The 144,179-nt window shown below is 38.0% G+C and overlaps 1 protein-coding gene across 1 annotated transcript in view; it reads left to right on the forward strand.

Annotated features, from left to right (window-relative positions):
• The first annotated feature begins 143,830 nt into the window (after nucleotides 1-143,830).
• Nucleotides 143,831-144,179, forward strand: part of AGR3 (anterior gradient 3, protein disulphide isomerase family member) — a 6,562-nt gene continuing 6,213 nt past the window's right edge. The window contains exon 1 of the mRNA XM_039711827.1: nucleotides 143,831-143,936. Coding sequence (XP_039567761.1) covers nucleotides 143,831-143,936 — 106 coding nt within the window. The remainder of the gene's footprint in view (nucleotides 143,937-144,179) is intronic.

Consider the following 144,179-nt stretch of genomic DNA (forward strand, 5'->3'; position numbering starts at 1 on the left):
AAAGCATAGAAATCAGTGCTTTGTCTGACAGTATTTTGCAATCCTTTCAATCTATTTAGCTTAACAGATGTACGGACGCACACAGATGGAAACAAGTCAATCTTTTTCAAGCTTGATGCTCAAGAAAATAATCAGGACAGTGAGCTGGTGATGCTATGCCTTGTGTTTTTTGTAACTGAAACTATTGCAGTGGTGATATTAGACGAAAAGAGTATATTTTTTTTTCAGAAAACTATGAATTTCATGTTGGTTATCTAATGTCCAACCTAGGTCATTCCCAGAAATCACTCCAGTTCAAAATAAGTGGCTGTCCTACTCAACTCTGAGTTTCATGCTGCTTCTGTTGGAATTAGTGGTTCATCCAAACTGCAGGTGCTGTTAGACCCTGAGCCTGGGTGCAGGCAGTGGCTGCATTCTGTGGTGGAATGAGGTGAGCTGCAATTCAACATCATTTTCTCTCTTCCTCTGTCTTTATTTCCTGTACTCCAGTTTAGACTGGAAGACAAAACATCCATAGGGATGAAAGTCAGTGTGTGCTGTGCATCAGGGTAGCTGACCTGCAGGATCAGTTACAAACTGCTCAAGACTGTTAGTCTAAATGCAGTTTAGGAAGAGATATTAATGAATATAAATTCAACAGAAGATAATCAGTGAAGACTACTTTTGCAATTTCATCATACATTTGTAAGGAGTGATAGGTTTCAAAATAAATCTCCAGTGGTGCTCCTTGGTTTAATGAGCAGCCACCTGTACTGCCAGATGTACAGATCCTCAGGCTTTTCTACCTTTCAAGTCAGTATTCTGCAATCTAGTCACTCCAACCAGCAGTCAGGTAGCAAACATTCAGCATGGCTCACTCAGGAATTTCAGCTGGGATTTGGACCCTACAGGACTTTCCTTGGGGGAACTTGTCACAGCGTGTTTGTGCTGACACAGGGTTTTAGAAACAAAGTAATTTATATTACTTTTTGCAAGGTAAAAAGCCTTTGGGAAAAGTAATAAATAAATAAATCCTCTTTGTGAGCAAATCCCTCTACTGAAAAGAAAACAAACAAAAAATCATCGTCTTGTTTTGAACCGATAGCCATGGCACATTTTGGATGGTTTCTTCTTTTTTTTCAACCTTCCAGATATTTGCAGGATTTTTGATATTTGTGGTTTCCCCTGATCAGGGATTACTGACTTATCTGTGTTTTATTCCTGCCAAGCACCCTTATCCCAATCTACCCAATATTCAAACACTTTTATCTATAGCTCTGAAGGGGCAGGGGGAATTTGTACCAGTATCATTATTGTACCTTTCTATCTCACTTTTTAAAGTCTTCCTTTATTGCTCTCTTATCTAATGCCTTGCTGTTGAGCAGACAGGCAACAATACAAAGCCAAACAGATTAGTCATTGCAAGTACCTCCCTCACCCTTCATCAGAATCCATTTTGTTTCTTCTGCAGCTGTATCTCACACAAAGACACATTCATGAAATCACACACAACTTTGATTATTTTGAAGACATGGAGAAAACAAGGAACAGGAGAAAAACAAGCAAAAAATCCAGAAGTAGAAATATCTTCTTTAATTGCTTTCATACTGAAATTAAATTATATTCTTCAAGAACACACTCACAATGTCTAAGCCAAATACTTGGAAACTGATATGAAATGTAATGAAAACAATAGTTCTTCTGAAAATACTTACATGCAGTTTTACCTACAGTCACACTTACTGTGTTAGTAGACAAACAGAAGTGGAAATTAGTAGATATAAATCATTCTGACTTGTAAACACAATGGAAAATTGCAGGTTTAGTGTGTAAGTTGAGACCTGTTCTTAAATACAGACTCTTTTATTTTTCAATAGATCAAAAAGAAAGGTGGGAGAGAATAAGAGAAATTATTTATTTGGGTTGAACAGAAACAGCAATAATTCAGACTTGCTAGAAAAAAATAACATTTCCACATCTCCAAGTTTTTGCTACGAAAGAAAATTCCTTCATTTGAGCATGGGTTAAGGTTCCCAGCCTTTGGAGTAAACATTTTAGAAAGCACTGCAATCTTTTTTCTTTTTTCAATGTCAACTGGAACAAAGTCACGATTAGTACTCAGTGAATTTTCTGAAATAAGTGAGTCTCATACATAAATAAACTCCTTGGATCCAGCTCTACTCAAAATGGTTATAAATTTGCTTCATGCACAATGACTACAATACAATTAAGGCTCAGATTTTAAATGGAATCTTGGGCACATTTACCATGTGTTATATATGCTACTTGAAGCTATCCAGATTGAATAAATAGACATCAGTTTATTCTGCATAGTAATTCATACAAAGATTTTGAATTATCCTAAGAACCTGGGCCTTGAAAAGTCAGAATTAAATTGAACATCCTGCCTGAAATCCAACAGTTATGGAATGCCGTACATTCCTTAATATACCATATTACAAATACAAACACAATTAACAACAATACAGGTAATAACAATATCAAAACCCAGTAGCAATATATTGATAGCCAGTTGCCAAATTTCTTCTGAATAACTGTTGTTACTGTCTGGAAAACAGAACAATTATAAATTTGCTTCATGAACAATGACTACAACACAATTCAGGCTCAGATTTTAAATGGAATCTCAGGCACATTTGCCATGTGTTATATATTCTACTTGAAGCTATCCAGATTGAATAAATAGACATCAGTTTATTCTGCATAGTAATTAATACAAAGATTTTGAATTATCCTAAGGACCTCAGCCTTGAAAAAGTCAGAATTAAATTGAACATCCTGCCTGAAATCTAACAGTTGTGGAATGCCATACATTCCTTAATATACCATATTACAAATACAAACACAATTAATAACAATACAGGTAATAACAATACCAAAACCCAGTAGCAATATATTGATACCCAGTTGCCAAATTTCTTCTGAATAACTGTTCTTACTGTCTGTAAGTAACAGAAGAGTTCCCAGGGAAGTGCTGTTAAGGAATCATTGCATGGTTATGTCTCAAGCAAGCATATGGATAAAAACAGCACCAATTGTGCTGTTAAGGAATCATTGCATGGTTATGTCTCAAGCAAGCATATGATGGATAACAGCAGCACTAATTAAAAAAAACTATTGAGCAGGTCCTGAAGCATAAGCATGCTGCATAAACCCTGGTTAGGCAAAACCCTAAGTCACCCCTGTTTTCTTTCATTCCATATTTGTATCCTGGATGGAAATAAAGTCAACATTCTCCCTCAGTTCTCCAAATAAAACCTCCAGGAATCAGGTGTTTCAAGCTCAACAGAGGCAACAAGAAAGAATGAGGGTGTGGGGTTGTTGTAAGCAAACACAGTAGGAAATTCACATCTATCATTTCAAGCACTGTAGCAAGTATTTAAAAACTTCCATAATAGTTAGCTAAGATTCACAAATCCATATCACTTTAGTCTTAAGGGAAGTTCCAATGGCTCCGTTTCAGCACTTTTATTAACAGCTCTTTGTTCACCTCTTCCTCTTTGTGAGGAAGAAAATAGATCATTATTAATGCCAATGTGAATTCTTTTCATGTATGATACGACCAACTAGTTACAAAATAAAAAGTTACCAAAAAAAGAGAGAGAAAATTCCTAAAATGTAGTGTCTAGATAATGTTATTCTCATGGAATCAGGCTATATGGCAGGAATGGGCCTATAAATATTAATAGAGATAACTAAAACAATATATAGTATTAAATAAAGTACAGTGTTTATAAATTGGAAAGAGTAGCCTGGAAATATCACACAAACTGTTTCCAAAATCAAGGAGAACTGATCTAAAGCTTGAAGGCAATGAAGCCGAAGAGAGGTTAATCTGATCATGCAGCAATCCTTATGACCTCTTTATGTTGATAGGATCATTCCTCTTAAGCGGAATTAAAACTTATGGAGGAATAAATATGCTAAACTGTGCTGAGATGAAAATGATTATCAAATTATATACTGCTGAAAATAGCTGTGATGTGAAGGCTGCCCACGAGACAGCACTTGCCATCTCTGCATCACTACGAAGGCAAGGTGCTGATTTTGAATAACCTGCTTCTGCAGGAATCTGTTGATGTGCCCAGTGTTGCTTCATTCCTTCAGCAGTCTTCTCTCCTCTCCAGCAGTTAGCAGGCCACCATGAGGCACTTATGTTTTACATTTGTTTTAACTGAAAATAATGCTAATGAAATATCAACCAGCTTCCATTCATGGCAGGTCTAATTCAAGCAGACTGAAATTAGTAAGTGCTATTATATTTTTTGTATCAAAATTAATACACAGACCTGGATGTTTCAAGAAAAAATGAAACTAAGATGCCTATCATTTAACATTTTGAAAGAAATCCAACAAATCCAGAATTTCTGATACAGATTGTGAACACAATATTTTGTGTAGTGTGTATAAACACTGAAATAAGATTTAAAAGCTCAGTTTCCATACTTTGAAACATTTGGAAGTCAAAAGACATTTTTACAGGGACACCAAATGAACTGAATAAAAGGGAAAACAGGTTCATGAAAATTCATGAAAATGCTTGAGAAAACACTTTTCTTTAATTGCAAAGCATTACTGTTAACAACATTCACTTAAAGCTTCTACCTCATTGCAATTGTGTCTTCCTTTGGACACGAGTAATCAAATTGTCTCAGTATAATTTAATTCTTTTGGGCGTAATAAGCTTAATGCTTTATATAGCAGTGCTAAACCTAACAACTGCACAGAGACCTGTAAATGCAAAGGGCAACTTGTCACTGTATAAACCATCATGCACAATCACCCCAGTGCAGACAAAGCCACAAACACCTGCAAGAATGATTTCAGAGGGGTCAGCACCTGGCACAACACAAAACTATTTGTGCAAGAGAATTTTCCAGCCACTAAAAATGTACTTACAAAGCGTGGATGGTCTCTTTTTTTCATTTTGCAAGAGTCCACGTTATAGCAGAATATGCACTGCATTCTACACACACTAAATGCTCAGATACAATCTCAGAAATATTTTCATTAAAAGGAGTTATCAATTTCTTGAAAATAATTGCCCTCAAATATTTCCTTACTCTCTTTCCGGTTATGAAAATTTCTGAGTAACAATGCTTTCTGGGAGCAAGATGGTGGAAGGAAGACACCTGATATCATCTATTCTTTTTATCATGATACTGAAGGCTATGTCTGTAGTTGATATGTGGCATATAAAAAGACAAAGTATCAGTAGGTCTGATTATCTTTTTTTTTTAAACCTGATGTGACTTCTGAATATAGAAAAATATATGGGAAAGCAGCCAATCTTCTATTTAAAATACAGAAAAATATTTTATATAAAATACAGTTTTAAAATTGTGTTTAACTGTAAGGATCAATATTTGAATTGATATCATATGATTAAATTAGGTATTCCTTTTGGAGTATAGCTACTGTTATTAAGATACATATACAATATCTTTTACATCCAAATTACTTTTCCTAAAATGTTTTCCTAAATTTCCTTAAACTGGGAGTCCCCTCTCCTTGACTACTATAAAACATAATTTCTGGCAGAACTATATAAAGCATTAATTTAAAAAAACTTGCTTCTTATGCTAAGTGTAGACATAGTATGTGAATTATTAGAAACAAAAGTACAGTTCACCCTCTGCGGCATTTGCTGTTGGCTTTATTTTAATTAAAAAGTGTCTTCAAAACCAAACCAAAATAAACATTAAAAAGCTTGCTTTCTTTGTCCTGTATAGGAGAAAATACCAGAGTTCTGAACAAACCTCTGCATTTCAGGACTTGGTGCCATGATGTATTCATTTAATTTTGTGTGTCTATGAATTATTTTGCAGAGATGTGAAACTCATGTTTCTCTTGGTTATGCAACTTACTGAACTGACATTTGAAAAATACATTTGGCTCATACTGTCTCCAGTTCTGGGGAAAACTTCTTGATTCCCACAACTCCCAAAAAAACAACCTATGGAAACCTTTTGATTTGCCTAAGTGGTACGATCAACTTCCACCACTTCTCATCTCCAAGCAAGACACCAGTTGACTCCCCTTTGTTGCTTTTCCAGAAATTGGACACTGAATTTAATACACAGGGGAAATTTAATACACAGGGAAAATATTGGTCTTCAAGGTGCTTCCAGGGAGAGAAGCAGAGAACTGGATCCCTCTTTGCATTACACACTTGAGGAGGTACTGAATGAAGGCATGAACCAAAATGTAGTCCTAAGACCACTGTGAGGGTGCAAGGATAATGCCATGCATTGGGGTGTCAGGTCTCTTGAGGATTAAGGTAAAAGAAACAAAGCCTTGCACCATAATGAAAAATTGCCTCTTCTTCAAAGAGACACTGTCCCACTTTAGTAACCATGATAGTACCTCTGTATTTCATGTACGTAGATTTTCATGTCAAACAAATGCTTCTGATTATTCTAAGACTTCAGTTTTCTTAACTATTTTACTCAGCAAAGAGTGGATTTTTTTTTTTAATGGGACTATAAATAGTCATTCCTCTATTCAACTTGACACATATATTCATTCTATCATTTTTGCCAAAACAAGGGAAACCAAACTAAGATTTGGGGGGAAAAAAATGAAAAGAGGAAGAATAGTGTCCTACACTTTGTCAGACTTCTTTATTCTCAGAATAGTTCTGTGTATATTCTGTGTGAAAAAGATTCTCAGAATCACACAGAAACACACTTACAGTGCTGACAAGTCCACTCAGTTCATGTTGACTTCTCTTTTCTCTTTAAGATAATAAAAATGGTAACAAGAATAACAAAGATGTTACAGTCTCTACTAGCTTCACAAGAAATTGAAGCAATATTTAGAGTGTAAAGAATAAAAATTTTACTGTGCAATTTTAAATTATAGCTGTAGGTTTTTTTCTTAACTTTGAAAATATCTGTATGATTGCTTCACAATTGGTTCATGAAGGCCTTTTTTTTTTCTTTTTTGGAGCAGCAAGATAAAAAATCTATTTAGAAAGATGGGTAAAAATGAGACCTGAGATTCAAACACTCTCAGGATTTGCACACATTCAAATCCAGACAGGAAAGCATCTGTATGTCTACTGGCTCTGACCTAAAAACTCACAGCAAAAAACCTGGTAGGCCTTTTGGCGAAGGCCTGCCTGTACTTAATAATCTGTATTATACATTTAAGAATCTAAATAATTAACCTTTTTCCTTTGCAGGAGAGCTTTCTAAAGTTGTGAATGAAAACAGTACCTCCATTCAGGAATAGTGATCATATATGCACTGACCTCTGAGAAACAAGAAGAAACATTGTAAAAAAAAAAACAAAAAACATCTACACGTGGACTTACACTCCTAGGTGGGGATAGATTTCAAAATATTTTCAGGAGTTTCTCCAGCAGATGAAATGTCTCAATGAGCATGTCATTTATCTTATCTGTCATGCCTGGTAACATGTAAGAAAGAAAACATTATTTCTTTTCCCACCACCCAGGAACATTTTTGTATTTTCAAACAATACAAATAGCAGGTAAATTCACTTCTTCTCATCTGTGTCTAAAACAGTTGGATATAGTTGACCTGCAGGGCTGGCATGAAGACTGAGCACCTGTAACCATCCTGTTAGCACTGAGGAAGCTGAACCATAAAGCAGAAGAAATTAAAACTAGTTTATATAAACTAAAGAAACTTTATTTCATAATTTTATTTAGAAACAGAAAAGGCAATAGATTAGATTATCCAACTTTATTTTAATGCATTGCATCAGATGAAAAATAAGATATCTATGTTAACTCTAAATAAATTCACACCAGGAAGAGTCTCCTGTAAAATGAATTGAAATGCAGACAGGAAAATGAACAATATTAGTTCTGGCAAGCTCTACCTTGATCCTTATTTTAGGGATTATTCAATGATTTACCCAAAACAGGTGTACATGTGCATCACCTATGGGATTCTTCTATGAACTTTTCACTAAATGAATACTGTCAAATATTATATTCTGGCCTTTATTCAATCCTTCTCTGTAGTTCCTGTGACTGGAGCAACGGGAGGGAGGCCAGCTCCCCAGCACCTTGCTCTAATCATCACTTCTCAAGAGAAAGCAGCTCCCTGCAAATCAGAAGTATTCACTCCTCAGGTGCTTTCCCACAAAATCCTTCAGACGGGAGGCTTAAAATAAGCCCTTAAAGGGATCAGATTGTGCTCCTGGGGAGTAGTTGTTTTTGTGTTCTCTGCTTTTTCTGAGAAAAGGATCAGCAAAACATCTGCTGTAGGATATGAAGTAGCTGGAAAAAAGAGGCTTTTAAAGGCCTAAATTAGAATAAGGGAGATGAATCTGAGAAAACTGATAAGCAGTATTAATAATTTGTAAACTCACAAAGATACTTCAGTCATATCTACCACTATTACATACAAAAAAGATAATAAAATGTAGCTTACGGCAAAGAAGAAAGTAAAAATTTTAGCATTTACAGTTATTTGAGAAACCTTAAATATTCCTCTGTGTGTAATTCTTGAGAGATCAGAATAAACACAGAGACCATGCCACGATCATAATCATGTAATTTAAGGCAGGTGGTAATAGATATATACAAATGCAGCAGCACATTACTGGTATCTTTTCCTGCACTGTGGAGTTTTTCTTCTAGACTCAGTAATGTGTAGCATTTTACACTAAGCAGTTCTATCTTCATATTTTTCAGTACTATGACTTATAAGGTGTAGGAGAGCCCTCAAGATGTCACCTCTAAGACACCTTGGCTATGGAGAAAATTTGAAACTGTTTTACACAGTTTTCATCCTCTGAGATAAAATGTTAAAGGGCCTGATAGGGTAGCCAATAAAGTAATTTCCATTAACTATACCTACAGTCTCACATAGGTTTAAATAATTTCTGAGAAAAATGTAATAAAAGAACATTACTTAGGACGTAAAAGAAGCAGTTGAAATGTAGGTCTCAAAGGTTATAAAAGCCACACACTAGCTCTGCAGCAAGTTCTGGCTTCCACAATTACCTACTGCTACTAAGATTTCATTTGCTCATCCTTAGAAATTCTAGGAAAAATACATGAGAAAGGTATTGAGAAAGGGATTGAGAATTTTGGGGAATTTTGTGACAGTAGTCACTGATGGATGAACTGTTTCCAGTAACAACTGCCTTGAGGTAACAGCACAATCAACAGCTATGAAGTCCAAAAATTAGAAATTTGTTTGGCATAGAAATCAGTAATTTTGAGGAAAGGAGCCAACTGAAGAGTATTTAATGCATCTGGCATCTGGTGAGTAGCTGCTCTGTACAGTGTGGAAGGGTATTGTAGGAAAAGATTTGAAACAAACCGGAAACAAGTAGCTTAAAACAAGCCTTCTGGGGACTGAGAAAGATTCTGTGTTGATAACAATATGGAAAAGATAAAATATGAGGCTTCTGGGAGAAGGGTGAACCACAAAATAGGCATGACTTTTAATATGACTGAATATAACCCTAAGTATCACTTTCCAAAACCTTAGTTTCCAGAAACGCTAAAAGCACGTCTCTTAAAAATGAAAACAACCGAGATCATTAATATCTAATTAAATACATGACAAGTAAAATAAATGTTATTTTTAATTTTCTAGAAATACTAATAGTAATCTGTCAGTTCTTAAAACAGGCCATTTTCAGTGTAAGTTAGAAACTTGGAACTGGGATCTACAATAATAAAACTGCTCTGAATAAAGATTTAATACAGGATTTTGTCTAGTGTTAGATGAAAGAAGGCTGTGAATAAACTAATATTCTTTAAGCCCTAATGGGATTAAGGCAGCAACATGATGCAATTTGATTATTTCCAATAAGAAGCTGAAAGCATTTGGCTTTCACTATCATAATAGAATCACTCTTTTCTAAGCACTTTTAATTTTGATGGGATATCCAATATAACATTATGTGTATCAGCTTAAAAGCAGTTATGTTTAATTATTTTCCTTTCTTGGTTTATTATGTTCCTACTGATATTTTAAATAAAAGGGTCTCTGCAATTCAAAGGCAAACAGATTGAAAAGCTGTAATTAACAAACTCTAGATATGAGCGACTCTAAATATATACAAATACAAGAAAAGTCTTGAGCCAAATCTGAGCATGATGAGTAAATTATTCTAAGAACCATTACTTAAGTATCAGCAGCAATGCCAGGAGCAAATTGTAAATTGGAAACATGACTTTATATTTTCCCAGCTGCAGGCAACAAAAATTTGCACAGCCTGACCTGCTTGTAATTGTGCACTCTTAAATCTCAGTTAGAGAACCTTTGACCTCAAGAAAGTGTCTAGGCCCACAATTCCCTTTTGTAACTCTTGTGGCCACCTTGGGTTTGCATTGCTTCTGCCACCACCCTCTAAAAAGTTATGCACTTACTAAATGAGTCTGCCAGGCTCCTTTGGCCTTTAGCAGGAGCAAGTTCTCTACCCTCTCTTTCCAGATCTTTCTTCAGATCAGCCTCTGATTTTAGTGTTAGTCTCTTAACCCTATGATCAGCAATTTTCTTAAGCTTATCATGAAACTGTCTGCTTCGCTCATCAGTGGGCTCTGAGCATTAGCACATCAGCGTTGCCCTGCGTGTTTGCACTGGGTAGGTGCTAATGCTCCTCTCAGAAATCCACCTGTCTGCCAAAAAGAGAAGGTGTTATTTCTGTTTTGTCAGATCACAGCTCATTGGCTTCACATATACAAGAAACAACAAAAAAATCAAAACAGAATGACGATGTGGGAGGCAGTCTTGCTCAGTCATTTCCCAAATCCACAGTTTCTGTACAGGTTGAAGGAACTCAAAGGTCTCTCTGAAGTGCAAGCATTTTCTAGTGGCAAAGAAATAAAGAATTTTGCCTTGGGACATTGCAGTATAAAGGGCCAGGTCAAAAGATTCAGAGAGCAGAGCTTTTTGCTACTTTCAAGTTGTCAGGTTTAGTTTGTGCTAAAAGGCACCATAGTCCCTGGTGAAAGGTAAGAAGCTGTTTAGACCTCGCAGAGAAAAGAAACTACCCTTCACTGAGGTTCATGAAATGTTTCCTGCAGTCAGAATCCTTCATAGTCCAGAGACTTTGTTTATTACCTGCCCTAGCTCCCAGGGAAGCTCTCTGTGCTGGGGGCTCCACTGGCTTCCTGAGGGGTAAAGTCAGACCTCCAGAAATCTAAGTGTTGAGGGAATTCTTCCTTCACCTCTCCAATTACACCCTGTTTTACCAGACTGCATAAATAAGAGCAGCATTTATTTTTAAAGTTGTCTTCTTTAAAACAATTGCCCCCCTTTACTGGGGGACAAGGTGGTTATTATTGTTACATTAAAATTTGTACTTGAGTGGATGTATAGTGAGAAGAAATTGTTAATCTTTTAAGGCAAATTTGCATTCAGCGACACCGTGTTGACACTGAGGTCTCTATATTGCAGCAAAGCACTTTTGTTTTGGTGTTGACATTTCAATTTGACATTCTTGGTAGGCTCTAAAACATCTCTAAAAGGGTGGCTGACACCATTCCCCCTCCTTTCCTTTTTATACACCCCTCCACTGCACAGTGTGAATTTGGCTGGATATTTCAGACTAGTAAGTCATCTAGTAATGCCTAAAGTGTTACTCTTGTGTTCTGCTCATCCCTCCAATTTAGACAGGGGTTGTTCCCTTACCATTTTTGTCAGAGTTAAACACTCAGGTACATCAGCCCAGAAATGAAAATTTCTGCCATTTCTTGACATTTATACCACAGACATACCAAACCACTTGATAGTCAAGACCTTTCTATATTTGTTAATCAGATAAAACAACGGAAATCCAACCACAACTGAAGAGTCATGTTTTTATTTCAATATCAGGTATGGATACAACCAAATAGTGAATTATAGATCTGAAACTACATCAATTATTTCTGAAGATGACAAAATCTTCACTGTAATTTCTCCTCCCACTATATTTTTCTGGACTCTTCTGTTTAAGAGGCTTTTTGTCTGCACACACAGACACCAGTGAATCATTTTCCTTCACAACTAGCCCCATATCTACAAAAAAAAAAAAAAAAAAAAAAAAAAAGGGAAAATATTTTAAAATTGAATAACTGGAGTGTTAGCCATTATGTTGCCAGCAACTGAGTACCATGCAGCTGTTTGCTCACTACCCCTCACCCATGGTGAGATGGGAAGGAGAATCAGAAAAAAGTTAATACTTGTAGGCTGAGATAAAAACAGCTTAATAATTGAAATAAAATAAAATATAATAATACAACAGTAATAATAGTAATGGAAAGGGAGATAACAATTAAAGAGAGAGAAATAAAAGCAAATGAAGATAAGTGATGCACAATACAATTGCACACGAGTTGCTGACCTGTGCCCAGCTCATCCCTGAGCAGCTATCAGCCCCTCTGAGCCAACTCTCCCCAGTTTATGTACTGGGAATGATGTTCTGTGCTACAGAATATCCCTAAGCTAGATGTCCTGGCTATGGTCCAGGTTCCTGTGTACCTGCTTAACAGCAGAGCATGAGACACTGAAAGGCCTTGACTAAGAGCAAGCACTATTTATCAAGAAATAAATATCAGTGTGTTATCTACCTTATCCTCATACTGAATGAAAAAGCACAACACAGCAGTACCAGTTACTTGGAAAAAAATTTTACTCTATCCCAGCTAAAATCAGGACTAGTTTGTACAAAAATTAGAAGCAAACAAAGAAACATGACTTCTCAAAATGTCACCAGTGACATAAGTTCTGTAAAGTGTTTTGAATCAGGTCACAGTTTCATGTAGACACAGTGTATGTTGGGCTGATCAGACTGTCAGTTCCCTATCCAAGGGAGCCTCCCTTTTAAGAGCATCTGATCACTTCCATGAAAGAGCAATCCCACTGAGGTAAGAGGAATATATGATTGTCAAGCTCAGATCAGCTTATTAAAATTTCAGAGAACAGGGGAACACCCACTTTCATTCTATGACTTCTTCCTTCAAGCATCTCAAATCAAAAGCATTCTTTTAGTGCTGGCCAATATCAAGAAAACATATAGGATACGCCTATAAACTGTGCAAAACTGAGCTCCATTTCTAACTGCGAAAAAAGAAAGAAATTCAAAGAATATTACTTAGGGAAAATCATGGTACAACACCACTGATGAAAGTTATAACCAATCATGAAGAAGTATTTCTTAGAATCACAGCTGAATACTTCAGTCTTTGAATACCATGCTGTTTATCAAAAATAATGCATATTTCTGCTTTTCATAGTAGAAAGCAGCCAAAGGGAAAAAAATCAGTCTAGGAGGAGATAAAACATCTGTTACATTAACTACTTAGCTGTGGGAGTACATTTTCACATGTTTTCACAAGAACCAGCCACGGTATATGTGCACATTTTAATATGCCAAATTCTCTACGCACTAGAATGCAGTTTAATTTTAAAAATTAAAAAATGAAGATGAGCTCTTCTGTGGACCAGTGAGCATATTATATGTAACATTGATTTTAAAATTTATTTAAATGAGTAAAGGACTATTTTCAGACACTCCATTTTTCTCTCTCTTCTTGTTAAAGAAGTTTTTCCCATGTTACAAAATATTATTGCTATATTGAGGAAAATTTATTTTCAATTGTGTGTTATATTATACATTTAGCATGGAGAGCATGTACACCTGAGGCTGGGAGGGATTGTGAAGACTTGTGAAATTTCTGTTAAGTGTGTGAGGCTGAAGGAACAAGAAAAAGAGAAGGCTGAGTATGAAATTACCCATGTAAGTTGACTGGATGGATATTTATTTATTTATTTAGAATTATGTATATGGCAAATATTGCAGTCTTATGCCTCTGGTCTCAATAATTGCAGTGGAGTTTCTTGGGATACCTAACAAAGCAGATGAAATGCTGGCCTTAGTGTCTGCTGAGCAATAGTTATACACAGAAAAATTTGTAATGTTCTAGGAGCTAGCATGCTAATTATTTTTTCTGAGAATTCACACAAGCTTGATCACATGAAGGGTTTGAAGGGGTCCACTCCTTCTGGGAGCTGTCCCCAGTGGAGAAAGGGAGCAGAGAAGCATAGGAATGCAAAAGTGTGGATTTCCAGCCTAGCTGTATGAACTCTATTTGAAACCTTGAGAGATGCCACCAGTAGTAGGGAGCTCCTGCCAATGAGTACTCATGTTGTAACATGATAGACAACTCCCACTTGAGCCTGATAAACTGCAACTGGTAAGAAAACCTCTCTGCTCTTAGGACTTAAAACTGAATTTCCAGTTGAACAAGTGTTTCTTGGTACTGTAAGGAGGCTTTTCTCTATTTAATAGAAATTATTATATTTCATAGAATATCAATTTTGATTATAAAATATTAAATTGTAGAAATAGTCTTCCCTTCAACAAGGATAGTGCATGCATCTGCAACCTGGAAGTGATGCAAATCACATATATATAAATATCACATTGCGCCTTTCTTTCTAGATAGACAAAATATTTGATCGTGTTATTAGGGGATAATGTGCCAAGAGTGCAACTGTGAGAATAGTGTTGTTACTTGTGACGAGTCTGTCCTTACTGGAGGAGGTTATAAAGAATACACATTTCATCCACACACCACAAACTATCTACATTTCAGCAGATGTTTTCTCATAGCAGAAATTTCGGAAACAAAAAGTCAGTCTTCCTAACCACAAGATATGAATCACACTACCGTAGCATGGAAACCAAGATGATGCACACTCAGAAACAACAAATAAAATCAAAGATAGCAGTCTACTGTGATAGCTATAATTCTTGAGAATTTCTACTGGAAACCTTGTCTGCTTTATGAACAAATCAAATTCTATAGTTCACTTATGAATGACACAGTAAATTATTCAGTCTCTGAGTAGTTTTAGTTTATATTTAGTCTCTTATTTTAAATTATGACTCACTGAGTTTTATGGGCATGAAAGGCTACGTGCACTTAAATTTCACAAGAATTAAAAGTAAATTTGCTTTTCATTTTTTGAATCCTTCCATCACTTTTTTTTTTTTTTTTTTGCCATACCTTGCTCTAGATTATCATTATTTCCTTCTTGCAGAACTACAGTTTCATCATTCCAGGACTGAGAAATCATGACCTGATTCTAATCTGACCATCAGATGCCTCTGAATTAAAAAATAATAATTGAAAAATCGAAATTTCTGGGCATCTTTACTATTACATAAGGTTTGTTGCATCCCAGCTGCTACTTCTGCAAACAGATGTAACCTGGCAGGGAGGTGGCTGAGCCGCGTCTAACCCGGCTGTGTCTGCACTACGACACAAGCAGCAAGGGCAGCACCAGTGTCACTGCAGTGTGGTTTGCTGGAGAGATGCTGGATCAGCCTTTGCTGTGCTGGACTTGCCCAACAGCTGCAGAGCTGGCTCCAGTACAGGGCTCTGATGGGGGCACTGCACCTCGCTCAAAAACTTCACTTCCTTTGTTCTTGCACTGTGTTCAACACTTCCCTTTATTCGCTTTCACCAATGTCCTTATCCTGCTGTCCTTGAACACACACACTTTATCTCAATACTCCAGGTAGTTACCCAATATTAGCATCGTTTTGATGTCATCATACAGTCTGTGTTGTAACCATGACTTAGGTGGGTGAGGAGAGAGGAGAGACAAGGCACTCAAGGAGATGAGTCTCAAATGTAGAGTAAGTCTGGTGTGCCTTGTCTTCATGAAGGATTTGCAAACCTGACCTACTTGGGGTTATTATCTTACCTCCCACAGGCAGCTAAACTCTAACATGTCTGAATGTCCTACAGATATAAGGCTGGAAAAGATAGATAAGCCTGTCACAGAAAGTAAATGCACAGATATAACACACACACACACACACACACACACCCCCCCCGCCAAAATATGCATTTTGTTACAAACAGGCAATACTGATGCAAAGAAAAATTATTCACTCTGTCAGAATTATTAGTAAAAGCTCTGCTCTGGCTCTATAGCTCAATCTCATCACAAATTTTGAGATTTTGGGCTGTGAAATAGAGGGCAGTTTGGCAGAATGAGGAATATGTTTACTCCCCTTTGCCCAGCTCGTGTAAAGCAATTCTGAATTATCTTGTTTTTAAAGACTCTGAATGACACAATAAGCATGTAGGTATTTAACAAAATCCTAATTGAAATTAAAAAAAATAAATTAATACTAATATCCTTTATTGTTCTTCCATACTGCAGGGCAGAAACCATGCAAATAAATAAAACTGAATGCAACAGAACTCTGCCTTCAGCTAAAGTTGAGATTATTAATGCATGCAGACAGGTCAAATACTGTTGTGGTTTCACATCAGTTTCTTCTGTTTTACTTCCAGATTTTTGAGAGCTTCCCTTAGGTAAGGAAGACATCTGTTTATGTCTGAAAACAATAGATATGCTCAAGCTGGAATGTGGAGGAGGTTTCTCTTCACAAAACAAGCACAGCACTCTCCTGGCAGGCTTGCCAGAGGGCACAACATAACTAAGAATATGAACTGCTCCACTTACCATCTCTATACAAACACAAGGTTTTTCTCCAAACATGCCCTTGATGATACCAGAGAATGAATCTGAAGCTAACACTTTAGCTAACACTAAATGGAATATTCCCATTTATTTCCTGCCACTGGGATAAGCCTATCCATCCAACTCACAAAAGTGGGTTAGTATCATTCAGATTATTGCAGTGCAAAAAACCCAATAATAATAAAGATGTAATGTGCAATATCAGCAATAAACTTATGCATGAACAGAGCAAAATACTCACCAAACCTACAGTAGGAAAGCTTTTGTCCTCATTTATTATGAAATTGTTTAGTGTTTAGCTTTAAATGTCTACAGTTATTCATGCAATTAAAGATGTAGTCCACAGAAATCAGGTCTACATTAACTGGGGTTTTTTTTTGTTTAAATTTGGCTGAGTTTTAAAGAATCAATCATAAAAAGTTACATTTACACCACCAGTACAAGATCAGTGAGAGGTAATACCTTGGCAATGATATTTCCTTCAAGCTATGGTGAGAATACAAAAGCACATTTCTAGTGCATTCATTAAGTTAACATATTCTATAATTAATAAAGAATCGTGAGTCACTTTCTGGGAACAGCATTAAAGGAACTTCAGGATGTAGTATTTGAAGAAAGAGAATTCGGGAAGTCCTGTGATAGTATGGAACTGCATTTCTTAATCATCCAGGAAAGTGATTTTAAGGGGAGGGGAATTGGAGACTTCTTTTAATAAAAATGAATCACAGAAGTGCTGGAATCTGACAATCAAAATGAAACCTCACTAAATTATACAAGTAACTAGCAATATAGTTCTGAGACATAAAGAAATCACAGGTTTCTGGCAAGTGTTTTCTCAAGAAAACTTGCAGCAGTTAGAGAAGATACAAAGCACAGAGCAATTAGACTGTTTCCTCTTTTTTATCACTGAAAACTTAACAGTTTAGCAGATGATTCTGTTAAGAAAGTTACTGCTTTTCTATTCATGCATGTTTCAATGTATATTGACATATGTTTACATACTTTTACATATGCTTATCTTTAAGATTTCAAATAACACAATTGTTGAGAAACCAACAGTGAATAGAACTAATTTTAATTCATATACTTATTTCAGATACAACTTCAGCAAAAGTCTGGGGTAGTGGTCCCTGCTTCCAGCAATGGCTTTGATTTTTTTCAGTGACAATCTAATATGAATGCATACATCAACATGATTTCATATGAGTGCATACATAGCATTTTAGTTGTGTCCCTTAGCACTTGTATTGTTTCTGGCTGAGATGGAGTTAATTTTCCCATAGCAGCTGGAGTGCTGGAAAGGTGTTGATACCACACCAGTGTTTGCACTATTGCTGAGAAGAGCTTGCACAGCATCAGCTCTTCCAACCTTCCCCCTCACCTGCAGGTTGGTGGTGGGCAAGATCTTAGGAGACAATATGGCCATCACAGCTGACCGAAACTGGCCAAAGGGATAGTCCATAATATTCCAGACCATGTGTGTTCTCAGCTATAGAAGCTAAAAGAAAAGAGGAGGAGGGTGGGACAGTGGGGGTCAGATGATTGTTATTTACATAATTTTTCTTCTGGAACAGCTATTATGTGTACTGAAGCCCTGCTTCCTGGGAAGTGGCAAGACATCCATTTATGATGGGAAGCAGAGAATAAAATATTTTTGTTTCCTGTGCTTCTGCATGCATGACCTTTGCTTTTGCTTTATTAAATTGCCCTTATCTTGACCCATGAGTTTTTTCCACCTTATTTTCTCCCTGTCCTGCCCAATGAGGAGTGGAGTGATAAAGTAGGTTAAATTCCCTTCAGTTTGAAGAGTGCAGTACTATCCACTTTCAATGGCAATATCAACCTTCATCAGACTTAACTTCATATCATACTTCTCAGATTTTCCTGCAAGACTTTAAGCAGCTCCTTCCAGGACAGCCACTATGAGCAATTGTTCTCAATTCTGGAAATGCTGGTCAGGGGGTGGAAGATCTGACAGTTCTGAAACTTTTAATTTACAAATGTCATATTCAAAGTCTGGTAGTCCCTGAAATGGATGAATTAAAACTGAAGTTATTAGATCTTCTTTCAGCATCATTCAGACTGATTCTGCTCTACTTTACTATGAAATTATAAGTCCTGCTTGTATTGAGGAAGAGGAACTGTATCCTATGCCATAATTTCACACTTCTCTAATTTACTTCAAAAGAAAGGAAAAGCAGATTAATATGTTCCTTTCCTTCTTCTCCAGCTAAATTACAGTTCTTTCCTGAGACTTGTTTATCTACCAGAAGGTTAATAGTAACAATAATACATTTAATAAATGGTACTTTTTGTCAATAAAAAATATAGAATTTTTTTAAGTAAAGTTGAAACTTTAAAGGTAATTATAAAAGAATGCATAACTTATCTTCTCATCTTCCCTTTCCATCCTGCTTTTTTAAAAGTCTTTTTTCCTGAAATTGTTATCTGTCTCTGTCTCAGATTCCAACTCTCTTACACAAAAACTCTTACTAAGCCTTTTTTTTCCTTCTAGTAATTTTTTTCTACCCTCTAGCAGAAGGATGAAAGGCAGGTAATTTGTCTACAGAGTCTGCAGACTGATGAGAAGCACGAGACTGTGCACAGAGGAAGTTCTAACACTAATACAGAAAACATCCCAGCAATCTGTTCCTCAGTGACACAATCATTGATCAGGGCATACATTTCAGATATAGGAATGAAAAAGTGGAAGTCTGTATTTTACATTAAAGGAGAATTTTTCCACTGAAGGCAAAAAAAAACATTTTGTTTGGGAGTAAGAACCAAGAAATTATAATCACATCTTTACAATTTTCCAGAATAGTAGTACTCAATTATCATCTTTAAGAGGAAGCTTATGAGTATGCATTGTGTAATTGTATTCTTCTTAATATTTGAAACATTTATTCTTAGAGAGATAAAAATTTGCTTTCTGGAAGCTAAACACATTGATACAGTGCTTTGTTGAGCCTTTTACAAAGTGTAAGGTTCAAGTTGCTATAGACACAGCTGTGCCTTTCTCTTTTGATAGAGTTTCAGCCCAAGGTGTGGAAATAACTGAAGTCAGATTGCTCTGCAGGTAAAGTAAATAGGTCCAGACATGACCAACAAAAACAGACAACCCAAATTACTTTCAAGAATAATGCTTTTTATCTAAAATGAGTAGTCTACCTGCTTTTTTTTTCCTGTTGTTTTAAGACTGACTCTTCATTTGAAGAGAAGTTTTCTTTCCTGAAGGGGAAATATAAAGAATAGGAACTGATATCAAAAGACAACAAGTTTTACAAATGTATCCAGGAGACAAAAGTACACAGAGTCTTGGGGGGAAAAGAAAAAAAAAAAAAGGAATAAGATATTTACAGATGTTTCTAAATTTTCATCAATGACAATCTCTCCATAAGAGTTGACATTAATGCCCCCCATAATAAATCCCCAAAACCCTCAACCTTAAGAAAAATTCTTTCCAGTTCCTCTGTTTTCTTTCATATCTCAGAAAGGAACCTGAGGTATAACACAACAGGTAGTTAAAGAAAAAACTAGTAGAAGATAAAGTTTACCATTTCACTGTGCAAACCAGTCTGAGACTTTCAGTGAAGCTCCTGGCAAAACCCAGGATGTTTCCACTGGCATCTGAATGCAGGCATTGGCTGGGACCAGCTACTGCAATTACATTTTTTGCCTTTTTGCTCTTTTACTGCAGAGACCAGCAGCCAATGCAGGTAATTCTTTTCACACTAAATCCTTTCCACAGATTACTTCATGGCCTAAACAACTCTGCTTATTCTGCTTCACATGATTGCAGGAAATGTCATTCCTCCTCTTTTTTTTTTCCCCTTGGTAATTTTTTTTTTTAAATTTTTGCATTCCAGGCAATATAGCATCTGATCAATATAATCAAGAGGTGACTTCTTGGGATCCCCTCCATGCCTTACCACAGCTGTCCTTCTAGCCAAATCTCCTTTTCCTGTTCTTTCCCTCTAACCTCCCACTGCTGCAAGTATGCTCTCCATTTTTCAAAGGCACAGTGGACTATTATGAAAGTGTGGTTCAAGAGCTATATTTACCACATAATACAGTTTATTAGCTATAAATCCCATGGCAGGTGTATGAAATACAGTTGTGTCAGACACCACAACTTTTCAAAACATAAGCATTCTTCAAAAAATATGTGCTAAATATATTTTCTTCATTCTTTCTTCAGTTAATGGTAAAAAAATTAAGATAAGGCAGATGACCTCTTCTTTGCTTTATTACATGAGTGACATGAAACAGCCTTTTCTCCCTCAAATCTACTATCAAGCATTTAAAAGATGAGAGTAAACGCTCACAAGTGCAATATATCATTGACAGAATTCCACTGGGTTTCTTTCCTTTAAGTATGGCACAGTATAAAGGCTCTCCTGAAAACACCTCTATTGCTTCTGCTGCCTTGCAGTACTTTATTAATGCTGGTGCAAATACATCTCTCATCTGGTCATTAACTGTACTAATTAAAAGAGCTTCATAATGAGTATTTAAGGATGTCATTCTGTAAAATGTGTAACTCCATGTTTTCAGATTAAGGCTCTTAATCTGAAAGTTTGCACATCAGTCTTGAAGGAAAGTAGAAAGAATAACAAAGAAACTCTTCTGCAGGTGAGTTTCTCCACCATCAAGTCATAGTATTTTTAAGCCCAGAAAGACTCTGAATGTACTGCTTCAATAAGACATAGACAATGCACAGCAAGCAAGATAACACCCTGTATAGTGTTCGGTGAAAATTCATGCAGTGAGATGATCACATGTATTATAACACCTTGCTGACTCATTGCTAGTATGTGAGAAAATAGATTGCCCTCAGGGACAATAATAGCTTATCTCATTTGCAAAGAGAAAGAATAATAACCATGAAGTCATAGCAAATTATCTCCCCCTGTGACACTGATGAAATTCTGAGGTGGAGCTGGCCAGGTGAAACTGTAGAGGTGGAAACTGTAAAATAAAAACATGTCTGGAAAAGGTTGTGTATTGAGACACAGGACTTTCTTTGAAGAAGATAAAAGGGCAATGTTCAGTTATGATTTCTGTCAAGAAATATAATGAGTCAAATAACTACAGTGTATTTTGTAGCTGGAGGGAAGGGTGGGGATGTGTGTGGGGAGAGGAGAAGACAAAAAGACATCTTCTGTCTGAGTCTGGCATCTATGAGAAACAAGAAGTTCCTTTCCTGAATAAGTTTCTCTTCTTAATAACTTCCTAAACTCCCAAGGTATACTTTTTATTTTGCTCCTTAACTAAGGAAGTAGAAGCCAAAAATTGAGAAAAATAATTGCTCAACCCCACAAAGGAGAGACTCTGTCTGGTTTAGAGAGGGGTCAGATTAGTCTGTGAGAGCAGAAACTTGGTACTTATGAAATTTAAATGTCAGCATAACCACTAAGTATATTTGAAAACATGTAGACTCTGGATACATATGTTTGGGTTTGTTTATCAAAACCTATGGAATTTTTCTCACCATTGTTCTGGAGTTGGTGCAACTTTACTTCAGTGTGGATTGGGACAACCATGGGCTCCCCAACTTGGTTCAGATGACCTACAAGCACGTTGAGATAGACAGTGTCAATCATTCCCACTCACTGTGTGCAGTTTCAGGAATTATCTTTATGAGGAATCACTCTTCTAACTCACAGCCTAAGTTTAGTTCTGTCTTGTTATAGTTATACTTACCTGTGGTAAATTTATTTGTGGTGGAGACTTCACCAGCCCCAGGTCCTTCACTTCCTCTACGGTCACAAGAGAAGGATAAATATTTGGAGACCGGGAGAGGAAAATCCACTCCATTTACCATAGATTGTTTCCATCTCTTTGGATTCACAGGCAACTTATATAATCTTCTGCAGTTAATTTTGGACAGAAATCTAGTTCTTCTACTGAGGGTATAAGGGACTGAAAAAAGTGTTAGAAAAATAAATCTTTTCATGGGTCAACTGACCTAGCTTTCTTTTGACATCTTCTAATATGACTCAGTAAATGGGAAATAGTTCTTAGACCGCAAATACTTTGGGGTACTGCTACTGATAGAAATAAAGACAGAGTCTATAGCATAAACAGGCATTAATTTTTTTACTAGGGTTCTGCTCTGTGAAGATTTAGTAGGTAAGTGTAGCACATGGAAGAATTACCTGTATGTTGGAGAACTAAGCTTAGCAGTCTATGAAAAGCACCCAGTGAAGCTGCATTGTAATCTCTAGAGTGGCTGAAGCCTATGAGAAATGTAAATCTGTAATGTAAATAGCTGGTGGTATATATTAAGAACCAGGGAAAATATAGTCACTTGACCATAGCCCTTCTTACTCAACCTTTAAGTCAACACAACCACATTTATGTCAGTAATTTCAAGCAGAGATGTGTGGCCCTTTACTAATAATTGTGGGATTCAGTTTTCCAAAATATTATGGAGGTTTTATTATAAGTCTGATACTACAAAAATCAAACTGGACAAGAACCTTGTATTAAGTCAAACTTAGAGTCAGTCTTAGTTTAATTGGGCCACTAGTTTCTCATATTCTTATGTTAAAATTTCCTGTTACTGACAACACCATGAACTGGAATGGTGTGGATTACATTGTGCTTTTGTCTGTACAATCTAAACATTCAGGTACATATTTACATGTGGGGAAAAAATTTGGAAGTTTTGGGTTTCAATTTTCACCTCTGCAGAGAGATTTACTGACCACTATTCAAGGTAATAGGTACAGAAGAAACAGCTCCATAACTCCGTTAAAGACATAAAAAGCTTTGATTTACTTAAAAACATTGATTTCCAAGTAGGCAGGATGTATGTACAATTTCATGAGACAGGAAGAGAGTAATAGTTAAGAACATTGTGTCCTTGCTTTGAAAACTTTTGCTGGAAGCTAAGTTTTATGATTTAATTCAGTTTAGAAAGAAAATGGTATGGAGTGACCCAACAAGATCTTTCGCAGTCGAATGCGCTTCTATTATTTAAAACATGCACCAGAAAATGCAAAAATTTTTTTTAAAATGTAGTGGTGCTGTTGTTCCCAAGATAATAGGCTACACATTAACTCAAACCTGCTCTTTATGCTGCCCTAAGATGGCAGCCAGAACCAGCGTGAATTTGTTAATTTTCTTTTTAACCAGAGACAAACATTTTATAAAGTATTTGCTAGAGCATAGATGATAAAAAAACACATAAATCAGTCCAACATGCAGCACAGTGCTTCTCTCCTAAGGAAATTTCTCTCAGTAGAAATGCAAACATTAATACAATGCAATTATATTAATATAATGCAAGCATATAATGTTGTAAGTCAATAAAGCCACACTTCATTTTCATCATACCCATTACACTGCCACTTTGTCATAAATTGTCCTACACAATCCTAATGGATTTTTCCTTCAGCGTTTTCTTAGTGTAACTCCAGTGGACTATAAGGTCAGGAGTGTTGAAATGTATGCAACAATCATCCCAGAGACCTGGCTAGATTATAACTCTTGACCATTGTTAATTCAATGCAATCACTTCATAGTAGAAATTAAAACTACAGCAAATACAATTGTCAATAAATATAAACACTGCTGTATGTATATGAATCTAGAGATTCTCAGATGGCAAACCTGCAGGATAAATTTCTTCACTGCCTGGCCAAAGTTTTCCCAGGATCTCCCTGGTCCTACTTGCTCAATGTGTGCAGTTTGTCATATAGAAACAGAATAAAAAAAGAAAATGGAGATTAAAGCTTCTGACACAGTGGACCTGGTCTCTGTCTGTTTCCATCTGGTGTGACAAGGCACCAATACCTGGTCCCAGTCCTATTCACTGAACTCCTACAGGAATTCAGAATCAATTCAGAATAATATTTACGTGTACCTTTATAGTAAATATTTTAATTCATGTGATTCAGTCCGTTCAAAACGTAACAATCTGAACTCTGACATAGATTTTGAAATTTCTGTTTAAAATAATTTCAGTGCTGACAATGATGATAATGAACCCAGGTATGTACATGTATACATACACACACTCCAACTAGACAATTTTATTTTTCCTTTTAACAGCCTGACATTTCTTACTTTCAATTTTGTCATCATATTTAAAATTGAGGGAGCACCCAGTTTCTCAGATTAGCATAGCTTATCAGTTTATTTTTATTGGCTATCAAAATGCACAATATTTATTCACAGTAAAAGCTACTGTCGTTCATTTTCCATCATAAGATGTAGTACAGTATGTGCTCAAAGAGAGTTAGTTCTTGTAAATTTTGTGAGAGAAATCCAGAACTCCCTGAACTCTGCTGAACTTAGTGGTTTTGCTGCTGGCCACAAAGATGTTGTCCTTCTACCCTCATCCTCTCTTGCTCTACAAAGAATCTGAACAGTCATTGACTCTGACATTAGCCAAAAGAAACAATAAATACTGGCTATTAAAATTTCCTGTTTTCATGGTCTTAGGAAGTATAATGGCAATCAGACCTTACCACACACTTGTGAATGCTGAGAAGTGTTCACCATCATCTATCATTTAAAAATTGCCATAGTTTTAGAGTCTGGAAGTAAAAGCCAAAAAAACAGAAGCAGAACTCTATTAGTGATTCACTGGTGATTCAGAGTGTCTCATTTATTCCCTATTTCTCTCCAAGGGAACTTGACACCCACTTCCTATCACATCATTGTTACAACCATGAGCATCAAGCCACAATATTGTTTTGCTGCCGTTTATGGTTGCTAAATGCCAGCTTCTGAAGAAAAACCCACAAAAAATAGGTTTTCTTAATATCTTCATTAGGTTCTATGGTTTAAACCTATCAGTGGCCAGCTAGAGAGCACACAGGAAGAGAAAGATAAGATCTGTGGATCTGCAGCTTCCAATCTGTCTTCCGCAATACTTTTAAATTGGTTCATCTCAGTCATTTGAACCTTGGTACACTCCAAATCTTGAATTGCGTAAGGAGGTTTACGGGGTGTTACTGAAATATTTTCTTGACTTCTGAAACTACCTCAACAAGAAATAAGCTAGAATTGGAGATACTTGAAAGTGTTTTTCTGGTTTATAAAAAATGTTCTTTGTTTAGTTTGGTTGGTTTGCTTTTTGATTTTTTGTGGTTTTAGTTTGTTGTTGGGTCTTTTTTTCCTTGGTATTTTTAATGTTTTACATTCAAGAGAGATAAATTGATATTTTTCAATATTTTCAATGAACTGCAAACTTCCCTTATCTTATTCACTGGCAGTGAGACTGGCATTCTTGTCACCAGATATGTCTGCTCTGAGGATAGGGAAATGAAGTGACATCCAATACATTTTAACTGACCTTTTTCAGGCTTGAAAAATAGACCTCTAAAGAAAACAACTAGCTGAAGATTTTATGTTCTGGTATGTAAAGATAATTAATATTTGTCCTATATTTTCTGACTTTAAATCAGTTTATCTGAAATTTAAGGGACATTTTTTTCAGTCCCTTATACCCTCAGTAGAAATGCTTTACAAAGCCCCACATAAGCCTTAGGTGTACCTGTGGAATCACTCAGTAATCTCCTTCACCGTCTTCAGACAGCTCTCTTTCTAACACTGCAGAAGAAAAAAAAAGTTTGAAGAGCACCAATTTTATGTTCTGGTATGTAAAGATAATTAATATTTGTCCTATATTTTCTGACTTTAAATCAGTTTATCTGAAATTTAAGGGACATTTTTTTCAGTCCCTTATACCCTCAGTGGAAATGCTTTACAAAGCCCCACATAAGCTTTAGGTGTACTGTGGAGTCACTCAGTAATCTCCTTCATCGTCCTCAGACAGCTCTCTTTTTATCACTGTAAAAGAAAAAAAAAGTTTGAAGAACACCATTTTTTAATAAACAATAAAATAATGTTATTAAATAATAAAATAAAAAAATTAAAATAAAATATTTTAAGTATCATAATATTTACTTTATCATAGTATTTCAAGGTTTCTTTGGAAGTTTGCCTATCAGAATTCCTGTTCTCACTGGGCCTAAACTTTACAAATTGATGGGTAGATCTGTATTGGGATAATTTATTTGTCACACAGAGAAAATTCATCTCTTTTGGTATTAACATGGAATGAATCCAAGAAAAGCATGGAAGAGTGAGAAAGATCCACACCCTGCTAGGAACAGTACTTATTCCAAGCTAAGAGTTTAGGAATTCTGAAAGTCCATACATTTTTTAAATTCAGAGTGACCTGAGACAAAAACCTTCGCTTCAAGCCTATGAGAAAAGTAATCAAAATCTGCATCTTCAAGCAACAGAGTAAATCCTATTCCCCAGGCTAATCTGTGCCCTGTGGCATACTTTCACTAGAAATGCATCTTCTGAATATTTTTTTTTTAATTTCTCTTTGTCAAACTACAAGTTTTGGGGTTTTACTATGCTGTTTTAGCAGAAGGAAGTCTTGGCAAACCTGGTTCAGTGTTAAGCATGGTGGCCTTCGTCCATGAAGCACTTGCATTCTTAGCTCTAAACAAGACTTAAATCTTATTCTTTCAGCTACTTGAAATTATGTAGTGTTCCTTTAATATCAGAGACATAATGAGATGGGAGGAACCTAATAAGAATGTATTCTAAGGCAAACATGCTATGATTTGAAATAATCATGTTCTTGGAGCAAGACTTAAATCTTATTCAGCTACTTGAAATTATGTAGTGTTCCTTTAAGATCAGAGGCATAATGAGATGGGAGGAATCTAATAAGAATATATTCTAAGGCAAACATGTTATGATTTGAAATAATCATGTTCTTGGAACTCATTAAAGTTATAGTGTTTTGGTTTAGTTTGTCAAAAACAATTAGAAAATAACTGGAAAAATATTTTTGAACTTTCTGTTTGCAGTTTTTCTAACTCTAAGAATTAAAAGAAAAACTGCGGTACAAAAGTGTGGAGATGGGACATAACTCCATTTTATATGTTTTCTTTTTAATACCATACTGTGCAGTACTTTATGGTTTTGCAGTATTAAAAGTAAATATATCTAACTGTTCTAGAGACCAGAGATGTTTATTTCTGTCTCATCGAAGTTGTGCAAATAAGTTCTTTGTAGTCATATACATTTCTTTATGTGGAAATATAAGAGATTTCAACAAAAGGTTTCAAGGCTACTTTTGCTTCTAGTGTTTCTCACCTGAGAAAATAAGTATGTACTACATGTTTTGGTGTTTAAGCACACTTGAGATAAAAAGCCATACAATCATGAATAATAAAGTCATAGGTAAGCAGATAACAAGACAATAACCAAAAGCAGAGAGATAACAAAGAAAGAGAATTCCTTGTAAACCTAACATTTGTTGTTAGATGCTTTGCAATACAAGGAAAAAATAGATTATCTGTTTATGCTCTTCAGGGCACAATATAGCCTATTTCTGGGGCCAGAAGAAGTTTTTACTGAGTTTTTCATGGAATACATAGCTGTCTAGGGCCAGTGACTGAAGCTGGAGTCCACTTCCAAGGTGCCGATGCAGAGCACCTCACTCCCCACAGCTCGTATTCCCACAGCCGACTGCACCAGGCTATTGCTCTAGCCTGTCAGGAAGCTGAGGCAGAGAGAGGCCATTTGCCCATCCCCAGAGTAGAATAAAGAATCTGTGGCAAGAATGCAGAGCCAGTGGCTCTCAGCCAGCTTTTGGCTGCCACATCCAGGAGCCTGGGGCCTCAGCTGGGTGGATGCTGGCAGCCAGAGAGTGTGCTGCAGCACATTGGCAATGGCACGGTGGGAGAGACCAGGTTGGAGCAGAGTCATGAGTCTTTAGTGCCTTGGAGAGAAACACAGGAAGGAAATACAGACTTCAAAGGCCCATTATATTGCCCAACAAGCAAAAAGGCACCTAATTATAACTGAGAATGTGGCCAGCAGGATCAGTGGTCCAGCTGGAAGCCAAGCTCTGTTTGCTTCATGTTAAAGGTCCTTGAAGTTCCTGTTGTGTCAAAAGTCAAGCATATTTTGAGTTTTAACTAGTTCACATGAAATCAACAATAAAAATCTTACTGACTTCAGTGAGACCAGAATTTGATGGTAATCCACGACCTGAGAACATTTCTCACAGTAGATAAGGATTTCATTTTATATCAGGTTACTTGCAAACTTCTCTCATTGATGTCTTCTGAAGGAAGGTATTTGTACCCACAAAAAATAAAGTATAATACTGGGTCTAGTACTTTAGATTAAATAGACTGCACTCTTTTGCGTCTACTTGATAATATTTTCATGCCCAGAAGGGAGGCTGAACTCTGCATTGCTGTTGTGAAACTTCCCTTTAGTTGCTGCTAGAAAGAATGCCTTGGGGTTTTTTCCACGTTCAAAGCATCAGGTTTTGTAAGCTCAATTTAAAACCATGAAAGAATGTATTTCTTTTAGGCTGAGTAAGGCAAAAGATTTCTGTGTTAGGGAGGATTTATAGATACAGTCTTACAATGTGGCATTTGTTTTAAAGCAGTAAAATGATGAAATGTTTAAGAGGTTTAGCCATGTGATTATTATGTGTCATCATTATACTGAAATAACCTTCTCCGTATCTAAATTTCTTGGGGGGTCAGGGTGGATAAAGAATACTAAAATTGTGGTAAATATTCTGTTCTACAGAAGTACCTGGTGGCTGCAATGAGATGTAGCAGTCCTTCACCTGACTTTTTTCTTGAAAGAGAAGACCTGTCTTTAGTCCCTTGGCATCTTCTCAAATCCTCATTTTCAGGAACATTTACTTTTAGATTCTTCTTATGTAGACCTATCAATTCAACAGCCATCTGCACCACCTCGGAAAAGAGGAGGGCTGATGCTCTCCTACATGGCAGCTGAAGTCTGGAATTAGATCAGGGATTTGGTCTGCCTGAAAAGTGATCTGGTGAAAGCAAAGACAAAACAAATCCAGCAACTTGCACTGTGGCTGGGTGAAAGAAGCTGTACAGCTGCAATTGTAGCAGAGACCGTGTTCATTGAAATCTAGGGTGGCCTTGGAACCTTCATAATATATTCTGAGCTCCAGGCTGCCACCTGGCCAGAAAACACCTCTGACTTCAGCAGGAGCCCCAGTGAAAGAGTTTGTCTGGATCGCTGTGAGAACAGCCATCTACTTCAGCTGGGAACCAAATAATATTGTTGTAGAAGGCATTCATGTTTCTACCTGCTGCAGATCTCCAGTTTTACACATGGCAGAAATGTTTGCCAACTTCGAAATGTTTCAGACAATGGTGGATAACACCATTTTATTCCCCTGACCTATTTTCACCCCAAAAGGAAAAGAAAAACAAAACAACAGTCAGATATTTTCAGGGTTTCCCAGGTAAAATTACGTTGTGTTATTCATTGTTACGTAATCACAATTGAAATTTTTTTTTTCTTTTGGTTACTAAACTCATGCTTTGAACTCCAAGTGTTGGTATGCACTTAAGTCAGAAAAATATCAAAAGTTCAGTGCTCGAAGGCATGTCTCCCTTTTTAGGCAGTGCTCAGGTCTTGAACTTTGGGAGAAAAAATCTCTGTTTTTCTAATACTACTTTGACTACATCTGCAGCTGTCAGAAGATCTATATAATAGCCCAAAAGGCATTTTGAGACGAGTAAGATTTAATATTTAATGTGCAAGAAAGAGCTTAGTGTGTTTTGTTAATTTCATTTAGTCCCTTTAGTCCCCATACACTTTTCCTTTTTATCTTACGTTACCAAAAAGAATGTCAGCACTGTCTACAACATCATTTCTGACACGGCATATGAGTTCTTGTCACAGAATCTTTTGTGGAACAATATTTTTGTACTTCTTTATTGTCTTATGCCAGAACTCACTAAAATGATTCAAAAACACCCATTAATGCAACATGTACTGAAACAAAGAGATATTTCAGGGCTGCTTTATTCAATACTAAATAATTTTTAAAAGTTTAAAAATTTGTTTAATATTTTGATTCAAGCATTAATTTATTCTGGATGTGGCTGAAATCACTGCTTTTGTAAAAATGTATTGTGTGTTGCACACATAACAGCATCTACTTTTTTCTGTATACTACACCTACTCATTCTAGAAGACAGCTGTAAGCAGCCACTGCTTTGCTTTCAAATCATGCGTTTCTCTATTTTTTCTGACTTTTTTAAAATAAAAAGGTGTGTTATCAAGGTTCAGCTATTACAAGGGTTGAGTACATGAATGTTTGACTCCTCCAAGAATAAAAATTCTCAGCACTATAATAGTAAGGGAGTGAGTTAAAACACTCTAGGATAACAGTGCTGTTCACAGAGGATCACTGTCAAACATTTTGCAGCCATTTATTCTTTCCTGATGTCACCCTTCTTTATGTTAAACTAATAAAATGCTTATTTGGTGGTGATACACGATCTCGGTGTAATGTAGCTGCATACAGACCAGGCTGCTTTGATTACTAACAGAATTGTGTGAATGTGGCTTGGCCACACGCAGTCGCTGTTGAATGATTGGATTTTCTGATGGTGTAGGATCTGATTGAGTCTTTTTAACTGAAACCTTTAGTTTCAGTTATAAACCTTAGAAAAAATAAAGGTTTGTCAGTAGTGAAATTTCCCACCAGTAAAATTATTATCTTTCCAGAAATATTTAGATTTTTTTATTTCATTTTTTTATTTTGATATAATATCTTTAAGTGTAATATAAATTTACATTCATCTTTTAAAAATATGTGAAACTATACCATAAGTTGTTTTTTATATTTCAATCATCTTTGCAGAATCCAAAGACTGTTCTAACAGAAATAAAACACAGAGCTGAAATGTACATGTAATCTTTATTTCTTAGAGGTCTCAAAGAAATATTTTATTTGGGTGGTGAGAACTAGAAGTAGAGTATATTCCACCTTAATTTACAGCAAAAAATAAATGGAAATTTTATCACCAGCTAACACAAAAGAGTCACGGCACTGCTTTTCTTAAATTAATGGATCTATATTGAATCACAAGACCAAGAGAATAGGAAAGGTTGTTAAGGCTTGGCAGTACTAAAGGGCTTCAAGAAAAAGTACCATCAAATACTGCTTTAAGCTGTCCCTTGTAAAAGAACACTTATTTCAGCTAACTCTGCAGTCAAAATAAATTTTCAAACCAATATGTCAGAGCTTTAAACAAACCTCACTGAACTGTGCAGTAATATCCTTTTGAACATTGTGCTGGTTTTGACCATGGATGTTGGAGCTGGCTTGAGCAGCACTAGTCAGAGAATGACTCAGAAAAACCTGCACCCACCTAAACCACATCTAGGGTGCATGCTAAACCTGTACCCACCAGGCAGCCCCGGAAATCACTGCCCACTGAATCTAACTCTTTCTTTCTATGATGCTTTTAAGAACAAGTTGAAGGTGTGTAACTGCAACTGTAGTGAAATCTGCAGTGCACACTGGGATGGTTCCTTCCTACATGGCAGACCATTTTCCCTCTTGTGTCCATATTATGAATGCATTCTATTTTGTTCTGAAAATAATGGCTTCCCTAAAAAAAAGGTAAATGAGCAAATTGTTTTGCAATGAGTGACCTACATCAGGCATACAAATAAGATCTTTTAACTTCAAAGACCTGAAGTCCTTTTTAAACTGCTATGGTAAAGAAATTAGATTTATACGTATCTCATGTTCCTCAGTCTTCTAACTGAATTAGTAATTGAGAACAATCTTCCCATTTCACTCAAGTGAAACTATCTTGGGTAACACTGCCCTAGTGTACAGCTGTATTTAGGTTAGGTAGTGGCTGAATATTTTTTCAGGGTAACTAAATCCCTATAGCCAGCAGACATTAATGTGGGATTTAAGAAAGATTAAACTTCTAGGATCCTGCCAAAAGCAATAATTAAAGTAACTATGATCTGCTTATATAAACAAGTGTCATTTAATTTTAACTGGGACTTTTGCCTTTTAGTAGTGTCAAAGAGAATAATCTTCCAGAGGACTTGACTTTCAAGATGTTCCCTTTAGTAACTCTACCTTTTATGAGAGAAAAGATGTCTTATTAGTACAGTGCATAATTTGCATAATCTACCTATACTGAGTGCAAAAAAGTATAAACTCTTAAGAATTAATTATCGAGTTAATGATAAAGCAGGTTTTGAACTAATAAAACCCTGAATTTGCCATGAAGTAAAAGACTTTTGATGTAATGAAAACATTGGCAACACAAGTAAAATGAATATTTACCATGACAATGAAAATAGCAAGATGGGGAAGAGCAAGAAAAAGCAGTAAGTGTAACCTGTACTGCAACTGTGTGTATCCTGAGCACTCAGGGCACCAAAACTCTTACCCTGTAAGAAGTTGTAAGTCATCCAGACACCGTTGCTTATAACCTTCAGTGACAACTTCTCTTTTCTCCAGGATGAAGCCTGGGCAGGGCAGATTCCTGGGCAGAAGAAGGTTCAGTCTGTTTCTAGGAGAGGAGAAGAAGATAGTGGACTCCTGGGAAGCACTCATTCCTCCCTCCACTCCTCTCCCCTGGATCTCCCAACCATGCCACACATGTAGAAACACAGCCTGGGGCTGCCCCAAGCCAACCCTGAGAGTGCCATGGGCAGCTGGGGACAGTCCCCAGCTTCCCTCAGAATAAAAGCACAGCAATGAGGTCCCGAAACTCAGAGCGTGTCCATGCCTCAGGGCCTCCTCATCTACTACACAGTGACAGTCAAATTTCTTTCTGGCTTCTCTAGAGACCTTTATTATGGGGCTGCTGATGGTGGGCCCCTTGTCCTTATTTTTCTCCAGTTTGGAGCCCTGAATCCTTACTGTGTCTTCCAGAAGGTTGTAATGAGCTCCTATCCAAGTGCTCCATGGTCAGGGCTCCCAGTTTTATGAACTTTTTGGGTACTAATAGGAATTCTAGGATGTGGCCCATGACCTGTTACTTTTAACATGTGTTTCATTTATGTCTCTACTTTTTATTGCATTATTTTGGCAGAAAAAGAAGGAAAAATTTGTGTCACTCTGCTGAAAATCCATTCTTAGCCACTGGCAAACCCAGCACTTATTTTTAATTCTCCTCCAAGTCCTGTTTGAAGGACAATGGTTTTAACTCTATTTTCCTATCCTTTAAGTAAATTAAAAACATTGCATTAAAAACAATGCCAGCAATGTTTTCCCTAATAGACAGATAGGCCCTACAGAGTTTATTTGTGTAATTAAAGGCAGAATGGTCTTTAAAAGCTAACAATTTCCACTGAGTCTGAGAGCCTCTCATTGAATTAAGATGAAGAAGTAGATACATTTCATGCCCTCTTTGCTGAGGACCTGTCCTTAAAACTCAGTGCCTAGTTTCTAGGTAAGCTTAAAAGAGTCTTAAAAGTCCCTCCTACTCTCAGGATGCAATTTATCCCAAGCCACTTTAAATTTGATTGATTTAGTTAAAATTCTGGCTGCTGAAAATCTGAGAAACTAGAACAGAAAGGTGTACAGGAATATCTACCAGCAGAAGGATGTAAGAAATTTAAAATTAAAGCAACCACCAACTACCTTTACACAGGTTATATTCTGGTATCTTGCCAGTGAAATTAGCAACATTTTAGACACACACATAACAAATGCTTTTATAGCCTTAGAGGGGTTTACAAATGCAAAACATGCAGAACAAGGAATTTGAGATACTCTTTTGTATATCTTTTTATAGAGTTGATTGGCCAATTGGTTTTTTCATTTTACAATCAATTATCAATAGAATAATGGCTGATAGTTGAACCCAGGTATAGTGGTCATGAGTATTGTCTCTCTTCCTGAAACCCAATCTGACACAAGCATGTCGCGCTGTCAGAAATGGAGACGTGAAGGCTGATCTCTCCACAGAGAGGATATGAGGATTGGGCTATACTTGGAGTTTTGTTGATTCTGGCATGCAGTGACCACATCTGTCTGTCACCAGTTCTCACAGCTCTGCAAGTACACAGAGCAGATAAGTTTATTTGAGAAGTGTAGGCATTTCTGAGGGTTAGGATGACAGCTCTGCAGTGTTGATGTAGTGTAGCAGCAACGGTGCATTCGTTTCATTTCTTTTCCTCTCTGCCTAGAGATTCTGGCTCTGTTATTCCCACTCTTGTTTGTCTACACTTCAGAAGCTTTATATTACCAAACTCAATGTTTAGTCTTTATTTTCCATGTACACCACTCCAGACAGCTTGGGCACAGTTAGCTTGGGCTATGTCTTATTCACACCAATTTTCTAAAAATAAGACAGATATGGAAAAAGGGTCATTGAATTCAGGGTTTAGTTAACCAGGAAGAATACCCTGAATGGTTTGTGACAGCCAGAACTCTGAGAAGTTTTCTGAAGAAAAGTCAGGGTAGGGAATCCACTATCAGCTGTTAAGTTCTTTCTACCATATTTTTTACTAGCATAGAAGAAAGAGGATTATAAACAGGGAGGAATTTTCTGGGTTACAGACAGAGCTGTTACTGTAACAGAGAATTTTGTTGTTCCCTGGGGCATGTTTAGAATGTCTTAGGACAAAGGAGAAACAGTGCATTTCTATAGCTCATTGCCCCATTTTCTTTTGGAAACACTGAAAAAAAATTTTGATCTGCAGACACTGACTGCCTCTTAGGACTGCCTTTGCAGATTTAAAGACAACTGAAGGCCCACCCTCCTTGCAAGCACAAGCAGATAGTTTCAGAAATATGCTTCTGGTAAAGGGATTGCAACACACAGTAGAGTTCATTTAGGCTTCACTAGATAGCAAATCTTGGGTAAAGCATGGATAATTTCTTCAGTACCCAGAAGTTCTGGGGTAGTCAAGGCACATGGCTGTGGTTGTACTGCTCTTATAACACAGCAGTTCTGCCACTGTGATCTCAACAAATAACTTCTTAAAGAGTTGTGGTCTGCAGCTGGAGACCAAGTGCAAGGAGCAGTTCTTGCTGACAAGTGGAAATGACTACAATTCTATTCAGCATCTTACTTAGCAAAACTGGAAAAGCCCCACAATCATGTTTTTGAGGTGTTGTGCATAAGGCGTTGGGTACTGGTGATGATGTCGCTGCAGGAATGTTAAATGAACTTCTACAGAGCAGCAAAACATCACAACTTCAGGATATAACAAATACTCTAGGATCAAGAAGAATCATCAAGCCTGTGGTCTGCTGATCTGAAAATTTTGTTGCCACCAATCCAGCAGACAGACTGCAGGAAAAGACTGACAAAATTCCACCATTTCATCCTCAGCAGGTGAACATTTATTCCCTGAACCTGAAGGTGTTACATTCCCAAGGGACATTCATATTTCGATTTTTGAAAATACCAAATTACTGTATAAATACAAGAGTTTAGCCATACAGATAGAAGTGCTGCTAGTCTGCACAGTTCTCACCCTCCCTTGCGGGGATCACGCAGATTAGCATCTGCAGTAATTTCTCACAAAATGACCAAGCTGAGCAGTACTGTGAACTAAAATGATCAGAGGATTCAAAACGCAGGCGAAACCCAGTCAGTGAGCCAAAGGAGGGGCACATTAAAATTACAGAAAGCACCAGAGGGACATATTTCCATTTCATGTTGAACAGTTTTTATATCAAGAACTTTATACCCAGAAGATTTTATAACTGTGGGAACTGTCAGCCTAGTTTAGTGTAAGCTTCTTTTTGCTGGGTGTTACTCATACTAACTTCTTGCAGAATATGTGGAGCACCTTGTGACATGATGGATCTCTCTCTACATCACATTTTACCCATAGACTATTACCAGTAAAAATAATGTGGAAGTCACTCATCTTGCCTACCTCGAGTTACACTTTAATAAAGCTGACTTGAACCAGGCCATCCATTTCATCAACAACCTCTTCTGTTTTGTCAATTTCTGAAAGAGAACATAAACTGAAAATGCTGGAATGACCCATGGAAACAAAAACTGAAACAAAAACCAAAGCAAAACACCAAAACCCCATACAACATTAGGATATTTAGTTTTAAAAAGAAATAAATAAAGCCCTGTTCTCCAGTTCTGAACCTTTCAAGTTTTTCCAGTTTCAGTATTAAAAAGTAGAGTTTTGAATTGTGTTAGTTATAATAGTAATGAAAAATTAGGATCATTCCATTAAGGTGTAAAAGAAGCTTTTTTGGTACATCACTTTAAAAAGTCATTTTTTCACTTTCAGATTACCCATTCAACACATTCAGATTTTTTTTTAAAGCAAACTTCATTTTCATTCAAATCAGTACACTTTTCCAGCCTTTTGATTTTCCTTGATTTAAGCAGCAGTTCTCCTTAAACCATTCTATACTTGCAGAAGGCAAATGGGAAAACATGTATATATAAATCTTACACAAGGATTGAAAAGTTTACCTCCAAGTGCCCTTCAGTCTTTCATGTAATCACCACATTCTGGGTAGAAATGTCCAGAGGAACTGACATCATCTAAACTTGAAATAAACTTAAAATAATTACAGTAATTTAATCACTTAAGAAGTATACCTTATTTATCAGCACCATTTAAAACTTGATAAAATTATGGAAAGTGAATGAATGTTGATGCCACTCAATTTCTTATGATCAATGTCATAAAAATAAATTCTGGTAAGACAAGACACAGAGCACTTGCTGAGTGACAAAGAGCCTTTGTTGGCCACTACAAGCTGTAGCTGTCTCTATGATGGCACTATGAGGGAAAACAAAATCTTTCCACAGTAAAATTGCAAGTTATTTTGAAACCTGGAGTCATTTCATACTTGCATTTGACAGAAGTTTATCAGTCCTGGATATGTAAATATGCCCAAATTTATTTTAATGTCAAAGTACATTTATACACTCAATGTAAGAAGTATATTTTAGGATAAGAAACTTTGTTTTTGCAGCAGTTTCAGAGCACTTTTTAATAATTTGGAAGAATATTTCTAATGCTAGCTATGTCTGGCACCATGGTACTGCCAGGTCTCATATTTCAAGTATTGCATGGTTGCCAAACACATGTGCAAGCTAAGGATGCCAACAATAGATCTAAGGTTAATTTCTTTTTTCACATTCATAGGATTTTTCTTTTGCTCCACCTAATCCCCAGGATCCAAACATTATCATCTTTAATTTTGTTTTTTTTATATGTTTGCGTTGAATCAGAATACATAATACTTTCTTCTAAATGCTCAACCTATTTTCACTAATGAAATAAAGCCCATTCTTCGTGCATAGGGAATGCACAGTTTACACAAGCTAAACCAGAAGTTTGCATAAATGTCATGAAAATTTATTCTTGTTTTGCAAATATGTAATGTGAGCACTGTTTATATTGTACTTAAGGTGCTCTGAAAAGTAACCCAGTCATCATATTTGAACCAATGTGGAGAGAGGAGAAAGGCATGCTAACAGAGCACTTACAGAAAGATTTTCATCAGGAGCAATTTGTTTAGCAAAACAAGTAGCACCAAAATACTCACTGAGAGCCAAGCCCAGGGCTCCTTTCCTTGCCTTAGTTGGGGAAACTAATATAGGGGCCAGGGGTGTCTTGAGCTTTCCTAAATGTGTGACAGCTGCCACAAAAATGAGTTTGAATTAAAACAGGCCACTGAATATTGGCTGCACCAACTTCAGTGGAAGTTTCACCGAGATTTAAGCTTGTAAGAATGCTCCAGTTCGGACTCTGAAAAAAGAGACGTAGTGGGAAAAAAAAAATTAAGGAAATTTCAACAGCTGTAAGCTCAGTATCCGGGACTTGAACTAACATTTAATGAAGAGGTGAAGTATGAAGATTATGAGGTGTAGAAGAGAAAATTTTGCCATTTAAGTACAAAAACCTCAGGAATATACCAGCTATTAAATGAAGATGAAAGCACTACATTTATGTTGGACTTGAAACAAAGCAGGATTTATAGGAATCTGTTTAAAACCTCATGTTTAACTGCTGATCCAGGGCTTGCCCCACAAAACAGATGCCTAATGAACAGATAGCTCTGTTGGAATATATATATATATATATGTATATATGTATATATATATATATATATATATATATATATATATATATGAACATATTGCATCATTTGCTAAGAAAAAATACAATTTTATGAAAGAGGTGCAGAGACAGCTGAAGGGCCAAATTAGCCTCCTAGTTACAACTCTGAAATTTCAAATTCAGATACTTGATGTCAGCTGAGAGCAGATGCAGGGAGAAAAACAGACTAGGGCAGAATTTGATCAGTCTACCTCAGCAGACTCTTGGATTTCTGAAATCTGGTTTTGTGTTTCTTTCAATGAGTGAGATCCACCTGTACATTCAATGTATTATGGCTCAAAATTAATGTTACTAATTAATTTTAGCTTCATAAAATACTAGCTTTAATGCTGAATATTTCTGGATCAAATGGGCAAGGATTAAAGGATCTCTAAATCCTTTAGAATGGGTCAATTGCTGCTGTGATCTGGACTAACAGAAATAAAATTATTTCTCCAGACATTCACAGTGTATAGCATACAGTTAGACACTTTCAATCTCAAGTGACACCAGTAGAATATTTCAATACCTGTCTAGAGAAAACAATGTGAGGATTTTACCCTGATATACCTTCATCAAGATTGGTAATAAATTTTTGAGCAAGTGTTTCCTATTATCTTTGATAAAGTTTACAGTGTTCTCATCTTTGATAGCACAGGGAGTTCAACAATTTTGTGGGTGTTGCACTGTGCAAGTTATAGCTCAAGCATAAATATACTTTCCAAATATAAGAAAGGAGGCCCCCTGTGGATGATATTAAGACTCATCCATGTGCACTGGTCCTTAAATGAGAAACACCCACTTAGTTAAAGAATTTAATGTATTAGATCAAAAGGATTGATCACTTGACTATCAAGGCTGCTGTGTTTGCTTTCCCCTACAGGATTCTACAGCATGCTGTTTATGAGCATTCACATCAAAATTAATTTTGCAAGGAATTATATCCCTTCCTTGTATGTAGGGGAAGTTTAGTTTATCCTTGGAAGCATCAAGTTCTAAGTTGTTTGCTCAAAAATATTGACATATTTTACAACCCAGATTATTATGTCTTCATGTAAAACAAAAAATTAAATATTTGCACTTCAAGCTTACCTTTTTTTCTTAACAAAAGAGGAATATCTTCAAACAGTACAAGGCACTTGTGGAAGGGACTGCTATCTTTTCTTAGTTTTAAATTATTTGGCCTAAATCAGATGTCTTAAGCGATACATATCAAAGAGAAAACACATGGAAGTATGCACCGTCAAATTTATATCATGCCTGATGGTTGTCTCTTCTCCTTTCTCTAATATTATGACCAGGCTAACAGTCCTTCAGTAACAAACAAAATTATCCTACATTAGAAAAGGATGCTGGAAATTCAAAGCTCTGAGTTCAGTTTTCAATGGATTAGCATTCCTGTGGCAGGTTCAAAAATAATTAAGGAGGGAAAAAACCCACTGAATGTATACCTAAACTTATGACCCAAATCGAGGTCAGACATATTTTTTTTGGTATGCAGATCTGGCATACCATACTTAGATTCTTTCTCTTTCAATCTCTGCTGAAGACACCACATGTTCCTACATGATTTGGATTAGAAAGCTTTTTTTATAAATATATCATTCCGTTTTGCCTATCACAATACAGGACATTGGCCACCAGATTTTTGAATTTGAGGCTTTTCCCTTTCATACCCTCCTGAATAATGTCATTTGCTTTTGCTATTGCTCACAAAAAGAAAGAACATGTTGAGGTGCAAAAGCCTCAGATCTGGTCTCCTATGGTTGTTCTTGTATTCTAATACATCATTCATTAATATTGTCATGAACTAGTTTTAAAGATAGAATAACAGCACTTAACAAGCTTGTAGAAATACTTCAACTTGCAGATATGAATTAATTTATCTTCCTAGTATCCTCAGACACCACAGAGAAGTCCCTTAAAGAGATCATTCTTTCAGACACTGTTCCATGAGACTGCTTACCACAGCGTAAATACCTCAGTAACAGAGAATAAACACCCAAAAACATCCTCAGTATTAGCCATTTGCCAGTAAAAGACAGAAACAATTATACAGGGGGTTATGACTCCATTGTAACAATGTCTTCTTTATCATTTCAACATAGATCATAGTCCCATGCCAAGACAAATTGCCAAAAACTATCAGAAAAATATCCAAGCAGGCATTAGGAACAACAGCATTAAAGTATATTCAGAGGGTATGTAATGCTCACTCACACCCATTTACTGTGTCATTATGGGACTCAGTGACCTTTTTTAGGACATTTCAAGTCCTCCTGACTGGGCTGAGACTATTTGCTGTAGTTCAGTGTCTTGTAGTTCTGCCCAGTTATGCGTGTTTTGGGAGAAAAAAAACACTTGCTCCAATAGATGTCTGTGTGATATCAGCAGTGCTGTTTCTTCCTGTATTTACCAAGATTCTGAGTATGAATTTGACATTTTTGGTCACTGTGACAACCTCGGATCAGCATTGTGCTCAGAAGCCACAATCTCTCAACAGTGTGGGACTTTGGCAGTGAATAGCTGCAGACAAAATGCAAGTGCAATCATGTGAAAAATTAAGAGCTCTTTCAGCAGGGCCCATGTCTTCAGAAGGAGGAATTACTTATTTCTGCATCCTTTTCTGCTCCCAAGCAGATTTTCTTGCAGAACTCACTGTATCTCCACCATTAAGACATGCTATTTACTGTAATTACTCATGAGGTTTCCTCCTTATCTGCCTTCTCCACTGAATGTAATTAGCCAGTAATAATTTCTGAAAAATAACTGCTTACTAATATAATAAGAAATACCAGGGATGGAATTTTCAAAGGAGAGTGAGGAAGTCAACTCCCATTGAGGGTTGTGTTTTTAAAGGAAAGAGTTCACACGCAATTGCTTTTATGGAGTATTACTCACTAATTAGCAGCAAACTGCATAGCAGATCCCACAATTAATGAAACTGGCTGGTAGATGAGGCACAATTTTCATCAAAGTAATAGATTATTAATCTCAAAAGAGAAAATTACTTCCTTTAATTAATTTTTCATTAACAAAGACTCAGACTATTGGAAGAAAAAAAATCTATTTCTAACTGCAATTTTAATTGGTATTTTGCTCTACTCAAAACTTAATTCGAGCAGGGGAATTGTAAGAGACTCCCTGGTTAATTCCTTCCATAGGATGTTAAAGTGGGCTTTCAAAAGTTTAAACACTGATGCAAAGACTGAGTCCTCAGTTTCACAGACCTGACAGGATCAGACATCAAAGCTCATTCACACCCTCCTGGTAGTCCTAAATGCCCAAACACATCAAGGCTTCAAGTCCTTAAGCATAGGCATAGGGCATCATTTTAGACATCCCATAGTGTAAGCCCAGGGCTTACAATATGACAAAGGACAACCTGGGAGACCATCCAGCCCACAGGAAAAAATGGGATCTAGTGAATATTTTCAGATGGTATCAGACATCCACTAATCTCATCTGAAAAAATAACCAGAGAAAATAGCTTCTCATTTTTGTGAAAGTGAGAAGATAGACGTTGCTTAGGATCCTGAAACCTCAAGTCAGAAAACAAAAATTGTTTTCTGGCCTGTGCTACTTTTGGTTTAGCCACTTCTGTATATTTTCTGAAGGTGTATGAATATTCTGTCTTCCCAAAAAGTTCAAAATATCTGTGAAAGTTTCATTGGAGTAATCAAAATATTCAATTGAAATTCTCCTCAATTCCTCTTATGTTTGACCTTAAATGGCTTGCAAGGATTCAGGCACCTTTAAGCCAATGTATTTCTGATTTCAGTTGAAGTAAAATCTGCACCACTTTGAATTATATTTTGCTTCTCATAGCCTTCAGACAGAATATGAGACATGCAAAATGGCCATGTCACCTCCTTGGCCATCTCAGCCATGTCATTTATCTGGTAATAATGTATCTCCATACCTTTTCAAACACTGGTATTTCCAAATATGATCTTTTCTGTGTTTCCATAAATTTATTTGCTATACAAATAGATGATCAAGCTATTTCACTTCATTTTTAGGAAAAAGAATTATAAGACAAACACTCTAATTACTCCATATATCTTCAGTCTACTAGTATGAAGCTGTTCATAAAAAAATAACTGACTACAGCTGTGGTTAAACAAGTGTGGAAAATGTGCCTCAATTCTCACTTCTTGAGAATTCCCTTCAGAACAACTCAAATGTTGGGAGCATGGTCCCCCAACTAAGATTGTTCAAAAAAGCACCAGAAGTTTTTCAAGGAGTTAATAATTATACAAATAATAGGAAAAACTTTTTATTTTAATCAAAGCAGCGAGCAAATGTCTAGAAAGGGTAGTATTGGGTATTTTGTAGAAGGTTCTGTCCAAAAATCTTACCTCCCTCTGAAGAGACAGGCTTTTGCAAGAAACATCTGTTATGAATTTTCTGCGCCCAAATTGTGGACTGCTCACTGAAACTCTTGATTCCTTTCTTTTGCCAACAACAAAGTCCTTAGACATAGATAATTGCTGTATTGCATGAGCTACAATCATGCTTGCACACCTTCACACCTTTGTATGACCAGTGCATTTAGGACTTGACTTAGAAATACTTCCATGACAACAGAACTTCCACACTTGTTTAGTGTCTGGTTGTTCTCTCCATCATTTGAAGTTCCCCAACAAGCCTGGCCTGAAAGGGACTTTATTGCAGAGGGAAGAGTGGGAAAAAGTTAATGATGAATAACTACATTGTTTAGAATCTAACATTCCCAAACAAATAAAGTCTTCAGGAAAAGAAGTAGCAAATATTCAAGTTTTCAGTGTCTTTACAACATCACTGAAGTGATATGTAATATCGAAAGAAATTGCTTTCAGTAAATTGGCAATGGCACCCAATGAAACTTATATAACTGTCTGGGTTCAGAAGAATACTTGTTTGAATGCCAGTGCTTTCCCACATTGTGTCAGACACTCCTTTCATAACTGTAAAAAAAAACCACAGAGTCTTTCCCATCAACTGAAAATAAGCTGATATTCTTAATCTTTTCATTAATGCTAAGTAACAGGGAGCTACAGAGAAGAGTAGCTGAACTTAGTGTTATCTGTTGAAAGAGTCTGCTGTTCCAGTTCCAGAGCTTAACAAGATCACAAAGTAGAATCTGAAACAAGGAGGAGCCCAGCATGTCAAGAGTCATCTATAGTACAATTAATTTCATGAAATCCTTTCAGCAGCTATGCTGCTAAAGACAGGCCAGCCATGTTGCATTTTAAAAGGACTATTTTTGTAGAACAATGTTGCCCAAAGCATTTCCTGTTCTTATCATTCCTACAGCAATGTCTGGAGTTCATTACCAGTAGCTCCTACTTTCAATAGTCAATCTTTTGCAAAAGATGCTCATTCATTTTTTCTCCCTTTCCCCACCAATTTGCCTTTGGAATTATCTGATAATATATCACTGTTGCACTGATTCACTTAGGAAACAGAGACTTATTCACATCTCAAGAAAAATTGTTGAACAAAAGGCAAATTCTTAGACCACCCACCAGCAAAATCTTCTGCACCCTGTATATCTATAAAAATTCAAAATCTTGAAAGAATTCATTTGCATTTTATTATTCAATGTTTGTCAAGTAAGTAATTAAGTAGTCATGTTGACAAGTCAGACTATTCATGGTTTTTGTTTCTCTTTTATTGAAAAGTATATACTAAGAACATTTGGTAACAATTTTGTGTGCATTTGTTCTATGCTGATGGTCCTTATGTGATGCTTTCTTATGAGCTTGTGGAATTTTCTTGCTTAAATATAGTATCAAAAGAATGAAACAATACAAGTGTAATATATTTTGGAAGCTTCAAGGTTAAAACTAAATTTTTAGGAAATATCTTGAATGTGTAGATGAGGGTGAACTAATGAAAGTGACTCTATGATGTGATGGAAGAAGTGAGTTTATAAACCAGGATGCTTCTTTCAGGACCAAATTTTTAGAGTTCTTTTGATGGGACACAATAAAATGAAGTCCTGAAGTGGTTATGGGAAACTTGGAGCAAAATGGGGAAAAAAAAATTTATCTCAAAACTGAAGTTCAGCAGGCAGTGCAAGCACATGCCTATTTTTAAGCAAAAAAGTATTTTAGAGAGAAAATACTGCCTTCACTGAAGTTACATTTCATATTTCTCAGAGATTCAGCAAGGCTCAAACCTCTGCTCTTGTCCATTAACTTCAGATGCCTCCATAAACAGCACCCATGTCTGAGCCAGCAGACTTTGCCAGCAGGATTCTTCAAGGGCAAATTTCACAGAGGAGTTTCGGAGTTTGGTGGGAATTGCATGCCTACTCCTCAGGTGACAAAGATGTTAGACATAGGGAAGTGGTATTCACACAGATTTTATGAGGTATATCATTTTCATGACAAAACCAAGGGGGAGGGATAGTTTTCTTAGTTACTTTATCAAAATTAACAGCCATGAGAGAACGTATTTCTCTGCATTGGCTTTATAGATTTCTAGTTCATCAAGTGACCCTGATAGCTTCACCTCCACTATCTGGCCACCACACATCCACCCCATGCCAGCATTTGGAGGAGCAATTGCACCACGCCCTGTGTCACATGATTTTAACAAGCTAAAGTAGGAGGAAGCAAATCACATTTTTTTTTCCTTTTGGCAGTGGCGTTTTCTGATGGTTTAATGAGAGTGCAAAGGCTGCTAGGGACAAGCAGAAATGTCTTGATCAAGGTAGACTGGCACCACAGTAACCATCATTGGCTTGGTCATGTAATTCAAGCCCTGAGTTAATAACTTAGATAAATAAATAAATAAATAAATAAATAAATAAATGAATATTAGAAGAAAATAATGCCGCATGTAATTATGATATGTGGAAATTTGATCTAAGATTTTGTGCAAAAGCAAACACAGTGTAAAAATTAGGACTTACAAGACCTCAGTGTCATAAAGACATACACACAGGCTTACATGTCTTTTTGTATTGTAAGTGAAACTCCCAGGAGTGTATTGCATGGAAAGAGAAATCCTGCCTCAAACCCCAGATATACCACATGTGTGTTAGTAGGATATATTTCTAAGTGATGATCAAAGAGTGGGTAAAAAGGCACATTATGTAATTTTGAGGATTTAAATTTAACAGTGAAAAACTTTTTAAATGTCGCCAATAATTAAAAACAAAGGAAAAGCTCATAAATGAATGGAAGTCATGTATGCATGAAGTGCACAATGTTCAGAAGTGAGTGGTCTCGTGTGTATCAGTTACTGCACGAATGGTACTCGTGTGTATCAGTAATTACTTCCTAAAATAATTTAGCTAAATGCATGCTTTTTCAGTAATGGGCAAGCTGTTACTGGAAGTAGGCATAAATGTACCACTATTTGTATGCCTTATAAAATCTGGAGAAGTTCTACATTCAGGAATTCCCCAACACTGGCTCTGCAGTCTGAACCTCTGAGTCAGATTTTGACTTCTTTTGTATTCATTCAGCACTTGATTAAACCGAGTCAACTTAACAGAAAGACGTGATTTTTTTACTGTGCAGGATTGCAGGGAAGGTTTATTCTGTCTGTTTTCCCTGTAAACCAGAAAGCTGACACACAGCCCAGTAGCTGCTTCTCTCAGCTACTTCAGCCTCACTGTGGCTATCTGGAAGCTGAGTCGTGTGCCACACCTTCGGCACACACGGACAGCAGCCTGGGAGAAACAAAGGGGAAGACAAGATGCCCAAGTTTAGAAGCTGTTTTCACAAGACTGTCTATATTACCAAAGGCTAGGGCTTAAGGGCAGAGCCTTCCTCTCGTCTCCTCATACATCATAGCCTAACACTCACCGTGTCAGCCAAAAAATAAATGAACCTCCCTCCTTCGTGCCAATTCAGTTTCAGTCTGCTCCTGGATCTACTTTAGCACATGGCCCTACGCGTGTTGATGTTGACACAAGGTGGGGAGAGGTGCAGCGGAGTAGGAGGCCAGGATTGCCTTTTCCAGGGGCATTTTATTGGACATCCAAGTTTCAATCACCTTGATTTTCCTGTGTGAACAAGTCTTGGACCAGAATTTCCTCTACTCCTGGCTCTTGTCATTGAACAACCCGGTCACACAAGTGAGAAAAGGATTAGGTGTACCTAATCTGTGTCCACTCATAACAGTGGAAAAATCCATGTCTTTTTTATTAGAGAATTATGAACATTTATATTGCTGTGGACTAGTGTAGTTAAACCACAATACAAAAATCCTGGTTTTCATAGCAGCACATTAGCATATATCACACTTGAACCCAAGTTAGTATATATCAAGAAATTGGGGGTTTGTGCTATTTTTATTTCAAACCAGTGGTTGCCAAATATCTTGGAAGAAAAATTATTTCTTAGCAAAAGAAGTTTGACATTTTTCAGAGCTTATTCCAAAACAAATTCTTAGCACTGAGACCACTGAAAGACTCAAAAAGCCCTAAAAAAACCTGGTCATAGACACTTCAAAGTAATATAGACTTGAATTGCAATAGCCTGAAACAACTCTGCTGCTTTCAATGTGACAAGAATTATGTCCTGCATATTCAGACATGTTGCAGGACATATACATTATGAGACAGTATTTAAACCACTGTTTTGTATTCTTAAGGATGACCTAAAATGTATGCTTCAACTTCTGCCCAAACCACAGGGTTTTTTACACAGTTTGTATCCCATACCACTAATGAACTAAGGACCATGAAAATCTTCCAGGTTTTGAACCTCAACAAACTTCGTCAGGAATGAGGCAGAAGTTATAGGTTTGTAACAGAAGCTCAAACAGGGAAAATTTGGACCTTCTTTCTCTCCACAATTTTTGATCCCTGTCTGGTTAAAAACTCATTTTCTGTCAAATTTCTATTTCTACTTGCTTATCACTTTCTCTGGATTATTAATACATAGCCATGAACTCACATACTGGGCTCATCACACTGATGATTTTTTTAGTGCCAGTCTGAATGCCAAGGTTTTTGAAAACCTTGAAGGAAAATCAATCTGCTATCAAATTTACGCATGAATTTATCTTTTGCTGCATGTTGTAATTTCCATTTGCAACATTATGAGAATTACTGAGAGGACATGTTGCATAGTATATAGAAATTTCCTCTATGTAATTAGTTTCTACTGGATGCGTTTTTTCCCTATGAGCCATTCCATTAGTTCATAGCCCAGACTACTGACCATGCGAGGTGACTAATACAATAGGCAAACTTGAGTTTAAGTAAACAAACACACTAAGTACAGAGGAAAAACACCTACTGGCAGAGGTCTCATGTTTGGAAGCTGATTTTCCCATTTCTGTTTGGAACAGTGTTGGAAATGAGCTTCAAAGTAGCAAGACAAGTACAAAATGTTGAAAAGCATTAGTTTATACAGCAATTCTTACTGGGCTTTGCCCTTCAGTCATGCCTCTGAGAAAACAAATTGAATTTCCTGATTTCAAATGGCAAACTCTGCTATTACATACTTTGTGATTTCAAAGAGCATCTGTCATCACACAAAGACAAATACATTTCTTAGAGAAACATCTGGTGCTTTTTTAAACAAGCCTCAGGCCAGGTCTGCGCAATGAATGAAATATGTACTATAGATAGAGTGTTATTTAGTGTTGCTTTTCATTTAATCAACTGCGTGTGGAATGTTTGTATTGTCTTAACTATCTCTAAAATACTGGCTCTCCTACCACTTAAGGCAATTGTTGCCTTTTAAAAACTAAATGCAAAATTATGCTTTGAGTCTAAGAACAAAGAGCAGTAAGTCTACTCCACTTGGTTTCCTAGTTCCTAGTTCCTTGCAGGATATCTGTGAAAAAAGCAGTAGATGTTCACACACCTCTAAGAAGGCAAGGGTTTAGTCTTTGTACTTAAAAAAAAAAAAAAAAAAAAAAAAAGAGAAGGAAAACAAATATATTCTTTTGGCTGTCTAAATTTACAAAAGAGAAATTATTATACATTCAACCCCACCCCTCAATTGAGCTAATATCAAAAATCTGTCATGTAGCTCAGAAAAGAATACAAATGACCCAGTCACCATAGCAGTACCCTTGAAGCCAAATTTCCCAGATTTTGATTGCTTTCTTGGGCACTTTTTGCTGTGATGGCATTAAATCACGTAGTAGCATGTTCTTTGCCTTCTGATGTGGTATCACAAACTCATATGTAACATTGCTCTTATGTCGAAAGCCAGGGCAGTGATGGCTGGGCAGAGTTCCTTGATTTCTCTCTGTGGTTAGATTTTGTCGTGTCTTGTGACTGACCATGTCTTTCACAGCTAATGCATAAGTGGGGGGAATGGTTTGGGACAATGCCATACATGTAAGACAGCTGATGGGAAACTGATCTTAATATGAAAGCCGAAGAGAAGAGAAGAGAAGAGAAGAGAAGAGAAGAGAAGAGAAGAGAAGACAAGACAAGACAAGACAAGACAAGACAAGACAAGACAAGACAAGACAAGATGGAAAGGAGGCAAAGTAATTAATCCAGATCATGTAGCATGACTCTAATGATTTGTACGTGGGACAACGCTCATCACTTTTCTTGAAATGCAGGGGCTGCACACTGATTTTGATTCACTATATTGCCCCTGCTGTTGTGTTATTCAACACTGATTCAAATCTTTTTAAAGACTAGTTTCTAAATGCAATGCACACCTTGTTGTGTGTCTCTTTGGACTCACACTACTCTGGAATGGCACACTGCTGGGGTCGGCTGTTACTCGTCTAGTGAAAACTACGTATTAGATATTTATCTTCAATTTCCAATACTTTTCGCCCTTGTTGGCAAGTGCACTTTCACTATGAACCAATCCACACATGCCAATATCATCCTGAACATGGATGCCAAGGAGAAGAAAGAAGAAGGGCAGGGCACGCCCAATTTCCTCCATCTTGGGACTCCCGACCCATGTACAGCATTCCAAACCCCTCTGTACAACATACAAAACCCCCCTGTACAGTGCATTATAATTTAAGTTTTATCAAGTGAATATCATCCCCTCACCATTCAGGCTTGAAATTCTCTCATTTCCTCACATTCAGGTGTCATTTCTTTAGAAGGATCAAAGTCAAGCCACCAGGTACTTTTGGCAACATTCCAGGACCTCCGAGCCCTCCAAGGGTTGTCTCGGTAGCTCTGGACATCCGGAGTGACGTACTAAGTTCCCGTAGCACACATTCATGGGCAGATTTAGCCAATCCTTCAACCTTAACCCTCTTTCACTGTAGGGAGAAGGACAGCATTTCATCTGTACCCTGCATTCACATCCTGCTTTTAGGTGAATGGTTCAGCAGTCGAAAATGCAACCAGCACACTAATGTAAATATACTACATACACTTAGAGGACAAGGAACCAAAATAGCAAGTATGCATAAATAGATAAGTCATAAAGCACTAAAAAAACACTGAAAGGCAGAATAAAGCTTAGTGTATGTCTGCATTCAAAACAAAACAAAACAAAAAGGACAAACAAGACCTCAGAATGCATAAACAAATAATTGGAACTCAACTACAAAGATCTATTGCTAGGCAGTATAACATCCTTCCCACTGAAGTGTCTTTTGCAATACTGTCTGCAAATTAAATTTTCTAAGCCAATCCTTGTTCTCATTAAAGATGAGCATCAACTAAGTAATTTTGGAGTGCATGAGAACCATCATGCTTATTCTCAGACTAATAGTAGTCAGTAAGAAATTAAAATAGATGAAAAAGTATAAGCTCCTGTACAAATTTGTCCTTATTCTTCTGAGGCAGGTGAAAAGTGTAGGGCTTCAACTGTTGGGCTGAAGATAGGATGTACAGAATAGTTATCTGATTTGTGAAGTTTAAGAGCTTTTTTATCCTCTACAAGCAGGGGAAAAAATGCAGTAGACGTCATATATTTTCTTTTGAGCTAAATTCTTTGTGTTAGTGTAGCAATTTTGAAAGCAAAATAATCCTTTGGAAGGATGATGGCAGCCTGGCCAGCCGTGTTGTATAGCACACATATTCAACAAGCAGCTCAAATTACAAAGGGCTTTTCCATTGTCTAAGCCAATGATCACAAAGTGTTTGTACTGATGCCAAGTTTTGCTCTGACAGATTTGGGTGGGCATTACTGGCAGTGAGCTACAGTGTTTTTTGAAGAAAATTTGACAACAGATGCTGAAAAGGTTTGCCATCATTGATCCATGCTACTCCATTTCAAATCCAATGGCCACTAACATATTAGACATGTTCTAACATGTCTAATATGAAACAATAATTTTTGCTTTCCAAAACCATGCGAATGTTTGAACATCATAGAATCATAAAGTCATTTAGGCTGGAAAGGATCTCTAATATCATTAAGTCCAACTTTTTACCCCACACTGCCAATGTGCCACATCTACACATCTTTAAATATCTCCAGAGATGGCAACTCAACCACTTCTCATGGACAGTCTGTTCCAGAGCCTGATCACCCTTCCTCTGAAGAATTTTTCCTGGTATCCAATCTAAGCCACCCCTGGTGCAACTTGAGACCACTTCCTCTTGTCCTGTCACTTCTTACCTGGAAGAAGAGACTGACCCCCACCTCTCTGCATGTTCCTTTCAGGCAGTTGTACAAAGGGGTAAGGTCTCCCCTGAGCCTCAGGTGCTTCCTGTCAGCCTTGTGCTCCAGAACCTTCACCAGTTGTGTTGCTCTTCTCTGGACATGCATCAACACCTCAAAGAGCTGTAAAAGAAAAAATCATGGAAACTTTTGGCTGCTGCCCAGAGGATGGTGGGTGAAGTAGCACAGGAGAGTGGTAGTGAGTCAACCACACAGTCAGTGGGCTGAGAGGAAGTGCTAGATGCTGCTTGCTCAGAGGGGTAAGGAACATCACTTTACCCTATAGTCTTGGTATAAAATTAATTTATGGTCCAAAAAACTTTCTGTCTAACACTAAATCTGAGAGCATAGAGTAGTCCTCTCTACTGAGGTTTGGATTCTGGTTCAGCCATAGCACAGACAAACTCAATTACACAAATGAAATAACAAAATTACTTAATTTCCTTGATGTTGTCCCCATAATGTAAAGTTATAGAACTGAAACTAAAGGTTAAGTAGGCAATTATGTGATGGCTACATAATATGAATGCAAAAAAAAGTGATGGGGAAGCATATAAAATACACAGACCCACATTTATTTTGCATTTAACTAATGCAAAGATGAGAAATATCAGAAAGCAGAGAAAATAACTCCAATATTGTTGTGAAGTAAATGTATGAAACATCCCACAAGTGTGTAATTCTAGTCATAAAAACCACATGTGTATATTTGCATTTATGCATATAGTTCTTTGAATACAGAATATGATCTGGTTTCTCCCCTGTTGCACAGACTTGAGGTTACACAGACAAAATAACATCCCAAGGTAGGCAGGGATGTACTTTTATGTAATGAGGGAAATTGCATCAGTCTGAATAAGACTTTCCATTTGTAACAGATTCATACTGATTTAAAGCTGATTAAACCCCATTTTTCTCAAAGAGTTTCCTTTTGTGGTATGCTCCCACGTGTCAGAAATGAGGTACAGCTCCTGCACGCTGATGTCCATGAAGCCCCTGGTTGCAGGAGCCAGCAGCTCCTCTTGGGTGGCTCAGCCTGGGAAGTTTGGGTCAGGGGCACTGTACTGTGTCTCAGGGGTGACACCAGAGGCTTGGAGCTGGGCTTTAGGAGCCTCGCATCACTGCCCCTCTCACCCTTTGCAGAATTCAGGCTTGGTGTGCTCCTGTCTGCAAGTAGCCTGGGGAAATTTATTAATGCTGACTTGTTTATTAATACTTCATTTGCTTTGGCTTACCTGTGGCAGGTTACAATATTTTTTTCACAGCAGAAGAAAGATGAAAAAATATGGAAAAGCAGGAAATCAGGGCAATTAGACTCTTTCTAAAGCCAAATAAATTAGGAAAGGAGCTTCATGTGGTAAAAGACAGTAAGTCAATGAGGTGGTCCTCAGAGGCAGAGAGATGTAGTGCCAAAGCAACTGAAAAGTGAGAAAACTTGTCGTGTGATTTTCAGCAAAGAAGGGAGATATGGGAAGATTACAGGAGTCAAACTAAGACCAGAATGTTTTCTTATACTAAGGTTTGGGAATTTTCTCAACATTTAATTTCCTCATTCTTTACTACAGTCAGAGTGTGGGCTTGCACAGTTTCATGCAGCTCAATGACTAATATGTGGAAGGTATGTTGAAAGATATTTCTTTTGTCATTTTAACCGGAAATTGACCTCATGAGAGTATTCCCCATAATGCCTATCCATAAAAACAAGAAGTTATGGACATGTTGCAACAAAACGTGATGGATACTGAAAAAAATTACTCAAGTGAGAAAATAAAAAATATGCTCATAGACTTCTTATCCTTAGTTATAACCACAACAACTTAAATTAAAAATACTTTTTTATTTTAAGCCATACTTTCCTCCAGGTCCAAGTCTTTAGTTTGAAAAAACTGTTTCATTATTTAATCTAGTCAGGTTATTGCTTGCTCTTGAGAATATTTCCTGTAAGGTCATTCTATCCCATAAAATATATTTCCATCAGGTCTTACAGAAAACGTAATATTTTTGTTAGAAAGATTTTCTGGTAGAAAAATAATTTTTCTGCAAGTCTTAGTATTCAATGAAAAGAAAATCTATGACAAAAAAAAAGAAGATCAACCTCTCTCAGTTTACAACAGGATAAGTATTCAAAGAAACTATTAGTCCTTTTCTAAAAGACAGATATTAAGAAGTCAGTTGTAAAGAATGATTTACTAATTGAAATAAAACCTAAGGCTAAACAAGAGTGATAAAATACCTCTAACATTAAATTTACATTAAATTAATCCACTTCTGAAATCTGATGTTTGATTATATTAATTTGATTTAGCTTGATAAGATCAACACTTTAATTAATATAATTACAAAAAGAGACATACAACACACAGAGATGATGTAATACAGCAAGTTAATTCTAAAAAGTAAATTGCTTTATTGCTTCTTTCATGAACATATTTTTTGGGAAAGCAGGACAAAGCAAATTAAGGAACACACCTGAAACACATTAATAAAGGAAATATAAGTAAGTTATTAATATAAGCTTAGGTTCTATCATTAGACAAAAAGTAGAAAATAAAGGGTGTACAACAAAATCCTCAAACATTCTTGCAAACTAAGACAGAAACCACACATATAGTGCAAAGCCAAATGCTTCCTTGTGGGCCTTTTGCTGTATACTGTGGCAGAGGCACTCAGCAAGTACCATTTCTGTCCTTTTATTTATGCTGCTGTGCAAACATCATTATCCTCACTGTAAACCTGGAAAAATGAAGCAGAGTGCGGTGGGGATGGGAAGATCAGTGAGCCAAATTTTCCTTTCTTCAGATTGCAGCTTTGGAACTCTGTTCTTGCTGGGTCAGACTCTGTGTCCCTGTGAGCTGGAGGCAGCCCCAGTGCTGACGGGGGGACTGCACAGTACCTAAGGCACATTGGGTCCCAAGCTGCACGTTGTCATCACTCCTGTGGGCAGCTGTGCTCCTCAGCATCTGCTGTCCTCCTAGAAGCTCAGTTTCAAATCAGGGTATATGACTTTGCTTACAATCTCTCCTTTTTTTCCATCTCTCATAAATTTCCTTTCATCTCAAATGGTCTAACTGCCAAAAGTGTCTTCTGCCATATAAGCATGTCCTTTGATTCTCCTTCTAGTCCATCAGTTTTTATTCTTGCAAAAGACTTAAATCCTTTTATCCTTTTTGAAAATTACTGACTTAGTCAGTTTTTGACCTTTTGATCTAGTAACAAATTTTCAATTCTCCTTTATTTTTTTCTTTTTTAATATATGTATGTGGTTGGTGGAGTCATTTATCCCAGTTTTATTTTGCTAACCGTTTATGACTGAGGCTCCTTCTTGCTTTAGTAGATACCACCTGATCAACTCACAGACGTCTCTTAGCACACTGAAAATTCATAATTTTATCATTAAATCTTCCACAAAGAAACATCCGTTAAATCTCAATGAAGAAAACAGAAATAATTTGCAGAATATATACTCTTATTTAATATCTACTACTGCTGTCAGTTATTATGGAAAGTGATTGTCCCCAGCACATAAGTATTATTAAGTGGTGCATCAAATATCATATTTATAGGTCATTTATACCATGGAACAAAAAAAAAAACACTTGCTTTTAGATTACAGTTTGGAGACTTGTACATTCTTGTGTAAAAGGTTAAAGCCCGATCTTTTTTACTCTGTTTTATCAGGTAGATCTGATTTTCCATACTTGATTCTCTTAACACAAACATGCTACAGACATGAAACCATATAAGAAATCTCAGTTCTTTTTTATTTAAACTCAGTTTTAGCAAAAAGCTTTGCCTGGGAAACTTCAGTTCTTTTATTATTCAAAACTTATCTATATCTTTCATTAATAAACAAAACAAAAAAAAAGTAAATCAAACTTCAGAACACTTTAGAATTGTAAAATGTATCAGATACTTTTTAAGCACTGGTATTTCTATAGTGTTTGTAAAATTGAAGTGTAGCACGGTTATCTGGTCATCTGGTTCAAGAATAACAGAGGAAATAGACTTACTTAGCAGAATTGTTTTCTCCTCTGTCTTCTACCCAAAAACCCCCTTTTGATCAGGTCAGAATATGCTACCATGATCATCAAGCCTTGCCTCTTCCACAGCCCTGTTGAATGTTGTAGCTTTGCTCCTTCATAAAGGCCAGAAGTACTGGTCAGAACTACTTAGAAAAATGCAGGTTACAGAGTTTATTCCAAAGATTTATATCACAGAATCAAAGACTGGTGTGGGTTTATGATGGACCTTGAAGATCATCTAGTTACAAGCCCCCTGGCATAGGCAGGGGCACCTTCAAGTAGACAAGATTGCTGAGAATCCTGTCCAACCTTGCCTAGAACACTGCCAGGGGTGGGGCATCCACTGCTTCTCTGGGCAACCCTTCCACTGCCTCACCACCCTCACAATAAAGAATTTTTTCTTACTATTAATCTAAACCTACTCTCAGTTTGAAGCCATTCTACCTTTTCCTGTCTCTACAAGCCCTTTCTAAATGGCCTTTTGCCATCTTTCCTGTAAGTCCCTTTAAGGTACTAGAAGGCCACAATAAGGTCACCCCAAAGCCTTCTCGTTCCCAGGCTGAATAATCCAAATTCTCTCATCCTTTCCCTATAGGAGAGGTGCTCCATCCCTTTCAGCTTTTGTTCCTCCTATGGAAACACTCCAACAGGTCCCTGTCCTTCCTGGGCTGGGACTGCAGAGCTGATGCAGCGCTGTGGGTGGGGTCTCGGCAGAGCAGAGCAGAGGGGCAGAATCCCCTCCCTCCCCTGCTGCCCACACTGCTTTGAATGCAGCCCAGGATACATTTGGCTTTCGAGGCTGGGAGTGCACATTGCTGGTCATGTCCAGCCTCTCATCCACCAGCCCCCCCAAGCCCTTCTCATCAGGGCTGCTTTTTACCCATTCATCCCCCAGCCTGTTTAATACCAGATTTGCACCACCCCAGGTGCAGTACCTTACATTTGGACTTGTTAAACCCCATAAGATTCCCATGTGCCCACCTCTGAAGCCTGTCTAAGTCCTTCTAGATGGCATCCCATCCTTCAGGTGTGTCAACAGCACCACTCAGCTTGGTGTCATCTGCAAATTTGCTGAGGCTGCACTCAGTCCCTCTGTCTACATCAATATTGAAGATAACACAGGTCCCAGCACAGACCCTTGAGGAGCAATACTCATCACTGATGCCCACTGACACTCTGAGCCCTTGATCATTACTCTCTGGATGTGACAACTCAACAAATTCCTAATGTATATCATGTATATAAAGAGGCTTGAGGAGAAGGCAGAATGCAGATATTAATTTTAAAATGTGAATAACTAATAATTACCACTTCTGCTGTCTTCTTTGTGAAGCTGGACCCCAGAGGCTCTTTCGATCTAAAGAGGAGAAACAGCAAAGAGCAAAACAAAGTCTGTGAACAAAGGGGTCATCAGCTGGTCATTGATGATAAGATCTCTAAATTCACATGGTGGAAGAAATCTAACAAATCTTCCAGTAACTAAATGAAAAAAGAAGTTTCTATAGCAGCAGATGACATTTTGGCAGGATATCAGATATATAATTCTGTATGAAATCATGTGTGTTTAAGGTATGTCAATGAGTGCATTTATTGAAAGATGAAGTTCCAAGCCACACAAAGCATGACACAGAGACAATCTTGACAATATCAGCATGTCAACACTTTTATCAGCTGCTACAGCTACTGCTATACATGTTATCCTGCTATTCTATCACATAGGGACAGGCAGGAATTTCAGTCTCCATAACAATGAAATCTGTGATAGCAGCATTTTTAATACAGACGTCACAGGCATAAGGATGATGAGATATTTTGTTGTTGCTAACCATTTGTTTTTGTTGGTATCTGCATTAAGGGCTGGTGCATGCTGCAATAACTGGTCTGTCAAAGATGTTCACTAAACAGCTTCTCCACAGAAAGGTATTCACATGCATTCCCCCTTATACATGTTCTTACTTAACATAAAATCCAACCTACTAGCCAAGTAGGTTTTTGATTAAGAAGACATAGATCCCTGAATCTCTATCACTGCAATCTTTGCTGCCTTAAGCACTTCTCTTTCTAATAAAGATATAGCTAATTTTAGTGAGAAATTGATGAGGGCATGCTCCTCTGATTTTTGCCAGGTCCTGAGTACCAATACACTCAGCATATACATGTATAACTACAATCAGTCAGTTCCAATGACTATTGCCATAATGACCAGTCTTCCCAAAAAAGTAGAACTAAGCTGTAAAATATCAATCACAGAGCTGACATATGCCACATGGCTCAGTCCTAAAAGGTTCTGCACCTCAGTGCTCAAAATTTCATTTAGAAACCCAAAGTGTGTATCCCATGCAATTTCATAGCCTTTCTTGACTTCAAATGTAAACTTGGCTGCATTTTGGCTCATACCATCAGAAATAAAGAATGGTTTCTGATCTTAGATATGTGTATGCATGTATATATACACATATACATATATATTAAATATATATATGTAATTTTTTAAAATATACATGTGTGAGTAGACAATAATACATTATTTCTGTTTTCTATAATATTACAGATGTAAGGATGGGAAATGTTTTCATATGAGGTCTGTACAAACAAATAGAATTGGCAAAATTAAGTTTTTACAAAATGTCATAGGAGTTTTAGTCACAGAACTGGAAGGAATCACTCATATCCATTAGATGTTCCAAGACTGAAGATTGATACCAGAATCCTACTAAGATAAACACTGAAGAAAGAAACAAGTTTCTTTTAAGTTGTTCTAAAAATCAAATTCTAAATTTTCTGAGAGTCTGTATTTGGTGCTCTCATACTATTAATTAGCAAGACAATTATATGAAACGTATGATTTTCTATGGAGTAGTAACTTCTGAAATGATAAACAGGAATATCAGTATGCTAAAACCAAATATGTAACAATCATGTCTTCTGTCAGCATAGTTTGAGGTTTAATACCTCAGAAGCTTTATATTGTGTTTTAAGTTTAGAACCAATGTCACTACAAACTGAAAAAAAAATTTGCATTTTCTAATCTCTTCAGAGAACCCATTTAACCCTTGAGGAGCAATACTCATCACTGATGCCCACTGACACTCTGAGCCCTTGATCATTACTCTCTGGATGTGACAACTCATTCAACAAATTCCTAATCCACCTCATGTATATAAAGAGGCTTGAGGAGAAGGCAGAATGCAGATATTAATTTTAAAATGTGAATAACTAATAATTACCACTTCTGCTGTTTTATTTGTGAAGCTGGACTCCAGAGGCTCTTTCAATCTAAGGAGGAGGAACAGCAAAGAGCAAAACAGTCTGTGAACAAAGGGGTCATCAGCTGGTCATTGATGATAAGATCTCTAAATTCACATGGTGGAAGAAATCTAACAAATCTTCCAGTGACTGAATGAAAAAAGAAGTTTCTATAACAGCAGATGACATTTTGGCAGGATATCAGATATATAATTCTGTATGAAATCATGTGTGTTTAAGGTATGTCAATGAGTGCATTTATTGAAAGATGAAGTTCCAAGCCACACAAAGCATGACACAGAGACAATCTTGACAATATCAGCATGTCAACACTTTTATCAGCTGCTACAGCTACTGCTATACATGTTATCCTGCTATTCTATCACATAGGGACAGGCAGGAATTTCAGTCTCCATAACAATGAAATCTGTGATAGCAGCATTTTTAATACAGACGTCACAGGCATAAGGATGATGAGATATTTTGTTGTTGCTAACCATTTGTTTTTGTTGGTATCTGCATTAAGGGCTGGTGCATACTGCAATAACTGGTCTGTCAAAGATGTTCACTAAACAGCTTCTCCACAGAAAGGTATTCACATGCATTCCCCCTTATACATGTTCTTACTTTACATAAAATCCAACCTATATAGCCAAGTAGGTTTTTGATTAAGAAGACGTAGATCCCTGAATGTCTATCACTACAATCTTTGCTGCCTTAAGCACTTCTCTTTCTAATAAATATATAGCTAATTTTAGTGAGAAATTGGTGAGGGCATGCTCCTCTGTTTTGCCAGGTCCTGAGTACCAATACACTCAGCATATACATGTATAACTACAATCAGTCAGTTCCAATGACTATTGCCATAATGACCAGTCTTCCCAAAAAAGTAGAACAAGCTGTAAAATATCAATCACAGAGCTGACATCGGGCACATGGCTCAGTCCTAAAAGGTTCTGCACCTCAGTGCTCAAAATTTCATTTAGAAACCCAAAGTGTGTATCCCATGCAATTTCATAGTCTTTCTTGACTTCAAATGTAAACTTGGCTGAATATTGGCTCATACCATCAGAAATAAATAATGGTTTTTGATCTTAGATATGTGTATGGATGTATATATATATACACATATATATTAAATATATATATGTAATTTTTTTAAATATACATGTGTGAGTAGACAATAATACCTTATTTATGTTTTCTATAACATTACAGATGTAAGGATGGGAAATGTTTTCATATGAGGTCTGTACAAACAAATAGAATTGGCAAAATTAAGTTTTTATAAAATGTCATAGGAGTTTTAGTCACAGAACTGGAAGGAATCACCCATATCCATTAGATGTTCCAAGACTGAAGATTGATACCAGAATCCTACTAAGATAAACACTGAAGAAAGAAACAAGTTTCTTTTAAGTTGTTCTAAAAATCAAATTCTAAATTTTCTGAGAGTCTGTATTTGGTGCTCTCATACTATTAATTAGCAAGACAATTATATGAAAAGTATGATTTTCTATGGAGTAGTACATTCTGAAATGATAAACAGGAATATCAGTATGCTAAAACCAAATATGTAACAATCATGTCTTCTGTCAGCATAGTTTGAGGTTTAATACCTCAGAAGCTTTATATTGTGTTTTAAGTTTAGAACCAATGTCACTACAAACTGAAAAAAAAATTTGCATTTTCTAATCTCTTCAGAGAACCCATTTAAGTTCCTAAAAGTATTGAATTAATCAATTTAATAAGTAGTTTATTTCAAACTGTGGAGTCCAGAGGTAGAGATTGAAGCATCACCAGATATGTTTTCCAGCTACTCCCACACATTACAATGATATTTTATGCAGTTATGGATTTTTTCCAAGCCATGACCCCCTACTCCTGGCCCTAAGTTATGGCAGTCACAGGGATTTTACACAGTAAGTCACCATCCAAAGGACTGGAAAATACAAAGGAAAAGAAAGGACAGAAATTTCAGGAAAGTTCACATTCCTTGTTACAGTTAGCACTGAATATTAAAGATAATGTCAATGTGCAGGACTTCAGAAATACCATCTAGGATATGCCTCGTTCTGTAGAGCATGGGCTAGACTAATGCCACAGGACAAAACTGATAAGGTCTTATGAAATGTCACTTCACACTGAACTTTATTTACTGTTGTTGACAATTATGCATGTAAAAATAAGCTATTTAGACAATAAGGGCTTCTAAAGACGTGTCATATGTTCATGGTTAAATATGCTAAATGTCACATTAAAGCTGACATGGCTATGGCTCAAGGCAAAAACACTGTCAAGTTGCCTATGATCCAGATGTGGTATATGTCATCAAACCGATTGTTTCTCTTTGACTGTGGTTTATAGTGCATAATATTGCTTATCAAATATCCTGGAAAAGTGCTGCTTGCCAGAATGAGAAAATGTTTCATCCTTTTTTGGTATTCAGTTGTAGTTAATTCTTGTTACTGTTGCTGACAGATATTGAAGATATGTCTCAGTTAGTGCTAACTCCTTTCATTCAATATGTATAGATATGTACATATATTTGTACATGTGTGTGAGGAAGGCAGAAGTAAATAAACCAGAATATAATTAAATTCTTGTGGAGGCATACCTCTAGTAGGAAATTATAGCTCTACACTACTGTAGGAAGACCTGTGAATGTGTGTGAAAGTTAAAACTATGGATCAGCTGCAAGTGCTCTTTTGATGACATTTTCACCTTAGATATTGGCTTTGTCCTTTTATTAGGAGATAAAATCAATACCTTTAAGAAATAAGTTTAAAGGAGCTTCAGCAGCAGTTGACTCAGCAGGCTACCTCTGGAGCAAACAATTTTGAGTGCTAATTTATAATATTTAAATTATCTTTGATCTATAGATTTTTAACACAGCTAGACACACATTGCAGTTGTACTGAGAATCTGTACTTGCTGGCAGATAGTATTTTTTTTTGCAGACAGATTTCTATCATCACTTGTAACTTTTTTTACATTAAGAGGGATATTTATAAACACTGCTTCAAGCATGAGTTTGCATCATAAGTTACCACCAATTAAACCCTCTAGGAGTCATTCTAGTTCATCCTGAAAATAAGCATCTTTGGTGTTTTTATTATAGCTCTAAAAATTAGTGATAAAAATATCAAAAAGCCTTGCCTTGGACTAGGGAGACACTTTGAGCAGTGGTTAGTGTTACTTCCAGAGAAAACCAATGAAGTATTTCTGGTTTCCACAGAAAGAAACTGATATGATTTTTCACTAGATTCAGAACACTTTTTCTCTTGTTTCTGATCACTTCTAATTATGGCACTTCAAAGAGAGTACAGAACCAGGTGTCTGCCTCTTTTTTTTTCTCGAAATAGGGAGGCCTTTTCACTTATTTGGTTGAAGAGCAGAGGGTTTACTCTCTTTTCTGTTACTGCTGTAATGACGCTGAAGCAGCTTTATGAGCATTTTGTACCCTTTCATTGTTGTGTTAGACTGAGCCACAGTTTATTCCCTCCTGCCTAGGGCAAAAACAAGACTACCAAGTCACATAACCAGAACTCATTAAAAAAGCTTTGAAGGAGCCATTTGGTAAAAGAGAGCTGCTTCCTGTTATCATGACCACTCCAACTATAATTTCTTTCACTAAAACAGAAATGGGTCCTGAAAAATGTCAAAATGAATGCTCTACAGTTCCAAGATGAAATGTTTGACGTTTTGCCTAAGTAGGAGGTAATTACCCATATTGCACACTGTAATGGAAACTGTCTTTTACTTATTTGCTGGCCTTCCTTGCCTCCACCATATGAGGAATTTCAAATTTTGGAGCATCTGTTCCAATCTGTAACCAAAAACAAAAGTTGAAATCCAACAGCCTTTCATAAAACAGATTTTCCACTCTCAATGCATCAAGTGTTGGGCAGGGAACTGGAAGTAGTAAGTTGGTTCAGGTTTCTCTCTTCAACTAACAAAGTAGAAAGGAGAAGAACAAGCACTGTTTAGGCCTCTGAGGAGTGTATTTAGAGCTCAGAGATTGCCATGAGGGCCTGTGAGCAGAGAAGAAGGAGATGACTATCAGCTTGAGGAGCTTGAAGAACTGGTGTCACAAGCCTCACAGCTTTCAGGGCTAGGTAAGCATGAAGAACAGCAGAGTGATTGGTGTCTCCATATGGATATGAGGAAATGGAGATAACACTTGCGTATTTTTGTGCCATGAGGATCAGACACAAATTGACATCACATAGAAAAAAAAGTGGGTTTATTCATGTCTTAGATACTTTCGACACAAATAGTTTCTCATAGAAGAATAAATTAAAAAAAAAAGAATAACTACTCAAGTTAGTATCTGGGTGTCACTTGCAACTCTATGGCCAAAACCTGTGACTCTCCAGCATATTCCCTGCCAGATCTATAATGAGTAATGCATTTGTGCCGTACAGTTTAGGCCTCTCAGCAGCTCCATATCCCTGGCAAACTGTAAAGCCAAGTAGTGGGAGGAAGCTTCTCCATCCTACCATTAGCACCTTTTGACCTCATCCTACTATTAGCACCTCCAAACATATACAGAGACAAAAGAGGCAGAGTCCCACACATTTTTAGCACATTACCAAGTTTTACTACACAGAGCATGAGAGTCTCAACTTGCTAAACACATACTTTTTAATTGGCTGTGAAGAAGTGTCTTATACTTTCTTCACAATCTTTTAGCGCTTTCAGAGACAGTGGAAGATACAGAGTCATTCTTACATTGTTTCTTCTTTGAAGTGCAACCTGAGACACAAATCTACTGACATAGGAAGGCACTGAAATAAGGCATTGAAATAAGGTAAATTATTAGTCTGGAAACTGGTTTTCTGACAAAATGAACAGGGCTTTAAAGTTAGGCTATTGTTATTGATTTCATGTGAATAATATGGTTCTATACGAAGTTAGGATTTGGCACTTCTGGGGCTGAAATTCACGAGTAAAGCTAACAGAGGATTGTATACTAAAAATGCAATGCGATGATTTACTTTTGAATGGGTTTTCTAACTCTGCAAAATTGGTTCAGCTGCCATCACTGTACATTTTTTTGTGTTGTGCAAAAATTACAGAAAAGGTTAGCTGGTTTTGATAAAATAGAATCTGCCTCCTAGGGGGAAATTAAATTGCACTTGACAGCTAAGAAGTATTCACATGACAAAAGAAAACGAGAATCAAAGCAAGTTGTAGAATTCCAGATCTTTTCCGACAGCATTTTTGTCTGATTTATACTAAGCAGGAGTTGAAATTTTATCTTTTTTTCTGAACAGCTACTAAAAACCGTCTCCACCAAGACTGCTTCAACCCATAGTGCCCCTTCTCCCTTGATTCAAGCATCTGGGCCTGCTCTTATGCCAACAGGCAGATTCTTTATCTACTTTTGATCTCTGAGAATGATCAGGCTCAAGCCAGCTGTGTGGATTCAGTCCCTAATGGGTCCTTGCTTCTCATGACTTGGTGCTCCCTGTTGTTTTTCCTGACTTAGATAAAATCAACATGTCTTCACAAGTCTTTATCAGATTTTAACCACAAAGTCATCAGTATTTACTGTGATGACAACTAAGAAGTCTTAGAAGATAGAAGAGGAGGTAGAGCTTTGGCAGAGAATAGAACTAATGGTGAACTACAAGTCAAGACCAAGAAACAGCAAATGTATAAAATCAAGTTCCATCCTTACAGTGTCTGGCCAGACAGAGCATTGCCAAGACATACATATATATTTCTTATTTGTTGCTAGTGATGAAATCTGGGCTACTGAGTTAAGAATTTCATAAATGGAGTAACAAATTTCTCATAAAAAAAATCATTCTGTAGACAGAAACTGTAGATATAAAAAAGTAAAACAAGGAACAGAGAAACCAAGGGACAAAGCTGAAGACATATGCTGAAAGAAACACATCAGTATGAAAGCTGATGGAAAGCAAAGGGGTTTTTCTGTCTTTTGTTACTTTTTTATAGAATGAAACTATTCAGTTCTGCAGATCTAATCTGAAATGTTCTGATATTGGTTAAATTACACCCATTAAGTTTGTTCTTGGAAAGAGACATTTTGATTCTTCTGATAAGATCATTTCTTCTTCCATTTTCACAGACTGTGTTGTGTCTAAAACAAAGCTGGCTGAGAGGTCTTCCATAAAGTGCTCCTGCTAGAAAATGCCATTTCTTCTAAATCAGCTCCTTTTATGAGAATGAGCAAGCTTCAACTTGACACTAGGCTCTTGGCTATACTATTCTTGAAGGCATTCCATGTTTTATTAATAGTAATTCATACAGACTGGGGAGAAAGCACTGATTGGAGCAATTGCCTTATATTCACCTCTCTGATCTGCTGCTGTCAGCACTGAGATGAATGCTCTGACTGGCAATACCAATCCTGGGAAGGGCCCCCTCCACTTCTGCCGTGGAATAAACATCCTCTTGCTATTTTTTCTAAAAACCTTTGAAAAGTCTTGTTGATAGGCCAAAGTTTGTATGCCTCTCATTCTAGTTACAATCTCTCTCAGATGAAAACCAAAACATTCTTTCCTGCCATCTGTGCTCTCCCTTGCTGGCAGTCTGCTGTCTAAGGAACATTCTGCTCCTATCCCTACATGTTCCCATTGCTTCCAATAGCTGGTTGTGAACTTGCCACATTTTTTATGCTTTTGAATATCTCTGAGCGAGGCTTCAACTCCAAATCCTGCTCTTGATATACATTTTCAGATGAGTTATTTTACATGCAAATAAATGACATACATAAAACATGCCTAATAATCTGAACCAGTCATTAAATGCGTATTTTCTGTCTTTCAGTCACTACTATTCTAACACAGTATTCTGGCTGACCAAGCACTTTGATTTTGCCATCATATTAAGTGCAATTTAAGTCAAGAGCTGACTATGGGATAGGAAATCAAAAGGTTTCTCCCTAAACCTTATGTCTAATAAATCTAAAAAAAATAAATTTACAAACAAAATTAATACACCAAAAGTTGGATATTCAAGTTGAAATTCTCATGACACTTCCTCAATTGTTTTCATAAATATGCCCAAGATTCTGCACCTGTGGAATGGCTTCCAGTCTGAAGTATGAACTAGGAAAAATAATTACAGGTCTTAACAAGAACTGTTAGACAGCCCTCTGCACTCTCTTCATCTTGCTGTTGAGCAAAGGTCTCAGCTTCCTCTGAGTGCAGCTGGCATGTAATGTAAAAAAACCTGGTTCATGTCAGTTCCATTTCCATTTGGTTGTTATTCAGTCTTTTTTTTTGCCAACAAAAGATATAGACAGGGTATTTAAACCTCTTCTGATAACACCAGGTCATATATCTGGGTCACATCAATGCTTTTAGATTTTATGTAGAAGTTTTCACCCATTTACTCTATTTGTAATACTGCAAAGACAAGATGGTGTTTTATGGCTTGGAACATATAGCACAGTAGCTATTTTTTTTTTTTTTTGATTGTATGATCTTTTTCACACTTTTTGAACTAGCTGTAACAGTGAGAAATTATAGAGTGCAGGAATAATGGTTTTTAAAAAGTTCAGAAATAATGGCTTTAAAAACTTTGCACCAAACAACTCTTGTTTTATTCTAGTATTTTTCCCCATTTGTGCATTTATGTCCTCGTGAGAAATTATAGAGTTCAGGAATAATGGCTTTTAAAAAGTTCAGAAATAATGGCTTTAAAAACTTTGCACCAAACAGCTCTTGCTTTATTCTAGTATTTCCTCCCCATTTGTGCATTTATGTCCTGTTAATCTATGGACTCTCAAGAAAATGCTTTTTCTGAAAAATATTTCCTAGCAGTGACTATAGTTACACAATAAGAGCCTTTTTTGTCTTGAGATGGGGGAAAGTAAGAGAAGCGTATGTTATTTTACACAATTATACATAATAAAATCAAGTAATTAAAAGGTAGGGCAATGTGGATTTTGAGTCTTTGATTGTTATATAAATAGGTCTTTATATATCTTGCTGGCTGCTACATATAATCTAAATGCACAGGTGTTTTTTTCTCTCTATTTTCTTTTCATTCTTAAGAGAAATGAAGTGGTCAAACATCAACAAAGCATACAAAACACCAGTAGGGAGGCCGGTTCTTCAGAAACAACAATAATTGCAGAGCAGATAGCAAAATATGCAACTAGTTCTGGAAATTTCAGCCACTCAGCCACCAATGGGACCCTTCCAGGAGGAAGCAGAAACCCTTCAAAATGTAGACAAGGCTTTGCTCCTGAGATAGTAACAGGGGTTCTTCTGAGTGACCTTGGTAAATGACCTCAGTAAATGACCTCATCATCCCCTGTTTTTTTATTCAGGATTCCTTCCCTTTTTAAATTTGGCTATGATAGTTATCTGGTTGTACACTATAACAGCCTCAAGCAAGTGCTGCTTATAAATCAGAAATAAAACAAATAAAAATGAAATGTTGGTTCTACAGTCAGTTTTTGGTAAGCAATTCAGAAGTCTGCTGCATGAAAGTAAGCCATGATTTCCCTTTCTTCTCCTCTTCCCCAACTTTTGTTCTAGCCACAAAAGATATTTGGAGTTCAAGTGGCCTCATTTTTTTACAACATCTATGTGGAGTCCAGGTAGCCAGAGTCCGGAGGCAGCAAAGTTACCAATTTCCCTTTCTTCTCCTCTTCCCCAACTTTTGTTCTAGCCACAAAAGATTTTTAGAGGTCAAGTGGCCTCATTTCTTTTACAACATCTATGTGGAGCCCAGGTAGCCTGAGTCCATAGGCAGCAAAGTTACCGTGAGACTCAGCTGGGATAGAGAGCTTCCAGAAAATTTTCGGATTACATGTGAGGAGTGAAATTTCACCTATCAGTTCTGAAGAAGGAATAAAGGTGAAATTGAATACTAGAGGAATACCAGGGAGACATCCAAGACAATGGAGGGTGGTGTCACCATCTTTAGCCTGGAAGCCAGGCCAGCAGGTTAATCTATGAAGATTGTTGTATCCTCCATCAGTGATAGAGCTTTCCTTGGGATGAGCTGTTAATTTCCAGTTTTATAGCATAGCAGCATGTATGTAATTTAGTGGTGAAGAGAAAGAGAAGTTGTCTGTGCAGCTACAGGCTGCAATGTGACCTTTAGAACAGCTATGCCAATGTCTTATTGAGTTGGTGGCTATTGTGAATAATAGGAAGTCTAAATGATCATCAGTGTGTGAAACACCAGCCTTTGGGAAACCTTGCCACTGATCCTCTGTAAGGAGAACAGAGATTCCAACTCATGGTTCCAGCTTAAAGCAATAAGCTGGAATGTTCCACCTTCCTCATCAACATGAGGAAGGTGGAATATTGCCTGCCATCTCAACAGCATTTGTATGCATTTAATTGCAGAAAAGCCTGTCTCCTCCCTGTTGTGCTACAGCCCTGGCCTCTGCAGGAGACACAGTTATAAGGAAAGGCTGCCTGATACCAGCCTAACATTAGGACTAGTATTAAAACTAGTATCCATCTTTGGTAAGAAATAGCTATTTTTATTGAGAAATCAGCCAGTAAAGCAGTCTGTCTGATCCTGAAAAATGTGTATTGACCCCAGTTCCTTCCTATCTATTCTTCTCATAGCCACTGTCATGTCATATTTTCCAGGTACCTGTCCCAGATTACAGGTATGCTTCAGTGATTCTGGAGTAGCCTACAAGAACTGGCAGTGCTGTATAAAACCAGTTCCCTCTGGCTACTCACCAGCTCTCTGCAGCCTCTCTGATCACCAGCCAGTGGCCTCAAGATGTTTGGCCATGCAGCCAGGCTAAGCCAAAAAGTGTGCTCCCATATTCCTACCTGCTGAAAACTTTAAGCTTGGCTGTAGTCATCCACAACTGCAGGAAGATCTCCTCTGTCATAATATTTAGACAACAGCAAAAGCAACAAAACAGGGACCCATCAGACACCAGACAGAGTGTGCCCGCTCTGACAACTGCAGATCAAGGTCACTGCTAAATGAAGCGTGGTCTGTGTTTCAAACACGGTGCAGAGCCAGCCAAGGAGGCAGGAAAAGCCACGGAGAGAAAACAAAGCCTTGTTGAATTAGCTCAAATCAAAACAGAAAGCCAGACTGTGAGGTCTGTGTCTTTCTCATTGCTCCCTAATATACAACATCATAATGGATAGAAAGAAAATATGAGATTGAATATGTAAAGAGAAGGAGACTAAACAGTAAAATGGTCATTGCACAGCCTATTCAAAGCAAGGAGGTCATGCTTTTTACCTCTTCTAAAGTATACAGAATTCCAAGCAGGTAAATTGAGCTAAACTGGCTAAAAGCAGAGTGGAAAACAGGTTTTAGTCTCTTTTTTTCCTGATTCTATGATATCATTTTCTCTTTGTGGTTTTTTTTTTTCCTTTTGTGTCTCTTGGTTGGAAAGTGGAAATTGACAGATAAAGAAGCTGTGAAGAGTTTGTGTTTTAATTTTTCAGAGTTTCCAATACAAACAAAATCCCAGAATGCTATTTCAGGAAAGGCACTTGCTGTGAATTTCCATAACTTAATTTTATACTGTTGTATACTTTTGTGTGTCTGATTTTTCTATAGGGAAAAAAAACAAACCCCAAAACAAAATAAAATTTAAAAAAAACCCAACAAACACAAACAAAAACAAAAAAAACAAAACAAACAAACAAACCCCAAAACAAAATAAAATTTAAAAAAAAACAACAAACACAAACAAAAACAAAAAACAAAACAAACAAAAAAAAAAAGCAAAATGAGAGTTTAGGCCCCTGAGTGAACTCCAAGGGAAAGGATTTCATTTATCTGCTACATGCTATACTGATAAATGCAAACCTGAGCGGTTTTCAAAAATAACTCTCTCTTCTCAACTCCATTGAAAACTCCAAGTTAAGAATTCTTTCATTTTAAAAGAAAAAAATGTAACCTTTATTACTGCTTATTGTTGGTATGGAGTGGACTGTAATTGGTTTAACTGGATCTTATAAGCCAATAGGACAAGAACTGAGCAGACTGAGCAGAGCTGACATTTTTTTCCTCTCCTTTTTCTATAGGTATGAGCTTGTCAAGACATTACAATGTTAATGACTTCACTTTCCCAACACTCTATGGACAATAATTGTCTCTTTAATTGTGAAATAGGAAACTGCATTTTAAAGATGTCACATGAATTTTTGAGGCAAATTAACACACAACATGAAATTACTGACACAGGTTGTTTGGGTTATCAAGTAGTGCTGATACTCTATTCTATGTTGTGACAAGGGTGTACTCAAAATTAATATACATATTTAAAAGCTGAGACCATTTGGGCTACATTCTGTAAGTACTTTGGCCTGTCTGTCAGACTTGTGCTATAACTGCAATACCTTAACTTGTTTTTTTGTTTCAAATGCATATTTCTAATACACAGTTACCAGACACCTCAATCCAAAACAGTGTAACAAATCCTGACCTAATTTTACTTACAAACATTAATTGTGTGTGACAGCAGCAAAGAAAGGAGACAGTCCTGAAGAAGCTACAGTTGCTTAACTATGGCTGCTTCAGCTCTTTTTTCGCCTAAATTCAGCCTTCCCTCTTTAAAGTTGGAAATAGGGCTACATGAACATGTTAGAAATACGTACAAAACTGATTTCTGGCAGCAAAGGAGAGTGACTACAATGTTAATAGAAAGACACTTTAAGAGTTCCCAAGTTTTGATACTTTCTTTCCTGGTTTTAGATTTTTATCCAAAGTTTTTATGCTCAGTGTAGCTGGCTTTTAAGCCAGAAGAATGGCAAAGAATGTGCAGATGCCTATATGACATCAGCTGTTTAGCACTTTGGAAGTCTCTAACAAGGTGTATCATTCCTCAGAATGCCATCTGCATGACTCAGATGGCAATTGAGAATCAAAAGCAAAATTCATAAGCTGCAGCAGCAGGTTGGGGAGCCCTTGGCATCATCAGCCTTCTCCTGGGAAATATAATACATGTGTTGCTCTTTGACCTCTGAACAGAACAAGGGCAAAAAGCACCGTCCCCAGAACCAGTGTTTGCTCTGGTCGTGTCTGAGTGTCCAGGTTTGGTTGGGTGTTAGCCTGCACTGGGAGGTCCACGCACCAGGGGCTTACACCAGAGAGTCTCAGGTAGATCAACACCAAAGCAGTGCTTGCTCACAGCAAGTCAGGATCACCCCAAAGGTCTCACACTGCCAGTGCAGACTGCACAGTGCGTGGCATCCTCAGGAGGGGTCTGGTGGAGCATTTGCAGTGCCCGGTGCCAACAGCAGATCCAGCTCTGCCGAGAGCCAGCGCTGCAGGAGCCGCCCGGATGAAGGTGAACACATAACATGAGGAACGCAGACAGACGTCTGGAGAGCAAGAGGGGAGAAAATTATGTCTATGAAATGCTACATGAATTGAGAGAGTGTTAAGATATGACTACAATAAAATGGCTGTGCTTTAGAATCCTTTGATTGATCTATTACAGTGGGGATAATGATAATAACAATTTAATGGAATTACTAGAGTTTTGCTTTTTGTTAACCTTTTAATAAAGGCTCAAAAACATTCAAATATGCAAATCACTTGGAAGAAAAGTAGCATGCTAAATTTATACTTTCCATAATCTTCTGTTTCAACAAAAGGAAAAAAATCTATAAAGGAATACATGGATGGAAACAGATTGAGGACAATGCCACTAAAAGTAAACCAAATGAACTCCTGCAATACAAAGACTACACCTGCTAATCCAAATCTCCCCTCTTGCTCCCTCTTTCTAGTTTGTCTTGCTGCATTCTGAAGCCCTGTGAGGCAGCTGTGTCCTGAAGATAGATGCCTCAGCACATGTACAGTTGTTTAGAGTCTCCAAGTCTTTTCTTGTTCTGTAGCTCTGTGATTTTCTAGCTATGTTTGGAGGATGTGCAAATCAATCAGAAACACTCTCCAGCTGAGCTGGAAACTAAGCAGAGTGTGGACACTCCTTTTCTGCCTAATAAAATCCTTGAAGTTTTGAGTACTTTCTTTGCAACTATTTATTTGGATCTACCAGGTCTGACTTTTCCAAAGTCAAAGTTTTATCAACCATTAAGATCTGGACTGCTGAGCAGCCCAACATAAGTGCTTCCTGTGTATGCTGCACCATAGAAAGAAATAAAATATTCAAATATATTCATTCTGGTAAGTATAATTATTAATGATGTCCTCACAATGACAAAAGAAAAGGAATAAGAATTGTCCCAAAGTTTGATGACAAATGTGAGATGAAATATTTTTTAATTTAGTGACATATATGAAAGGACAACATAGTCCAGGTGAATGAGGAGCAGGGAAAATGTCTTCTCATTTCAGATATGTTTCTACAAGTTCTTTTTCTTTTTTTAATTCATGCTGACAAGCATATACTGAACCTAGCAGATAAATATTTTACTCAGATTTTATGCTGTCACTGACATGTTTGCACAGCAAGAATCAAGTCTGCTCCTCATTTTCAGGGGCATGCCAAAGCAAGTGCCAGCCTACACAGCTCTGCTCTACAGAGGGCAGGATTCTCTCTGATGGCTATCCCTGAAGCAGAGCAAAGCTTCAACAAATAGCAAATGAATTCTGTAGTCCAACTAGTCAAAGGCATGCAATACAAAGGGGCATCTTCCTATATGATAGTGACATTTTGATATTCAACAGTGGGAAAATGGCTTTGGCTGCAGGAGCTGGGTAAGTGGGTAATGTTCAGAGCCATTCTGTGTTAGCAGGGCTAACAGGGAACAGTCAGCACTGGCTCTGGTTCAGAGGGGTTTTTAACAATCTTGTTATTAATCATAGCTGCATTTTACCAAGCCCAAAAGTGGATTTGCATTAGTTATCACTCAATGCTGAATTATTTTCTCAATCAATCAAGAAATGTCAAGGTTTGATAGACCAGTTGCTAGCTACTAGATAACATTATAAAACATGTACTACATCTCAGATGAGATTTTATAGCTATTTGATTTAGAAATGTAATACTGCAAGTTTAATACCAAACATAGAAATAGGAAGCTAAGGTACAGGAACTCCTCAGATATGTAAAGTTACTCTTTCCCATTTTAGTATTGTGAGTTATAAACTGGTAATCTGCAGTGGGTTTACTCAGATGACTAGAGGACTAGCTAATTCAACAACAGTAGAAAAAATCATTTTGTAAGCACTACTGGGCATTGCTGCCTTTTGTGCTTTTCTCTTTAGAATAGCAGCACCTTCAGCTGTTAGTGCCAGGTGCTTTTTAGCCTCTTATGTACTGTTCTGGCTTCCCCTCATCTTCTTTCACACACTCTTGGAACCTGAACACAAGGAGTGTGGTTCCCAAGAGACCAGTGGCACGATAATAATCAGCTCTTTAGTAAGATGAAACAAAGGTAGAAGATGTAGTCAGTTACTGGCTCTGAGCTGTTGGTACAAGGCACTGCTAAACCACATCTGCTTAATCCAGAGAGCTTCCAGTCAAACAAAAAACAGGTTCATAAGCTGATGATGAAAAGAGAGATGAATCATGAACTTTGCTGGCAAGTTTTCCTTTATCTTGGCATGGCCCAAGAAATGCCCAAATTGTGAAATAATTGGAAGCTAATTTTCTTTGAAAGAAAGAAAATAACCAGGGAAGTTGTTGTGCTTGAGAATGGAAAGAAACATGGTGCTGTGCTTCAGGAGTTACATGCAGTCAGTGCTGCACTTTCCTTGGAGCTCTGGAGAGTGACGAGCTGACCAGGCAATCACGAGCAGGGCAGTAGCCTCTGGTGTGCTGAGGATGGAACCAGTGCAAAGGCTGATTGCTCCACTGCAGTGGACATGGGGAACACTGCAGTAATGTCAGCAATGCACTGCCCAGTCCATCCCTACTCCACTGCAGTTTACTGCGAGACAAGCCCTACACAGGATTAGCATATACAGTATAAACCAGCTTTGCAAGGGCACAAACATGACTATAGCTGAACTGCCTTGCAATGGTATTGCTCTTTTTTTCTACTTTCAATCATCTGCTTCCTCAAATTTGTTTTGATTCAGGCTTGACATTTGGATCTTTCAAGCCATTCTTTTAGACCCTTGGTATAGGAGGGTTTTTCAAAGGATTTTGCATTTAAAGCTTTAAATCAATGGGAAACAAATGTTTGTGATGCCACCCAGACTCACATTCAAATATTTCAATATAATGCTACAAATTCCAAAGAGCAGCTGCATTTTGTCAAAGTGTTTTGAGGGGTTTTTTTTAACTGATTTTGAAGAATAAAGTCTGCCATATATTGTAAGTGTCACAGCTGCATTTTGTCAAAGTGTTTTGAGGGTTTTTTTTAAACTGATTTGAAGAATAAAGTCTGCCATGCATTGTAAGTGTCACTTTCAACATCTATACATTTGATGTATATGATGTTGATGTTTTCCATGAAGAAATTCTTTTTTTTTGAGTGATTCAAACTGCCAGCTAGATATCATACAGTTGTATGCATTTCTAATGTTGACATTTAAAAGTTATGTGTATGCAAGTATATGCAAATTTACATTTATGTGGGCAAAGAGCTACATTTAAATGGCAGTCACAAGAGAAATAGCAGACACTTTGGCAAAGTCTATGAGCCATTTGGCATATTGAGGAAATTGTTCAAAAGAAGTAGTTATAGCCTAATAAGGCAAAAGACAAATTCTGTCATGATCAATATGTGTATAAATATATTTAATGTGTGATTTTTTTCTGGTTTGTATTTTCATGACACATCTTCCCCCTCCTCTTTGAAATTATCATTTTTACAATTTAGGATCCTAAACAGCAAAAATCACTTCTAAAATAGAATTTTACTTACCTTACTTACATTATATAACAGCTCCTGCAAAATTTCAAGGAAAATATTTATCTGTTAATTGCTCAATAAACTCTGTCCAAACACAGAACCTTTTCTGTGATTCCCTTTATTGCACATCTGTATGTGTTAGTGTGACAAACACAAATATAAGAGGAGCTATGGAAGATACAACGAACCCATGTTTCAGGGAGCTCAGGAAGATGCAGTGGTAATAGGTGAAGTAAATTAATGAAAAGGCAGCCTTTGGTGACATTTGAAAACCATTCATTCTGATTTTGGCCAGAATAGCAGGAGCCGTGTTTCTGTTTAAGAATTGTTTTTTGCCTTGTTTGGCCAGGGAGAGACCATTAGCAACTGATATCAGAAGCCCCTGAAGCTCCCTTCTTCTCACCTCAGTAACCTCTGGGAGGCTGTCATGATGCAGCTTTAGTACAATTAGCTCTAGAAAGTACTCATGTGTAAAGACCTGATCGTTATGTGCCAATTTTCAGTTAAAATCCTTAACAAAGGTAGCACTTTTCCAATATAAGTATTTCATTCTGCAAAAGGTTGGATCAAATAAACCTTTAATAACTCTAAATAAAGCTAAATTCTAGAGCCGACATGAAAATGTGTTTCCAGTATGCTCGGGTTTTCATGTTAGCTGTTGATTTGAAGGCATGAGGGGAAACATGCTATGCAGTGAAGCATTTCAGATGTGGTTTTCTTCCTCGTTCTTTTAGACTTAGACAGAACACGCATCTCTTTGCTGCAGAACTTAATTCCTTCCCACAATGCAGAGACTTTCAGGAACTCTTTATGAGATCAGGTTGCTGATAAAAGCATGTCAATACCACAGCCCCCAGGGCTCTGCAAGGGTGCAGTCTGCCCTCCCACTGTCATTCTCACCTACGCCTAACAGGTGCTGAGGACAAATGGAGAAAGTGAGTCAATTTTTCAGTGGGACCTAGATTGTTCTTGCATCAAAGTCTCAGTAATGTAGAATAGGGTGAAGACCATAATAAATTAATTCAGGAGCTTTATTCTCTGAACATGGCCTGGATGCAGATCTCAATGCAGCAAATCTTCCTTCATGGTTGTATTCCAGCCATTTTTCCTACTGTTAGTTATATAACAGCCTCATTGGCCATAGAGTCACAGTGATCCCTGACCAGTCATAATTAATTCCTTTTTCCACTGAAAAAAATCTTGAAGGTTCAACCTCTCTACTCCCAAATTTTACTTACAATAATGCTTTGCTCATTGGTGGTTCAGTCTCCATATTATGACCTCCAGCCAACCTCCAAAGATCAGCATCAGAGAGAACCACTAGAAAACAAACTACAGAAAAAATTGCATCGTCCTTTTTTAGTGGTTCCACTCCCTCCACACACAAAGGGAATTAAAGAAAAGGACATTACCACACAGTTCTGTCAACTACAGTAAGAGAATAAAAGCTAGTTCTTCCCTCCTACTGAAAATAAAATTCAGCAAATTTTGAACAAAAATCCACTAAACAGTCAAAAAGACAAACACTAAAAAACAAAATTCAGAATTTTAAGCCATGTGTCCAGTATCGTAAAGCATAAGAGACTGTTTCAATATGTATCAAATACTGCTGAGCTTCTGAAGAGGTGATCCCCATAGTGCAGTATGTTACTTTACTATTCCTGTCTTCATCCCTCTGTCTTAACCACCCCTATAAAAGAAGACTAGTTTTTCTTCATGAGATTGTTTATGCCAGCTACTAGTGACAGCTGGAATCTCCCCAGGGCAGCTTTGATTTCTCCTTTATATCACCTGTGCCAATAAGGAATACAGGTATAATTCAGCAGAGGACTCTCAGGCCCTGATCCAGTCAGGCTTTCAATATTAAAGAAAACTTTTGACTTTTACCAGGGAAGTTAAACAAGTACTGGATTTCAGTGAGCGAAAACTCCTCCACTAGTCTTTATCAAAAACACACTAACTTCAGCACATCAAAAATGGAAACATTTCTGCCTTATCAGTTGTGCCAAGATGTTTCAAAACAGCTGTGCAGTAAACTGCCACAACAACAACAGGAAACGAAAGCTTGCTGCCTACCCTTCACTGAATTCTTAAGACTCCAACATATCTGTAATGAAGCAAACTGGTCACTCAGTCCTCTTTTCTAGGTATCCAAAACACAAAATATTTTCAAATACATACAGAGTTTAGTTTGTTGGCGCAAGAATTGTGATACAATCTAATGTGAGACTTCACACTGCCAGCATGAAACAAGTTGTAAAAAAGCATGATGAATCGTGCCCAGATTGCTATTAAAACAGCAGCTTTGGTAGTTTTCAGAAAAGCTGTGAATACTGCTTATTCCTTTTATCTGTTATCCTGTAATGCAAGCTGCCATAGCACTGCACCTTTGATTTTTCTTCTACTTCTGTTGTCAGCAGTGCTATGCACAATAGGTGGCCTGGTTGTGATCCATCAGCCTTGGAGGTGACTAGTAACTCCACTTAATCCAATATCTCTCAAATCAGGCCATTAATGAACAAATACAGCAGACACGTGGCTTAGAAACCTGAAATAATTGTATAAAATAAATCACAGAAGGACTTTTTTCTATCTTTCTTTTCTTTCACTTGGGCAGAGGCTGATATGCATGCCAAAGGCCCCTTTCTGTGCAAAAGCCCCCAGGATGATCTGGCTACAAGCTAACAAGCCAATTGCAAGGGAAAGTTTTAGATTCCTCTTTTGGCTAAATGAAAAAGCTGCACACATTTTCCACCATGGTTTGTTTATGATGTAAACGATGGCTTAAGCGTTGTTCTTCACTGAAAATAGTCCAGCTGCCCATAATCTGGCATTGATTTTCAGTTCATATTTTAGAGTTTTAAAATACATTCTTGGCAGGAAAGTTAGAAATTTTAGCCTCTGATATTAAAATCTGCAACTGGACTTGAGTGTGGAAACATTTTTCCACATGTTCAGTCTGATTCATTTTAGAAAGGTGCATTTAGGTCCTGGATGCATGAGTTTGTTGCACTTGAGACATCAGCATGTGTAAAGTGCACGTGGATTCAGCAGCACTATTCTTCTGAAGTCATCTCAGAATGTCAGGAGAGCCTGTGGCTTGGTCTGGCAATGTGTGCCTTTGTGATCACTCTCCTAGTTTATGAGCAATTAACACATCATGCAGTTTGGAATCCCGGGCCTTTGTGATCACTCTCCTAGTTTATGAGCAATTAAAAGTTTGGAATCCCGTACGTTTCCTTGTTTACACATTGTAAATATTTTCAATTCTTAAAATATTTAAACCTCAATTTCATGATTCAGTGCAATTTCTTCATACTTTTGCATAATCAATAAAATTAAAACACAAAAACAAAAAGAAAATTACTTCTCTCATGCTGATGATGACAAAAGTTGCTAATACTCTGAATGTAAGTGTACAATTTAGAATCCTCTGAAACACAACCATTAAGATTTGAAATGGCAGATTTATCTCCTCCCCAATGTTCAAGTTAATATGAATTTCAGACATTCAGTGTAAATTATGACTTTTTAAAAGCAATATCTTTCATTTATAGCTGTATAGAACTGTAAAGTTCCAGACACATGCACACCACTACACCGAATTACACTGCTGTGAGGGAAATAGACTAAAAATATATCTGGAAATCATTGTGCTACAATACTATCCCATTTCCCTCCCTCAAGACACTTACAATGCCAGGCTGAATTGGAGTGAAATAAACTTGTTTACACAAAGTTTGGACATAATATAGTTCAAAGATCCAGCAAGAGTCCTGAAAAATCTCAAAGATATTATATTTCTGGTTCAAACACAATGGTGGTATGATGTGTCAGTCTTCTCATAAAATACTCTGTGTATATCTTATTGAAAATCCAATACATTGCCATGCCAAAGAGTAGCTATTAAAACTGGAGCCTTTTTGAGTGTTCTATGGCAGTAATGATGGAAATTACCATTAATTTCTGGCCCAGTATGTGTACTATTATTAAACTTTTTAAGCATCAAATAAAGTAGCTGCTAAAGGCAGCCTGCCCTGACAGCAGTGAAAGGGGAAGAGGCAAGGTTTACCCATCACTACATCATTATTTTGGATTTTTCTTGAGTCTGTAAATGAACACACGGGTAATTTTCTGATCCAGAGTTGACTGATACTTACTGAAATTTCTGTTGGCTTCATTAAGTTCTACATTTAGCCCTTAAGACAGGGCCAGTTTTGCCAGAAGTTGAGAATCTTGGGGGTTTTTCTCCTCTCTCTTGCTCATTCTCCAAGGCTGTTTCTGCAGCATCTGACTGAAACAGACTGAAAGGCCGAGTTCAGTTTCTAGTTGATGCAGTTTTTTGGCATTCAACAGTAGTTTTGATACAGTATTGCCTGCTTCAATCTCATAAAATGCAAAAGACTTCGTTCAGTAAATGCGTAAATGTAAACAGGATTAAGAACAAACTTCAATACCTGCTGGCAATTTCAATACCTGATGTCATCAAACCAGAGCAGAGCTCAGACTGAGGTTGTCTGCCCAAAAGCACTACCTGCACATTGTCTCACCCTCTGGAATGGACCAGAGGGTCCATTGGGTCCAGTGGAGTTGGGCAGCTGGCCTGTGAGGCAATGGGCTCAGATGTGGGAAATCTCAGGAGCCCACGCTCATCTCCTGCTCTCACAGACACTGGGGAAGCCTGGCCATGGGGCTCTGCCCCCCACGCTTGGGCACTGTTGCCAAAAAAGTGTCTCATCATGCAAAGGATTGACATTTATGCTGGGTGGGTGATTCTGATAATGCAGGCTTCTCCACCTCACACTAATGTCAAGAAATACCTCACCCTTAAAAAGATATTACCTCAAAAGATTGTAGCTTGCTTTTACTTCCATCATGAGATGGACTGGAAATTTAGTTTATGAAATGTTCACAATGTAAAATGAGTTTCCAGACTGGGTTAGCCACATAATGGGAAAACAAGGATAATTTAGCATTTACAAAAAAGCTTGTCAAGTTTTGTTTGCTTCCACCAACATCAGCCAGGGAAGTTTGAGGCTTGCTTGCATGCAGAGTCTGGAGAGAAACTAGGATGGAAAAGTTCTACATTTGGCCACTCTTTCTCACCATGTAGAAAATCAGTAAAGGGTCATTCAATTCCCTTCATTTTGAAACCATTTTTCTCTATCAGGTAGATGTACTGTACTAATGAAAGTACCAAGAAATAACAATAAGAATCCTATGGGATTCTATATATTCCATGATCTTTATAAGTGTTTTCCCATAAATACCCAATAGACAGTTGCATTTCTATGCTGATTTTTGTGCATTTGTTTTAACTTTTAACTCCCCCCTACTTCATTCCATTCCTGTCCTGCTCCTGTTACTCTACAAAGTCTGTCTGACAACTTCTGTTCCTTCTCTGTTTTTCTTCTCTGCACTTTTTGAACATAATTGGATTACTGTTTTTTCAAGCATTTGAGTATTTTTGCTGTTCTCTTTTCTCATCATGTAATAATTCCCTAGGTTTGATTTCATTCTCATAGTTCATCAGCATTTAATTTCTTAGTTGGCATTTTTCCTTGCATCTCTCTCTGTTTCTTCTCATCATCCCACTTATTCAATGCTACACACTCCTCCAAGGGCTAATTCTCATTCTGGGTTTTAGTCCAATATTTTTCTCCTACATCACCCCCCTATCACAGTGTATGAGACACTCAGAAGTTTTAAGAGGTACCTTGCCTCCAAAATTATATCACACCTGTATTTAAAATCCCACACAGTACTACCTCTTCTAACAACAAAGGAAAGAAAAAAAAAGGATAACAGTTTGTTTTTAATGGAAACGATACTATTTTAACTGCACCAGATTCCTTGGAAAGTATAACCAGCTAATATTTGTGAAATGATTCCAGCATTAGGAAAGCATGCCAAAACTGAAAAGCGTGGGCTGAACATGAACATATTTGGAGATGCCCTATAATAATTACAAATACTGAATGCTGACCTGCTTATTGGAATAGTCACTGTAAGATAGATTTGTTTTGTTTATCAGTTGGAAGAAACAGTAAGGACAGGAGAAAATAGGCACAGATAAGTCTCTTTTCTCTTGAAAAGGGAAGACAATAAGAAAAGGCCTGGGTAACAATGGAGGGTAGAGGTTTTAATAGCAGCAGGTTCTCAAATAAGAGAACTATCCTGGGAGCAAGACTAAGGCAAAGCACCCTTCCCGCAGATGTCTGAAGAAGACAAGGCTGGACTGCCAGTCTGGTTCTAGTCAAGACACCACTGTTGCTAAAACTTTATTCAAGCAGTAACCACTGAGTCAAAGCTAAGAGCATGTGTCTCACAGGACCAGAGGGTTACTTTGCACTGAGTTTTATGATTTTCAACTGAGACAATTCAAGAGCAAAATCTCATAACTTCAGTTGAATTATTCCTCTGAATATTTCAAATATTCCAAAGTTCCCTAAAGTAGATTTAGCACTGTCTTGAAGCATTCTTATTAGTGTAGAGTGGCCAGTCTTTCCCAATGAAGTTTCCCTTAAACTCAGGCAAAGAATTTCTGGTTTTATGGCAGTGTTCCCTCTCCATGGACAGAGCATTAAGACAAAACCAAAAAAGAAATCAGCCTTTGGAAAAAACACCTCTTGCAAAATTATTGCTAAAGAATAGTTAACAAAGTACAGAAAAGCCACGTGCACATACTGCAGCCAGAATTATGCATATTTTTCAGATTTATAATGCCTTCTCTGATGAACCTTAAAAATCTTGGTTCTCCATTAGTATCCAGCCTTTGAGTCAGCAATCAAGAGGGAATAATTCAGAACTGACATCACAGGCAACTTCACAGTTTAATGTCAACGGATGACAGGGAAAGGAGAGGCTTGCATCAGGTTTTCATCAAACTGTGTTTAGAACTTATCATGGGTTTCTAAACATAGGTCTGACCAGCCTCACATTTGGCACCAAGTGCAGCCTTTCACAGTCTGCTCTGGAAAGGATTTCAGTGACTTGATTTCTTCCTTGTCAGAGGCTGTAACCATTTTTAGGTAACTAATGAATATTTTTATCTGACCTTCTAATCTCCAAGTGTGTTACATGCCAAAAAATAGGATAGGGGAGAGAATGTTGCAAAACAGACGATTTCAGTGAAAATCAGCCTCACTTGCCAAATTTTTCTGTAGATGAAGTTCTGCGATACACCAGAAAGATCAGGTAGACAGGCACCAGTATGATTAATTTTCTCCCTATTGCCTTTTCTCCATCAAATGGACCACTGAGGCCACTAAACCGATGTGTGTGAGCACACATTTTGCACGTGTTAACTGAAGTGTTTGTCAAGAAATCACATTCTTTTTTCCATTAGCTGGTGTTTGGTCAGCCATCTTGAGCTGCTCTACAAGAATTAGTATCAGATGAATGGTTTGCTTTTGCATTTCCATCCATGCCAAACTGAGATGGGTAAAGAAAATTCAGAGTAGAAAGGGAGTTTTGTTTACCGGATCTATTGTACACATTTCACATTGGATCAAAACTCTCTTGAGTATATCTTGGATCCAGAACCATTTTGAGCACTTCTAGGCTTTGGATCTATTTACATTTAGGATCTTACTTGTAGATTATGACTAATGAGAGGCATTTATACCCAGTACCTGCCCTCTGGTGTACTGATGTGAATGCCACTGGTGCCAGCTGAAGTTTCATCCACATTTCAAAGAATGAATTGCAAGCTCTGTCCATTGAAATTCCTTGCCAACTTTAAGTAACAACGTTAAACTGGTAGACAGCTCAGGTCCAGACTAAAGGTTTGAAGCATATCTGAACTGCTTTTTATTCCACAGTACAATGAACTTTTTTTTTTTCCAGAGCAGTAAGCATAATCCTATGTTCCATTTAAAGCAGGCAGTTTATTATCCCATTTTTTCACTTACATTTTTCTATAAGGTCTCTTAATCCATTTCACTGAAAAGGGGATTTAGCAAGTGTAGCACATATCAGATTTCCTAATAGACAGACGGATTTTCTGTTTTTTTCTTTCATTAGTGAATGCAAAGCTATTTCTTTTTGAAACCTTTCGTAAGTGGGAGCTGAATGAAGAGATTTTCTTTTTTTTTCCTTTAACTACTGTACAAGAACTTTGTGTCTACAAGTGTATTGGAGAAAGATCAGAGAAATATTCATGTAGTGTCATGCATATGTACAAAATTTCTAATTGATTAATCACACATTATGCAAACTTGTCAAACACCATGTTAAAATGTATCTCAGAGTTTCTAAAATGATGAATTATTATTAATCCTTCTGAGATTCTCAAAGCAGGTAAAAGATGACTGAATTAATCTTCATGATGATTATATAAAACAGGCTGTATCTCACTTTGAAAGACAAGAATCATTGTTTTCTTCAAGGACTTCTAGGTTACACTCTTCAGTTATAAACCTTCCAATACAGATTTTTCAGAGGTATCAAGAAGCTAGAACTTGCTGTATGTCAGATAGGGCTGTATAGGTTGTCCCTATAGGAAAGGAAAGGAACAGCCTTTGTGTCCACCTGAACAGGCACTCAAAAAACCCTGACAGAATTGGCATATTGACCAAAAAACCTGACAGAATTGAAGTATTGACCTAGGTGGGTTTTCCAGCAATAGGCAAAGACCCTGACACAGTTCAGCTGAGAGGACTGTCCATCCAACTCCACAACTTAACCAGGAAAACATCATTTAGACTATCGTACACTATATTCTAGGGCTCAGAAACCTCCATATTGGTCACACCTTCCTTGCCATAGTTCCTTCCAATATTACAGTATTTTGTTGCAAACTACTGTTGTTTACCACATACCTGCATTCTCCTCCTTCTTTACAGATGGTCTCCTTAATTCTTAAGATAGTTGCACTGTAACTTCATTACTCAGTCACTCACAGAAAACTTTTCAGATCCATACCCTGAGAAACACTGAAACCTGCTTTTCTTTGGCCTCAGAGTGCTGCCTCTGCACTTGTGAAAGTAGGGAATGGAGACAGCAGTCTCCAGAGGAGCCTTGCCAATCTAATTCTGCCTCCTTTGGCAGTTTCAGCTGTCAGGTTAATAAGGTAGAAGGAAGACAAAAGAAGATGGAAGAATTAATTTCAACTCTCCTTGAAAATTTCCTGTGATTCAGGGAAGTTGTCTCAGCTACAAATCTAGAGTTCATAAATCCTCAGCCACACTTGCAAGTGACTTCTGTAATTCTGGCCACTTCAGAATGGTCAACACACAGCAGCACTCTGACAGTTTCGGTAGGAGAAACCAATCCTTCAGTCTTTTCACAAAATTATTTCAGTCAGTGAGACTAGACCTAAGTTCTGTACAGAGCCACAGCAAATCTCCCATTTGGCCACAGTTGGGAAGCATCTGCACAGGAGATCTCTAACACCAGGATGGCCTGCTGTCCCAGGGCTGCAGCTCATAGCAAAAATATTCACAAGGCTGAAAGGCCATGGAGGCATTCTGCATGTCTTAAGAAAGCTCAAAAAGGGGGAACTCTGGGGGAAATTAATTGGCAAGAAGTGCAAGTGGTTCTCCAGGTGTCCTCAGCAGCTCACTGAGCAAATGTCTCAGTCCCAGCACAGTTCAGGATCTGTGTTTCAGATGCCTTAGGCTTCCTCCCTCCCCACAGCCCTGCTTCCAGAAACACAAGGCAGTTCCCAGGAGGAACTGCCCAGGAACAGCTCGAACACAACACAAGTTTCAAAAGCTGCAATTTAGCTACATCTGCTCTTGTAGGCCATGCACAAAAAGGGGCTTCTGACAATACAAATGGAATGACTGAGTGCAAATGATTTTTTGTGTTTCTTCATCAGGAGGGTCACAACTCCATCCCCCAAATGACCCAGGCAAGGGGTCCTCCCCACAAGCAGCTCAAGTTTCCCAACATCTTTGAGGAGATGGGCTGCTGCACCCCGGGGTGTGGGCAGCTCCCCTGTAGCTGCTCTCCAGAGGGAGCATTTCCACCTTCAGCTCCAGTCAGCACAGCAGCTGAGCTGGAAGGGAGCCACACACCTACAGATGTGCAGGGAAAAGATTCAAAAATCAAAAGAAAAGCCAAAAGCAACTTATAATTCTGATAATATTGTGCTTGTGGAGTGTCTGATTAATGACCTTAGAAGTTTCAGAGCAGACAGAGTTCAAGACAGGCTTAATTTAAGTCTAGTTCACAGTTCAGCATAATTAGCAGTAAATAATGAAGAGACTCCTGGCCTGAAATTCAGGGACTTGGACTGCTTTTGCATCACATCACTGAATCACCTGTTTATAATTTGAAGTCTAACAACCTGATGACATTTTGATGTCTGTGTAGTTATTTGGGGACTTTTTATAGCTCTCAGGAATTCTACCTAACCTTTTCTTCTAGCATTCTTTTAGCTCTGCTAGGTTTCTCTAGCAGAAAGATATTCTACTAGAATATTTTCTTGATCCTCTCCTTCAGCAAAGGCTTTAACACTTGCTTTGAAACAAGCCAATACTGAAAGGCTTTGTAGTACAAATCATACATGATCTTTAGTTGAGCATCAAAACTAATTTTCAGGTGAATTTTCAGATTACTTCAGGTGATACACATTATCCAGTTCAACTTTACACTAAAAATCTCTAAGCAATTTTTTTCTAGAAGAGATTTTCTACTTGAGACAAAGAGTTTGGGGTTGTTGAGACTTTTTTTTTTTTCCCCTCTTTGATGACTTGGAGAGCTCCTAACTGGAATATTTTTCCATAGCTTTTGGGGAAAGAAATAGGAAGAAACCCACACTGAATTGGAGCCTATATGACTCAGGTCTAAGTTTTAGCATGCAGCACATGCATTATCAAATTACAAATCCCATAAAGCATAGTTTGAGACTGCCATGGCAGACTGGAATTTAACAGAATGGGGCAAAGGGAATGGCTGTATAAAAACTACTGAAGTAAAGCTGTATGGGAAACTGGACTGCACAGACTGCTTACACAGTTTGTTTTTTTAAACTGTAGGGTTACTAAGCTAGCTTTGGCTTCCAACTAATTAAAACTTACTCTAATTTTCCTTATTTACTGTACCCTCTAATTTAAAAAATGCCCAGCTTCAAAGGTGCTGATATAATGAGGGTAGAGTGTGATGGACATGTGCTACTTTGCTTCCAGGTACCCTGGAGGAATCAATATGTGTTTACACTCATTTTTTGCCCAGTTTGGTTCCTATTCCACTTCCTCTGTGGTTGACTTGCTCTGTGCTTGTGACGACAATCAATGATAGAAACAGACTACATACAATTGAGCTGGAGACTTAGAGAGTAAAAAACAGAGAGTAGGAATGCACACCATTAAACTGGTTTCTGCGATGGTAACCCCATCCCTGTCTTTTTCTCCTCTCTTCATTTCCCTGGGGAACAATTACGTTTAAGAATAATCCCCTCTCTTAGCCTATTTGATCAAGGAAAATTAAATTAGCTGCTTCCCTGGCTACAGTTTCTAACAATATTGCGAAATTCTTAATGAAGGCTCCTCAGAATCTCTTCACACATCTTGTTAACTAAAAGTCCATGGTTTATAACTGCTAACCACAAGAGCCAAAAAATGCCAATTAGCAAAAATGCCTTATCCAGAGAATATACACAACTGAAATATTAGACACAGATAATTACTACAGTGGCTTATACTAAGATGGAGTCTTCCTATATTTTACAAACATACCAATGGGGTAGTATTTCTTCTCATGGCTTTTTTCCCTTGGCACAACTCTAGTTTCTGAGGGACTGGGATGGGTGGACAGAGGCTTACAAAAGGCCCTAGCAATTAAGCCAGTGGTCTGGACAGAAGAGAATGATGTCATGAAATAGCCTTTCGAGAGTCCTGATCCCTACTATGCAAAAAGAGACTTCAGGCAAAACAGGAAAAAATCCCCAAAGATTTTAATAAAATGTAGTTTGTGCAAATTCAACATCAGAAAGGCACGAACGTTGAAGAACAAATATAGAAATCCTGTAGGCTAGAAAAATACTTACAGCATTTGTAGGACTGCTGGGCTGTATGCCAGCATTAAGCCAGACCATGCCATAAGTAGAACAAGAAATGGGGACAGACCCAATGCCCCCCAAGGTCACAGTCAATATTTTGCTGATTTCAAGGTAACAGGGCTTATGTAAAAGTGCCCTGCATAAAGAAATTTTAGTTTTGCTAGCACACCAGCCTTTTACCACCAATTTGTCCACCTATATTAATCTGGTTCTGAAACATCAAACATAAATACATATAAATAAATATATTTTCAAATATGGCATGTTGACAACTACTATATATATATATATAGATAGAAAAACAGAAATAGTTCAGTCTGTTTGGTCTGAAGGCATTACAGCATGTCTAAGAAGAATGGCTTGTTGTTTTTTTCCTCCAAGATAGCATAAATATGCTGCACATAACAGCAATTTTGGTACCTATACAACACTAGAATACCAGGACCAATCACTAATACTGCCCACTGGAATGTTTTTTCCTCCAAGATAGCATAAATATGCTGCACATAGCAGCAATTTTGGTACCTATACAAGACTAGAATACCAGGACCAATCATCTAATATTGCCCACTGGAAGGTGAAGCAAAGCAACCTGGCTCCTAGGTCTGAGTCAAGTAAAGCAATGCCTCTGGTCTGGTGCTGGAGAAGTTTAGGAGTGCTCAAGGGTTTCTGCATGCCATTGTTGCTTAAGGGGCTTAAGCATTACCTTAATTATTTTAGTATTCAAAATGAACAGGGAAAAAAAAACATAATCAAGGATTTTATTTTGATTCAAATTGTTTATGTGTGCATTTGATTCACCAGTAATTAAATATAAGAAATGTCAAGGTAAGCTAAACAAAAGTAAAATACTATCTGTGCTGTTCTTCTTGGACTTGCAATCTATATTCACAGACTAGGCTGAAAATCACCTAAATAAACACATCTGTTAAGCTTACATTTTCCAGTGATAGCAGTTTTTATGTCGTGAAATGTGCTTGATATGTTCATCTTACAAAGACCAGCTTCCAATTTTTTTTTTTAATGTGTAAACTGACCTTTTTCCTGTTGGCTCTGAGTTGGCCAAGATATATTTAATTTAATATTGGCTAAAGCTAGAGGCAGAATGGTAAAATACTCTAGCAGTTTTATATGTACATTGGAAAGAAAATACTGTGAATGTTGTATGAAGAAAATTACCAAAAAATTTAGCCCCATTACCTATCTTCTCTAGAAGTCTCATATGTTGCTATAGATCACTTTGGTCAATAGGTAGGTAAGAAAAACCTGAAATACTGTTTCAGACAAATACAGTTGGCCTTTTAGAGCTCCAAGGGAAGGTTATCATTTACATGAGGTGAAAATACAGACTCAGGGCCAGAGTCAGCACTGGCACAGAATGCAAATCTGTCTGTGAGCACATCTGTAAGCATTTGTGCCTCTATGATATCTCCACGTAAAGGAATCAAAATATCCAAACATATTCCCTTGGAAATTGATTCCAGACAGTCTTACTTACCTTCAAGGTACAATATCAGGTTCCTCACAATGATAACAGAAACATGGCTGGTGGGGTGGCAAGTGATATTTAGCTGCACAAGGGGTGACTGGAGGAGGGAGAAGGTACTTGAATTTCAATCCCTCTCTTGCAGTGGCTTTTTTTTGTTGCTGTTTTTCTGGGTGTTCCTATTGGTAGCCACCCAGCCATGTACAGACCATCATCTGCACAGTTTTACTCTTCTCTCATAAATTTGGTGTCCAGTAGCTGGGATCAAATTTCAGAACTGAAACCTCAGCAAAGAGCTGAGAAGGCAGACAGATTTTTTATACCTCTGCAAAGAACAGAGAGGCTGGCCTGACAAAGGTGAAATATCCATTCATAGGTGAATACATGAAGAAATAGTTTTTCATTTTTATCTTTCTTGAGAACACACAACTTTTATTGTGTGAATGAAGAGACAAATTATTAGATAGCCTATGTCCAATCATCATCCCAGTAACTTCCACCTAGTCAGAAACTGGATTGGATGAGCAATTGGCATCTTTGCTGAAGAATTGCACCTTATACACTATTTGGTTATAGTCATGGCAACTTCTTTTATCCCTTAACCTCTCAAAATTTGTCAAGGTTGAAAAGCTTATACTTGCCAGGTTGCCATAAAACATCAATATTTAATTATGTCAAAAAGAGGGTACATGATTAATGATGCGCTGTCGTTAAGTACCTAAAATGATCTCATAAACTCACTATTCCAGCCATATTAAAGATCAGTAAAAAAATACACCCATTAGATCACAAAGAATAGACAATAGCCTGAGATTAAAGTGCTTTAATCCTCTTGCAGTACAGCAACAGCAGCACTTAAGTTTAAGGTCATCTGCACTTATGAGCCTTGATATAATATTTATATAAGTAAATACACCAGAGAATACCGTTAATACTGATTATACAGAACATTCCGTGGGATTTTCCATGACAAATGCTGAAATGAAGATATATTCACTTATTCTTGGAACACATGGGACACATGGACTTGCCCAAAATTCAGCAGAATTCAGCAGGCAAATCACAGAAGCAACTCTGGAGTTGTGTTAGACAGTGATGCCAAGAACTTAAGGCTTAAACTCTACCAGGTTGCATCAGGATGTCAGATCAGTACAAACTTTAATTGACAGCTGTTCTTCATCTCTGCCTCACACCTCTCATAAATTATGCCCCGATAAATATCAGAGACACCTTGATTCTGACACTGGCAGCACTTACAGTGATGTGTAATTTCTCTTAACAAAGCCTAAAATCAGGATCCAGGACAGATCCTGAGGGGCAAGTGTCACCTTGTTTCAACTGTCTGTCAGGTCCCCCAGCTGAAATGTTGAGGACTGGAGCAACAGAGATGCTGAGGAGAAAGGCCACAAGAAAAGCTGGAAAGCTGAGAGCTGCAAGTCTTCATCAGAGAGCAAGCAGGAATGGTGATTGTAGGTCAAAGACAGCTAAAATGACAAATGTGCAAGGGCTGAGACCAAAACAACAAGAACACAGGAAATAGTAAAGGCAGCAAATATATCAGATGAGGCAAAAGCTGGCCACAGAAAAAGGAACAGGGTGTGAGTCACAAACTTTTTCTCTGAGACCAAAAACTAGATAGGAGGAAGGAGGTAGACACCCAAATGGTGAGAAAACAATTCCAAAAACAAAGAAGGAAGAAATAAAAGGAAACATATTTTAGGTGCGTAATTTCAAAAACATTCAGTTTCTCAAGAAAACAGTTAATTCACTCTTAAAAGTCAAATTTCTCCACTGCAAACATCAGAAGCGGGGATGCTTTGTGGAAGTGGAAAAAAGCTTTGTGATTGTGCCAGCTTGATAAATTATGTGACTTGCACATGCTAGATGTGAGGGAAATGGGCAACAAAATTTTCCCCAAAACACAAAATATTCAATTTCAATAGTTATATGAGATAAATGCTTTTTTTAATGTTCAAAATGTCTTTTTAAAATGTCCCTCTGTTTTTCTAATTTGACTAGGAGCTATTTTTAACCTAGTTTCCTTGAGAAAATTGAGGACTTCTATTTTGGATAATCCTTCACGGGACGGATTTTACCAACTGTAAAAATAGCTCACAATTTCTCCTGCCCATGCAGCCAGAGAGTAGCAGAAACATGCATGAAACTACTTTGCTTTCTTCTTTTAACTGCTGGTGAACTAAATGGAGTAAAAAATTGTCATTCATTCAGTTCTATTTCAGAAAATTTCCAACGGATTCTTTCTCAACAACCCTTTTGGGCTCCCAGTGATGTTCTGATTGCATTTGCTAAGCTCTGGTGAAGGCCCACAGATTATAAACTCTTTCTGACAAGGACTCTCATTTATTTTCTGCTGCCTGGAGTTGCCTTAGGGCTGTACCACGTGGTATGGGAGGCCTGAAAGATTGCTAAAGCTCCCTTTCCCAGAATTGTCTCTGTTTTGTTACATAATTCAACATAAACACAGATTCCATAACTTCTGAATGTTTGGGGGGATATTTTTCTTTGTTCAGAGCACTAAAAAGCTTTCTTTTTTTGAGTTCTTGAAAACATTTCAGTAGCATAAAGTGAGATATTATGAATGTTCCACTTCAAAATTAATTTTTATTATGTTTTTTACTGACAATTAAAATAATAAGCAATTATTTCATACTCTTGATGGCTGCTTCCAGCTTCTTGCTCCAGGAATATAAACATGCTCTACTGAACTGGGAGCCTCAGGTTCAAAGCCAGAAGCAAGAACTGTGAGAACTGCTTTAATAGCTCACCTCACAACACATTAGAGCAGGAGCTTTATCAAGACTGGATTCCTACATTTGGCTTGAATAACTTGACAGATTGCAGTCTTGAAGCATGTTAAGAGAAAAAAGCAGCAACTCACAAAAAAAAAAGAAGATTAAAGGTTTTTATCCCCCATTTATTGGGGGATACTGTTTGGATTGCTACATTTTTCTTAGGGAGCTCTGCACTTTGCTCTAAAGCATAAAATTGATAAAATGTGTAGGACTCTGCTCAGCAGCAAGTAGCAATTATGAATGCAAGAAGAAAAGCATAAAACAAACGATTGCATTCATAATCTACAAAATAAAATTTGGTCATCATTTTTTTAATGATATTATTTCATTATGACTAATAGAGCTACAGAGACCTTAATTACAAGAGAAAAATCTTATTTCATGTTCCCTGCAAAAACTTTCTCTCCCAAAATGCTGAATTTGAAAATGACCATGCTAAAAACCATGTGTTGAAAACAGGTGTTTTTTTAAAGAAAAATGGTTATGCAGATACAATAGGCTGCTATTTAGTTCATAAACTTGTAAACACCTTTCTAGGAAAGGTTTTGCTGCTGAAAGGCATGGCAACAATATAGGGGGTCTTCTAACATTTTTACTTGTTATCAAAAAATTGTGAAGGAAGTACAGCAAAGCAAAAAATGCCAAATATTAGTCAGAAATAGTAGTTAAATGAAGTTTTATAAGTAATTGCTCACAGCCAGTGTAATTCATACTGTAGTAAAAATGTCATGTCTCGGGAAAATTCTAAAAGAAAGCAGATAGTGACATATATTTTCAGGCTTGTCAGACTTCCAAATATGCTTACATGTATTAATGTGTGTATATATATATATGCACATATGTGCATTTGTATAAAGATAATTTTACAAGAAGCAAATCCAGCAGTATTGTCCATTGAATGTTTTTTGTCATGTTTAACAATCTGTATCTGCGATTGCATACAGTATTTCTGACTCAGATCTTGAAGCAACAGAGATTTGTTCCCACTCATGGTATCACTATTTAATTTTCTGTTCCCTATTCAGAGCAAGGAACCCCTATCCATGCCTCATTTTTTTACATTTTCTAATTCCTGTACCCAGCAATATGCTTAAGCATACTCTTCTCAGTAACTTTCTTTGACTTTTGTCTCTAAGCTTCTCTCATACCATGTTTTCTTTTACATTTTCTAAAAGTGCTTTCCTCTGAAAGACAAACAGTCTTCACTCAATTCCTTAACACATGTATTTCCTAGGAATATCAACATTAATCTCTTGGAGACAGAGATCATTTAATATAATACATCTGCACAACCTGAGAGATTAGATCCCTGCCTGATCATTCCCCACATTTTATTTCTGTGCCTCACCAGCAATGTTTATCTCACTAAAAGTGTGTAATCTAATGGAGTGGCCTTTAAGGTTCAAAAGGCACACAGTACAAATGTCCTAAAAAATACAATTATGGTCTACATTTTAAAAAATCTTTTGTCATTTTGAGAGTCCAAGTGGATGACAGTTTTTACAACAGGTGGTCCAGCCAGCTCCACAGCAACATGAATGCTTAAAATGAGGTAATAAAAAGTTGCTAAGCATTGCAGTTTAGATCAGTATAATCACAGGACCTGCCATTCAGCACACTGCAAATAAGAAAAAAAAAATACCTCTCTTGACCAATACGAATAATTTCTCCACAGTATATCAAAAGGCATATTTTAACCGTAATTGCTGAAGAGTAAAATTACCAAATAAGAAGAAAATTACTAAAAAGTAAGAATATAATCTCATGGCATGTGTAACTACTGCATTTTACTGGACTCACATACTCAAATGAAAACCTTTTTGAGTTTTTTGTTTGGCTTTTTTCGGTAACATTTTGAGTCCTAGATTTAACCCTGTATATTATGCTGGAGAATCATTGGGCTACAGCAAATTAAAGAGGCAAAAGGAAAAGCTTGCTATTTTATACACCTCTATGTTAGAGATATACACATAAAAATAACGTATTTTTCTGCCACTGGCCAATTAAAAACAATTTTTTTCTTTATTACTTTCTAAATAAGTTATCTCCAGTTTATGGAGCATTAAACATGACCTGCCCATAGAAGAGATTTCACTAGATACCCTAAATGAACCAATAGCTTCAAATAATTCTTTTTCACACTCACAATAATTTTCCTGGTAATATCATAAGAAGACATTGGGAAGCACTACCAAGTATAACTACTGCAAAGTCAGTGAAAGAGTTGGTATTTGCCTCAATAAATGCTGACCAGTCCCATGATCAAGGGCTCTGTAACTTGCCCCCAGTGCTTTGCCACTGCTAAAGCTGCTGGATGGGTTGTGGCACACATCCTTTCATTGTCCATAGAGAAAGCTTATCCAGCAGACTCAGATGATTTACATGCTCTGACTCAGCACTCCAAAACAATCGGCTACAAGTGCAATTCATTTAGCACTGTGACAATTCTGTCTGTGAACTAAAAAAAAAATGTGGTGGGGGGGAAGTGTGGTGGTTATTTATAGATCATCTCCAATCTACAGATCAAGGCACTCACCACTTTTTACAAATTGATTTATAAATTGTATGTCAGAGGTATAATATCACTTAGCAGTGAAACCTCTGGAGCAGCATTTCATAGAAGAGAAGTGCAGAACAGGGTATAAGAAGAAATAATGCACCCATTTAACAGCAGTGTCAGTACATGCTGTGCCAACTGGCATTTGTCCAGGACTCCAGAGCTAACCCCTCTAATCTTGTAAGAGTACTAGAGCATCATAAAAAATAATGCCTGATATTTCACTCAAAATATGAGAAAAAGACTAAAAGTGCAGATCATCATAGAACGCATTCTAAACCTCCTTTTCTTTCTCTCTGTACACACTCTCATACTGCCCCCCACCACTCTACCTCAAGGTGGATGCAGGTTTGTTTACCAAAGTGGGATGGGAGTAATTTGGCAAGTATTAATACTTCTTGAATAATATTTTTCAATCAGTAAAATTAATGTGACTTATCTCTTGGCTTCTGAATCAAAAAAGTTATATGAATGAAAATCATATTTTGCAGGAGATGCACAAAAAGCCTAAATTGCTTATTAACTTGAAGATGGAATATGTAATAAATATTTGTTTAATTCATCAAGCTAAAGAACCAAGAAAAAAAATTGCTTTCTTCTTTGTAAAAATACTCTCATATCCTGATTTTTAAATTACAGGAACAAAATGCCCAGTTTTCATGGAAAATGACTACACAGCTAGATTCTGTCTCCATGCATTTCACTTTTTTGTATAAGGAATTCATCACCTGAAGAAATCTGTAAGGTGTTCAAACCTTCGAATAAACACTTGCTAGCAATCAAATGTTATATTTTTCCTGTAGCACTAAGGGAAGTCCAGGGACTGAGCTGAAAACATCTGCACTGCTCCTTGTGTATGGAAAGTATAACAACCTATGTGCAGAGCCAATAACAATATACTGCTTCTTATTTGCCAAGCAATGCTGGCTATCATCAAAAACACACCTTTAATGGAGTAGCTGAAAGGCACAGATCCACAACTGTATTCAAGTAAGAATGGGATAAGGAGGTGATTTTGGCTAAATCTGTTCCTCATCATTTTATGTCCCAGATGAGGTGAAAGACAGAAACCCTGTACCTCGTTCCCAGCTCTTTTTAACTGGGAACATACACTGGTTTACCTCTAAATCCAGTGCCAGATCTGTCAAAGCCAGTGCTAATGATATGTGATCTCTTTCCTTCTTCTTGCCTACACAGCTGTTTGCTTAGAAGACTGAGTGAGGAAATTGATCACAAAGGCCAAGTGTACTCATGTCTATATGTGTGTCATTAACAATATGCTTCAAGCCAGGCTCTAGGGATTTCTTATTTGTGGCAAAGAAGCCTACATAAAGTAGACAAACCAAACAAGCTCTTTTTAATCTACAAATATTCAGCAGCTCAAATTCTCCACTGATAAAGCTCTTCTCATCGTGATCACCAAAAGTGTTCATTCATTCAGCATCCAGGTGCACCATACTGATAACTTTGCCTTTAAATTCTCTCCAGAAGGTACAAAACACTAGTTAACTCCATGAGTTTCAGAGCTCATCCTTCATTTAATGCCAGGAAGGTTGTAACACAGCAAAGCTGGGACCAGTCTGACTTTCCTCAAAATGAGATCCCTACCGTGCAGATGTGTTTTTTTCCATCCCTCAGGGCTCACACTATCCTGCTGAGGTCTGTATCTACAATACCCACAATTAATTTTAAAATGGCATGATGTGCACTGGCAGAAAATAAATTATCTGGTGAGGGTGAAGGCCAGCAAGCATTGTTTTATCAGCTTGACAGTAACACCACTAACTGCACATGGCCATTGTTCAGTACTCACTACTCACACTAGCCAATCCCACACACTCACATGAACAATGCATCTTTTATATGCACCTTTTTTCTTTCCAACTTGGTCTTAATTTTCAGAATCACAGAATATTCTGTGGGTTTGATGGGACTGAAAAGGAGCATCAGGTCCAGCTCTTAAGTGAATAGACTGCACAGGGATCAAATCCATGACCTTGGCATTATTGGCACCATGCTCTAACCAACTAAACTAATCTCTTTAATCTTAGCCTTAATTATCCTTCTTTTTCCTCTTTTAGCTGGCCTAAGATTTCCCTTCTATCCTGTTTTCCTCACATCTTGCCATAGGAAACACCCCACTGTATTCCCTCCCAATAATTAGTTACAAAATTAAGCTGAACTTCCAAAACTTGTAACCTTAATATAAACTGTCTAAGATTGGATATTTTCACAAGCATCCAAACATTAGCTCTTCATCAGTAAGTTCTGTATTTTAATCTCCTGGGTCTGCAAAATTGTGTTGGAAATTTTGCAACAGTCATTCAAATTTAAGTTCTTGTACTTCCTCTTTTTTTTTTTTTTTTTTTTTTTTGCAATAAGATGGGGAGAATGCTTCAGCGTAATACTTATTTCAGTGTTCAGTATTTTACTTCTGTTTCTGATCAACACTTGAAACTATATAGGGGCAGACAAGGATATAAAGTGACAGCATAGGTAAGGAAGAGAAGAGTTCAATCAAATTTTCGTGAGCTTTTTCCTCTGTGAATTGTGGAAGATCATTTTCCTCATCTGTCCCAAGAGAAAAAAATTACAATAAAATGTTTAGCAGCTGTAACTTTACTGAGCAGTGTAAGGTGGGTCCTGTCCTGCATGGTGTGAAGGGAACTGCTGGGTCTCGCCTATGAGCACCACCTGATGAAATATTGGTGGGAAGGCAGTAAAGGAAACTCAGGCAGCACATCTCAGAGTGGTGACCATTTAGCCCACACGTAGAAAATGCTATTTCCATTACTCTTGGGACTGTAAATCTTACCTTCTTAATTAGTGATTACACTGGAAAACCACAAGCAAATCCAGACATAAATGATGTGAAATTAAAAGGACCTTCTGCCTTTCTGTTTCCGTAAATGTTTTGGGTCAGTAAAGCCAACTAAACAAGACATTTTGATAGAAATTTCGGAAAATTTCCTTCTTGGAAATGTGGTAATCCCTGTGACAAACAGAGGTATGTTTAGAAAGGGTGTCCCAGAGATTTCTACTGATGTGCAAATTGGGAGATTTGTACCTTAACAAGAAAAGCAGACATCATAAAATTGCTGGTTTGTTTATTTAGAGCTAAGTGGAAAGAACAAATTAAAATGAAGGTGAACAGCATCCAGTGATGACAGAAGCAATTTGCCAAGTGTGATAAATATGCCAATGTTACTAGACACAATGGCAGCACTCCACAAAGCCTGATGACAAACAGCTTCTTCAGAGCTGGTACAGCATTTAAGGCTCCCAGACTGACTGGAAAATGGAGGGAAAGGAAATTAAAGAAACTTTCACACTGAGTTTCAGTTAATTAAAAGCAGAAATTTGGGAGAGGAAGCAGCCTTACCTTTTGAAATGTCACTTGCCCCTCTTTAGATTATATTATGCACAAAGGCTGAATAAATATTCTTTTGGCACTTGGAGCCAAATAATGACTCTGTTCCAAAAATATTCTCTCTGTTCCACAAATAAGTGTCGTTATGTGTACCTTAGAAAAATTGAATATATCTGCTTATTTTTGTTTTCTCCAGCATCAGCAATGAAAGTAAAACAAGAACATTAAGCATTAGACTTTTGGAGACAAGAAGAAAAAAGGAAAAAATAAAAAGGAGATCACACTTCTATTCTGTGATGGTAAGATTGCTAGAAGGAGCTGACTGTAAAAAGGAACCTAAAGATCTGGCAATTTATAAGAAGTGACCACTTCCCCTTTAGGGACTGTCATCATATTCTGATTTACTGAGACTATATCAGGCTAGAAACAAGCCCTGTGCAGTAGTTCCTCTCTTTTTAGAATCATCAGTAACAAAATAGTGATTTTCAGTATCCATTCTAGTAATCTGTAACTCAGTGTTTGTAAATGCTTCATAAGCCAGAAATTCCAGGAATTGCCTCAGAATCTATTTGCATTTCGCTTTGTATCATACAACATTGTTTCCCCATTTCATCCTCTTAAAAATAACACTGTACACAGTCCAACAATTTGCTTCTTTCATATGAATGCTAATAAAGACTTTATTAGAAAAATAGATTGTGTGTAGTGATTGCTGATTACTGACTCTTAGGGGAAAGTTTGCCTGAAGTTTTAAGAACTTGCCTGTAAATTCTTGGAGGCCCTGATCTAGGAAAACATTCCTGTGTTAAGTTCTTGTACTTCCTCTTTTTTTTTTTTTTTTTTTTTTTTTGCAATAAGATGGGGAGAATGCTTCAGCGTAATACTTATTTCAGTGTTCAGTATTTTACTTCTGTTTCTGATCAACACTTGAAACTATATAGGGGCAGACAAGGATATAAAGTGACAGCATAGGTAAGGAAGAGAAGAGTTCAATCAAATTTTCGTGAGCTTTTTCCTCTGTGAATTGTGGAAGATCATTTTCCTCATCTGTCCCAAGAGAAAAAAATTACAATAAAATGTTTAGCAGCTGTAACTTTACTGAGCAGTGTAAGGTGGGTCCTGTCCTGCATGGTGTGAAGGGAACTGCTGGGTCTCGCCTATGAGCACCACCTGATGAAATATTGGTGGGAAGGCAGTAAAGGAAACTCAGGCAGCACATCTCAGAGTGGTGACCATTTAGCCCACACGTAGAAAATGCTATTTCCATTACTCTTGGGACTGTAAATCTTACCTTCTTAATTAGTGATTACACTGGAAAACCACAAGCAAATCCAGACATAAATGATGTGAAATTAAAAGGACCTTCTGCCTTTCTGTTTCCGTAAATGTTTTGGGTCAGTAAAGCCAACTAAACAAGACATTTTGATAGAAATTTCGGAAAATTTCCTTCTTGGAAATGTGGTAATCCCTGTGACAAACAGAGGTATGTTTAGAAAGGGTGTCCCAGAGATTTCTACTGATGTGCAAATTGGGAGATTTGTACCTTAACAAGAAAAGCAGACATCATAAAATTGCTGGTTTGTTTATTTAGAGCTAAGTGGAAAGAACAAATTAAAATGAAGGTGAACAGCATCCAGTGATGACAGAAGCAATTTGCCAAGTGTGATAAATATGCCAATGTTACTAGACACAATGGCAGCACTCCACAAAGCCTGATGACAAACAGCTTCTTCAGAGCTGGTACAGCATTTAAGGCTCCCAGACTGACTGGAAAATGGAGGGAAAGGAAATTAAAGAAACTTTCACACTGAGTTTCAGTTAATTAAAAGCAGAAATTTGGGAGAGGAAGCAGCCTTACCTTTTGAAATGTCACTTGCCCCTCTTTAGATTATATTATGCACAAAGGCTGAATAAATATTCTTTTGGCACTTGGAGCCAAATAATGACTCTGTTCCAAAAATATTCTCTCTGTTCCACAAATAAGTGTCGTTATGTGTACCTTAGAAAAATTGAATATATCTGCTTATTTTTGTTTTCTCCAGCATCAGCAATGAAAGTAAAACAAGAACATTAAGCATTAGACTTTTGGAGACAAGAAGAAAAAAGGAAAAAATAAAAAGGAGATCACACTTCTATTCTGTGATGGTAAGATTGCTAGAAGGAGCTGACTGTAAAAAGGAACCTAAAGATCTGGCAATTTATAAGAAGTGACCACTTCCCCTTTAGGGACTGTCATCATATTCTGATTTACTGAGACTATATCAGGCTAGAAACAAGCCCTGTGCAGTAGTTCCTCTCTTTTTAGAATCATCAGTAACAAAATAGTGATTTTCAGTATCCATTCTAGTAATCTGTAACTCAGTGTTTGTAAATGCTTCATAAGCCAGAAATTCCAGGAATTGCCTCAGAATCTATTTGCATTTCGCTTTGTATCATACAACATTGTTTCCCCATTTCATCCTCTTAAAAATAACACTGTACACAGTCCAACAATTTGCTTCTTTCATATGAATGCTAATAAAGACTTTATTAGAAAAATAGATTGTGTGTAGTGATTGCTGATTACTGACTCTTAGGGGAAAGTTTGCCTGAAGTTTTAAGAACTTGCCTGTAAATTCTTGGAGGCCCTGATCTAGGAAAACATTCCTGTGTTGAAACAATTCCCATCATTTTGATGTGTTTCAGTTAAACATTTGCTGTGAGGTTTTTTTTTGTTTTGTTTTGTTTTTTTAATTTAAGTTTTCCCATTTGTCTAAAAGATTTGCTGTAGTTCATCCTCCAGAGCACCTTGGTTTAAGAGAATCAGTCTCTTGAGTCTGCCCTGGCACCCAGCTCTGAGATCCAAATGCTCCTCTGAACACACAAACAGCTGTGGCAAGGGATTAATCTGGGTTTAGCAAGTGCACGGCCCATGAAGTTGATATAGATGCTCAAAAAATGTCAGGAAAGACATCACCTTCTAGTAAATACTTTTAGCTAGAAAAAGACTCCTGTGACTCTCTACTTTCAGCTTAAAGCCCAGTTTCAGCAGTGGGGACAGAGAATATCATTCTTCTAAAGTAAGGCTTCTAAAGTAAGGGATGTATAAATGTGCAGGTTGAAATTCCTCAGCTAAAAAAGTTACTGAATCCCAGGATTTCTATTTCATGAGTATCCTAAGCATGACTATACTGCAAAGTCATATTGCCTGTACTCACCCCAAACACACAGGAAGAAAAAAACAAGGCCAGATGATTCCCTCAAAAGCCATGACATGGGGCCCTTAGGTTTGACAGAAAAGCTCCAACTATGGATCACAAGTGGAAAAGTCCTTCTCCCTCAGGCCCAGAGTGAGAGGGAGGCAGGCACAAGGAAAGGGTTCACAGCTCATTCTTTTCTGCATGGGTTCTCACTGCAGACCATGCCCACAGACCTTTCTGGTTAATGACTGTGCCAAGGAGGGAACATCCCTGCTCTCCTCTTGGGGAGAGCTGCCAGCTGCTGCCTCTCATCATCACATGGGGACAAAGATGGCTCTCCCTGTTAGTTTGTGTCAGGTAACCTTCTTCAGCCTACAAACTCTCTCTTGACAGGGTGACTACCACAGCCTGGCTTTGTTTCTGGTCATCCTCAATCACTTCCATAATAAGCATGATTTTTTAATTTATTTTTTTTAATAATGTGAGAGGAACTGCAAAGTCATTAAAAGGTATAGCTTCCTGGCACAGATTTAATTATCAATTCCATCATCTGAGACCACATCTCCTGTAATTCCAGTGTCACAACAGAAATACTTCTGCACTCATATCTGAGGTCATGCAGATTTTGAAAGACCTTATCTCTCATTTTACCTGCTCTAGCAAAATTCAGACCATCCAATCACTGCCTCAAACAATTTGTTTTTATATAACCTTCTTCTGTTACAATCTCTTAACTGTGCTGTCCATCTTGTTTTTATAGCATACATCTTCTTGACATTTGTTTTTTTATTGTTCTTTCTGAATAAGTTCCATAGTCTTACTTGATTTTCAAATTGAAGTTGATCTGCCAGCCCTGAAAACTATTAAATTTTCATTTAAAATGTGGATATTTAGTTACTGTGATTATCTACATAAAGGTTTTACTTGCACGTTTATAAAAAAATGGCAAAAAAAAGTATGCTTTTTTAACAGTTCTGAAAGTTCAGTATTTTCAGATTTTTTTTTCCTTGCATTATTTTAGTGGCAGAACAGATATTAACTCCCAGCCCAGTATTATATCATCTCTGGAGGTCAGAAAAAATAGAAGATGCAGACTTACACACACACACACACACACACACACACATGTATTTCATATTCCCATCCCAGAACATTTACATATGATCTTTAATCAAAGTATTCTAACACTGTGAACAAGTGGCAGCAACACCAAGAACACAGTAAAATGAGTAAAATGTGGACACAAGCAACACAGGGATCTGCCTTAGAACACAGACAGGGAAGGAGATTCAAAATTATTATTATTATTATTATTGTTGTTGTCGTTGTTGTTGTTGTTATTGTTATTGTTATTGTTATTGTTATTGTTATTGTTATTGTTATTGTTATTGTTATTGTTATTGTTATTATTAGTGGATGTTTCATTGTAGTGAATTCAAGCTTTACAGAATTAAAGTGTGCTACCCATACTCAATCTGAGTGACTCCTGTGAGGCTGGTTCTGCTCTTGGAAAAGCGGAAAGACCCAAGAAATTTCCTTCCTCATGCTGGACTTTTACATTCATTAAGCTCAAGTGTCTTTCCCAGAGAGATGAGCATGAAGCCATACAGGTAAGCACAGCTGTGCAAACACAACCCTGAGAAACGTCTGCTCCTGCTGCACTGCCAGGATCATCAGTGTGAGCCCCAGCATGGGGGCTCAGTAACATTTAGAGCTGGTACCCTTCTGCAAGTGGGGCTTTGAATAAAGTGGACCCTTGCTCATGTCCTTGGAAGTCAGAGTGTGTTGTGTAAGCAAGCTTCTGTGAGAGCAGCAAATTAGAACAAAAAGCAGGGAGTGAGAGCTGTGCATGTGAGCTTCCTGGAGCAGTAATTGGAAATAAAGAGCTCAAATGTAGTCAGCAGTCTCTTGGTAAGAGGGGAGTCACATCTCAGACACAAATCTCTGCTTCCTGCTAAGGACATCTGGATCCAACAAGCTTTTTCTCAATTTCTTATTTCAAATTATAATATTTCTTATTTGTCATTAAAGTGGCCTCATGACACATATGTAGCCCTTTTCACCTCTTCCTGTGCTCATGGTCAAGAAGAGCAATTTGAAGCCTGTCACAGCCTGGAGGAAGCTGATTTTTGTCATTCACGTTGGAATTAAGTACATGCTATATTGGCAGTATTTCTGCTCTGCTTTGTCTAGATATAAATCTGGCCTTGGAAAAGACTAGAGAACTTCAAAAATATCTCAGATCTCTGTGGAGACCAAACAAAAAAAGGACGAGTGATTTATGTCTGGTTAATTTGTAGAGCACCTTTCACATTTGGCTGATTTTTCAAAACACATGCTTGTGGTTTCTTCTTGAGGAATCTAGTGAGCCTGGTGTTTCTTCTGCTAACACAAACCAATAGTGAAGACACATGAGATTACAGGGCAGGCTCCATGCTTTTAGAGTTTCCAATTACTCTTTCCTGATCTCTCTGTCCTGTAATGGTCTCATTTAGAGAGTAAGGCAGCAGGGAGTAAGGATGGCCAGAAGGGAGTGAGGTTCACTTGAGCTCGACTTGTCTGTCTGAAGGACAGGCATTGAGCTGATACTCTTACCATATTTTCCTCTCAAGTGCCTCTCTCCAGTTGTAACAGAGCCCTTCTCTTGCTGACTTCTCCTCTGCCCACTTCCCTGAGCTCCTGTTCCAAGCGAGATTGAAAGAGGAAGTGCTGCAACAGCAGTGCACTTTTCTCACAGTATTTCTGGATGAAGCGGAAGCACCAAACACTGGAAATCTGTCCTGTTTTGCACTCTGTAAACAATTTCTACAGCAACATAGCTGGGACCAGACAAGTTACCAATATGAGCATAAACTTGCAGACATCAAAGACTCCATGATTTATACATGCTGTATTATATTTTACCTCTGTTTCTCAATTTTATAAACAATATTTGTCTTCTGAATGAAAAATATTAAAAGGGAATAAATCATAAACTACAATCATGTCTTTCTTTTTTTTTTTTAAGGAGGAAAAAGACCTGTCAGTTTTTCCTTCCAAAACATACTTTGATATTCCTGAACTCAGACCTAAGACTTGTGAACCTTTTTTTTTTTTTTTTAATTTTTGGTGCAAATAAGCATAGCTGGGTTCTTGCCGAGGCACAAAGAGCATGGCATAAGGGTTCCAAGCTCCAATCTTTTATTTATATAATACTCTTATATCTGAGTTATGTTTTTGGGGTTTTTTTTTGCCAGCAGTGCCGTATTACTGATCACAAAATCATGAAATCATAGAATATGCTGAGTTGGAAGGGACCTACAGGGATCATTGAAGTTCAACTCCTGGCCCTGTACAGGAAAAGCCAAGAGTCACACCGTGTGCCTGAGAGCATTGTGCAAACACCTCTTGGGTTCCATCTGGCTGGTGCTGTGACCACTTCCCTGGGGAGTCTGTTCCAGTGCCCAAACCCCCTGGGTGAAGAACCTTTCCCATATCCAAGCTAAACCTCTCCTGACACAATTTCAGGCCATTCACTTGGGTCCTGTCCCTGGACACCAGAAGAGATCAGTGTCTGCCCCTCCTCTTCCCCTCAGGAGGAAGTTGTAGACTGTAGTAAGTTGTCCCCTCAGTCTCCTCCAGGCTGAACAGACCAAGTGACCTCAGCTGCTCCTCATACGGCTTCCCCTCAAGGCCCTTCACTATCTTTGTGGCCTTCCTCTCTAATAATTTTATATCTAGCTTACATTGTGGCACCCAAACCTGGAGACATCACTCGAGGTGAGGCTGCCCCAGCACAGAGCAGAGGGACAATCCCCTCCATTGCCTGGCTGACAATGCTGTGTCTGATGCCCCCAGGACACACTTGTGCCTCCTGGCTGCCAGGGCACTGCTTGCTCATGTTCAACTCACCAGGATCCCCAGGTCCCTTTCCCTGGCACTGCTCTCCTGCCTCTCATTCCCCAGACTGTCCATGCATCCAGGCTGCCCCATGCTAGGTGCAGAATCCATCACTTGTTGTTAAACTTCATATGGTTGGTGATTGCCCAGCCTTCTGATTTGTTGGGGTCTCTCTGCAGGGCCTCTGCCTTTGAGGGAGCCACCAGCTCCTCCCAAATTAGTGTCTTTGTCAAACTTACCTTCAGTCCTGTGTCCAAGTCCTTCATGAAGATGTTGAAGGGCTCTGGACCTAAAATGGAGCCCAATGGAACCCCACTAGTGACCAGCCACCAGTCTGATTTGACCACATTTACTATAACTCTTGGCACCCTACCTGTGAGCTAGTTGGTCATCCATTGCATGATTAATTTTTCCATCTGGCTCAATATTTTGTCCATATTGTTTAATTTGCAGTCTCCAATCTTCAGTATTCCCTGCTTAACTACCATTGTATGAAAAAAATGCACATATCAGGCCGCATTTTCTTGGACCCTGCGTTACATTTCCCTTGCATGAAACACATTTTTGTGACTGATGTTAATACCTACATGTTGTTTATCCAGTTAGGAAGATAGTTTCCAGCCTTCACAGTTCCATAGAGTTGTGCCACGCTTTCTTCACAAGCTATGGCAGCTTTTGTCCTGCAGTCCAATATTTACAATACAAACTTAATTGTCTTTATTAGCCATTATATTTTTCTTAACAAATTAACATTTGAAAGGCTTGGTAATTCTATTTACAGGGCCTGTTGTGGGAAAAACAACCTCCAACAAATAACTGAATTCCTCAAACTCAATGCAATCATAATTGCTTGATACAAGGTACAGATTGCCTTTGTGTTTTCCTAAATGGGATTAATGCTTGGAGGATTCAGTAACTCCTCATTAGCAGGCAAAATGATTGAGTGCAACTGACTTCCAAATAATGGCTTTGGTCAGATTATGAGTGTGCCAGAGAAACATACACCCTAAATGACTGAAATAGTCCTTTCAGATTTCCCTTCTGTGCAGACCATGGATTTGAAGGGATAATAGACTCTCAGCTAGCATAATTGCAGAGTATGGTACTTACCATCTCTGGCTAAGCATCTATGTGGGCTAAGCAGAAAGGCAAAATTTGAATTTCATTTCCTGTCACTGCAGAAGAAAACTGTAATACCGTGGCAATTATCACAAAAGAGAGATCCTAGAAGCAGACATGCTCTTCTGGCCTGAGCAGATCTGTTCCCCACATAACAGCAACAGCCTGTAATATGTTTTAGAATTGCTATGGAAGGAAGCAAAACAAAAAAAAAATCATTTGGCATTTAAGAGAACTCATGTTGCTATTTGTTTCTTAGTGCTTGAAGCATTTTATGTCTACATATTGAAAGAAAGCTGAGTTCTGTGCTTTGATAAGGCGTTATGCACATCCATTATATAAAAATGTGATGGAGCCAAACAAGGATTTGGCACTGTGTCCCTGATCTCTTTTTTTTTCCCGCACCAGTGATTAATGATGCTACCAGGTGTCTGATGCCAGGATTTTTTTTCAGTTTCATACCTCTTGCCAACTCTTAGACTCAACAGTTTGAAAGTTTCCAGGAAGGTGACTGAAGAGCTTTTAAGTGAGCCTCTCAGGGCAAATGACCGCAGCATTAAGTGCATGATCCAGCTCCCACTGAAGGCAATGAAAGTCCCGTCATGGACAGCAGAGGAGGTCAGATCAGGCTGCTGTAATAAGTTTACTTCCACTTCTTAAGCTGTAACAAACATGCCTCAAAACATAACCTCTAAAATAAAAATCTTAACAGCAGTGCAGACGCAAGAAAAATTCACCTATTGCAACTTATAACTAGAATATACATTTAAAACTTACTTCCTTGTTTAGTAGTGTTGCTCTTATTAAACTAAAGGCCATTATTTACCCTAGAAATGTGCTGCTGAATTTTGCTCTCTTTGTTCAAGATGCCATTGCTCTAAAAAATAAAAAGGGTGTGGGCCTGTGGGGGTGGGTATGTCCTCTGCACAACACACTGTATCTAACCAGCACAATGCTGCTAGCACTCTGAGAGGGCCCTACGACCTCAACTGCACCAAGGATACAGAGGAAATACATTTCTTGCTCACACAAATTTATATTTTAAGAACTGCTACACTGTAATTGAAGTTCTTGTTATTTATGCTCCGGTGATTTCCAGCTGCAGAATGGAAATAAGTCAGGCACTTCAAGGGGGTGAAATTATTTACTCAGCGTCTTCTTATTAATACACATCAAAAGATAAGATAACTAAGCGATAGTATGCAAGGATATTGCATAAACAGCTTTAAAGCATTTCTTGTGAAAGCACTGTGTGGTTGGACTAGATAGGGTATCTGCTTGCAGGCAGCTATGTACTCCAAGAAATTTCAATAGGTTAAAAATTAAAGGGCACAAATACAAAGCTATAAAATAAAGCCTAAGCAAAACCACTTCCTATTTGAATAGATACTTCATCAAAAATCTATAAGATTCAGATCAGCTGAACAAGCAGAAAAGCAGGGAGCTATGTCTGGAGAAAGGAAAACCTGTCTTACAATAATCAGAAAAAATATCACCCCTTACCTTCACCTCTGAAAAAGATCTCAAATGCGAAATTAAGTTCCCTAGGTCTTACATGATTCAAAAATATTATCTTGACGTCATCCATAGAGACAAAAGTTAACGAAGTGTAAATCTGTTGCACACAACTGATTTGTCTCTCATAGCAGAGGGGAAAAGGCCTAAAACATGCAACTGTTGGGTGCTAAATTCTTTCTTGTCACATGTGACTTTCAGTTTTTTCTAGTTTCTCATTTTATCTCTTTACACTATTGTAAAGAGATAACTGAGGGAGCAGGGACTATCCTTAAAGAGCATTACTACAGAGCCAAGGAAAAAGAAACTCAGACATGAAATTTCTTTTTAGTCTCTGCTCTTGATAGGATGTAGGATTTGTAATTAGCACTCCCCTTTGAAGGGTTAGCTTCCTTCTTCCCTGCTGGGGATACAGGAAAGGTGCATCTCCCCAGAGAGAGTTCCAAGAGTGTACCCAGCATATGGAACAGTAAAATACAATACTCAGAGAGGTGCAGCACAGACTTCCTTAGGGTTTATGAGGTTAGGCAAATACTTTATCTTTGTTTTGAATTGAGAGATATTTTCATTTACCCGGGAACTTTGTAACTACGTGTGAATTTTAAAATCTGGTTGACGTAGTTTCAAATGTTATTTAGACCTAAGTTGTTGGGTAGGGTCTTTTAGAAATGTATAATCAGAGAAAAATTTTAAAATGGACAGTAATTTTTCATCTCCTTTGTAAATTATCTACTTTTCTGGTTTCATTCCAAACGTCAGTTAAACAGAATAGTAGTCCAAGTAGAAAGAAGAGAGGAGAAAACAAAAGGCAAATAATCAATTCAGTAACACAGAACAATTATCATTGTGTTGGCAACCTGTGAAACTTTTCATCAAAATAACCCAGTCGGTTGCTACACTCTGCCCTGTTTTTCACATGTGCAAAAATTGTCTTTCAAGAGCACTTAAGATAACAAAATTCTCTCTTCTATGCTTAGAAACTTTTTGAATAATAGGAGACTGCAGTTAAAGAAAAAAACATTTTTTCTTGTTCAATGTCTTACTAATATTTTACAGTGACAAAATAATTTATTAAGTCATGATTAGCAATTAAATTATAACTGGGAATCCTAATATTTTGTAAATACATTGCTCTTTATTTATGCTCAGAGCTAAGGAATTTTTATGTTAATCCCATATAGTGTTATCTGACAGAGAATTTTCTGGAATATTTTTTTAAAGTGTGGGTGGTAATGATGATTAATGCAAGAGACACAAACAGCATTCTCAAAGTTTTTCTCTCATAGATTTAATACTTTCATGTCCAAACATGTCCACTGACGGGAAAACAGCAATTTATGCTGGCTATACCAGAACACAGCTACACAAGTTCTGTAGACTTGTTGCCCTCAGCCAGCAACTCTAGAGGAATCACTGGGAATACAAGATGTGAAGAGTGGATATTAATTTCAGTGCCTGCTGCAGAAAGCTGCATTAAAGTAGGTTAAACTGTGAAGTTATCTCCAGGAGTCAGGAAGAACGTGTTGGTCACAGGTAGGGACAAGGGCAGGGCTGGATAATGCAATCATTGTGCCAGTCAGCTGTAAAGTGCCAGAATTGGACTGTTGGGTGAGCAGGAATGGATGGTCTTGTCATTTGCAGTCCCAATCCCTGTTGCCTTGGGCACGATACCTGGGTCTGGCCACTGTATCAGAGCTTCTTTCTCAAGGAAACCAAAGTGTAGAGCAGGAAGGCTGGTGCACTCGCCCACACCTGCCACTGTGGATCACACCCAGGTCCCAGACCCTACGCAGGGCATAAGAAGAAACCACACTTTTGTAGAACAGAGAAAATTTATTCCCTGCTGTCTTGAGACTGGAGAAGTGAAAAGTGCACTAAAGGTTTACCCATACCTATGCAAAGCATGAATTTAATGGGAGCTGAAAGCTTTCAACATCTTCCCAGAGGCAAGTATAAAATGCTAGTTTAGAATGCTTGGCAGGATTTGCCCAAATATAAATAAATGTGACAGTGGAGGGAACTCTGTTTACCAGTTAAGATGGGCTTGTGCCAAGACTAGTCAGGCTGAGCCCTGACCTCTGGGCCATGCAGACCATTAACCTCTTGACCCATACTCTGACAGCTGCTGCTCCCACCTCTGTGCCTACAGACTCCTGTGCAATGTAGAAATTGAGCTTCCTCCTCAGCGAGGCAGGATGGGGGCTCACCCAGCACATCCAACTCCTGCAGTCTGAACAGCATCACGATGGTGAGCATCTCTCACTAAGTGCCAAATTATTTGGGCATGCTAGGTCTGTTCCCACAGGGAACGGGCATGGCTTGGCCCTATAACACAATAGAGGGAGAGTACCCACATGCAGAAACCCAGCAATGACTAGCACTGACTAGCATTAACTGGACTCAGCACTACCTAAGCCCACCAGATTAGGCATCTGCCCAGCAATGAGCCAAAGATTCATCAGGACTAGTGTCTGGAGTCAGGATGAACTATATATGTGCATATATATGAAATGGAACTGGGCTTTGTCAAGGATAAACGTCTGGGCTATGCAGTGGGTGTGCAGCAGATTTACATTTTCTGTTTGTTGGGACTGGTAGTGTGCACTGAATTATATAGAAACAATTCTATTTCTCAGATCCTTTCTCACAGTTCCACTAACAATATTGCTCTTTGTTATTAAAACAATTCACAAAATTGTGGGGATAATGCACTTACTCATCTAATCTGACATATTGTCTAATAAGAAATGAATCAAATTTTGCATAGTTATTAACCTACCACCACCGCCCATTCCAGCTTGACTAAGACAGTCCTGATTTTGGTGGGAAATATCTTCAGGGCAGAGACTAAAGGAACAAATATTTAAATGCTGCAAACATGTAAAACACACGATAGTGAGCACCATGTGTACCCTGGCTCACTGCTTAGTGAGACACTACTCCAGAGACTGAAGTTCATTCAGGACCTGTACATTTTTAAAAGGCAAATAAAACCAGAACTAAACTCATAATTTTTGATTGAACAAAACCAGAGAGAAAGCCACTTGGGATGTTCTGGCGGGCATCTGGAGACACTCCTCTCACAAGTGACTACAGAACAATTTTAGAGAATTAAAAATAGTTTCAATGGAAGTTCATCTGCAAGAATCACTGCCTCTATCCATATATTTGAAACCTCCCAGAAAGAATCAACTCTGAACAGTACTCTCCAGCCACAATTCTAAAATCCTGCCCTGTCTTCACTGGCACTTCACTGGCACTATTTTTTTTTTCCAAAAGAGATTATTATCTTCATCATATTAACCACAGACATCTCTCATGGTGCAGACTGGTTTCTGTTTCACCCAAAATCTCATTGCCACTGCACCTTATAACACACTGCCCAACTGTAATAGTGTATTGTGTCTGTTCTTAATATTTGTCCTTTTACACCTTTTTGGACTGTTTTCTGTCCTTGCTTACTACAGAGACAGCCAAAGAGCTGATGTAGCAAGGATAAATCTAATAACATTGTCATAATAAATTATCTTAGTAATTAAAAATATTTTTATGTCTCAAATATTGATAGTACAAAAATGTTTAAGAACATATTCTGAAACTGATTTTGTTACAGAAATACATCGCATATTGTTCAAGATGTGGTACTGGGCAGACTAACCTGATTGTTTCTGCTTTTTCTGAGCTATATAATATGGGAACTTGAAGCACTCATAATCCTGAACGTCAAAAAAATACTATAATATTTTGTACAACTTCACATACCAAAATCTTTTGTATTTATTCAATTAATCTGTAATGATCAATAGTGTAAATTTATGTTTTAGCTTAAAGCTGTTAACCTTTAAATCCCCCCAATTTTTGAAGCTGAATAAAGGCTGAGACCAATCATTTGAAATCTGATTGCTTAGCTACACCCTGGGCAGTAAACCAAATTTGTTTAATTTTATTTCTGTCTTGAGAATTTTGGTCATCAAAGTTTTCTTCAATAATCACGTTACTTTTGCATCAGAACAGATGCTTCTAATTTTAGGACTAAAGTCCTCAGATTAAGCCTTTACTCCAATGAAATCTTTATGGAGACAAAAATCCAATTTAGTCTTTTAAACACAAGACAGCATACTTTGTGAGAGCTCTGAGGGAGGAATTAGAGACTGAGCTAGCATTCTACACTGGAGATTTTCCTGCTTGTGAATGGATGACATCCACTATCTAAACAGAAGATTCAGTAATGTTTTTTAAATATATGAAAAAAAAAAAGATAACAATTTGCAGGGCTGGGATTCATTTTTTACTATCAATTCTGAGAGTAACATGTTAGTGTGGAAAGCCTGAAGAGTAGTTTCAGTTTCTTCCTTGATTGCCACTTTAGCTGCATGGGTCAGATGTGCAGAGGAAAAAAGTTAAGATTCGGATGGGAATAATATAACAGAAAATAAAAAAGATGCCATTCTAGAAAGACAGGTTCTTATTTGCAGAAGGTTAGAACCACAAGGTGCAATCTTTACCAAGTTCTTAGTCTTTCCATGAAAATGAACCACCAAGCCAACACTACACAGTTTTCAACCATGCTTGACTCTTCTTGTTTTGCAAAGTGTTCGTATCTGCAGTGCACATCTAGCAAATAATTTGCACAATAAATTGCTATTGCAGCAACCTCAGTAATAGTTTTTCTCTCAAGCATAAGAATCAGTTGCTCAGGCTTATAGTTTGACATTACAGTTGAGTTGTACCCAGCTATATATTGTATAGTAAAAGCTAATTGGGACGTAGTTGGAGTTGTCTTGGATGCAGCCTGAGAAAGGATATCTGCTGGAACCCAGTGCCCCCTGGTATGTTCACATAGGCACGATCACCTCAAAATATTACAAATATAGTAAGTCAAGTACTAGGAAATATGGAAAAAATACAGATAATCCTATCCTGTATTTAGGCCCTTCCTATGGAACTACTTAATAAGCAATAACATAGAAATCTGACAGCATAAGTAATTTGCTCTTCCATAAAAACATTGCACACTGTAGAGTGACAAAGTCTGCTTTACATGATGAACATCAAATGCAATGCTAACAGAGGTCTTCCAAGAAAGGTTCTGTGCATGTAACAAGTTGAGGACACTGGTGAGGATGAATTCGTGCATGAACAGAACTGCATCATCTAATAGTTAAAATTAATGAAAGCAATTTCCCTCTCTCAATGCTGCCTTATCACGAGTTAGATAGAGTATGATAGTTTCAGAAATTATGTTGGCTAGGATTATTTGCATAACCCATGTCTGCCTCAAAATGAGTCAATTCTATTGAATCAAGGTTATGCGTGGTTTGATTTTAACTCCACAAAATACAGTTCTCTTTTCAGGTCTGTCTGTATTTTAACTCCCACACATGACTGTTATGGGATCCACCTATCATGTACCTTTATTAGATAAAAATTTTCTGCAGTTAAGTCTTTTTAATTTTTCCATTCAGGTATGACAGGTCAATACCACAAGATATTGCTTCAAACAATCACATTAAATGTGAAACGGTATGAGAATAATTTTCTGAGAGATCTTTGGAGACATATATATATATAGGCCTAAAGAAATCCAGCTTTTGACTTAAAGTGAAAAAGATCTAATTTCCTGAAAACTGTGATGTTCTATTACAGTCCTTATCTCATCACTCTTGTTCTTTTCCAAGAATAGATATTAGACATTGTTTGATGTGATAATGTGTTATGTTTATAAGTCTGATATGAATCATCTTCAAGAAAAGCTGTGGCACCACACTGACTGCACCCTGTACATGATCTGGCATACAAATAAGTCTTCTGCCATAAATTTGGATTATGTCACAGGAAATACCAAATTTACCCACTTACCCACTTGTAAAACCAAAATACTTATCTGGATTATTTGCCCTGAAGTGATTGAAGCATGGCAAGTTTTAATTATGTGTTTTATCCTGGAACTGCTCCACCAAGAAAAGCTAGTAGGCAAGAAAAGGCACTTTCTGAGGAGCTACATTCTTAAAATGATTTAGTGCAATCAGTTAGAAATGCTTTTTGTCTCATGCAGAAGTTGTGTTTATCGCCATGTGTGCATCAGCTGTCACACTTAGGGTTCAATGGATGGCTGATCAACACCTATTGCTAGGACCAAACAGGCAGTGAAAATGCTGGAAAGCCATTAAGTTAAAACACTTAAACAGTGTAGACATCAGGAAAAGCGTCAAAGAAAGGTTTCACATGTCATTCGCCAGGAGCAGGTGCCTTCAAAACAAGGAAGAGTCAGAAAGACTCCAAAGGCAGCTTTTTATTACAACACTGTTTGTCAAAGGAAATTTTCAACCGATTTTTATTAATAAGGAGCTAGTTATGAGATTTTACTGCAGCAAGTTGAGTGATGTACTCCATATGAGAATGACTTTTAAAAGAAGATGGGGGGAAAAGGCTGATATCTGGCTCCCACAACAGTTATTCAGCTTACTGGCAAGACCAGTTTGATATCTGTTAGCTATTGAACACTGTACAATTTCACTATGGGGACTGGTGGCACCATAGCCATGTGGTTCACTTGACCATGGCCCAGCTCCAGCCACTGTCATGCAGATCTCCCAGCACACATGCACACAGCAGGCAGTCCCCTCACAAGGAAAGATGGTTAGAAATTGAGTTAATAAGAAGGTAGGACAGAATGAGCTGGCCAGGGACAGGGGATGGCCAGAAAAGCCAATGACCATCAGCCTGCTTACCTACAACCAGCCTTGACTGTATTTTCCCAGACATTTCTTCCTCCCCAACCTGCCTTTATCCCTCTCTTTTCTTTCCCTAAACCTCCCACAGTAAATATTGAATGATCCCAAAGTACTCTTCCCCTGCCTCCTGTAACATGTCCCATAACCCTAGGCAGTGTCTCCAGCAATCCCCAGAGTGGTCTGGGGACAAGCCATCATCAGTGGGTGTCATCCCCAGAACATGAGAATGCTGAGACAGCCCTGGGAGACAAGCCATCATCAGTGGGTGTCATCCCCAGAACATGAGAATGCTGAGACAGCCCTGGGAGACAGTCCCTTTCCCTGACTGGGCTAAGGGGTTCTCCTTCCTGCCATCATGCCCCCAGTCTCCTTTGTGCCTCTCAAGATGTGGGTTTTATTACATAACCTGGAAAAGGAGTTCTTCCATGCTTGAATCCGATCATTTTTGTGGCTCAGTTTTGTGCTGAGACATGAGGGGACCCTGTTAATAATTCCTAGGAACTGAAGACAAATACTCACCTTGCTAGTCTATGGCAAGTCCCTGAAATCAGCCTTTACAAAGCAACTGGAATATTACAGGCAAAAAATTCACCAGTTCAGACTGAATCTTGAAAGGAGCTCTGTCATTGTGAACACAATGAGAAATCAAATATACCACAAGAGACCTGAGGCAAAAATGTCCAAGGCCATGCTCTCACACAAGGAGTCCCACAAATTAGAGCAAAAGTAGACAGCAAGATGACATGTGATGTTTGAAAAAAAAAATACAGGAGGCTTCATAGTTTATATCTCTGTGCCTGAATTTGCATTACCATTCAAGTATGCAAAACTTGGGTAAATAAAAAAGGCATCAGAGTTGTTAGGTTAGGACAATTACTCCTATAATAAAGAACGAGATTGCAATAGGAGATTGCCAAACTACTTTTGCCTGAAAGCAGAAGGGATTGCTTTAGTTTTGGTAGAGATCTGTAGGCCACTGTTGTAAAAACCTGCAAATTTGGATTAAAACACTGGGAATCAAGAAAACCTCATTGTTCCAAAGTCTAAATAGCTCAACCACATGAGCCATTGCAGCTGGTCACCAGAATATCCCTCTGCTGCCTAGGCCACAGAGATGGCAACAACTCTTGGCTCCTCTGAGGCGAACATCACATGCACCAGATATTTCATGCCTCCAGCCTCCCACTCCATGTCCTTAACGTGGAGACAAAAGCAGTAAATAGTTTTGGTTGCTTTGTCTCAGGCTAGTTGCAAATACATACAAAGACACTTCCTGTGGGTGTCCAGTGGCCCTTCCACATCTCCGTGCCATGGCATCCATAGGGTTTTTTTCCCAGACAGCTCTGGGCTGGGCCACGCTGGTCTGGGTCATAGAGATCTTGTAAGTATTTGAAATTCCCTTGCACAGCAACATCCACTGCTAGTTAATAATCCTTTTATATTTTTTGAGAGAAAAGAAGGTAAGGGGAAGAGTACCTTCTTGGGAGGCTCTGATGTTTGGAGCCATGTGTATGATGCACCTCAGCCTTTGTTTTACAGGAACACTCAGACTGTGGAAAATGTGAGGCTATTGCATCCTGCAGTATCCCTCTTCCCCATATCCCTACCCTCCAACAGGCTCCTCAGTTGTCCAGACAGGCTGTGACATGCCTTGGCACCCCCACACCCCATGGATAGCAGGGACATCTTGCTGGGGCTGGTGCATGACCAGGTATTGCTGCAGAGTGAGAGGACAGCCAAGGCACATCCCTGGGAGGGGCTGAGTCACAGAGAGAGACTCCTTGGCTCCAAGATGCTGCTGAACAACACATGTTGAGGCCCTAACCACCTTTAAAATGGTCCTCAGCCCTCCTACACTATGAAGGCAACACACTTCCATTGGTTTTTGTATACATCCACCTACAAATCCATCACAGTGAAAGCAGCGGGGGAAAGCTCTCCACTACTTTGGCCAGTGAGATAGATCAAAAGGAAAATAAATATTCCTTCTCTATCCTCTATTTATGTAGTAACTTTATCATTTGCATAGAGCCTCCTGAGGAAGAAGAGGTTCCTCCAAATGGCAATGGAGGAAAAAGTAAGGGATAAAACTGGATTATTTTTTTTTCTCCAGGAAACATGTAGTTTCAATAAATTTTTACACAAAATATTTCAGTATCATTAGTGCTAGGAAAAAAAGGAATCTCATCTGTTTTCAAAGTAACCTCCAGTTCTGTTATTCTGGGGGGTTTTCATGTAAATTATTGTAAAATACAGTTTCTGTTGTGAATTCATCTTTCTGGCTGCTCTGGCAGATATCAGCTTGGGGCCACCAGAACTCCTCTGTTTGGAATGCATTACTCTCCATCTTTCAAAAGGATTTTCCATTATTGTAAGGTACATTTGTGTTGCAGTTAAAGCAGTTCTACCCTGAGGTAGTGTCAGAATGGCATTGCCCAGAAATGCAGCCATGACACAGCGATGGTCTTGTTAAATGCTGAATAAAAGATGTTAATATGCTGGAGTGCTGCCTAGGGAAGGGGAAAGAGCTGCACCATCTTGTACCCACTGTACAGTGCACTGTCAGCAGACCCTCTCCTTGCTGTACTGCTCTGCTCTGCCTCCAGTGGTGCCTTTGTGTGCCCTTAAAATCTTTTAGCCCAAGGTGCAAAAAGGTTTTGCTGATTTGGACTCTGTATGATCTTTTGCTTTCAACGGTCAAATGTTCCAGGAGCATTTTCTTAGCACATCTAAAACTATTTTTAAAAGGTAAAATACTTTTACCTTTTAAAGGTAAAACTATATTTAAAGGTAGATCACAGCACAATATTTTTAGGTTCCCCTTTAGTTAAAATACCTAACTACATCCCAAAGTGCTTCCACTCATGAAACACAAGTGAAAGTAATGTAGTAATAACCCAAGAAACTGTGCGAGAAAATTTCCGTGCCTGTATACCTCTTTGAACAGGGGTGCTGAAGTGGTCGCCAGCTTTACAGTTTCACAGATCTCTCAGATGCACAAGGGTACAGTTCCAGGAGAACTATAGCCTTCCTTGTGGATCTGAGAGTTCCCCAGGAGAGTTTTCTTTCTCGATTGTTGCTTCTTTCTCAAAAACGCATGCCCAGCTTTATTAGTGATCAGTAATCACATCCAAGTCACTGCAGAAGGTTCACTTCACTCCTACAATCCCAGTGCCTCATGCTGACATCAGAAACAAAAAACTTGAGTCACACAACGTAGAGACGTATGGATACCATGAGCCACTGACCAGAGGTAAGGTCTCCTGGAGCTGTGAAGTGGCAGAAACAGCAGTGAATAGGAGTGTGTGAGAGCCCCAGGGAGAGCTGGCACTCTGCTGCTGACACACAGAAAGGCACTGCACTGCCTCGGGGAGCCCCTGGCCCCACAGAGCAGTGGTGCTGAACTTCAGCTGCCAGAAAGCAGAAAGTAAATGCAAGGTTTGCCATTGGCCAAGCCATTGATAAATGCTATCTTTCTGCATAAGAGAAAATCAAAAGCAATATGAAATTCTGTACTGCAAGACACTCATGAGGATTTTCACAGCCTCATTCAGTGACTCTCTTCCCTCGCTCCCAGCTCATGAGCTGTATTACAGAAGGACAGTTTCTGTATCTACACTATGCTTTGTCCTCTTGCTAAGTGTTCCCTGTTAGCCCCCTTAGCTTACAAAGTACTGAATTAAACAGATCAGAGGTTTGACTGACTGTGGCTGTTCTTATGAAGCCTTCTCACCCAATTTGTATCACTTGCTCAAAAGACAAGGGTCACCTCTCCCTGGCTCTTGCACTTGACAGATTGTCTGCCCCTTGCTAAGTAGTATTAACTGACCTGTCGGTATAGCAGAATTTTGCACTCACATTTTCACAGAGCAAGACACAAAAAATTATAGCAAAGCCTTGTGAAATCAAGCTGACACTTCCTACAAAGTCCCCTCTCAGAAAGCACAGTCTATTTCTTGACCCTCAGAAATCCACGACAATGCTATTAAACTAAATATTTTAGCATTACTTATATTAAATTTGCTTTTCAGTTTTGTGTTACAGTACCCATGGTGATGCATCTATTTGGTGATGAATTTCCAGCACAAGTTTAGCATGTTTCCTATAGTTTTAAGACTACTCAGCTGGCAAAACACATGGCCAAAAGTACCTTTTGGGGAGATGGACTGAAATGCAGAGGCCCATTTCTTTGTATTCATTCATCTAGAATGATGTCTCCCTGCAGACCATCGCACTGACTGCAGCCTTACCTCGCCTGAAGCCTTGGGGGAAAGACACACAAAAATCCCTCCGACATCCAGATGGTGCATTGAGAGGCTGGAGCGAAGAGGAGCTCCGGAGTTCCCTGCCTGCGCGGAAGCAGCCAGAGCCACTTCCAGAAGCTGCACAAAAGAGCCTCTGTCACTGCTGATGAGGGATCCTTTTGAAGCTTAGGAGTCGTGACTGGCAGCATTTCATATCTGGCCATCTTTAGGCTTGGAGCAATGAAGAATGGGAAAGAAGAAAAAGATGGGAAAGGAGAGAGCAGGGCAGAAAAAAGGTAGGATCAGCTCAGAACAGCTCTGCCTAAGAGCCTGTCACAGCAACATGCATTTTGCATTTCCTCATGTATAATATTTTTTGCTTTCAGGCTTTCTTATCAACATGGAAATTTCCAGTTTACTTTTGACCCTTTCAGCAGAAAGTGGACAATTTCTCTCAGCTAAGAAGACATGTTGTAATTCACTACTAAGAAACACAAAACCTTCTCAATGTAAAGGTACATTGTAAAATATAATAAGCCTAAAAACAAGAGCATGCAGTTTCATTTTAAAGAATGTATGCGTTGCTGCTTTCTGTACGAGGTTACAGATAAACTGCAAATAAACTGATTATGTTTGACTATGAATATTGCCAGGTTTAAAAATAATTCCAATTAACTTCTTAGCTCCTATTGTGGCATGGTTACAAAATATTCTTACCTCTCTATAACTTGCTTTTTTCATTTAAAAACCATACAATTTTCTTGTTGAAAACAGTAAAAATGCTGTAGCTGATTCTTGCACAGCAGTAAGCATTTGCTCTTTAAAGATGAAAAACATTCTAGAAGTTAAAATTCCAATGTTAACAACTCCCTTCCCTTAAGAAGTTTTCCTTCACGACTCTCAACTTAATTTTTCCATAATATAAAGAACAGAAAACCTTTTTTTTATGTCTGTGGTCAACTGTTCATCTGGGTATTTTTGTTATTTTACCTTATTCAATTAAATGTTTTTTACTGCGGCTGCAGTGGCACAAAATGACTTGAAAAATAAATTAAGCTTTCATTTTCAGGTATTTGAATACAAAAATAATCAACAATTAATTGTTTTTAAAATATTTTATTATTATTTATTCAGCTATTTGTCTCTTCCTCTCTTTAAAATGCATAACTTAGTTCTTATGAGCTAAGAAAGAATCTTAATATTCTATTTCAGAGGGAAAGTAAGCACTAAGTGATTGCTTTTAAAAGGATTCAAGAAAATACTCTCCACATCTAAAATAGGGATGGGGCATGGCTCACCGAAGCCAAAGCAGGAATGGTAGAGAAAGAAAAAAATCTCAAGAATTTGTGATTCTGTCACAAGTTTCAAAACTTTTAATCTTGCTTTTTGGAAAGTGTCAGACTGTCACTTTCTTCCAAGTGTACTTCCCAATGCCTTCAACACTTTCATTTTTGTCATAAACTCATAGGAATTCAAAATCTTATTTATTACTTTACTATTACAGGCTCTCTTATTAAAAGCTGAGCACAGGGACTGCCTGGCCATAGCATCTGAACTGCATGCAGCTCAAAGGTGATGATATATGATATATGATATATGATGATATATACACCAGCCACAAAGCTCTTCTGGGATGCTGCTGTGCTTAAATACCCACACAAGGAGCCCGTGCAGGGCTCAGCTGCCCTCCATCTCACCCACACCCTGCTGGAAGGGTCCCAGGAGGCCACTGCCACACTCCCCTGGCTATGAACCACCTTTCTGGGAGCTGCTGGTGCACCCATCCTCCAAATAGCTGATGCTGGTCTGGCTGTGAAAAAAAATGGGTGTGAGGGGAGAAAGAGTAAGGAAGGTTGGCTATTTCTAGATTAGTGCTTTCATTTCACTCCAATATGCGAACACCTCAGACAAAGGAGAAAAAAGAAGAAAGAAAAATATTTCAGCAATTTCCTCTTTCTCCTACAGTTCAACACAGGAAAGTGAAATAAAACCACCTAGTGATTAATTTAATGGGTGAAGATATAGGGATTTTTATTTTACACACTTAAGTAGGTAACAATGAATGCTGAAATTTTAAGGTCTAAAATATGCCCTCAAATTGTTAGGAGTAGCTGGGTGAAATTCTGTGTTGTGGGAGAGATATAGGAGACTGAATTACCACCCCTGTTAGCCTCAGGAAAAAAAAAATAATAAAATATTTAAAGCCTATGAATATAATTTATTTGTGACTTGCCTACAACTATTGTGCTCACTGATTTCACTTAATGTGCGCTGGCAGAGTACGACAGCCTGGCAGAAGTGCTGCTGCATTACGGTGCACTGACTCCATTAAAACACTGCACAGCAGCTAAACTGGGGCAGCCCTGCCCTCCTGGAATCCTCAGCCGGCCCCCATGACCCAGGAGAGAAGTCAGCCCCAGCAGAGGGATGTGCAGGCAGGCTGCCCTCCACTGCACACCTGCAGGACACTCCATTTGCCAAAAAGAAGCCCCAGCAACTCCTCCTGTGAGGGGACTGCCTCCTACCCTGCTGGGGGTATTGTGCCCCTGGGAAGAGCATCTCTAGCCCTGGGCAGAGCCACTCTGGTTGCACTTCGGTGGTGCTCACATGAACATAACTTCTTGGTTGCATTCGAACGATCAGACAAGTGAACAAGAAAAGCACAGCAGCCATTGAAAGAAGACTTGACAGGGTTCAAACACACCCAGTATCTCTGCCACAATCCTCTTGGTGAGGACAGAGAGCCATGACTGAAATCCACCTCATCAGCACCAAGTCAAATATTTGCCACCTTTCCAGGCAGATCCCACCTGGCGTCCGATCTGGCGCCAGCCAGACTTGTGGATATCAGCTGATGAGACATCATAAAAACCCAGAAGCAGCAATTATCTCATATGCAAACAGGTACTTGTTAACCTCTGCCTGTTGTGTCTGACACAGTGTTACATGTCCTGTATTCTTTCTGAAATAAGCACACACAGGCAGCGAGAGAGCTTTTGTTAAAATTATCCTGTTAATGATAGCTAGGACCATTAGGGCACTTACCACCAGCCAATTGCATCCCACCCTGGAACCTCTGCTGGGAGCACGAGGTGGGTGCTCACCCCTCCTCTTCCTCTAGGACTTTGTTCTTCCTTCTCATGACTATTCAAAAATCACGTCATCATTGCAAGGTTCTATTTTGCTCCTTTTTTTTTCCATTTTTATAATGAGTTTTTGGTTTTTGGGTTTTTTGGGTTTTTTTGCCTGGACCCCTACTGTATACTTGTTAGACTCTGTTACTCTGAATAGTCAGACAGAAAATTTTACCCAGACAATTATAGCTCCCAGTTTCTGCTGAAAGTTTAGGAGGCAAAGATAATTCATTTCACCTTAACAGCCCTGGACCTTTCTCTTGGACTCACAGCATTCATAAATATTAATAAAATTCATAAAAGTAGTATTGATTTCTCGCTTCTATCCTGTACCAAAAATACAACCTAGATTTTATATAGTCATTTCAGTCACAGCATTTTACATTGCAGGAATTAGTAATCCTTTCTTGAGGTGCAGAAAAGCTCAGTGCAAAAAAGCCAAGTTCCATGCCCAGGATAGCCAAGCTGCTGTGGCACACACAGCAGTGAAACCCAGATCTACAGCACGCAGGAGCTTTTCTCTGCAGCACAGCAGAGCTGCAACAGGATCCCACTCCTGAAGGGCTCCTTTAGGATCTTCCACAGAATAAATAAATACAATTTCCCACTAACACTCCAGGCATTTCCTGCTATTAAGCTGTTCTTTGGTTAGCGTAGCAATGTCAAGAGATCAGTTTAAAAATTTTTGGCACCTAGAGCCACAATCAGGCTCAAAAAGATGTTGCCCAGATTGTCAGAGGCAAATAACACAGCTTGCTTTCTCTTGGCTTGCCCAACTGCCTAGATAAAAGTTACATCCTTAGCAGATGTCACCCAAGTCAAAAAAGTTTGTTCTTTACTATAAATTCACATTATTCCTAGCATATGGGATTAAGAGCTGTGATAAAGAGCTTTGAGTCTGACTGAGGGAAGCTTTTTTTTTTTTTTTGTCTGATCTGAGCAACAGCTGACTTCTCTGGACCTCTCTCTTTTTCATCCAAACACCTAATTGTCTTGGGAAAAACGACCTGTTATCAACTTAAACAAAACAAGTGCTGTCCAGAACAGACCAATAAAACAGAATTTATATGAAGAGCTGTGGGTTTAGTGGCTATAGGTTTAAGCTGTCTGTCCTACTTTAGAACAGTATAATTTTACTGGGTTTTTCTCCCCCATTTAAATGGCTATTAACTCCATTGTCATAAATAAGGAGCTGCATTGTTTAATGTGGCTGTTAAAAAGGAGGTTTATAGATCACATGACCACAAGGGTTCACTTGGGTCTCATAGTAATTAGTAGAAATGGATGTATAGCAGCAGTTCACAACATGCTCGTTTGACCCTTTTGCCCTACATTTTCGACCCCTTTGAGATTGTTTTATGTAACTTTTCTAAAAACTGACCTTCATTGCCCTCTGCTGGCTGCTTCATTCCCTCAGTGCACAGCTTCTCGCAGCGCGCAGAAGACAGGATGGGCCGTGGTTTAACCCCAGCCAGTAACTGAGTTCACACAGCCATTCACTCACCTTCTCCCACTCGGTAGGACGGGCAGGAGAATTAAAAAACACAAGTAAAATCTCGGGGGTTGGGATAAATCCAGTTTAATGATTGGAACAAAGATAGTACAATAATAAAAACAACATTAAAAATAATAATGATAAAGATAGTGATGACAATGGTAATGGTAATGGTAATGATAATGATAATTATAATGATAATGCAAGAGAGGGAGAGAAATAAAATCCAAGCAAGAGGAATTCTGCACAAGACAGTTTTTCACTACCCACTGACCAATCAATGCACAGCTTGTCCCTGAGCAGCAATTGGCTCATCCCAGCCAACTTTTCCCAGTTTATATACTGGGCATGACATCCCATGGCATGAATATCCCTTTGGCCAGTACAAGCCAGCAGTCCTGGCTATGTTTCTTCCCAACTTCATGTACACCTGCCCACTGGCAGAGCATGGGAAACTTCAAAGTCCTTGGCTGAGGGTAAGCACCATTTAGCAACAACCAGAGCAATAGGATTATCAACAATTTTCTCATATCAAACCCAAAAACACAGCACTGTGACATCTACTAAGAAAACCAACTCAGTCCCAGCTGAAATCAGGACAGATATAGCTGAACAAATTACAGGGCACCTGAAGAAGGCTATCCCAGGGACTGCCAGCAACAAAGCTATGGCCTAGCCTTCCTGTTTACTGCAGCCACAGTACTGAGCTTAATGCACAGTTACCTATAGGTATATCATAGTAAGCACAGTACCACTTAGGGCAGAGATATTTTCTTAGGAACAACCAGTAAATATTTTTACAACAAAATGAAGTTGTTTAAAAAACCATGTTACTTCAAATCTGTACAATAGAGCCTTCTCTGACAATCCAGTTAAAAGGCAATCACTTGTACCTCACCAATAAATGTAAAAAACCTTCCTTAATGCCTGCATTTAAAACAATTGTATTTCAGAATAAGTGTAAAAATAGTCTCCATTTCTGCAATACCACAGTTTCAAAGGAACTGGCCAGGAAACACTGCAGAACTCTAGCCAGACCTGGGTTACTGATCGGTATTTTGTCTCATATCAACACTGAATGGCATTTGTTGGTAATAAGGTGATTTATGTGAAAGGTAGCTATGGAAAAATCCAGCCTCTTATACATTCATCTTCATGAATCTAGGGAATTCCATAATTGGGGTTTTGGCTGACAGGGAAAGCTAAAGGGCCAGAGCAGTAGTGAACATTGAAGCAGAGCTCATCTCCTAGCAGTAAAGGGCATTATGGGCACCACAGGAGTAGATACCTTTACTTCCTTTGTGGTTGCCTTTACTACACATAATTCTTGAGCAAGTACATCTTTGTTGTGCCTCCTCTCATGAGCAGCCAATTCACTAAACACTGAATAAACCCTTCCTTCATACAATCTCCATGTGCTTAGCAGGTGGTGATATCACATTCTGTAGGAAGCTGGCTTTGAAAGCGTGATGAAAATCCCCATTCTCACAGAGATCATGTAGCTCATGATGGTCTGGCTCTTTTATTTTTTTCAGCCAAATCCTTTTTCCTGAAAATAGTTCTAAGATTTTTTCACCAAATAAAAGGTGGCATATCTGGTAGAGCACCATGTGTGCATTTTTCATGAAGCAGTATGATTATATAACAGAAGCTGAACTCTACAGGTACTTTGTGTAGGAAAAATATTTTAAATTAGGAGAACAGGACATTCTGGGTGTCTTGAATTTTCAGCAATTAAAAGAATATCACAGTGCAGTAAACACAGCCAACTGTGTGGTGGGGTTTTATTTTTTTATATTAAAAAGAAAGGATTACATTCAATAATAAATACAATAAAGAAAGAGGGGACAGAAAAGAAAGTTATATGAGTCATGTCTTGGAATGGAGAAGTGGGTATTTCTCTTGTTCTGCCTGAGTTCTCCTTTAAAATTAAGAGTGACAGTACCTTGTGTTTTTCTTTGAAATTGTTTGAAGACATACTGGACTACGCCCATTTTCCCACGGCTCATCAGTAGATTTTACCAATGCTATCCATAAATTTCAAGCAAGTTACTGGAAACTCTCGAGACTCTTCTGGGTCTGCCAGGTGAGATAAGATTTTCACATGAGATCTCCAAGTTTCTTGTGCACAAGAAAGTAAGAAAAGTCCCTCTGTGTAGCTGTCATAGGGTCTTTTAATGCCAGATACACCATTTCCTTTAAAGGAAAGAGAGAGGAGGAGATTGCTCTTCTATTAAATTCACTTTTCAGTAACAAGTTTATACAGTGCCCTGGTTCCTGTCCCTTATGTATCATCGAGACTTAGACCATTCTCAAGCCATTAGTGGGTATTACGCCATAAGACAAAAGACAGGCTTTTGATTGGAGCAATAGATGAGACATGAATGACGATTTACAGAGAAGGTGCTCAGCCTGCAAGGACCTTCCAGGCTTCCCAAAGTCTTTTCTGAAGACCTTGTGAATGGGTTCCTGGAGAATAATAAAAATCTCTGTTGGCTTCCCAACATGTCTCCAGTCAATGGGCTACAAAACGAAGTCATGAGGTTAAACCTTCATTCATCTGATTCCCTATGGTCTAATTTGGCTGTTAAATCTGCACATCTTGAAGGAGAAAACAGCTGTACTCAGTCCTGAGAGCTGCATGTGCCTAGAAATGTGAAATATTCTCTGCTGTAGTTCAACAGACTCCCAGGTTTATCTGTCTGAGGATGAGTCAGAAGTGAACAGCACAGTGTGGGCAGAGGAAGACTCTCTCAAAATGAGGTAACACTGAAAGTGGCTACAGTCAAATTCTTCAGTATCACGATGGTTTCCCACCTATGACTCATCTGTCTGTCTTGCCCTGACCATGTAACTGCTTCACAGAGTCCCAGAAGGGAACACTTCCCATCACACACCTGCTGGGTTTGAAAATAAACAGGCAATGTGACCTAATGCTTCATACCCAGGACAACTTAACCTTAAGAAATTATATGCTTGAAATTATGTGCTCCTGGAGATTGTTATGAAAGGCATGTTAGAAAGCTAAACAGCTGTCCAGCTATCTGACATTCTGTCTTTACATATTCAGATTCTGAACACTGACTGGAGTTAAGTGCCAAAATTGAAGTAAGATGCATTAGGGAGTTGTTTTTTTGTTTTGTTTTTTTTTTTTTTTTAAAGAAAACTGAAACATCTTGAAGAGTTAAAAGTAAAGCATTTACACTCCCAGGAGATAATACAGAGAGACTATAAATTCTTCCCTGTCATTAGAACTGAACATTAGAATATCTGTCCTGTTCAAGAAAATCCACAGAAGTGGGAAATGTCATTTATGAATAATTATCCCTTATTCTTGGCTCTTACTCACATTACCAAGCCATCTGTAAAAATGGCCCCACCCCCATCAGAGCAAAGGCAAAAGAAAATTTATTTTTGACAAGATGACAAAATGTCAGGAGGGGTCCTCAGCAGGATCCCAGGAAACTGATTAAAAAGAAGACAGACTTCTTTTTAAAATTATATGAAATCTGATTTTCTAGTGGTATCCCATGGCTTTTTCCTATTCCCCATTAGTCTGGAATGGAAAATGTTCAAAGGATCTTGCCATGAATACGCTTCCTATAAAATAATGAAAATCGCTGCTTCCATCTTGAAAGCAACATGAGCCTGCAGTACATTAAAACAACAGACAACGTATGAAGTTTCCATTCAAGTTCTGGAAAAGGGAAATGTAAACTCATACTCATCTCTCCCTTGTCCCTTTCATACATACATTCTTGAAAGAAATGTAGAAAAAAACTGAGTGGAGGATAACGAGTCTGAGGAAAAGTTTCTGAAAGTTCTGGCTTCTCTTTAACAAACATCAATTCAATAACACATCATTAGTTCATGAGAGACCCCATCCAAATCAGTGAAATCAGTGGGAAAGCTCCCAGTTGGCTTCAGCAGGTCTGAGTCAACAAAAATGCAATTAAAATGCTTTTTTGCTTATTTCAGTGAAATCACTTTTTAAATAAAAAATTGCTTTTTAATGAAAAATTGCTTTTTACAACAGTGAAATTGTATTGGGACCCTTTGTTTTCATTTATGTGCTTTTCTTTTCTGGCGGAGCAGGCTAGAAATAAATATATTTCATCTCACCCATCCCCCAAACTTTTTAATTTCACTTCTTTATCTTTTACTGGAAAACAAATACATGAAATGACATGAAGTAGAGGTGGGAGCAGGGAAGCAGTCCAGTGATCAGATCAGAGAGCTGGCCCATCTGGAAAGCTGGATGTCTACTAGAAGTAGGGGACAAATGATCCCAGAGGAAGTGAGCTTAGCCCGTTCGTTTACTTTTTTCATTGTCTCAGCAAGTAACTCCACTCTCCATTGCTTTTTTTGACGTTGCACATGAGTGGATTACAGAAGTGCAGAACTCATTCTACATGGAGTATAAAAAAACTCAGAGAGACTTCAAATATGTTGGCAGGATTACTAGATCTGAAACAAATACTACATTTGAGCAGAAGGAGAAAGCATCAGCTGTTCCTTGGTCAGCTACATGTATATGAGGACAACACATGGTCACCCACGACAGCCTGAAGAATTCCCCTTCATCATTCTTCTCTTGTCTGTGCATTCAATGTTGTGAAAAACATGGAAATACTGGAGGATCACCTTGCTGAGCTTCCCTGTAATTTTCTTCTTCAGTGGAAGGCACCACATGCACAAAACTGACCCATCTTCAACAAGTGAAACACACTTGCAGAAACATTAAAGTCCTGGTTTCCTGTGTTCAGACAGGTACAGTGGTGCAATTATCTATGTGCTTTTAGACATGCTCTTGTTTAGAAGGAGAGGATTACCAGTTGAATTGCTTTATTTGGTGTCCACACTGCAGCCCATGAAGTACCCAATTCCAAAGTCAGAGCATATTTTCTGAAGGAACAGCAGTCTGTGGACAGGCCATGCAAAAGTTGATTTATCTGAAGGACTGCAGCCCACAGAAAGAACCTGTGCTGGAGCAATAAGAAAATTGTAAGGAGTAAGAAACAGTAGAAAGGGGAGCAGCAGAGAGGAAACCTTCTGGACTGTCCACAAATTGTCATCACCCATCCCCCCTGTACTGCTTGAGGTGAAGAGGTGGTATAGGAGGTAGAAATTAAGGAGTGAAGTAAGTCTGGGGGAAAATGGGCAAGCAGGGGGGAAAATACTGATTTATTTTTTGTTTTTGCTTTTCATCATATAAATACATTCTCATTGGAAATAAATTATTTTTTCCAAGTAAGGTCTGTTTTGCCTGGGATGTTAGCTAGAAGTGATATATCTCAGAGAAAATTTTACTTCTATTTTCTCCTCTGTACTGTTGAGAAGAGGAAGTGAGTGAGCAGCAGTGAGTGGGAGGGTGTCTGGCTGCTGGCCATGGTCAACCCACCACAACTGCACATTTTTCTGTTGGTACTGGCTTTCAGTTGCACTGCATGGCTGTTTCAAAGCTCCAGCTAAAACTTGAGTTCCTTTATTCAAGATGTTTCATACACAAATCTCTTCTCAGTCTCTGCCAGCCACAAAAAGTTAATAAGGTATAATCTAAATCACTAAGAAGTCATTTCAAAAAATGCATTAATGTCATTGGTTTTCACTTTCCTTTCAACTCTAATAAAGTGCTGCGTCCCCTAAAGAACATCCTTTCTAAAGAACAGCCATCCCCTAAAGAGCAGCCTTCAGCCTTGTGTTTAGCATTACTAAAATCTGGAGTAAGAGTGTCTTTCTTTTCTTTTTCTCCCCTCCAAATGTGCTTTAATTAGCAAAGTCTTCAAGCCTTGAGAGAGATTTACTGCATGTCAGCACATGAATTCATGTTATTTGAGTCCATAACACTTTCTCTGTTATTTCATAGCCATAATTTACCACATTCAAGCATCCTATTTGTTTTGTTAACTACTGATGCATATCGGCCAAACACATTTACTGAGATTTCTGTTTAATGACAGGGTTCATGAACAGAGCTGAGAGTTGGGAAGCTCTGGTGATCTGAAGCGTCTGAAGACATTATAGCCACAGAAAGCAGGACAGATCCTCAACATTTTTATCACACTCAATATGTCTCTGTTCTGAGCTGCGTTTATAAATCCACTTAGCTGAGTAGTTTTCACTGCAAGAGCTAAGACAGCAGTTAAAGCCTCACACCTCGACCACAGTAAACCAAATTAGAACTGGCTACCTGCCAATCACTTTGGAAGGTCAGAAGTGACTGTACTTAATGCCAGCTGCACTGCCGCCGTATGAAGCTGTGACCTGCACAAATTATTCTGTTCTCGCTGCCTCCTCTTTTACACTCCTGTAACAATCCTTTATTTCGTGTGAGGAGAAATAGCTCTCCATCCAAACTTATACGGATTTACTGACTGGCACAAGGTCTCTGTCACTTTTCAAGGTAAACCAAGTTTCTGAGCTTAAGACACAGATCTTGAGACTGAATGGTTTGTAGAGTTAACATCCCAGTATATACTGAAAATTTCTACATTTATTCAACACTGTAGTGTTATGTTTCCTGAATACTGCCATATGTCTTAAAAAAGATGCAAGCTGATTATACTTTCTGTGCATAGTGAAGTATGTGAAAAAATGTTTGTTTTCCATATGCAAGAACTTCATGAACTGTTTTTCTCTAAATGCCTTCAGAGTTCCATGACCACATGTGAAAATGTTTCCTGTCATCCCTTCATGTTTCCTATAAAAATGCAGTATGCTACCACAAATGTCAAGAATGAGGCCATATAGTTTCAATTACTTGTTTCAAGAAGATGCCTTTTCAATCACAACTTCGTACTTAAAGGGCAGCTGCTTGGGTCACATTACACGTCATGATTATTGACATTTTCTGTACATGTAAAGCCTCAGAAGGCAAGGAAAACCACACTGCTTACATAAAAGGGCATTTCATTGTGAGAATTACTTCAGATACATAGGCTACCACTGAAAGGATGGACATCTTGATGAAAATATCCCTGTACTGGACAGTTTCTTTTTATTTGATATGTATCACTGTGGCTAGAGCTCCATGGATCTGCAGTTATACCATGCCAGTGTCCCTAGCTGAGTCAAGGGAGGATTAATAGATGTTATTTCTTCATGGCCAAAGGCAGCACCTTCTTAATTCAGTGAAGTCTCAGAGATAAAGAAAAATTTAGGATGAAGTTGTTGTTTTCTGTGATTTAACCAAGAACTTAAAGAACATGGAAGCAGTAGGCCTTGTAGATGGCCATGTACATGTAATTTTACTTTTTCAGTTTCTTCAATCTAAAAAAAGATTCATGTACATCATGTACTTCATCCTCTTCCAGGGTCTGGAAAGCATGTATCACATTATAAACATGAGATACCAGTGTGGTAGAGCTAGGAAATCTTGCTGAGGTACACCATATAAACCAAATCTGCCAGGCAGACATGGATTTGTATTACTTAACCTCTGCTAGCTCATTAATAATCTCCTGAAAAACTGGGATAACACAGCCTGGCTGCTGAGCTTGCTGGTGAGGTGGTTACAAAGGAAGGAAGGCTCCTTTTCCTGCCTGGAGGCTCTAACAGAACTGAGGGCATCCACAAACAAAGGCTGTCCTGCTTACTCAAAAGTATATTCCCTGTAGACCCACAGTGAACTTCTCATTAGCTGAATAACCCCACAAGCAGAACTCTTCATTGTCTGTTTCAAAAATCTCTTTCTTGCCCTGCCTAAATGTAAGGTGTTTCTGTGAAGCTGAAATCTGCCCTACGGGAACAGGTACAGATCTCCTTCTGTAGGTTCCCTTAAAACTGCTCATTCATTCACACAATGACCTAAACCAACAGCAGTACCAGGGATCTCCTCCACCTGTCATTGGACAGTAACCAATGACATCAACAACTCAACTCCAAATTTAAATAATTTTATTAAAAATTGAAATAATCCTTCTTTCTCTTGTAATGAGAATTTTTCTAGAGCCATAAAAAAACGTTGCTTTTTGCATCACAACACTGCCATAGTTCTGGAAAATAACTCCTGTCTAGACATTTTCAGACATACCTAAACTTGATTCATTGCTAAAAAAAAATAGGGCACCTTGTGGTAAATGCAGTTTGGTTGATACAGGTAGTGGTTTGTAAGACTTCTCTTTTACATCCTGTTCTCTGAACCAAATAAGAATGAAGCAAAGCCAGCTATAAAAAAACTTCAAACAAGTTAACTTTTTGTAGTAGAAAGTGTACTTCTGTCTGGGGTGAGGCAAAACTGACTGCACAGAGAACTTCCAGGCAGCACTTTTTTTCCAGAGATTTCTGAAAAAACCTTGCCAATTAATCTCCATTTCAAGAGATAATCTACTATTTCAGTTAATCTGTTATAATAAACAGTAATAGTGAAAATTTTACTGCAGTTTTTTTAACTTTCCAGGAGTTTCCCTGAAACTGAACTACAACATAATGTGCCACAAAAACTCCCATGGACTTTACATCTCTGTTTCAGAACTGTTCAGTGAAAGCTCTGATGGTCATAACACTGTCTGCAAAACAAAATTATAACTGGAACTGATAGATACCATCACCATGACACACAATATTATGAATGCATTATAATTTCCCAAGGGTATAAACATACCAAAAATACTGTGACATCATAACATATAAATGGGTATTTCCAAAATAATTTATGAAAGTGATAGTTCAAAAGCAGCGGAAAATGCAGTTTCTGAGACTCATCGTGAGCATAACCAAAAAGTATCACCACAGAGTCACAGAAAGGATAGCTCAGTCAAACATGGGGGAAATTATTTAAGCCAATATTACACAACAGAACACATATCCACAGAAATGATAAAATATTGATTTGTTGGTAAAATGTGAATATTGAAAGATTTCATCAATTCCTTGGAAAGTAAAATATCAAAGTCACAAGGACAGAGACTCAAGAAGCATTTCCAGATGTCAGGGATAAGAAGCATGCAAAGCAAATGGTAAATATGATAAAACACCATTAAATATATTAGGCAAATGAATGAAATAAGAGAAATCTACATAGTTTTTTGGTTTGCTTTTTTTAAATTCATAGAAGTTGGTCATAAGTAACCTACCTTAGATCTTTACTTTTAATGTAGAGAAGATGAAGCATTATCAAGATGTTACAGAGAAGATATAGGAAAAAATTTAATTTTGAAAGTGACATTCTCAATCATTTCTTCACTGATGCAAATTATGAAGAACAGTAAGCAGAGGAGGCAGGCACTTTCTTCAGTGATAATTACCACAGAAGAGGTTCACATGTCTGCATTCACAGCTGTAAAAGATATCGTTTTATGTAGTAATCCTTTCAGATTGAGAATAAAACAAAATATTCTCCCTTCTAGTCCTGCCCAGACACAAAGGGAATGCAGAGCCTAATCTTTGCCTTTTGTGCAGTTGACTGCACCACCCATGCTTCTCTCAACCCACCAGCTTCTCCGGGTCTGGGTTATTCCTACAGTGTCATGTGATAATGAATATGTCAGTACTACATGTACTTCATCAATCACCACCTCATGGCCTCCTCCACAGCACAGGTGACCACCCTGGTGCAGGATGAACCATACTGAAAGAAAGAGGACATGGGTAGAGACTGGGGAAGAGGAACCTGGTGCTGTGTTTTGGTGTTGTGGTATTGCAGGCATTTCAGAGTTGGGAGTGTTGTGCAGAAAATAATGTGACTGGGAGAGCATAAAGAACCCTTGGAACCTTTTTGCCTTCCAGACTTCTCTTGTGCTCATTTTTGATAGGCCTGGAGAGATGGCTTGAATAACCTGAGTCAGCTTAACCTAAACCATTATTTTTGGAATTAATTACTGCACTTGGGGAGGAAATATTATTATTCATGCCTCCAGAACAGATAAATTACAGAATCATAGCATAAACTAGGTTGGAAAAGACCTTTGGGATCTTCTAGTCCAACCTGTGACCTAAACCTAAACCATGGCACTGAGCGCCTCACCAAGTCTTTTTTTAAACACCTCCAGGGACAGTGACTCAACCTCGTCCCTGGGCAAGCCATTCCAGTGCTGAACCACTCTTTCCATGTAGAATTTTTTCTAGTATCTAGCCTCATTTGCCCCTGGTGCAGCTTGAGGCTGTATCCTCTCATTCTGTCACTGGTCACCTGGGAGAAGAGAATGATCCCCACCTGACTCCAGCCTCCTTTCAGACAGTTCTGGAGAGCAATAAGGTCTCCCTGAGCCTCCTTTCCTGCAGCCTAAGCAGCCCTGGCTCCCTCAGCTGCTCTTCACAGGGCAGTTCTGTTATTTCAACACTGTATTGAGGTACTGTGAGTTTGTTTTCTGAATTATTTAGGAGTCTCTGAGACAATCAGGTTATCAGCAGGGTATTGGGACCCCAGCAGTGAAACACCATGCAATCTGCAATTTGGCTGGGGTATTTGACATTTTTGTTCTCTTCAAGACCTTCCACTATTTCTTCTGCTCTTTACTTCATGCAATATCTTTGTCCAAATGTTCCCCTGTTTATTTTTTCCTTTATGTAATTTCTCAGTGGTTTTGAAAATACTCATTATTTGCTGAGTGTAATGATTAAGAAACAGATCAAGTTACATTATTGTCCCTGTTTCACAGTTAAATAAATAAAATTCAGACACAAAGCTCACCAAGGACATTATGTGCAGTATTTTCATAAAAAGCAAAATTTACTACCAGACAGTAGTAGACTGGATGAAAAAATGCCTTGGGAGAGCAGTAGAGCTGCAAAAACAGACCAACTGGATATTTACAGCAGTCTGAGATGACTAATTCTACATAAAATTCCTTTTTTTTTTCTTTGTAATACCTACATTTAGACATTTACAATAGCATTTCTCTCAGTACAGTTATGCCTGCTGAGGGGATTTTTTTTTCCAGATTTTCTGTTCTTTGTCATGTCAAAAATGTTTTTGAGATTTACCTCTGGGACAAATTCTGATACATACACACACACACACACAGACACAGACACACACACACATATATATATATATATACAGTGATTGATTGATTTATTTATTCATAAGCTGCTTTTCCATATGTGAGACATGAGATGCCATGGACAAAACAGAAAAACAGTTTGGTTCTTCTCATACCCAAAAACTTTTCATACCTTTAGGGCATGGTTGTGAAAAGAGACCGTTTTTGGATTTAATGTTGCCATCTTGAGCTTTAAATCTTTAATTGTGAACTGAAAAATCAAACTGAGAGATTGCCTCTGGTCCCTGCCTGTTTTTTTCTAATTGCATAGTTTTAGTCTGTGGTTGTCCTGTTCTAACCATTTCTGCTTTTCCACTCTGAGTATTTCTGCTGGTTGCTGTGGGGTGAGAAACTAGATATGTTTTATGCTGAGTATAATTTAATGTGGTTGTATTTCTGGAGTTTCATGACATTCAAAAACAAAAAAAAAAATGCAAACTGCTGAACCCGGGATGAGCTAACAGACTGCAGTGGGGTAGTCTGGATGCTGAGCAGCTTTAATAGCAGCTCTGGTGAAAAAGACTGGGGTCTTTCTTGGCAATATGCTCTACATGAGCCAGCAGTGTGCTCTGGCTGGAAAAAACGGGCAACAGCATCCTGGACCGAATTAACAAGAATCCTGCTACTGGTTATTCCCCTTTGCATGGCATTTATTAGACAGCATATGCAAACCTGTACCTAGTTTTGTACCACCCACTACATAAAAGATGAAGATAAACCTTGTCAAGGGTATGTAGAAAGATTCTGCCGAGAGTCAGGAGCTGGAGCAAGTGACCTATAAAGAAAACCAAGAGGATTTGGGCTTGATTAGCCCAGGGAAGAGATGTGTTAGGAAGAACCTAAGAGAAAGTGTTGAGGGGTTGGAAAAAGGAGGAAATATTTTAATTGAGGGAAGAAAATGTAAACTGGAACAGGGAAGGTTCTGTCTGGATTCAAAGACAAAAGAAAAAGAATCTCTGAAGATAATTTAACATTTAATTAGGTTACCAAGAGAAGTAATGGAAACCCTTTCCTGGAAGGTTTTCAAGACTCAACTGGACAAAGTCCTGAACAATGTGGTCTGAATTCAGTACTAAATCTGCCCTGAGCAAGACATTAGACTAAGGACCTCCCAAGGCCATTTCCAAATTGGATGTTTCTGTATTTAAACACCACTAACAGATTTGGAGTAAGTTGGGAAACAGAAAACACATTTATCTTTAAATAATTGAAGAGAACATTGATTCTCCATTTTAGAAAGCATACTTTGGAAAAAGTCAAAATACCATGACCTCACAGCCAAGAAAGAGAGTTTTATAAAGATGAGAGGAAGATAAACAGGCAAGAAATTGCTAGGTTTTAGAGCATCATCCTGTTACCCAAATGCAATCTCAGAACTATAGCTAATGTGGTCCCTGTGAAATGTGCCTGCTATGGTACAGACACTAACTGATTTTTGCTGTTGCTGCCATGACTGTTGCCTTTGCTTCCTTTTTAATTTGGTGGATATTGTCAGTCTAAGAGACCTCCCTTCAGTAAGAGCCCAGGGTCAGTCTTCTGTCCTTGAGGATGGTTTCATCCTGGTAGATGGCTGCTTCAGAGGCTCCTCCATCCTGCTCTCCCTCTGCTATCCACAACAGACACATATGGGTTAGATTTCCCTTCACAGCTTTAGTACAGATGTCCACACTGCATACTTCCATATCTGAGCTGGTCAACCTCCACCAAAGCACCTCACTATTAGTGAAAATACAAAATCTTGAGATCTCTACAAACCTATTTTAGACTTCCTTATTAGAAGGCACCTAATCAGAGTGCATTTGCCAGAGGGAAAATCCTCATGACATTTGCATCATGCTCATATTGGAAGAGGGGTTTTCCTCCCACTTGGAATAAAAACGCATGGTCAGTTGTGTTATGGCATCCATATAGCACTCCCATGCAATTTATGGCTACTGGCAAGCTAAGCTAGAATTAAATCTACATGCAAGAGAAGGGGAAAGTATTTGTAAGCCACCAGCCTTCCCTCACAAGGTCCAGGTCCCACTGATGAAGGGCTCTGCCCATTACTTCTGCAGTGACTCTACACTGCAGACCTCGCTCAGCCTTTGTTGTAGCTTGTGCTCATATGACAAACAACAGACAGTCTTTTCAACAAGTTTCCAAAAGTTCACTAATTTCCTTTTCATCATGGAAATGCAACGTGGTAGCAGCTGAGCAGAACCCCAGGGTTGCTGCAACCCACACGGCACCACAAACCACTCTTCCTGGCACATTGCACCAAAATATTTCAGCCAAATACCAGTTACAATATTTTACACATATATGCAACAATAACATATTTATCATTCAATCACTGGAAAAAGATGAATTCACTGGAATCTCTAACGTCATCATTTGTGCAACACCACCATCATAAATAACAAAGAACTATCAAGCTACACCTGTCTACTAAGACACCTCACTAATTCAAGCAAAAGTTATTCTGGAAAAAAAAAAAGCATATGTGGGAATGTACCACAGCTGGAAGTTATTATGCAGGCCTTGGAAATGATTGTCAGGAGAATATCTGTTAAACAAATGTATGGTGATAGCTAGGGAATATAATAGATTGACTAAGGTTAGCTTCAGTATTGGTAACACAGAATTGTTTCAGATATCTAGATCCTTGGGCTTAAAATCTGTTAAGTAGGTTTTGGGTTTGGGGCTTTTTTTTTTTTTTTTGAGATCTAACATTTTGATGTTATTTTGATGTACGTGCTAAAGAAGAATGTAGATATAATGAGATCTTCCAAAGATGTGACTGGAAAGATATCTGAAGAAACTAACATCAGCTGATAGGAGCCAATCTCCTAGGGTGTCTTTATCTGGTACCTCCCATCCGGATCCCATCTGGCTTCTCCAGATGGTGACTCAGAGTAGACTTAATCCATATGTTTGCAGTCATCTCTGTTCCTCTCCATTGCCTGAAGAAGTGGTTTTAGGGAGACCAACTGCTTTAGGCTAGGCATAGAGAGGAAAATGCAAAATGTTCCAGTTTTTCCCACTGGCCTGAAGGCCAGCCCATCCACATCTTATAAAGATTTTATAAGATGGAAAAGGCACTCATATAGAAAATTCTTTTCACAGAGACAAATGACAGGTATTTCTACTCAAAGTCTGAGCCTCAGAAATTGGAAACAATTCTGGAAGAAAAAAAGATGTGGATGTCATAGGATATTAAGATTAATCATTTGTAATCAGTACATTTAAAAAATCTGTAAAAGAAGCATACGTGACTCAATGAGAAGTAAAATAATATATTGTTAGAGAGACAGTATTTGCACAGGCCCATGTGTGGGACCATATCTGTAACATAATGGTACACCTCTGTTCAGGAATTCTGAACTCCTGATGGAATAGACACAGAAAAGGGCAACTAGATGTGTTAAAGGAAGAAACTCAAATTCCTGTCTTTGTTCCATCCAAAAGAAAGAAGATCAAGCTGAGATATGATTTCCCTGCAGACATCCTTCAGCGCGAGAAAGACAGAGAGACGCAGCATTTGGGGTAATGCTGGCAAAAGAACACTTGATCAGAAGTTGCCAAGTGTAAGTTCAGGCTAGTTAAATCAGAGTTCCTCCAAAGGAGTCAGTTTCAAAGGCAGTCTTGAGAAAGAAGAATGGCAAAATTACTAAGTCATTTAAATGCATATATAAGCAGGATATTATGATGTGGCTGCCTCCAGGAGTGGAGGACAGAACTTGATGACTCAGTTCTATGTTTCTGTCTGTCTCCTATTAATCCTTGGCTTTATAAAAGCAACAGCAAGAAAATACGTAGCTAGAAGCTAATCTGAAGCTAACATTTTTTTTCTGCATCATTTATGTGGGCTATAAATGTAACAACAAAATAGCAAAAGGTTATGCTTGGCCAGGCTAAAAATATATTCCACACTAAAAGCAAACTGTTACTCAGTGGAAACTGTACTGTGATAATTACCAGTTTTTAAAAGCCATGGAGATAAAGAAAAGCAAGACCTTGGATACCTGTCAGCATTTCAAGATAGTCACACGTATTTTTACATGTTTGCCATCTCCATCTGTGCCACTCAAAGTGAAACTGTTTTCAGTTAGGTGATGCTGACTTCATCCTGCTTCTCAGACGTGAATTGTTGAAAGAGGAGGCCACAGCAAGCCATAAAGTTTTTGTTCACTTTGGGTTTTATATATTAATATTGTTCAAGTTTTCTGAATTACTAAGTATATAAATAAATATATAATAGTGAATATAAAAAATATCTGTCTGGACTGCAGTGAAAGAGCTTAGTTTTAGGAGAATGGCTGATCACCACCAAAGGGGTTAGTGCAGGCACCTCAGGCTGCAGCTCTATGAGCTGCTCAGGTGAACAGTTCTGCATTGAGATGGCCAAAGCTGAAGCCTTGCTGTGGCTACAGCAGCATGGTCTGCTCAGTCAGGGAGGAATTATTATCTGCTATAGTCCCTTTTTAGCAACTGGCTGCTGGAGATAAACATTACTGCAGCATGACATGTCCACATCAGAAGAGAGGGTTGTCTGGCTTCTTCAGGAGAAGTCTGCGTGGACACTTGCCAGACACCTCCATCCCATATTCTCTGATCCAGCAGAGACACTCAAGAACATGCCTAACTTTAAGCATATGAGTGGCCCCATGGACATCAATGGGGCTGCTAATGTGCCTAAAGTGAAATATGTGTCAAGTGCTGTGCTGGAATGGGACCAAGGACTCAGAAGCTTGCAGGATCAAGGTTTGGCCAAAGAACAGAGAATACAAAGGGAGACAAAAGCTGAGAGATATTGAGTTGCTCTCATGCCCTCTTGCATCAGTCCTTCAAGGAAGCAAACCTTGGAATAAACCCCCGAATGTAGTAAAAGGAATACCTGTGCAGAAAGCCAAAACACTGCACTGCACTGTGGATTGCAGCACACAATGTCTTTGCTTGTTAGATGGCATTGCATTTTAAAGCAGATATTGTGATGTCACTGCAGGAAAACATTGCAAAAACGTTGCAGCAACAGGATTTCTTTCAACAGAGGCCTGGTTGACTCACTCTCACAGCTGCAGCAAAGTAGTCCAATGTGTTTCTGGAGAGCATTCTTGCTTGTGAAGTCTTTATTGGGACACTCTGACTGCAGGGAAATGCAGCCGCTTTTCATTTCTTGTGGCAGTCAGAAAGTTTCATTGAATATTTCTGAGCTCTCAATCTCTTCCAAAACACATGCTGAATTTCCTGGCTCTCTTCCTTAAAATCTGGTCTGGGTTTCTACCCCTGTCACCTCTCAAATTACTTGGTGAGCACATATATTTTAAAAAAATATTTTAAAAATTACTTTTTCAAAATTTATTTAATTGTTTTTTTTCAAACTTTGTGAATTTTTATGTGCACTCATTTTTATGTTTAAATTATCTATATTCTGAACATATCACTAGAATACAGAAAAGCTGAAACAGAAAGATTTGTCCTTTTGCTATTAGTAATGCAACACTGCCAACTAGAGGCACTGGTAATGATCAAATTTTTGTCATGTGGACCACATGGATAAACTTCAATGGATTGCATACCTATAAATACTAAAAGATCATATTTGCAATAGAGGAATCCCACCCAAGTCCTTAAACTACAGTTGTTCTTATATATAATTTCCTTCAGTACGTCATTTATTGTGTCCAAGCACCACATCACATCATCCAGAAACAAATAAAATCAAGTCAGATAGCAAATTACTTTGGGTTCCTCAAAGAGTTATGGAGACTTTAACAGCTTTTGGAAATACACATTCAGGAGACATTGCAAGTATTTTTTAAAAATTTAAATTGTAACTTTCACAGCAAACTAAATTCTAGCTATTTTCTCAACTCATAATTTCAATAAGGGTTCATAATTTATCTCTAAAGAAATCATAGTCTATTCAGGTGGCCTAAAACACAATTTTTGTATAGGTTTTCAGCTCTGTAGGGTGGCATACACTTTGAGGACAGTGTTTGTTGACAGCTAAAGGAGCAATATTGAAAACAGAGAAAACACCCTTGACCAGAAAGCTCAGCTACTGCCTGTCCCATGTGGTTCCCTGACATGTCTGTAGTTGCTAATTCACTGTGTGAGAGGGGCCGGAGCAGAGCTGTGGGTGTTTGTGCTGCAGCACAGAGCGGGGTGCCCGGGCTGCTCCCTGCCCTGCCCACCATGGTCAGGCACAGCAGCCCACGGCTGGGCAGTGCATGCAGCAAGAGGCAGCTGGAACGGAGAAGGACAGGGACCTTCTGCAGGTCCCCATGCCAGACCAGGTCCAGCAAAGCCTTGGGGAAATGACCAGAGGCATGGAGTGTGCTGTACTCCTCTTCTGGGCTGGCAGTGAGTTCCCTGGGCTGCACCAGCAGCTTAGGAGCAGGCAGTGGCTTCCCAGACTTCGCCTGGCATGGCTAGAACCATACTGTAAGAAAAAGATCTGCTGGTAGAAGAGAAAGAAGAGAAAGTCCTGCCTGCCAGGGCTCTCACAGCATTAAATAAACAGTCCAGAACAGCTCATACTTTTGAACTGAAGGAAGGAGCCAACAACATCTAGAGCTGGTTTCCTTTTATTTACCAAAACACATTTATTCTGTAAATCTCAGCAAAATCCATGAAAAATAATAAATTACTTTTTTCCACTTACAGTCTTCAAAGCTTTGTATCTATAAAAAGTTCTGGGAAATCCGAGAACCCCAGAGGGCAGGAAAATAATCTTGTTGAGAAGTGGGAGCCAATAGACAATAGTGACTCACAGAGGCACAGAGCTGCAGAGCAGCTGAAAGCAAGGTGTCAATGAAGCCTGGAACCAAGTTTTCCAGGGGCTGTACCACAGGGCAATTTAAGGATGGAGGGGCCAGCTTCCAAAAAATGTAGAGAAAACCTTGGAGGGGTCGGAGGTGACAGTACTGGAAGAAGTTGAAGGCTTAGAAGTGAAAACATGGACATTGGCCTGGGAACCAGAGAACACTGCAGCCAGTACAAACCACTGAAAAAAGAAATTCAATAAATGCTTTCCAGTTATATTATTATGCTTATGTTCCATAACAATGTCTTTACAGGAATACAAAGCTAAAAAGGTGCAATGGTGAAGCAAAAGCAAACTGGCATGCAGATAACACTGGAGTAGTTTGTTCCCTTGTACTCATAGAGCTCTGCTTTTAGGGAAGGGGGTGGGGCAAAAGTACATCTGCTCTGAATCAGCTTCTAGTACCAGAAGAACTATTTCCACAATTATGACTATTTTGAAAGACAGACACACAGAAACAAACCACCATGTCATATCTAGATTTCTTTAAATTACTTTATTGAAATTATCCAGAAATTGATTTTTGGCTGTCAGTCAAGACATAAGCCCAGTGGACATTCACAGGGTTTTTCCACTTACTCCTTTTACTGTTTGGCAGGGGAAGCTAATGCTCAGCACTCTATGCCCCAAGAGTAGTTCTGTGTTCTGGTACCATGTACTACTTGAATGCACACTGAGATCCAGACTCAGTCCACACCAAATGCCAGTGTTAGGAGCCAGAAGTACCTCCCATCCATGAAATTATGTGTTCTGCAAATTTTTCCCATATTGTTTACTGTAAATTTGTTTGGGCATTTGTGGTGGTGCATCTCCGCCCTCCAGGCCATACTATGACCTCTCTTTGTTATCTCCTAATTAATTTTGTATTGATTTGCAGAGGCACATTGATCACATGTAAAATTCTTTGGCAGAATTGCCCACAGAGGTTGCAGGAATGGTACTGAATTGCAGCTGTCACAGGAGCTGTGATCTCATCCCTTGCTCACACAGGAGCTAAGACAGAGTTGGGCAGAATAAAAACTTCATCAACAACATCATTTGTGCAGCATTCTGTAAAGTAAAATTTAAAAGTCAGTCTCACTTTTCATAAATAGGCTACACATATGAATACTTACCTAGATCTGCTGCTGCATGACTCAGACAAAAGCAGCAGTTTGAGATTCCAAATGCCAGTTATCCTGCAACATCTTTCTCTCTCTAAAAGTCTGTCTTTGACACATGCTTTATTGCTGCCTTATTGTGTCCTACTTTTAGATAGTTATTACATTTCCTATTTTTGGCCTAGATATAACTGTGTATGCACAGTTAACCCATAGCTGTATCTCCAAAACTAATCTTTAGAGTAGAGGAGAAAAATGGAAAGACTTTCTACCACCATTACCCTGGAGACTAAGCTGGCTGAGCTCAAGCAGTGGGAGCACACTGGTTCAATGAGGACTCTGCAGAAGCTTGTGCTCTACATTGCAGAGATTGAATTCAATATTTGGCTGATAACTGCTGCTGCACAGGTCACTGGTTTGACTGCCAGGCAGCACAGATTGTGCCTGGGATGGAGCTCTGGCTTCACACTCCGTTCATGTGTGGATGCTGAACAGAAGAAATCAAGGACGGGCAGCTGATCAGATCCACTTAGCAAGCAGGGACTGAATAGGAATATTGAAGGTATCCAGCTTGGTTTTATAAATTATAACAATCATTTTCTTTCAGCATTAAACCTTAACAGCATCCTTTTGACCAGGGCTGCCAATCTCTCTAGCAAAATTGACAAAGGCTGAAATTCTGACCTACAAATATAGAGACAAATTGCTGAACATGATCCTGCTAAAGGGAACTCTCAGGTAGATCAGCACTAATTTCAGTCTATTTGATTGAATGTCTACCCCTTTATGCCTTACAATAATAAACCTGTGCCATGAAAAACACACTACCTCAGAATTTAAGAACACAATATCTCAAAATTATTTCTATAATTTTGGAAAAATTCAGTATTTTTAACAATGGTAACCATACAGTCCATATAAACAAATACACAGAAGAAGAAGCAAAAGAGAATTGCTTCTGATTCCCCTGCAAAAGCTGTTCAAGAAGGAGGTGAAAGGTGATCCAATTAATTCCTTCTTTATGCAAAGGTGATGAATAAAAGACTTTGCTTGTATTCATCAAGTTCAGTAAAATTATATCAAGCATCATGTCCAAAAAAACCATATATTTTAAAACTACAACTCCCAGGAACAATACTCAGATAGTTTAAACCATAGTTTTTAAATAAATAATTTCATTTCCCTCTCAAAAAAAAGAGAGTTTGTTTTATTTGTTAATTACACTTCTCTACACAAAGTAACCCTTGTGTCTTCCTATTAGGTTCATTCCTATCTTCAAGCACCAGTGAACTCTGCCATTCTCTGGAAACAAAAGCACCTCCAGTTCCAGCTTTCATTGGTGGTTTCTTTTTTCACTGGACATAAGCCAGACTCAAACTGTTCGAGGGGGTGTTAGCAGACAAACACAAGCCACTATTTATTTCCAGTCCTCATGCAAGACACCTGATACAAGCTAAGATGAAGAGAAATGCAAGGATTCAGTGTGTAAGCATGGGAACTTGCAGAGAGAAAGTTGGAGGCAAGGCAGAAAAGCAAGGGGGAGGGTGGAAACACATCATTTGGGTTTTCAGCTCAAAGGTTCCTCTCATTTTTTCCCAGGTGAATGTGCTGCTGCTGCTACACAGAGACCTGGGCAGCTCAGGTGTTCTCTGCTTAAATCACTGGTTTTTTAACTAGCAAATTCCAGGAAAAGGACCTTCAATCAGGAGAACTGGTTGCTGCTGGTGAGCAAGTATTTCTCATTCTTAACTCTCCTTTAGTAAAGAAATGAGGTTTTGTTCACAAATGACTTACAAGTCTAGTTATACAAAAAGTGATAGATGCATAGAGATTAGCTAGCAAATGTTTGTTCTGGCAGGCAATTGAAGGCAATCTATGTGGTGTTGGCCGTCCTTTTTTTATCTGAATAAATTAAATAATATTGGAATATGCAGCATCAAAAATATGGAATATTAAATTTAAGCTGCCTCCAGTTGCAGTTCCAAAGTCCTTTTAATTTTCAATAGAATAATCAATTATTAAGCTTCAGATGATTTCACCTGTGATTTAAAGAGATTAACACTTTGATTTTTTTATTAATACATTGTGAAAGACTACTTCTTACTAAGAAATTACAATTTATTTTTAATAGCTTTTGCATATTTTAATGTAAAACTTCTTCTCCAGCCACCTCAATAGAATGAATTTGTCTAATTGAGATTGCCAGTTATTAGAAATTGAGTTTTAATTTGTTCACAAGATATTTAACTGCTAACAGTGATTCTGTAATGTGAAGAGATTCATTAAAACAGTACTTTGCATGCCTCTCAGTTCTAAAATGCATGAAGTATTTTCTTTTTTCAGTGCTCAGGGTTGCAGTTCCATACTAACATCAATTTTAAATGCAAGTTAGAGATTTTCTTTATCAGTACAGGCACAAATGTCTTGGGGTTTTGGTGGGTTTTTTTTGGTGTTTGGGGTTTTTTGGCAAGGAGGGGTGGACAGTCATTGTTATTATTATTCATTTGGCTTGGTGTTTTTTTATTCAAGTCAAAGTAATTTCTCAGTGGGGCATCCTGGTAGATCCTAAAGCTCAACCTCTGAAAAGTGGGATCTCCAGTAAATGACTGAGACAGGTATCCTGACCTACATGCATTACATTTTTTAACTCAGTTGAAACCATTTGATATCCACCTGAGTATCAGATCTTTAATGCCTAGAAGTGATTGTACTGGAAGAAAGTAAACTTATCAATTAAAAACAATTTGGCTTTGTAATGCTTTTTCTCAACTCTTGCTTCTGTTCGCTGACTTTTATCAAGGTAAGAAGTTACTGAATTTCTAATGTTGATCTGGGTCAGGAAGAGAATACTGACCCAGCCAGAAACACAGATGAATTGTTTTATTCAGAAGGAGTTGAAATTCAGTGTAAAAGATGCAATGAAGAACGGGAAATTTTTTAAGTGGAGACTTTAAAAACTACAGCAATTTCAACATTTTCGAAGGATTGGACAATTTAAAGAGTATTATACTTGGGGCAAATTCTTGCCAATCTTCCTACTTAATTAAGAAGGATATTAGGAGACATCTTTTGACAAAATGGGTCCAATGTAAAAAGAAATAACGTTACTTTTCACTGAAATGAAAAAACCTGGAGCAGGATCTTGAAATTGTTGTGATCCAGTATTACAACATTGTATTAGTTCATGAGAATTACATGAGAACAGTAGCCTGCAGCCTCATTTTGACTGCTGAAAGTAGCATTGCACAGTAAAATTAAGCACCTCCAGTCTGCATTTTCCTCCCAAAGACAAGCATTTCTAGAAAAAAAACCAGAAATGTCTCTGAAATACAGATTGTTAGGATGCCATTAACATATTGATCTACACTGCACCAGGTGACAAGTGCATGTGACTAAAACTGTTTCTTTGTTTTCCAGTTTCCTTGCATCGGAAGGGAAATAATGCTCCATTCTACACTGGCCTTGTCCCTCCTGCTAATTGCAGTCACTTCCAACCTTGCAATGGCAATTAAAAAGGAAAAACGAGCACCTCAGACACTGTCAAGAGGTATTTTGTGTTCACTGAATGTAGTTATCTCCTTACCTCACCACACAGATCAGCAATTATGTTTATTTTGAGTGTACATTTATAGAATGTGTATCTATATATATACACAAACATATATATTTATAAAACTTACCTAGAATGCACATATATATTGACTGAGGTGTGTTTTCTTTAGTGTTATGTGATGCTCTAATTAATATATGTTCTTATTTCACATCATTTGACTCCATCAGGTTATTAAGC

The sequence above is a fragment of the Passer montanus genome, unplaced genomic scaffold (assembly GCF_014805655.1).
Source record: "Passer montanus isolate IOZ18808 unplaced genomic scaffold, ASM1480565v1 scaffold10, whole genome shotgun sequence".
NCBI lineage: Eukaryota > Metazoa > Chordata > Aves > Passeriformes > Passeridae > Passer > Passer montanus.